General features: G+C 41.5%; 2 protein-coding genes across 4 annotated transcripts; both read right to left on the reverse strand.

Annotated features, from left to right (window-relative positions):
• Positions 1-2,180: 2,180 nt before the first annotated feature.
• Positions 2,181-71,598, reverse strand: LOC134586517 (cytochrome P450 2K1-like). The gene is made up of 10 exons (XM_063442076.1): positions 71,546-71,598; positions 53,674-53,870; positions 53,174-53,336; positions 16,531-16,680; positions 14,946-15,106; positions 13,782-13,958; positions 12,196-12,337; positions 10,875-11,059; positions 2,730-2,871; positions 2,181-2,421 (listed from the first exon to the last, which is right to left on the reverse strand). Exons 2-10 carry the CDS (start codon positions 53,854-53,856, stop codon positions 2,243-2,245), a joined length of 1,482 nt encoding a protein of 493 aa, XP_063298146.1. The 5' UTR covers positions 53,857-53,870; positions 71,546-71,598; the 3' UTR covers positions 2,181-2,242.
• A 27,730-nt stretch (positions 71,599-99,328) lies between these two features.
• Positions 99,329-127,039, reverse strand: LOC134586514 (cytochrome P450 2C31-like). Of its 3 annotated transcripts, none has more exons than XM_063442069.1 (10): positions 126,991-127,039; positions 114,382-114,584; positions 112,623-112,785; positions 111,907-112,056; positions 110,491-110,651; positions 109,057-109,233; positions 107,246-107,387; positions 104,563-104,747; positions 103,942-104,083; positions 99,329-100,055 (listed from the first exon to the last, which is right to left on the reverse strand). In XM_063442069.1, the coding sequence occupies exons 2-10, from the start codon at positions 114,568-114,570 to the stop codon at positions 99,877-99,879; spliced, it is 1,488 nt and encodes a 495-aa protein (XP_063298139.1). In that variant the 5' UTR covers positions 114,571-114,584; positions 126,991-127,039; the 3' UTR covers positions 99,329-99,876. The 3 variants fall into 3 exon arrangements, with proteins under 3 accessions (XP_063298139.1, XP_063298137.1, XP_063298138.1); XM_063442067.1 differs by lacking the exon at positions 126,991-127,039 and adding an exon at positions 126,575-126,643; XM_063442068.1 differs by having other exon boundaries at positions 99,330-100,055; positions 126,955-127,013.
• Between the last annotated feature and the right edge of the window lie 17,140 nt (positions 127,040-144,179).

Genomic DNA, 144,179 nt, shown 5'->3' on the forward strand with positions numbered 1-144,179 from the left:
GCAAAGCCCGAAGCAGGTCACACAAAAATAAGGCAGCAAGGTCAGAATCACTGGAAATAGAGTATTGGCAGTAACACTGCAAGCAAACACTGGAACGGGAGGCAAAGGACACAGGACCAGGCAGAGACGAGAACACAGGACCATAAGGACATCGGTACAGGAACACAGGATCAGGATACAAGACACAGGAGCAAGGAGTCAGAATCACGGGAACCAGGAAACAGCAGGTACAGGATGAAGGATAATGATCTGACAGGGAGTGAGGGGAGAAACCAGAATATATAGGTGCTAAACAAGGTCCAGGTGTAGTGCTTAATGAAAAGAAATGAGAAACAGTGCCAAACAGAAACAGTGGCGAGTGTGAGTACTGCACGAGGGCATATTAACTAAGGAGTGTCGTGACACCAGCATGGTCCAATACAAGTCCATAAGCCACAATGCAGTTCTTAAAGGGCCAGCAGCAGCACAATATAAATCCAATTAACCCAAATAATGTTTGTAAAGGGCCATACAACCCATGGCCATAGTCATGAGGCAGGAGGCTGGCAATCTGGCTCCTCCAACAGCCAGGGGCAAATGGCAGCTTGTCACCTAAAAATCCAGTGACAAAAGGCGTTTTGTCACAGAAGCGTATTTTCTTCATATTACAATAGTTTCTAATCATCAACTGCTGACTGGAATAGTGTGTGTGCGTATTATGGCTGTTGCTTTTATTTCCTCTTCAGATAAAATAAATTAGGTCCAGGCGATCAGGATTGCTGCAGGAAGGCAGGTTTATTGAAATCAAAAGTGCAACATTTCGCCCTACACAGAGGCCTTTATCAAGTTTGCTTGAAATAGGGAAGGCCGGCAGCAAAATGGTCTATAAAGAGAAGATGGGAACCAGGAGGCAGTAAATTTGGGTAATGTTTGCAGAGACGGGTTTAATTAAGTGAATTAAGTAACCTTCAAATAAGGAGAAAGCGAGGTAAGGTATTGGTTTGAAGGAGCCATGGGATGAAATCCGAAACCCTGCCACCCTGACTGTCTTGAGTTGTTAAATGAAGACCTCCCCAAAGAATAACAAGGAAGGGATAGCAGTGGGAGTGGGAGAAAGTTTCAGTTACTGCCTGTAAGTTTAGGGTTCGTGAGATGAATAAGTCATGGACTGTAGTTGATTTAATGTTGTTGCACACAATGTGCATTCCAAAGGCCAGTGTGAAATTAGTTCTTAGAGTGAGAGTTACATGGGATGGGCACAAAATTGGCATGACTTCTAGTGTTCGCATAAGATAGGTTAGTGGAGTAGGAACCAGATTTTGGATAGACATCACCAGTTGCCAAAAGCAGAACGAAAGGAAGAAGGAGCAGGTGGGAGTAAGAATTAAATATTTGGTGTTTGAAGGGGTTGGAGGAGAAAAGATGGATATGTATGAGAAACGTGCAAGGGATGGTTATAGAGGAGGGGAGTTAACAGAGGGTGTTGGGTATTCTTTTACTGACTGTGGTTCTCACGCGCTTGGCCAACAATCTCTTTATCTGAAGAATTTAAAAATTTTATAGACAGACTGTTGTTGATTCAACTCATTGGAAAGAAAAATCAAAATGACCATTTCTGGTGCAATTTGACAATTCGTCAAATTGCATTTATCTGTTTCTTAGCAGGACTTAAAATTAGATAAATATAACCTCGGAGGAACAACAACACAAGATATATTACAGTGTCATGATTTATTTAACAAAAATAAAGTCAAAACGGAGAAGCCATGTCTGAAAGCAAAGTAATTTATATTAATATATATTTGTTTTTTGTGAGAGGGATTCATGCCAGTTAGGGTTGCTCCATCCAAACACAGTGTTGTTTTGTGGCAAAAACACTTTAAAAATGAGAATTCCAAAATAAACATGACAGTTATACATTACATTAAATAATTGCCATTGAAATGTAGTTCAACCAAATTGTCTAATAGTATTGTGTGTTAAATATTTTCTTTCTAATAGTTGTGATAGTTTTCTCAATCAAACTAGGACATTTAATACTTGTACACATTTTTGACATAAAAAATATGTACAAAAACATGCATATTTTAAAATACTGAAAACGTTTAATTATATAATAATAATGTTTAAAAATATTATAATTATATAATATTTGCATATATACACAAGCAAAAAATCTGATTATAAAAGATAAAATCAAGCTAATATTGTCATTAGGCATTTTGTTTGCAAAATCCTCTGAATTATCTTGTTTAGGTTTGCTCTAGTTTCTAGGCAAAACACACATTTCTTGCATTAAAGGACTCATGGTGAATCCACTGTTAGGGGTGAGCTCCACCTTAACCCCAGGTGGAGGTTGGATTGTGAATTTCTGCATAAGCCTCGTAAAAAAGATGAATAACTCCATTTTTGCCAATGTTTCCCCGGCACAGCTTCTTCGCCCTGGTACAAATAAACAAACCGTAGTAAGTCAGCAGTACTGATCATGCTTCCTATCATTTGTGGATGGCTAATTATAGTGGTATTAAAGAGAAACTGTATTAATTCAGTGTAAATAAAATTGGTTTAAAATACTGGATATTATGTACTGTAACTTTTTTAAACAAGTTTTATACACATGCTTTCGTAGTTACATTTCTGAACTAAGCTGTCCAACTGATTGAATATTTTTTTTTTTTTTTATGTTTCATATTGTGTGTGTAATCAGATGTAAAACACTTACATTTTTTAAACAATTTGTTTCATCTTACCAGCTGAAAAAGGCAGGAATGCTTCATTTTTCACAAAATTTCCTTTTGAATCTAGAAAATGCTCAGGATAAAACTCTTCTGGTTTCTCAAAATAAGCCTTATCTTGCAGGACAGATGACAGTAGTGGGATGACTTGGGTTCCCTAAAAATATAAATAAATAAGTAAATAAATATACATTTTACAAAAGTAATTTGTGGAAAATAATTGTAGTAAAGCAATGTTAATCTGAAGTCATATTCTGGGTACACTCACTCAGTGTTTCTGACCCACCATTAAAAATGGAACTCTGACTATATGACCCTGTTGTCTCTGACCCTGAAGGTGGGCCAGTCAGGGCCTAGTATCGTCCGTGGAATTCTTTGCATGACATGTGCACAGTCGTCCTTGTCGGCATATGCACAAAACCCCCCACCACATACTTAGTTATAATAATGACACTGACACCTGGGTTTTGGCAAAATTATATCACAGCTTTTATTTATTAATTAACATAGAATTATAAAGGTCATTGTCACACAACAGGCCCACGTTGGCCTGCACAGTTTACCACATTATTTTACAATTTAACCCCTTGACAATGACCCACCCCAACGTAACATCATAACATAATACACCAACATTGTAACACATTAGCTTAACCTGAAACATGACCATTGCCACCGAAGGGCATCAACCATTGCCACCAAGGGCACCGTCCATTGCCACCAAAGGGCACCACCAGTGTAGGGGCATACCGAGACACCCCTACACACCCTGGTTCGGAGCTACCTACGAGCTCGAACCTACCAAACCAGTCCAAAGGCCTACCTATTAGCCCTGAACTCCAAACTGTCCCCCCTCTCACTCTTTTCTCCCCCCAACTTTACTCTCCATCCCCCGCCACAGCTCAGAGCTCGACTCCTCGAGTTCCTGAGCGACACCCCCCCCCCCCAGGGAAAAGATTGCCCGCTGGAGGCCCTCCTGGAAACCTAGCAGGAGAAAATCTAAGCCCACGTCTGAGAGGTGAACCCCATCCCGCCTGAAATAGCCTGGCAGCATATCCTCCAACTCTCTGTGCCTAATTACAACCCCCCCCCACTCGCCTCACATATGCCGCCATGATTTTGTTGACCTTACCCTTAATTTTCGCCACCGCGGAGGGGTTCCGCGCGTGCCGCCAATAAAATCTCGGAACCATTTCCGACCACACCACTATAACCCCTGGCACTAACTCCAGCAACTTGTCTACATCCCTCTTCATACTTTCGATCAAAACCTTCTGCGGCAATGACCCCACATCATTGCCTCCTGCATGCAGTACCACAATGTCCGGGACCTGGCCCAACAAAATTTTACGAAATACTTCCCCACAAATAGCATTCCAACCCCAACCCCGGTATCCAAACCACCGGAGCTGCACCACGGAGCTTGGAAAGACCAGCTGTAGACCCTGATGTCGAACTGCAGCTCTCCGATGTGGCCAGTAAATATATGAGTGGCCAACCACCCATGCCGTCCAACCTGTAAAACATAAAACACAATTCCAACCATGACACAACATTAACGTAACAAACCCCTCTGAACCACCCATAGGCCTCACACCAACTTGTCTGGCCTAACATACGACCTGAACCGCAGGGACTCCCACCTGCCGATCCTCTTCACACTCTCATCACCCAACCCCAGCCTCGCCGCTTCCGTAGCCGCACCAATCCTGAAGGAATGGGTCCCAAACTGCCTTGGGTCCACTCCCAACTTCTCCAAAACCTTCCGCATCACCTTGAGGAACTGGAACTTCGACAGTGAGGAACCATCCTCGTGTCGAAAATATGAACCTCCGGCCGCCGCCCGGACTCCGTGGAAGGCCGTGGCGCACTTGACCGGGCACGTGCCCCCACCCGGGAGCTCCCGCAGCGTAACCAAGGTCCCCTTCCCCATCATGTCCGTTTTGGACCGCCTCAAATTAATCACCACCTTGTCACTCCACACCTCCACATCCGCTGCCTGAAGCCCCCCCGCCCCTTGGCGGTTGCTGCTGACCAGCTCGCTGATCCGAAACGCCCCGAAAAAGGCGAAACTAAAAACCACAGAGAACAACTGAACTTCGTAACTCGAAAAACACACACCGGGGCAAGGCCCCCACAATCCGTTGCAGCAACTCAAACGACACCGGCCTCCTGGAGTCCACCGACACTTTCCCCCTCCTTAGCCCTTTTAGCGCCTGCCTCACCAGAAAGTGTTTCGTGGCGTCCTCCCAACCATTGAATTTAAACAGGAAAGCTAGCGCCGCCAGCTTTCGCCCTATCACCGCTGCTGAAGACCCTTTGGTAACCGATCTACACACAAGCCACAACAGCGTGTCCAACCGGCCCTCCTGCGAGGGCTGGCCCCCCGACTGTTGCACCAATTCCTCCCACTCTCCCCACACCTTACTGTAAGCCGTCCATGTAGCGGGGGCCAGGGAGTCCCGTATCAGTCCACCAAGCATGATGTCCCGAGCCGCCACATCTCTTCCGGGCAAGACATCCCCTCCCCCTGAGCTCCCGGCGCCGCCTGCCGAAACCTCTCCCACTGCGAACGAGATAACGCATCGGCAATCACATTCAACAGACCGGGCACATGCCGGGCCCTAAAAACAATATTAAAACGCATACACAACAATACGAAACGGCGGAGAAGCCGAACCACCGGGATAGAGGACGCTGACAGCCCATTCACTGCGTCCACCACTGCCATATTGTCCGAAAAGAAAACAACCTTCTTGTCCCTCAACTGCGGACCCCACAGTGACAGTGCTACGACTAGCGGGAATAACTCGAGGAACGCCAAGTTGCGGATCAGCGGGCTGACCCTCCACTCCGTAGGCCAAGTCCCCGCGCACCATTGCCCGGAGAAGTAGGCCCCAAACCCAACGCTACCTGAAGCGTCCGTGTAAAGCTCCAGTTCCTGAGACGAAGCCACCGGCTCCCGAAAAAATACCTTCCCATTAAACTCCCGCAAGAATTCACCCCAGACCCCTAGGTCGGCCTTCATGGCCGCCGAGACCCGGATAAGGTGGTGCGGGAACGCCACCCCCGCTGTCGCCCGGGCCAGGAACCTGTTAAATACCCTGCCGACTGGGATCACCCGACAGGCGAAGTTAAGCCGGCCTAGCAGCGACTGAAGCGCCCGGAGCATGACCTTCTTCGCTCCTCGTACCTCCGCCACTGCCTGCCGCAGCGCCACCAACTTATCCTGCGGCAGCCTACACTCCCCTTTGATCGAGTCGATCTCCAAGCCCAAGAAGCTCAAGCACGTCGTAGGACCCACCGTTTTGTCACCCGCCAGAGGGACTCCAATAACGTGCGCCACCCATTCCAGAGTCCTCAATCCCCTCCTGCACTCCTCCGAACCGGAAGGCCCGACGCACAGGAAGTCATCCAGGTAATGGACTACCATCCTAGTGCCCGCTTCCAACTTCACCACCCATTCCAGGAACGTGCTAAACTTCTCAAAGTATGCACACGATATCGAGCACCCCATGGGTAAACACAAGTCCACATAGTATGCCCCCTCAAAATGACAACCCAGCAGGTGATGGCACTGCGGATGGATTGGTAAAAGGCGAAAAGCCGCCTCAATGTCCGCCTTAGCCAACAACGCCCCCCGTCCCGCTCGCTGCACCAGACTCACCGCCTGATCGAACGAAGCGTACGAAACCGAACAGAGGGCCTTGTCGATGTCGTCGTTGACCGACAACCCCTTGGGGTAGGACAGGTGATGTATCAGGCGGTACTTGCCGGGCTCCTTCTTAGGAACCACCCCCAACGGTGAAACCCTCAGGTTAGGTAAGGGGGGCTCGCTGAACGGCCCCGCTACCCTGCCCAACTCCACCTCCTTAAGCAACTTTTCCCTAACCACCCCCGGAAATTCCCCGGCCGACTTCAGATTGCGAAGCCGCGGCACCCCGTCCCGGTCCCGGAACGGTATTACAAACCCCTTGGAAAACCCCTCTTCCAACAACCCAGCATCCGCCCTGTTAGCGTACTGCTTTAGCCAGGGCAGCATCGCGCCGACTTTCACTGGCGTTGCTCCCAGCGGCAGGGGACGCGGCCGAACCTCCGCCCGCTGCAGGGGCTGACTTCCCCTTCTTAAAGCATCTGTGGAGGCCGTGAGTTCCTCCGCACCCTGAGCACTCGTGCTTAAAGCGACAGGTGGCCCCCCACTTGCACTGCCCCTCATTGAATGACCAACAGTAGCCCCGTTTCTGGTTGGCCGACACGGCGGTAGAAGCGCCCGTGCCGGCCCCGGACTGAAAGGGGGACGCTTTTTGCGCCATCATCAATTTTATCCAGAGCGGTAGGTCCATCTGGTCCCACCGCATCCCCGGATTAGCGGCCAGACGCTGATGAAATTGCTCGTCGTACCGCCACCATGCTAGGCCCCCGTACATCCTATATGCTTCCCAAACCCCGTCCAGGTAACAGAAGAGCTGCAAACAGCGCTCCGCCGCCTTCTCGCCCATCACGCTGGCCAAGATGCAAAAAGCTCTGAGCCAGTTCCCAAACGTTTTGGGAATCTTCCTGTACCTCCGTTTTTTTTTCCTCCTCCTCCTTTTTTGCATCTTTTTTATCCTCCTCCTTGAGGTCAATGTATTCCTCAAGGGGGAGAAGCGAAAAGAGCTCCACAAATTCACCTTTCCAGATCCTCTCCTTCACCTCGGGCTTGAGGTGACAGCCTAAAGGACCCGCAAACGAAACGTGGACGTTCTGTCTAGCCGCCTCCGGGACCCCCCAAGCAAATTCTCACCCTCGGTCCCTACACTGGAAGCCTCCGCCGCGGGGGTCGCGCCCCCGCCTCCGTCTACACCGCCCCCGGCCCCGGAAACCCCCGCTGGACTAGACCCGAGAACCTTCCCTAGTGGAGCCCAAACCTGACTACAATCCCCTTCCTTCCTATTCCCCTCACCCCAGGAATCAATCAACTGTCTAATGCCCGCTAACAGCTCCCCCGACTGCTGAAATGACAGTGCCTCACCTTCCGAACCCCTTGCCGCCGAAGGCCGTGGAGTTGTCATCCGGCTCTGTGCGACCTGCCCCAAGCGTTCAGCTGCTCCGGGCCGTGGGCCTGTGGCGCTGGGTCTCACCCGGTCCACGGGCGACCTTGACGACTCCTGTCCTGCTGCCCGGTCCGCCTCGCCCGCCGGCGACCGTCTGGAAGTCCTCGCTGCGTAGGGTCGCGCCCCTTTGGCGGGTGACCGTCTGCGAGACCTGCAAGGAGAAAAAGACATCTTGGGTAGGCTGGTCGTAGGAACCCTGCCCCGTCCACCCTCCTCCTGGGACCAGTCACCCAACTCCCTTCTATTCGTCCGCCTTCGAGGGGTAAGAGCCTGCGCCGCAGTCCGCACTCCCTCCGAGGAACTCCCACTCCGGGAACTATCGTCCCGCAGCGTCCGTCCCCTACGCCTGGCTGGGGGCAACCCACGCCGCCCCCGGGTGTGGACCTCCCCGCAGGGGCCCCGGCCGTCCGACTCTGAACCCCTCCGGTGGTCGCTCCGTGACCTGTGTCTCCTAGCTGCTTGCGCTCCAGCCCTGCGGGCCTGCCCTTTAGCGGGCGCCGATCTCCAGCGCTGTCCCTCGCTGGCGCTGCCGTCCGTCAAGTCACCGCCGTCCCGACCAGCCTGACTACGCCCCCGGCCTAGTCGCACGGGAGACCCTGGCGAAGCGCTGCGCTCCTGCCCTCTGACTGGGGACCCCCCGTGGCGTCTCGCAGCGCTGAATCTGTCCTGTTCCCTCCGAGCCCTAGCAGTCCCCTGCTTGCCACCTGCCACCCTACCGTCGCCAACCATGCCAGTACCGGGACCCACCCCCGGGGTAGCCCGCGGGCTAGTAACAGAGGGGGCAGTAGAGTTGGAGGGCGACTCACCCGGGCGATTCGCAACTGTGGCTCCTGCTCCCCCAGCAGCACTTCCAGCACTCCCAGAGCCTGCTGCCAAGCCTGCCGTACCGCTCCTCTTCCGTCCGCTGGCCTGCGCCTGCAATGGCCGCTTCCTCGAACTCCTGGCAACATCAGAAACTTCTCCGTCCCTTCCTGTAAAAGAGGACACAAAAACCGAACGTTCGGCAGTTTTGCTGCTTCCACGTTCGGCGGCCGAACGGCCGGCAGTAGAGCTACCTCCACGCTCAACCCCCGAACGTTCGGCAGTGGTCTTGCCTCCCCGTTCGGGAAACGAATGTTCGTCAGTATTAGCACCTCCACCTTCGTCTCCCGAACGTTCGGCAGTTTCGGCCCATTCGCCAGATCTCCTACCTCCACGTTCATCTCCCGAACGTTCGGCAGTTTCCGTCCGAACAGTGATCCGCCTACCTCCACGTTCGCTCCCTGAACGTTCGGCAGTTTCCGACTCGGTTCCTGAACCCGCGGCCTGCGACTCCGGCCTCGCCTGACGGCCGTTTCGTGCTGCCACACCGCGACGACGCCCGCGGCCGGTTCCACCTGCGGCCTGCCCGCCAACCGCCTCACTGCCGCCCCGACGACCTCTGGAGGGGCTTCTCGGACGCCGGGAAGCTGGAACCACGCTGGGGCTCAGCCTCTGCGGAGGCCTCGTCCTCCTCACCGGCCTCTGACCCTGGGAGCTACCAGATCCGGACGGCAGAGCATCACCAAGACGGTCCCTCAGCCACTCGAGACCCTCTCCTGCACAGCAGCCCTGACTCCTTCCAGACAATCTTCCATCTTCCTGACAACCTGCAGAGGAGACAAAGAAAACAAAGCCACACAAATCCTGCTACAACGAACAGGTAAGTGTAACTTTGGATTAAAAGTGCCGTTAGACCTAAGATGGCCGCTACTTATACCCCCCTAGTAACTCCTCCCCACTCCATGTCCTTAGACCAGCCCCCCAACTACTGACAACTAGCTGCCTGCCTCCTGGCAATGTCAAGGCCCATTCCCCTTAGCTGCGCTGCTCCATGGGCTTCATTAGACTGTATTTTTCCTGCTTGTGAATGCAGCATCTCTCCTCGCTGGCGATTCCGTTTGAAGTGATATGGCTCAGGTTTCTCTGTTACCGAAGGTGTAACAGTTTGGACCTTGTATCACCTGCTCGAACTGCCGCTTGCTTGACTGGCCAACTTCTACCCTGAGCGCTAGGAATGTGATACTTGAGTCGCTAATCGCCCGGCAAAGCAGGATACACTGCAGAGTTGCTCCTGGTATTATAGGATATTCTATCTAACTAAAAATCACTTGCAATTGTCCTATGAGCAATCACACTATAGCAGACCGGAGATAGTTACAACAAAGAAAGAGACAAGCAAACTTCTTCTTAATGTAAAAGCATACTCCAATGAAGTGGTTTATTGTATGAACACACAGCTTTTTCTACATTTACAGGCATGACACACGAGTTTGCATAACACAGGGAGGCGTATGCGGATACAGTTATTACAGTGGGGAGATGGTAAGAGCCAGCTATTGCAATAACATGGGTCTCCTTTACCATCTTTCTTTAACCCCTTAAGGACACATGACATGTGTGACATGTCATGATTCCCTTTTATTCCAGAAGTTTGGTCCTTAAGGGGTTAAGCTTACAAGAGGCAGGATGTGACAAGTGACACATTTGACTCAGTCCCACCTCTCACTGTGCTGGCTAAATATCTTACAATGTCTTGCTAGATAAATTTCTGAATCCCATCAGACAGCCTCGCATCTAGCTGAGGCCATCTGAGACAAAGAGTAGCTGAACACAGACGTGCGCTATTATTATTATTAGTAGTATTTATATAGTGCCAACATTCCACAGCTCTTTACAACAACAAGCAAAGCTGTTCCACTTCCCTCTTGTAATCCTATATGTTACAATAAGGTAGAACATGGATCTACAACGTAACGCTGTCCTCAGACCATCATACGTCTGCTCTGCTTCTGCAAGCCAGGGTAGTGGCATTATGAACTACATACATTCTAGTTCTTCACCTGTACGCATTCCATCGCTAGAGATGATAACAAATTGGCACCAAGAGTAACCAGAAACCAACCTGCAAAATGAACTGAGATATATATGTCGGTCTTTTGGCTGTAGCCATTTACTCAAGAGGTTTAGAAGGCCTTGTATGTAAGGAGTTATGAAAGTATAAATGCAAATTAAATTTCAGTTTAGGTAAATGTAAGCCACTACTCACTTTGGGAATAAAATATCCTCTGAATGTCACATCTCGATTAGTTGCATGTGGAATTCCAGTTGGAACAATGTTACCGAACCTTTGCATTTCATGAATGACAGCATCAGTATATGGCATTTGCTTTCTGTTCTCCATCTGTGGCTGAGCAGATCCAATCACATTGTCTATTTCATTGTGCACTTTTTCTGTTATTGTTAAAGAAAATTGAAAAAAATACAAAGTATGTGTATAAAGGCAAACACTTTAAAAATAAATGAAGAAAACGCTAATGAATGTAATCCATTTAGTCAACTTATCTAGGCCCTAATAATAGGATGACTGCTAGGTTGCTTTAGATTGTATGTTTTGATAGGTTGATCGATATCTCAAATTGTAAAATATCGAATATAAATACAAAGTAAAATGTTTAAATAATGCAAAACAATTCTCCAACAGGAATAAATTTAAAGGCTTGCATTAAGCAGCTCAAACTTTCAGTGTTCCCCTAAATGCAACAACGAAAATAAATTTAAAAAAATACATTTTCAAAATGTAAGCAGAAAGGGTTATATGTACTGGCTGTTTTATACTTTCAGTGCTGACCTTTTTAAATGTAAATAAATATAAAATGGAGACTATAATAATATAATTAACATACTCAAATACCCATAGGTAGGGGATGTATACTGTTGGTATTTATCATCACACGTACTGTGACTAAATGTATGTAATGCTCTGAAAAATATAGAGATTAAAGTAGACTGTTTTAACACTTTGGAAATCTATGAATTCACAAATATATAACTGTACTTTCTATGTGTGGGAATCACAAACTTTTTGTTTTAGGAAGCTATAACGGTAAACTACTTATAGATCACTTATAGATCACAAATACCCATAGGTAGGTACCTAATATGACTAAATGTATCTGTGTCTTTACTAATACTTCAAACCTTGTATGCCCTATTGCAATATAAAAAATATAAAAAATGCCATACTATGCCAACCTCTCTTTTTTTTGTAAAATTGAAAAGTGCAGAGCACAAATATTTAAAACAACATTTTTGATGCTTCCACAATGTTATTCTGCTTGAGGTTAAACATTATTGTAAGACCTTTCCAGCAACAGTTCTCATGATTATTTCATCCTCAGTTTTGCTCAGCCTTATTGATTGACTTGGACAAATGACACATAAATGAGATTCTGTAAATTACTTCTAACTTCCTTCCCCAAGGGGGCCTTATCTCTTCATTTATTGCATATCAGCCAAAACCATGTTTAGAGATCCCAGAAGTTATCAAACTATATGAAAATGTTCAAATTAACAGATACAATTCTTACTTTGGATCTCTGGGTATTTCATCATTAGCAGAAAACCCCATCGAAGAGTGGTGGAGGTGGTTTCCATTCCCGCTCTAAATAAACTGTTCATGAGAGTTATCAAGTTGTCCTTGTGAAAAAATTGTTGGGGACTGGGTTTTTCCTGTAATTCACACAATATACATGTACAAAATATTCGTTATAAACTAATTGTGATAATTTAAAGGAAAAATGTCAAACAACAAATCTAGATGCTGAAGTTAGGATAAGCATGTAGATTAGGGTTAGGAAAACTTGGATTCAAGGGGGACCTAAAGTTGATCAGTACCTGCTTCAGGATGCTGTGGACTGTAACTCTTGTGATTTGCATGCAGGCAAAGTCTCATAACCATTGTCATAAACTTAAGCTTCCAAACCCAAACTGCACCTGAAGCTGCATCATTGGGTATTGCTTTGTCCCTGTTTCACAGCGGTTAACCTGGCACAGATCTGATTGAAAGGGGGTCATATAAATCTTGTGTAAGGATCACTGAATGAGGAGAGAAACTGATCCTAACACAAGATATTTATGACCCTCTTTGAGAATGGAGTTTATTTTCTAACAGACCTGTGCCTTATCTGCACTCATGTGCCAGGTAACTGTGTATATGTGTGTATATATATATATATATATATATATATATATATATATATATATATATATATATATATATATATATAAATACAAAAAGTAAAGGCTTGCACTCACGGTCTGTTGTTTGAATTAAAACAATTCTTCTTTATTTAAATTCGCTTAAAACATGGTTGCTCTCTTCTCATCAACGTTTCAGCCACATCTGTGGCTTTCATCAGGATCAAGTCAGCATACAAAACATTATATGTACACATAGCTGCTTATATATAGCTAAACAGACTCATAAATAAATTAAAAACACTTACCACCTGTGTGTCCAGGCGCCCGGCGTCTCACACTTCCTTGTGCGCATGTGCGAGCACGCCGAAACCGAAAGTGGCGTGCTCGCATCATTCACCGTTGGCCGGGTAACTGGGGATTAGGATGTAATAATTGATCGTTTTTATTGTTTGATGTATCCACCGAGCAGGCGCCCGGGCGATGTGTAGTAACATTCCGTTATCAGGGAGCTTGTTTATATTGCGGGTTACCCTGACAACGGTAAATGATGCGAACACGCCACTTCCGGTTTTCGGCGTGTTCGCACATGCGCACAATGAAGTGAGAGATACCGGGGAGCTTGTTTACATTGCGGGTTACCCGGCCAACGGTGAATGATGCGATAGATAGATAGAGAGATACAATTTTTTGTGATTTTGCAGAAACCAAATGCTACTGTATAATAATAATAATTACAAGATGGCCACTGTGTCACTATGTTCCTTTTCACTGGCTAACACTTTAGTGTTGTTTTTTGAAAAGTGTAATGAACCATTTTGTAATGTACAGTGATACCTTATTAATACTATGGTTTCATTTTTTGCCATATATATTTGAAAGAATAGTATAGAGTTAAATCTTCTTTTGTTATAGTTAATCACCGACACACATTCTATTGACACTGATATCATTTAAATAAATTATGCGATATTACCTCTTTCTGTCTGACCATGAATGCATCAATAAGGTTCCTCTGGTCATTCACATCGACTTGGTCCTTGTATTTAACAAACGTTTCCTCAAAAAAATGTTTCAGTTCCAAGTAATTTTTAAAAACAGTTTTGTGAGTTCCAGGTATCCAGCGCATCAGAGATGGAAATGCATTATAAAACTGAAGGATATGAATAAAACATTGGCTTATTGCAAACCTTTTACAGCTTGGGATACAGTATCAAAAAGATGAATGTGCAGTTCTTTTTTCTGAGAAAAATGTGCATTATATTTTTCTACCGAAACTGTAATCATACATCCACTTCTATGTTTTTTTTGTTTTATAATTGCATTCTAGTCTATGGTTTAAATTCCTTATTTAATGAATAAACTCCCAATTGCAACATTTAGAAATGGCTAAATTAAAACTCACCTATAGTCACAGGTTGTCTCTTAGCCTAAATTGTTCCCTGCATTTTAAAACTGGATGTCAGATCACTGCAGTTAAGTGTAATCGTAATTCTGAGTTAAAAAATTTCCAAACCAACAATTATGCTCTAAATTGTGAAATTCACAGACATTCTAGCCTGAATTGCGTGATTGTATTTTGAATTCACAATAATGCACTTAACATACATTAGTAATTGAGATGGTATTTATATTTGTGGTTTGTTTATAATAGATTTCTTTTAAATGTTTTAATTGCATTCTGCTTAAATTCAAATGGGAGCGGTCACTTGTCTCCAAGATTTTTAAATGCTTTACTTATCCCCAATATTTAATAAAGCCTCGCGGCCTATCACTGGCTCTCCATTCAGAAGACGGAGTGAAAACGTTGACAGCACCTGGGACTTCCTGGCAATCATAACTTAATTGTCATGACCAACCCATGCCAGCTATAGTGGGCACTGATTAAGCTTAGAGTAGTATACCAATGAAAGGGATTGGGCATGGGAAATAAATGCATCATAAAAACGTTGATCTGAAGTGGTTATGGTGCTTGCATTGTGTACGTTTTAAGAAGTTGTAGGGGATTTTCAAAGTTTTATTCAGTTGTGTGATTTCCACACAACTTTTCCAAGTGATGGTTCCCCTTAAATTTATTAAAACCCATGCATTTCAAAAAATATATACATTTGAATAAGTCCAAATATACCGTAGTACTTACAACAATAAAAGGGCTAGTAAACAGCTTAATATTTTCATTGATCAATCTCATGAGCTTGAGAAATACAGGACTATTGTATTCAAAGCGATTGCCAAGTATTATGGAAACAATTATGTTTGCTATAGCAGTATTCATTATTGCTAGGTTGTCAAATGGCTTTCCTGGAAACAATATAAAAGGAGATATTAAAAATCTATTAATTGATAGTATACACAAATGTGCTATATGATGCCATGTCTATGATTATCAAATTGTTTAAATTCATATGATTTTATTAGAGAAATTATAAAAATACATAATTTTAATTTAAAACATACTCCTATTTGAAAACATCATCACTTTTGCAATGTCTATAATATTTAATGTGCTTATCATTGTAACTAAATACTTGTGGGAAGTGTAAGATAAAAGTGAACATGGCAGTTAAATATTATTTTATTTGTTTTCCTGTGTCCTTCTTCCTGATTGCCGATGAAGTCTAAATTTCATTGCCACTGAAGTAAAAAATATATATTTTTTTCATATTATTATTATTATTATTTTATTATTTATATAGCGCCAACAAATCCCGTAGCGCTGTACAATGGGTGGACTAACAGACACATAATTGAGATCAGACCACTGGACGTACAGGAACAGAGGGGGTTGAGGGCCCTGCTTGATGAGCTTACATGCTAGAGGGAGTGGGGTATAGTGACACAAAGGGTTAAAGTAGGGGAATTAAATAGTTTGTTAGAGAAGGGTTTATTGAGTGCTTGGTAGGTCATTTTTGACAGTTGCAGGAAAGGAGTCATGGGGTGGCGGATGAGAAACCTGCTGACAGTTTAATTGATACGCTTTAATGAAGAAGTGAGATTTCAAAGATTTTTTTGAAGGAGTGGAGGCTGGGTGAAAGTCTGATTGAGGAGGGAAGGGAGTTCCACAGAATAGGTGCAGCCCTGGAGAAGTCTTGAAGGCGAGCGTCAGAGGTGGGGATCCGGGCAGAGGATAGGCGTAGGTCTTGTGCTGAGCGCAGGGGTCTCGACAGGACATACTTGTGTATGAGGGAGGATAGGTATGTTGGAGCAGCTTTATGCAGGGATTTGTAAGCAAGCGCCAGAATTTTGAATTGGGCCCTATATCTAACTGGAAGCCAATGCAGGGACTGAAAGAGCGTGGAGGCGTGGGAGGTGCGACCGGACAGGAAAATAAGCCTCGCAGCCGCATTCATTATAGATTGCAGCGGTGCAAGCTGGGAACACGTAAGACCGGTGAGAAGGGGATTGCAGTAGTCGAGGCGAGAGAGAACAACAGCATGAACCACTGGAAATTATGAGTTTTGTGTCTGTTGGTGAAGTTATGAAATTTAGATTTTTATAGAATTAATATATATATATATATATTTTTCACCATTTTTTAGTTTGAAGTGAAAGTTGTACAAAATAAATCCACATGTATTTGCAATAAAAAAAATTAAATGGCCAATAGTTAAATGGTGCAGTTTCTGCTGAATTGTTTTAACAATGTTGAAAATTAGAACAGATATAATATAATATTAGTTGTATGGTCTATAATGGGCTATAATTAATACATTGAACAATATCACCTTTAAATGATTCAAAGACTTCAATTAATGCATCAGCTTCCTCGTTAATCTTGTTTTCAATTGATTTCTTCCCCATGCCAAAATCTCTTAGTGTTGCAATAGCAAATCTTCTCATCACTTTCCAATTTTCACCATGAGCAAAAATGATACCTAAATAGAATAATGCAAGACGCAATGAGCCATTTATATGTTTACAGAATTACAATGAATTCGCCTTCATTTCATGGATACATTTGTTTGCTTTGCAGTGTGTGTTTTTTTTTCTATTTTTATTAAATGTGTATTTAAAAAAAAAAAATCTTTATTTTGTTGTGCATTGAGTAGTATACATGCATGTAAAACATAACATCATACGAGTAGGTATTAAACAATAGTGGGTAAACATATGTCTAAGGTTTGCACTTTTTGTGTGTATATATATTTCTAAAGTAGAAAACCAGAGGACTTAAGTGTGCATTATTACAGTATTACAATTGCATAGTGATCTTTTAGGTCCTAGTCTAGGTGGATAAGTAGCATTACTTATGTGGTCTATAATGGGCTATTATATAACATGCCATATAAGCTGACAATCAAAAAAGCAAAACATCTCTCATGAGACCAGGCCCAGGCAATAGTATGGTAAACACAAGCTTGTCTGCTGCTTTGTAAGTAGTCCATCCATAGAAGGTGCTGCAGACTAATGAGGGATATAAACTGAGTGAGAGGAGTAGTGCCCCTAACCAAAGGGGACTTGGGGTGGTGGGTCTCATGTACTCTATTTACTTGTGTGTGGTTGGACAGGAGTTATGCATATGGAAAGCACAGGAACTTCTTAAAGTAGCGTGTCAGGGTAGTATATTGCAACATGTAAGTGGGTTACCCCACTAATCCTGCTTATATGAGACGGAAAAAGAAAAAGGTTCATAATGAGTTCAGAAACGAACATAGAAACTGATACATAAAAATAAAGTTCAAGTAAAAAAGAACCGGTTGACGTAGGATGTGCTGACGTTGCATGCTTGATTTCCCCAAATTGGAAGAAGAAGTAAAAATGCTAACTGTGCATATATTAATCGCCACCAAAGTCTGTTTGGCAAGAAAATGGAGATCTGAGGTGATCCCTAAGTGGACTGAAATAGCCTCACAGATTAACTATCAGAGAATTATGGAGAAAGGTGTATATGTTGACCTTGAGAATTTGGGGTTATATAATGACATAAGGAGACTCTGGCCTCTGGTTACAGACATGCCTGAGACTCCTTCCAGCTAACGCCTCCACTCTCACGCCCGGGACAGGCATGAATGTTTTGGATAATGGAAAGGGAAAGGAAACTGAGGGGAAGAGGGAAAAAGGGCAGGAAAACAGGGAAGGAGGTTGTGAAAAAGAACAAAGCAAATTGCAGCAAATAAAATGGTCACTTTAATTTTCCTACCCTTTTGATCAATTCCCTTTAGCATCATAAATATTTGAATCACTTCTTTTATCACTGAGGAATTGAAACAATTATGATACACAAGAATAAAAACTGACCAGCTCATAATTTCTAAATCTGAGAGTAATATAAAAAAAAAAGTAAAAAAAGAACAGTTTGGTGGGAAGTCTTGTTAAGTCTCAGGGTGACAAGAGACGCCTGGGAACTGCTTCTTCCTTGGCTAAGAGTGTGATCATTCAGGTCCCGGCCCTATAAGGTGGTGAGAGCATTGTGACTCTAGGTGTAAATTCCCAGATGCGTAGCTGCGTAAGTGATTGCGTAAGTAATGCTCGAGTTCTTAGTAGGTACCCACTGTGGCGAAACCAACCTCGCCACTGGGCATTGGAGAAGCCTGTTTGCCCGCCTCCTGACTGCTGAATATGGCCCCTGGGAGATTTGGCCCTTTAAATACAGTATTTGGGCATATTGTATTTTATTATGCTGCTGCTGGCCCTTTAAAAACCATCTGGGGACATACTGTGACTTTTGGGAACAATGCCCCTTTAAGACGGTGTCCCCAGACTTATTTGGGACAATGCCCCTTTAAGACTTTGTCCCCAGTGTCCCCAGACTGTTAATATACTGCTTTCTTCCACTTGGTTCAGTAAATGAGGCTTACTGAACCAAGTACCATACAGGCGGACCACCCAGAAGTGGGTGTGTGCGGTAAAAAGTATATTTTTCCTGCCTGTAATAAAAGCCATTGTGTTCAGTAATTATATCACAGGCAGAGGGGAGTGTTTGTGTGTAATTGCTGGGAGTGTTTTATTGTAATGTACGTATTTTATTGGTTGTTTTACAAAACCCTGTGGGCAGTACTATGTTTGTAAAATGGGCATAAAAGCAGAGTGTTTGATTAAAAGCTTCAGTTCTACTTCACCCTCAATTTGGAGTCCTGTCTCTTATTGGGGGAATCTGCTACAAGGGATTGCTATGCTCTGCATATTCCCTTGCTATAATCACTCCTAAGCTCTTTTAAGAGCTTGTTCCTGTCTTGCTCTCTGAAGGAATCTACGGTGGTTATGGTGTCAGCTGGAGTGCTTGAAGCCCTCAGGAAGCGCTAGGAGCATCCATCAACAGAGGTACCCAGTCGGGGTGCCAGGTGATCCGTTACACCCACTCTGTAGCTTGTCCCCATGAAAAAAAGCGCCATTGGCAGCCCTCATCTGTATGGGATACCTCACACTTGCAGAGTCAGCACTAGAGGCTTCAGGCATCTGCGCCATGTCAGGGTGTTCTTTGTGAGGTCAGGAAAAAGCTGTAATTGAGAGCCTTCAAATGCGATTGGAGACTTACCACGCATAGCGGCATAAGGTTAGGCCTTGTCTTTCAGGGATTGGAAGTGGACAATGAGGTCCTGTGTTGCAGAGTATTGTTTCCATCCAAAATTGGTCCTTTTTATGTAATTCTGCACTGAGCAGCTAAGAAGTGTGACTGTTCTGGTACTCCGCAAGCTCTGCTTCCCATCTATATAAGTTTTTACTTTTTATGTAGCATTTTAAGAAAATGCAAAGCAAAAATGTAAGTGGAAAAAAAAGTGACACTCGTTTTTGATGCATTGAATCTCTTGTGGGGGGAGCTTTTATTTATCTATAATTCTGTATTTTAATTTTTTTATTTTAATTTTTGCTTATTTTCATATACAAAAATGAAGTAATTACAATCATGTGTCGGAGATAAGGCATCAAGGAGAAAGTGAACACACTCCGAGAGCATTGAGAGACTTCACTTTTAGTAATACGTAAATCACTAATTTCTGCATCCCTAACTGTTTAGCTGTGCCCCCCTCTCCCATTAACTAAAACTCTTTGTATCTCCAAAAATGTGAGGCCCTCTGGATTACAATTATGCATGGTTTTAAAATAAGACATACTGTCCTTAATAACCCTTTTAGATATTTTGCGTATGTTCTTCTACTATAGTGTGTAATGATCTTTTGGTGCGTCCTACATAAAATAATCCACTGGGGCATATTAATAGATAAAACACATTTAACCCCTTAAGGACACATGACGTGTGTGACATGTCATGATTCCATTTTATTCCAGAAGTTTGGTCCTTAAGGGGTTAAAGAGTGACGTGATTGAATCCCTTTTAGGGAGTTCATTATTCTTATTATATTTTGAATGTGTGGTTTTTTTGGGGGGGATACGGTTAGTCTTCCACGCCAAGTACTATGCACTGCAACCACAAAAGCCTTTTTCTTTGTTAAGATTTTTTTTTTTTCTTTAAACAATTTTTACTAAAATCTATTAAAACTTATGGGCTCATCTAAAATTAATCTGTGATTTGTCCTTTAGAATTCCAAATATATGATCCTGTCTCAAAATTGGCCAATGTTTTTCTCACAATTTTAAAAAACGGTGGGTGTTCAGATTAAAATGACATATATTGGCATACCCATTGTTACGGTTTCCTGCTACTATATATTACAACAGAGTTTTTCTATGCAGATCCAAGACATGATTGTAACTCTGTTCATTGTATGCAGCTGTTGACATTGACGGTTTTAAAATTGGTACTTGTTTTAATTGCACCATTCTCTATAAATATATTTAGATCTAAAAAGAATAATTTAAGATTTACTAAAATTGACTGTTAAAAATATCCCTTAATCGTTGTAGTTGAATGTGTCTATAAAACTTCTTAAAATCCTTTTCATAACATCTCCAGATAAATAAACAAGTCATCGGTGTAAGGGTGATAGATGACTAGGTTCCCTACCCAGTCATGTCCTAGATGGATATATTGGCGCTTCCAATCCACCTTAAATAAGTCAGCGTAACTGGATGTGAACTTAATCCCCATTGCATTCCCACAGGTCTGGAGATAAAAATCACTGTTAAACCAAAAATTGTTGTTGGTCAACTTACAATGTATACCTTCCAAAATGTACAAGATTTGTTTGGGTTTAAATCTTCTGGAATGTTGTAAAAAGAGCTTCACAGCGCATATATATATTTATTTATTTATTTTTTCTTTTTTCTTTCGTTTCAGACTATACCCGCCTCTTTATAAATTCAGATTTGTCATCATATAGGGCCAGGTATATTAGTCATCATGAACACTTGCTGGCTCGTCTAACTATTTAATCCTCCATTAAAATAAATTATCTCTGTGAACCCCCTTAACAATTTCTCCCTTCTCCTTCTTCCCCTCTCTCCTTCCATTTACCTCTATCTGTCCTATTACTCATATTTTTCTGTTGCCTATTGTTGTTCATTGGTGGGGGGGGGGGGGGGGGGGAGAGAAAGGGAAAAAGAGAAAAGGGAAAAACTACCGAAACAAAACGAAAAAAACAAAAAACATCCTAACTTCATTCATACCCACATTCACACGGTACTTTGCTGCTACTTTTTTATTTTTTTATTTTTCCTTTCTTTTCCATTCTTCTTATTCTTTTTGAGGAAGCCCCTTTCTCTCTTTTTCCTCCTCTCTCCTCCTCTCTTCCTCCTCTCTCCTCCTCTCTTCCTCCTCTCCTTTTTTCTATTATTTTTTTTTTTTTTATGGCGTGCGTTCGGTCTCCAGTTTCTCCAAATTTATGAGCCAATTTTCCCACTTGTCAAGCTCTTTATATTGGTTTTTAATTTTATTCATCCCTATTTCCATTTGAATCTGATATTTTAGTTGCTGAATAAGCTGTATCTCTAAGAAAGTTTGTGACTTTTTCCAGTTCCTAGCAATGATGATCTTTGCTGCTATTAGGCAATGTGTTGTCAAAATTTGGTTCATTCTGCTAAAGGCAGGCCACCTTATATGTAGTAACATCCTGTCTGGAGTGACTTTTATTCCTATTCTATTTAAGCTGTGTAATAATGAGTTGGTCATGTACCATAGGGGAGTTACTCTTTTGCAGCCCCACCAAATGTGAAGATAATCTCCTTTCTCTTTGCCGCACCTCCAGCAAAGATCATCATTATTATTAAACACTTTCGATATTTTTGAGGGGACCAGATACCAGTTATTAATCATTTTAAAGTGAGTTTCTATCAAAGAAAGACAATGTACATATTTGTTTGTTTTAGATATGGCAGCAAACCATTCTTCCAAGTCTATAGAGCACCTCAGAATTTTTTCCCAGCTTTTTATTGCCGTTGGGCGGTTCTCTGTTTTTATTATATTATATATCTTTTTTGGTGAATATCGCTTTTAACATATTATATAATTCCCCGCTGTTTATAAAAGTTTTATGTTTCAAATAATTCCTAACTCTCAGATAGGAGAAAACCTCTCTATTCGGGAGGAAAAATGTACTTGTTAATAGCTCGAAAGTCTTTATCTCACCATTCAGCATTAAATCTTCGACATTCCTGATATTTACATCTCTCCATACTTTTAGTGAGATATTTGTAATGTCCTTTTCAAGACTTTCTATATTTTGAAAACCCCATACCTTGTTCTTAGTATCTATTTTATTTTTTATTTTTTCCCATGTGGGAATTATTTGATTCAACACAAATGATAATGAGTAATCATATATTTTGTTATTCCATATAATGTTAGATAAGTTTTTAGATTGACATAAATCTGTTTCTATCCTCCCCCAAGCCTCTTTTAAATAAATCTCCCTTTGTAGCATTACGATATGATAGATTATTCCGGCTTCATAGAATCTTTCAATGTCTGGGAAGCCTAAACCCCCTCTATCTATATTGCTGCTCATAGTATTTAATTTGATTCTAGGTTTTTTTCCCCTCCACACAAAATTAGCAAAAGAAGATTTAATCATTTTTATCCAAGGTATGGGGATAGATAATGGCAACATCCTGAATAAATAGGTCCACTTAGGGAGCACATAATATCTCAGAGTATTAACTCTGCCCCACCATGATATCTCTGTCTGGCACCATTCCTTTAAGTCTTTATTTGTGTTTTTCAGGAGATGCATAAAATTAGATTCCATGATTCTTTCTAATTTTTTATTTATTCTTATCCCCAAATAGATAAATTCTTCTGGTTGAGCAAAATTATATTTGTTTTGTAGTTTAATTATCTTATCTGAAGCTATATTCCTATACATTGCAGTAGATTTAGAGAGGTTCAATTTGTAATTAGATACTTTACTATATTGTTCTATTTCTGTTATCACATGTGAGAGGGATTTTTCTGGGTCGGCAACATATAACAGAGTATCGTCCGCGTACAAAGAAATCTTTAGGTCCCCTTTTGAAATTGGTAGGCCCTTGATTAATGTATTTTGTCTAATTTTTGAGGCAAAGATTTCTACCGTTATAATGTACAGAATTGGCGACAGGGGGCACCCTTGCCTTGTACCATTTACCAAATTAAACCAGTTTGAGCAGATATTTTGGCCTACTGACCTTGCCACTGGCTTCTTATATAGAGAACCAATCGCATCAGATATCCATCCTTTAATGTTAAAAGCCGTTGTTTTGTCTGTAATAGTATCTAATTTTTAATTTAATCATTTTTTTTTCTATGTTTACTGATATTTTTTTCTTAATAATTTGTTTGAGATTGGCTATCTTTAATTGCCCTTCTTTATTTGGATTTAATTTATATTCTCTGGAGACTTTATACAATTGAATATATAATTCTGCTAGACCCAATCCTTCTTTTTTTCTAACTCTACTTTTAATGTTTATGCATTGTCCTCTAATAGCGGCTTTGTATGTACACCAGGTATTTAATTCTGAAGTGTCCTCTGACTTGTTTTCCTCCCAAAAGTATTGTGACCATGTTTTTAATAAATTCAAATTTTCGATATTGTATAATATTGAGTCGTCTAATTTCCATGTGGTTCTAGGGTAGAGATGTTTCCCATCCTTTATATCCATTAGAACGATATTATGGTCCGACCAAATCATTATATTTATCTGTATATATTTTACTTTGTCTAATATTTTAGAGTCTCCTAGGAAGAAGTCGATTCTTGAATGTGAGTTATGTGGCCAAGAATAGAATGTGTAATCTTTTACTGATGGGTTCTTAACTCTCCAGATGTCATAAAGACTATTTTTCTTGATTATATTTTGGAAGGTACTAGTATTTCTCAAACTATTTTTATCCACAAAATTCTTGTTTTTGTTAGTTTTATCCAGTTCTATATCCAAAACACAATGAAAATCTCCCCCTATTACCACACTTCCCATAGCTACTCTTTCGACTCTTTCTAATATATAGGAGAACAGTCTCATCGGATTTACATTCGGTAAATATAAATTCACCACTGTATACAATTCCCCATTAATTTCACAAATCAATATTATAAATCTACCCTCTATATCAATATCCTTATGTTTAATTTCTACTTGAAGTGATTTGGAAAAACCTATAGCCACTCCAGCTTTTTTTTCCTTCTTTCCTAGAAGAAGTCACTATTAAAGAGAAATTTTTACCAAACCATTTATGCTTTCGCCTAAGATCCAATACGTCTCTTGTATCAAAAATATTTGGATTTTCTCTGTTATTAAATAATCTCTGAAAGCTAATCTCTTATGTGGGATATTTAAGCCCTGTATGTTAATTGTGGCGAATTTTACCATATTCTATCCTGTTTCTCTCGCACTTGACCTTTCCTCAGAAAAATTCTATAAGCCCGTAGCACTAAGCCTTCCATACTCACTATCCAATCACACACAGTCATACTAACATTTTTACTATGGTCTCTAATCTTAAGGGACCTTCTTCTAAACATGTTGGTTGCCTTATCAAGGCAATCCCTAAGTTCTACTAAGAACTTATGGGCGGAATAAGTTGGTCTATTGTGGTAGAGTGGGAAAAGAAAAGGGAGGAGGGGGAAAAAAAAAATATCTTAATCTTTACCTATGTTTTAATATTTTCTTCTACTTCCACCTTATTCATGTGTTATTATTACTTAATTTCTAATTGTGCCTATATCCTTTTATTAATTTATTACTGTTAATCCAAATTGCACACACATGCTATTCATTAATGTACCGTGATATCTACTTATTCTAGGTGCATGTAATTAATGTAAAGTACCTCATTTAATCTCTATCGTTACATTTTATTTCTAACTTCTAACATTAGTAATATGCGTGACTACCCGTGAAATCAAATTCCTTTTGGTTCTGTGTGTCAACTCGTCTTTACTACATTAATAATATTTTGTTCTATACTCATCTTTATTCCTGTGAATATTTCCCATACTTTCTTGGCGTGATCTCTATCTTTCCTTATTTCAATTTATCTCCAGAAACCTTTCTTAGTGTAACTTCTTAAGGGGAAAAAAAAAACAAAAACCAAAAACAAATAAATAAATAAATAATTCTATCTAAATAGCAACTCTCGTTTACTTTCTTTTCCCTTCCCTCCCTTCTCTCCACCCCTTCACTCTCCCTTTCCTCTTGCTTTATCTTATTGCATCATCTTCTTATCTTTTAACCAAGTGACAGCTTTGTCTACTGAGTCCAGAACTACCAGTTGATAATTTATGAATATTCTTATTGAAGTAGGGAACCCCCATGTATATTTGATCTTCTTGGCTCTCAGAATTTCTGTGACAGGAGAGAATGCTTTCCTTTGCATTCTGGTGAAATAGGATATATATAGCATATATATATAAATTTAAATCTGCCATCACTAGGTCATAGTCTTTGTGCCAGTTTATCTTTTTTAGTACTTGTAAAATATTTTCAATGTCCTTGGGATAACTGGGGCTGTTTTGGGCCACTAGTTGAAGGCATTTGTCTACGTACTCAGATACTCTTCTTAATGTTGAGTTGATCCCTAAGACTATTGGTCTGCCTAGTGGGTCAATTGGGTTTTTGTGAATTTTTGGGAGGTTATAAAACACAGGGAGCATTTTGGGGAATTTGATGTTTAGATATTTATATTCTTGTTTGTTTAGAATACTAATATCTTTACCTTTCTCGCTTTTTAAATTTACTATATGTGACTATCTCCCAATACTCTCTCATCCCTTTAGTCTTCTACATTAATTATACCTTCTCCTTTGTCTCCAGGCTTTATAACTAGTGACTCTCTTTTTGTAGTGTTTAGAGTTCTTTCTTTATCCACCACGAATGCAGTAGTTTTGTACAACACACTCTAGAATAGATTGGCCTCATTTTTATTTATTTTTTAATAAAGGAAACATGCTAAGCAGTCACATCTAAGTGGTAAACAAAACAATACAATAGAACTATGATTAAGGTCAGGATGGGTATACCACTGGATACACTAGTTTAACCATAGCAAAGGACCAGTTGAGGTTTTTCTAACATTCCTTTTCTTCTTTTAATCATTTGTTTCATCATACTAAATGAAAAAGAATTTAGTAGTGTTGCCCATTGCTTCATAAATATTTAATCATCCTAATCAAATGAAGGATTTTTAAAGATTCGCAATCCTGTAGGGGGTTATACTTTCTTTAATATAATGTTCCAATGTAGCCACTTCATATTTAATTTTCATTTCTTTGCTTAAAGGAACATTATAGGGTCAGGAACACAAACATGTATTCCTGACTCCATAGTGTTAAAACCACAATCTAGCTCCCCTGGACCCCTCATGTCTCCCTAAATATAGCAAGATTTTACTTGTATTCAAGCCTGAAGCTGTAGCTCCGCATGCTGTTTGCCTCAGAAAAGCAAGCTGTCTGCCTCAGAAAAGCAAGCTGTCTGCTGACATCAGACATGGTGGCATGATACAATCACAATGCTTCTCCATAGGATTGCCTGAGACTCACAAGGAGCCAGACGAGGGGCAGATCCAGCACAATTCAAACACAGCCCTGGCCAATCAGAATCTCCTCATAGAGATGAATTGAATCAATGAATCTCTATGAGGAAAGTTCGGTGTCTGCATGCAGATGGAGGAGATACTGAATGTTTGGATGCATTTTAGGCAGCCATGACCCAGGAAGGATCTCTAACAGCCATCTGAGGAGTGGCCAGTGAAGTTATCACTAGGCTGTAATGTAAACACTGCATTTTCTCTGACAAGACAGTGTTTGCAGCAAAAAGCCTGAAGGTAATGATTCTACTCACCAGAACAAATAAGCTGTAGTTGTTCTGGTGACTATAGTGTCCCTTTAACAATTTTTCTAATGATTTTTTGAGATTATGTACTGATTTTTCCTCCATTTGATCAATTTGACTAAATACTCGTTCTTCCACAGTATTCATCTGTATGTGTGCAATATTTCCTAATATTGTTAAAAATTGACAGAGTGTAGCAGCTTTGAACACACTCAAAGGTTTAAAATAAGTATACAATCAGTAATCCTTACAGGAGACAGCGTGATAAAGGTGCTTAAAAAACATGATACATATAAAAGACAAGCAGATCAAAACCACTTGAGTAGGGTAAGCTGGGACGTTGCACATACAGGTTCCTATTACTATGACCATTTCTAAAAGCAGAAGAGGTTATGTACGTTGGGGTAGCCCTTCAACCAATATTAATATTAATATAAGATGATATAACACCATGCATTCATTGTATTTACAAATATAGAATTGTACTATGTGTGTATGCAAATGTAGAGGTTACAACATTCTGTATATATTTTGGAAACCTTTTATTATAATAAAAAATAATTAAGGCCCTTGCAGACACCCATAGGTATTGAAATATATAATTTGTATTTATTGTTACACCTACTGTGACAAAATTAATATTTCCTTCTGTACTAATATTTCCATGGGTGGGGGTTGGGCTGGAAGGAACTAGGTCCTCCCCCAATTATCACTTTGTACCCCCACCCGCTGCTCATGGATGGATGCCGGGGTGGACAACGACAATTGGTCCCCCTACCTATTGTCACATAGGGCTCCCACCTGCCATTCATGGGTGGGGGAGGCAGTAGGCCCCCCATTTTGTCACTTAGGGCCCCCACCCACAGCTAATGGGTAAGGGCTGAGGGGGTCACCATTAGTTGAATAGCCCAAACTCGAAACTATGTCCCCCCCATTAATTATTTGAATAGGTGGCTCTCCATGGGGCACTTTATTGTAGGGGAATTGTTTTTGGGAGTAGGCTTTATACTTATTGTTTAGTAGACGTGCCCAAACTCACAGCATAGCGAGTAGGGGCAGAAGGGAGATTTTAATCTCCCTTAATTACTAATACTAAGTAATCTTTACTTGGTATTAGTAAAGTAGGCTGAAAAATCAATGTTGGTCTTTTAGCATTTTAGTAGTTAGCTCCCTAATACTGTGGAAATAAGGGGGGTACCTAATAAGCGGCTGCAAGAGACCGGATCGGAATTAAATTTCATTCAAATGAAATTCCGAACCAAAACAAAAAGTACTGAATTTCATCCTAACACAAATTAATAAACTGTAATCATTTTGTTAGGACAAAATGCTGTGACTTCGCTGGCGCCCTGTGTAAATAACAGGATGCTTGAATGGCAAATGAAGAAATGCGAGAACATAGTAGGAGAGGGTGAGTATTGTGGAAAAATGGATTTGACCACAGGAAATGGAGCGGACTTAAGCTCCTCCTTTGATCAAAGAAGGTCAACTGTAGGAAAAATACATAAGACAAAGTAAGTCCCTACTTCATCTTATGCTTTAAAGAAAACTAGATCAGATAGGAAGAAAATAAGAACAGATCCTAAAAAGAAGGGAAGAGGAATCAATTGGGGAAAGGTAAGTTTGGAATCTCTACCACTAGCCCTAGGCCAATCCATAATTTACACTGACCACACTTCTACTTGCACAACATCTACCCCCAAATATTGACGCTCTGCTGTCTGTAGAAGAATGTTCCACCTGATGTTGCTGATGACATCTGCAGAGGGATTTCCTTAGTGTAGAGAGGAGTAACAGTCTCTTTATTACAGATATGTCTATCTTCTGTCCGTACTCCCACCTCTGATGCTCGCCTTAAAGACTTCTCGAGGGCTGCACTCTTCCTGTGGAACTCACTTCCCTCCTCTGTTAGATGCTCACCCAGTCTCCACTCCTTCAAAAAATCATTAAAATCCCACTTCTTCATAAAAGCATATCAATTAACCAGTAATAGCTCCCAACTAGTGATGTACCGAACTGTTCGCTGGCGAATAGTTCCCGGCGAACATCGCGTGTTCGCGTTCGCCACGGCGGGCGAACATATGCGATGTTCGGTCCGCCGCCTATTAATTTACTAATACTAAGTAAAAATTACTTAGTATTAGTAAATTGTGCCCCTACTCGCAATACCGCGAGTAGGGGCATGTCTATTAAACAGTGAGCAGCCTGTGGCCCCCTCTAATTGTTATTTGTAGGGCCCCCACCCGCCGCTCAGGGGTGGGGGCCAATAGGTCCCCCACTAATTGTTATTTGTAGGGCCCCCACCCGCCGCACAGGGGTGGGGGACGGGGGGGACAATAGGTCCCCCCTAATTGTTATTTGTAGGGCCCCCACCCGCCACTCAGGGGTGGGGGCCGGGGGGACAATAGGTCCCCCTAATTGTTATTTGTAGGGCCCCCACCCGCCGCTCAGGGGTGGGGGCCGGGGGGGGACAATAGGTCCCCCCCTAATTGTTATTTGTAGGGCCCCCACCTGCCGCTCAGGGGTGGGGGCCGGGGGGGACAATAGGTCCCCCCTAATTGTTATTTTTAGGGCCCCCACCCGCCGCTCAGGGGTGGGGGCCGGGGGGGACAATAGGTCCCCCCTAATTGTTATTTGTAGGGCCCCCACCCGCCGCTCAGGGGTGGGGGCCAGGGGGGACAATAGGTCCCCCTAATTGTTATTTGTAGGGCCCCCACCCGCCGCTCAGGGGTGGGGGCCGGGGGTGACAATAGGTCCCCCCCTAATTGTTATTTTTAGGGCCCCCACCCGCCGCTCAGGGGTTGGGGCCAGGGGGGGACAATAGGTCCCCCCCTCATTGTTAATTTTAGGGCCCCCACCCGCCGCCCAGGGGTGGGAGGACAGTAGGTCCCCCCCCTCATTATCAGTATGGCTCCCACCCACCGCCCAGGGGTGGGGGCCGGAGAGGGGGAGGACAGTAGGTCCCCCCCTCATTATCTTTATGGCCCCCACCCGAACCCAGGGGTGGGGGCCGGGGGGGGAAGGAGAGTAGGTCTCCTCCCCCACCCCTTCAACCACTATTGTGGTTATAAAGAGTCCCTGTGGGTTTTAAAATTCGCCTGCCTATTGAAGGCTATGGCGGTTCGCACGGTTCGCGAACATTTGCGGACGTTCGCGTCCGCCGTTCGCGAACCGAAAATTTTATGTTCGCGACATCACTACTCCCAACTGATACCTCTCTTGCAACTGTCATTAGTCTAATACTATCCTTAACTTTTGTGTCACTTTACCCCACTCGCTCTAGCATGTAAGCTCTTTGAGCAGGGCCCTCAACCCCTCTGTTCCTGTGTGTCCAACTTGTCTGGTTACAGCTACATGTCTGTTTGTCCACCCATTGTAAAGTGCTGCGGAATTTGTTGGTGCTATATAAATAATAACATAATAATAATAATAATAATTGTGAATAATGAATTATTTTGAAATGGTACAACTTAATTCAGCATAACCCAGTTATAATGTGAGAATTCTTATATATGTTTTCATATTTTTGTATCAATGTTTAAAATATATAAACACAAATATATATATATATATATATATATATATAATATGCAGTATTTCCCAGCACACACACTCAACGTTTTATAAAGTGCCGGGTGCTCACAAAGCCATAGCCAAAAAATATAAAAAGTAATAAATGTAGGCTTGCACTCACGGTCTTGTAGGTGGATAAAATTTCCTGTTTATTTCAATTCGTTAAAACATGGTTGCTGCCATTATCGTCAACGTTTCAGCCACTCCTGTGGCTTTCATCAGGACCAATTCAGCATAAAAACATTTCATTTACAAGTTGCTTCTTATATACAGCTAACTAAACTTAAAAACAATGCTTACCACCTGTGTTCTCGAGTACCCGGCGTCTATCACGATCTTGTGCGCATGTGCGAGCACGTCAAACCGGAAATGACGCGCCCGCATCATCAATTCGCTGCCATGGTAACCCGAAACATAAACGGGCACCACGGCAACGGTATACTGCAGCACAGAGCCAGGGTATGCACAGAGTGGGGAAATTAACAACATAAAATCACACAATCAATACATATTTTATCTCTACCTGGTGCAACATACTTTTACTTAACACAATTATTCCCAAACATTATAAATCATATAGTCTAATGGGATGGGCTTGTCAAACATGATGATCTACTGTTTTAAAGTATCATCATGGTACTCACTATTCATATGAATATTTATTATGCGCTCTATTTTACTTATTTACGCATATTTTAACATTTAAATCCATAAAGCAATAACTTCATTATACTAAACAAGTGTTGCCTAGATATAGCTAGGTGAAGTACACTGTACTAAAAATTCCATATAGTGTGAAAAGAGCTCACATCTTCTCCCAACTAAATGCCTACCACTACTCCTCCATAGTATTTAAAGTGATACTCATGCATTTATATATACATTAAAGTGAAACAAATTGCATTTATATACATTAAAGTGATACTGATTGCATTTGTGTACATAAAAGTGCTCGCCGTATTTAATAAAGTGAAACTCTGTGCTGTTAAAGGCAGACCTGTGTAATCTGTCGATCTTATTTAAAGTGATACTTGTTGCAATTATGTACATGAAAGTGTTACTTATTGCGTCTATATACATTAAAGTGCTCTTTATACTTAATGAAGTGAAACCTCACTCCCACCATGTCGTGGATCTTATTTAAAGTGGTACTTAATGCATTTATGTACATGAAAGTGTTACTTATTGCGTTTATATACATTAAAGTGCTCTCTCTACTTAATAAAGTGAAACCACACTACCACCATATCATGGTGGCCACCAATATCTACCAATCCGCATCTTATATTAAAGTGATACTAATTGCTTTTATGTATATTAAAGTGATGTGCATTGCAGTCATATACACCAACATGTTCTCTATAGTAAAGTGAGACTACGTGTTTGTATGTGCCCAACCATGTGCCTGTATTCTATTGCCCTCAGAGAAAAAACATATATAAATTAAAACATCGCTATACTCAAGAAGATATTAAGCTTCTACAGCCTTAATTCAAATAAATGGGGCATACGATAACTGCTCGTTTAAGCCCCTTGGTGCAACTGTGTCCAGTTCATGAATCCAGAAGGCTTCCTTGCGTATCAGCATATTACCCCTGTTGCCACCTCTTGTTGGTATAGGGACGTGGTCGATTGCCACGAATTTTAAGGTAATTAGGGCGTGTCCATTGTCCAAAAAATGCTTGGCCACCGGCTTGTCTGAACTTCCATCCCTATATGCCGTTCTGATATTGGACCTATGCCCCCTGATCCGCTCACAGAGTTGGGTTTCCGTCTTCCCAATATAGCACAGTCCACAGGGACATGATAGTTTATATATAATAAACGTAGACCTACAGGTAATAGTATATCTGATCTTGTATGTCTTAGTACTGTGAGGATGCGTGAATGTGCGTGCCGGTGCCATGTGGCCACATGTCACGCATCCCAAACAGCGCACACTTCCCCGTATCTGCACCTTCTGGGGTGTCATATAACTTTGTACCGGGTCTGTACGTATCAGAATGTCTTTCAGATTCCTATTCCTACGAAAACAAATTCTTGGCGGTTGTCTAAATTCCCTGGGTAAGGATTCCTCAAGTGCCAGCATGTTCCAATTCCTTTTAACGATATTGGATAATTTCTGCGCCTTATTGTGGAATGTGATGGGGAAGACCAGTCTCGGTTCTTCTATGGGGTCCTGTGGCTTGGTCGCTCTCTCTTGTGCTTTTTCCAATGCCCAATCTAGGACTCTCCCATCATATCCACGTTCCAAGAATTTACCTCTCATTTGTACCAGTTGTTTTTGTCTGGCTTCGTCTGTCGAATTATTCCTTATAACCCTAAGAAATTGTGCTTGCGGAATGGAATTTTTCAAGTTTCTGGGGTGTGCGCTGGTGTAATGTAGGATTGTATTACGATCCGTAGGTTTAGAATATAAACTAAATTCGACTTGTTGATTTACTATAGAGAGTTCTACGTCTAAAAAATGGACTTTCTCCTTGCTAATGTCCGCCGTCATCCTAACAGGTGTGGGTAGCGTGTTGATTGATTCCACCATCTGTTGAGCTTGCTGGACTGTCCCCCTCCACAGGATCAGCACATCATCGATAAAACGGAAATATTTGATGATATAGTGTTGATATGGTTTCAATATATGTTCCTCTTCAAATTTATACATGTATGTATTAGCATACATGGGCGCCATAGGCGCGCCCATCGAGGTTCCCGAGACTTGCATAAACCACTGTTGCTCAAATCTGAAGTAGTTATTCTTCAGTACCATTTCCAGTATCCCTAATGTGTACTCAACTGGTGGACCTTTGTAAAGTGATGAAGTGCTTAGGACCTGTCTCATAGCCTCTATACCATCATCATGAGGGATGATGGTATAGAGGCTACTCACATCCATAGTGATTAGAACCGGATCAAGTGTATCGATCTGCAGATGTCGCAGAGATTCCAAAAGTGACGGGGTATCCTTCACACACGTGTGTAGATTCACTACTGTCTCCTTGAATTGTGCATCCAGCCACTTGCCTAGAGGTTCAAGCACTCCCCCAACTGCCGATACTATCGGTCTTCCCGGTGGTGCGGTTAGATCCTTATGAATTTTGGGTATCGTATACATGACTGGAGTCCTTGGTGATTTTTGTATGAGATAGGCATACAGCCTTAAGTCTATATAATTAGCTCTTAATCCCATATCCAATATCTCTTCTATTTTGACTTGTATCCTAGTGGTGGGATCCCCCTCCAGTTCTTTATATGTATTTCTGTCTCTCAGTTGTTTTTTAATTTCATTGGCATATTTGTCATAGTCCATTACGACTATACCGCCGCCTTTGTCGGCTGGACGTATAACTATGGATGCGTCCCGTGCAAGATTTCTTGTGAGTGTGTGTTGCTTTTTGCTGAAATTACTATATGGCAGTTGAGGTTGTTGTAGGAGCTTCGCAGATTCCGCCTGTACTGTTGATAGAAAAGTTTTAATGTTAGCTTGATGGCACTGTGGATCAAAATTAGATTTTGGTCTAAATTTCATTGTCACATCTTCTGGGTTGGATTGTTGTAGACATAAATTGTTAAAGTGGTTTTTTAGCCGCATCGTTCTTCCAAACTTAAAAAGCTCCACATTCCAGGAAAACAGATTAGGAGTTGTCCCAGGAACAAAGGTTAAACCTAATTGGAGGATTTCAATTTCTTCCTTCACAAGTGTTCTCTGGGATAAATTGAATACCGGTACTATCGTCTCAGTGGAGGTCTTCCACGGACAATGAATTTTCCCCTTGTTGCCTCTCCTTGTTCTGCGCCGTTTGCGCCTCTGCCCCTGCTTCTCGTTGTTGTTCCTGATGGTGTGGTCTCTAAAAAATTCCCACTTTCAACGTGTGTCTCTGTGTCTGAAGCAGACTCTCCAGAGGTGACATCCATGGTGTATACTTTTGGTCGTACAATTTTCTTACGGAATCTCCTCGGTTTCTGTTGGTTCGATCCACTTAGCCATTTGTAAACCCGATGCTCCGTATAATCTTGTTGTACATAATCAAACTTTTGTCTCTTGAATCTGATCAGGTCATTTTTGTACTTGAGCATTTCCTCCCTTAGTTTGTCCAACATTTTAATACCATCTGGGGTGGCTAGTAGGATCGCATGTTCAGTCTCAATCTCCACAATTTTTCGTGAAACTATTTCCATTTCTGCCCTCACATCTTGAATTATAATTAGCATCAGGTCTAATGACGCTTTATTGAGCACACCAATCCAGTCTCGACAAACCTTTGCCTTTAATCTCCCTATAGTAGGTACATTCATAATACGGAAGCCCCTAGGGATTCTTTTTACTTTATAATAGTCAGACAGAAATAGTCCATGCAAGTCCAAATCAATACGTTTACGTTGCAATCTCAACAGTTGAAAGTATACATCTTTAGTTGTTATATTGCAAGGAAATTCATTACTGGATTGCACCCAAAGTATGGCCTCAGCTTCTTCTTGGGTAAAATGCAGGGTTTCTGCTGTCTCAGCATAACCCCCTGCTTGTAGCATAAAATCATCTGTATGATCCATGTTGAACAAAAGAGTTCCTTATTGGTTTTAAATCAACCTGTTAGCTCTGCTCCAAATTTAGCAGTTTAGGTGATATATCATTAGTTGGTGCTTGGGTTTAGGAATTGGCTATTAATAGACTTCCTTGGTATATTATATGCAGTATTTCCCAGCACACACACTCAACGTTTTATAAAGTGCCGGGTGCTCACAAAGCCATAGCCAAAAAATATAAAAAGTAATAAATGTAGGCTTGCACTCACGGTCTTGTAGGTGGATAAAATTTCCTGTTTATTTCAATTCGTTAAAACATGGTTGCTGCCATTATCGTCAACGTTTCAGCCACTCCTGTGGCTTTCATCAGGACCAATTCAGCATAAAAACATTTCATTTACAAGTTGCTTCTTATATACAGCTAACTAAACTTAAAAACAATGCTTACCACCTGTGTTCTCGAGTACCCGGCGTCTATCACGATCTTGTGCGCATGTGCGAGCACGTCAAACCGGAAATGACGCGCCCGCATCATCAATTCGCTGCCATGGTAACCCGAAACATAAACGGGCACCACGGCAACGGTATACTGCAGCACAGAGCCAGGGTATGCACAGAGTGGGGAAATTAACAACATAAAATCACACAATCAATACATATTTTATCTCTACCTGGTGCAACATACTTTTACTTAACACAATTATTCCCAAACATTATAAATCATATAGTCTAATGGGATGGGCTTGTCAAACATGATGATCTACTGTTTTAAAGTATCATCATGGTACTCACTATTCATATGAATATTTATTATGCGCTCTATTTTACTTATTTACGCATATTTTAACATTTAAATCCATAAAGCAATAACTTCATTATACTAAACAAGTGTTGCCTAGATATAGCTAGGTGAAGTACACTGTACTAAAAATTCCATATAGTGTGAAAAGAGCTCACATCTTCTCCCAACTAAATGCCTACCACTACTCCTCCATAGTATTTAAAGTGATACTCATGCATTTATATATACATTAAAGTGAAACAAATTGCATTTATATACATTAAAGTGATACTGATTGCATTTGTGTACATAAAAGTGCTCGCCGTATTTAATAAAGTGAAACTCTGTGCTGTTAAAGGCAGACCTGTGTAATCTGTCGATCTTATTTAAAGTGATACTTGTTGCAATTATGTACATGAAAGTGTTACTTATTGCGTCTATATACATTAAAGTGCTCTTTATACTTAATGAAGTGAAACCTCACTCCCACCATGTCGTGGATCTTATTTAAAGTGGTACTTAATGCATTTATGTACATGAAAGTGTTACTTATTGCGTTTATATACATTAAAGTGCTCTCTCTACTTAATAAAGTGAAACCACACTACCACCATATCATGGTGGCCACCAATATCTACCAATCCGCATCTTATATTAAAGTGATACTAATTGCTTTTATGTATATTAAAGTGATGTGCATTGCAGTCATATACACCAACATGTTCTCTATAGTAAAGTGAGACTACGTGTTTGTATGTGCCCAACCATGTGCCTGTATTCTATTGCCCTCAGAGAAAAAACATATATAAATTAAAACATCGCTATACTCAAGAAGATATTAAGCTTCTACAGCCTTAATTCAAATAAATGGGGCATACGATAACTGCTCGTTTAAGCCCCTTGGTGCAACTGTGTCCAGTTCATGAATCCAGAAGGCTTCCTTGCGTATCAGCATATTACCCCTGTTGCCACCTCTTGTTGGTATAGGGACGTGGTCGATTGCCACGAATTTTAAGGTAATTAGGGCGTGTCCATTGTCCAAAAAATGCTTGGCCACCGACCATTATATGATTTATAATGTTTGGGAATAATTGTGTTAAGTAAAAGTATGTTGCACCAGGTAGAGATAAAATATGTATTGATTGTGTGATTTTATGTTGTTAATTTCCCCACTCTGTGCATACCCTGGCTCTGTGCTGCAGTATACCGTTGCCGTGGTGCCCGTTTATGTTTCGGGTTACCATGGCAGCGAATTGATGATGCGGGCGCGTCATTTCCGGTTTGACGTGCTCGCACATGCGCACAAGATCGTGATAGACGCCGGGTACTCGAGAACACAGGTGGTAAGCATTGTTTTTAAGTTTAGTTAGCTGTATATAAGAAGCAACTTGTAAATGAAATGTTTTTATGCTGAATTGGTCCTGATGAAAGCCACAGGAGTGGCTGAAACGTTGACGATAATGGCAGCAACCATGTTTTAACGAATTGAAATAAACAGGAAATTTTATCCACCTACAAGACCGTGAGTGCAAGCCTACATTTATTACTTTTTATATTTTTTGGCTATGGCTTTGTGAGCACCCGGCACTTTATAAAACGTTGAGTGTGTGTGCTGGGAAATACTGCATATAATATACCAAGGAAGTCTATTAATAGCCAATTCCTAAACCCAAGCACCAACTAATGATATATCACCTAAACTGCTAAATTTGGAGCAGAGCTAACAGGTTGATTTAAAACCAATAAGGAACTCTTTTGTTCAACATGGATCATACAGATGATTTTATGCTACAAGCAGGGGGTTATGCTGAGACAGCAGAAACCCTGCATTTTACCCAAGAAGAAGCTGAGGCCATACTTTGGGTGCAATCCAGTAATGAATTTCCTTGCAATATAACAACTAAAGATGTATACTTTCAACTGTTGAGATTGCAACGTAAACGTATTGATTTGGACTTGCATGGACTATTTCTGTCTGACTATTATAAAGTAAAAAGAATCCCTAGGGGCTTCCGTATTATGAATGTACCTACTATAGGGAGATTAAAGGCAAAGGTTTGTCGAGACTGGATTGGTGTGCTCAATAAAGCGTCATTAGACCTGATGCTAATTATAATTCAAGATGTGAGGGCAGAAATGGAAATAGTTTCACGAAAAATTGTGGAGATTGAGACTGAACATGCGATCCTACTAGCCACCCCAGATGGTATTAAAATGTTGGACAAACTAAGGGAGGAAATGCTCAAGTACAAAAATGACCTGATCAGATTCAAGAGACAAAAGTTTGATTATGTACAACAAGATTATACGGAGCATCGGGTTTACAAATGGCTAAGTGGATCGAACCAACAGAAACCGAGGAGATTCCGTAAGAAAATTGTACGACCAAAAGTATACACCATGGATGTCACCTCTGGAGAGTCTGCTTCAGACACAGAGACACACGTTGAAAGTGGGAATTTTTTAGAGACCACACCATCAGGAACAACAACGAGAAGCAGGGGCAGAGGCGCAAACGGCGCAGAACAAGGAGAGGCAACAAGGGGAAAATTCATTGTCCGTGGAAGACCTCCACTGAGACGATAGTACCGGTATTCAATTTATCCCAGAGAACACTTGTGAAGGAAGAAATTGAAATCCTCCAATTAGGTTTAACCTTTGTTCCTGGGACAACTCCTAATCTGTTTTCCTGGAATGTGGAGCTTTTTAAGTTTGGAAGAACGATGCGGCTAAAAAACCACTTTAACAATTTATGTCTACAACAATCCAACCCAGAAGATGTGACAATGAAATTTAGACCAAAATCTAATTTTGATCCACAGTGCCATCAAGCTAACATTAAAACTTTTCTATCAACAGTACAGGCGGAATCTGCGAAGCTCCTACAACAACCTCAACTGCCATATAGTAATTTCAGCAAAAAGCAACACACACTCACAAGAAATCTTGCACGGGACGCATCCATAGTTATACGTCCAGCCGACAAAGGCGGCGGTATAGTCGTAATGGACTATGACAAATATGCCAATGAAATTAAAAAACAACTGAGAGACAGAAATACATATAAAGAACTGGAGGGGGATCCCACCACTAGGATACAAGTCAAAATAGAAGAGATATTGGATATGGGATTAAGAGCTAATTATATAGACTTAAGGCTGTATGCCTATCTCATACAAAAATCACCAAGGACTCCAGTCATGTATACGATACCCAAAATTCATAAGGATCTAACCGCACCACCGGGAAGACCGATAGTATCGGCAGTTGGGGGAGTGCTTGAACCTCTAGGCAAGTGGCTGGATGCACAATTCAAGGAGACAGTAGTGAATCTACACACGTGTGTGAAGGATACCCCGTCACTTTTGGAATCTCTGCGACATCTGCAGATCGATACACTTGATCCGGTTCTAATCACTATGGATGTGAGTAGCCTCTATACCATCATCCCTCATGATGATGGTATAGAGGCTATGAGACAGGTCCTAAGCACTTCATCACTTTACAAAGGTCCACCAGTTGAGTACACATTAGGGATACTGGAAATGGTACTGAAGAATAACTACTTCAGATTTGAGCAACAGTGGTTTATGCAAGTCTCGGGAACCTCGATGGGCGCGCCTATGGCGCCCATGTATGCTAATACATACATGTATAAATTTGAAGAGGAACATATATTGAAACCATATCAACACTATATCATCAAATATTTCCGTTTTATCGATGATGTGCTGATCCTGTGGAGGGGGACAGTCCAGCAAGCTCAACAGATGGTGGAATCAATCAACACGCTACCCACACCTGTTAGGATGACGGCGGACATTAGCAAGGAGAAAGTCCATTTTTTAGACGTAGAACTCTCTATAGTAAATCAACAAGTCGAATTTAGTTTATATTCTAAACCTACGGATCGTAATACAATCCTACATTACACCAGCGCACACCCCAGAAACTTGAAAAATTCCATTCCGCAAGCACAATTTCTTAGGGTTATAAGGAATAATTCGACAGACGAAGCCAGACAAAAACAACTGGTACAAATGAGAGGTAAATTCTTGGAACGTGGATATGATGGGAGAGTCCTAGATTGGGCATTGGAAAAAGCACAAGAGAGAGCGACCAAGCCACAGGACCCCATAGAAGAACCGAGACTGGTCTTCCCCATCACATTCCACAATAAGGCGCAGAAATTATCCAATATCGTTAAAAGGAATTGGAACATGCTGGCACTTGAGGAATCCTTACCCAGGGAATTTAGACAACCGCCAAGAATTTGTTTTCGTAGGAATAGGAATCTGAAAGACATTCTGATACGTACAGACCCGGTACAAAGTTATATGACACCCCAGAAGGTGCAGATACGGGGAAGTGTGCGCTGTTTGGGATGCGTGACATGTGGCCACATGGCACCGGCACGCACATTCACGCATCCTCACAGTACTAAGACATACAAGATCAGATATACTATTACCTGTAGGTCTACGTTTATTATATATAAACTATCATGTCCCTGTGGACTGTGCTATATTGGGAAGACGGAAACCCAACTCTGTGAGCGGATCAGGGGGCATAGGTCCAATATCAGAACGGCATATAGGGATGGAAGTTCAGACAAGCCGGTGGCCAAGCATTTTTTGGACAATGGACACGCCCTAATTACCTTAAAATTCGTGGCAATCGACCACGTCCCTATACCAACAAGAGGTGGCAACAGGGGTAATATGCTGATACGCAAGGAAGCCTTCTGGATTCATGAACTGGACACAGTTGCACCAAGGGGCTTAAACGAGCAGTTATCGTATGCCCCATTTATTTGAATTAAGGCTGTAGAAGCTTAATATCTTCTTGAGTATAGCGATGTTTTAATTTATATATGTTTTTTCTCTGAGGGCAATAGAATACAGGCACATGGTTGGGCACATACAAACACGTAGTCTCACTTTACTATAGAGAACATGTTGGTGTATATGACTGCAATGCACATCACTTTAATATACATAAAAGCAATTAGTATCACTTTAATATAAGATGCGGATTGGTAGATATTGGTGGCCACCATGATATGGTGGTAGTGTGGTTTCACTTTATTAAGTAGAGAGAGCACTTTAATGTATATAAACGCAATAAGTAACACTTTCATGTACATAAATGCATTAAGTACCACTTTAAATAAGATCCACGACATGGTGGGAGTGAGGTTTCACTTCATTAAGTATAAAGAGCACTTTAATGTATATAGACGCAATAAGTAACACTTTCATGTACATAATTGCAACAAGTATCACTTTAAATAAGATCGACAGATTACACAGGTCTGCCTTTAACAGCACAGAGTTTCACTTTATTAAATACGGCGAGCACTTTTATGTACACAAATGCAATCAGTATCACTTTAATGTATATAAATGCAATTTGTTTCACTTTAATGTATATATAAATGCATGAGTATCACTTTAAATACTATGGAGGAGTAGTGGTAGGCATTTAGTTGGGAGAAGATGTGAGCTCTTTTCACACTATATGGAATTTTTAGTACAGTGTACTTCACCTAGCTATATCTAGGCAACACTTGTTTAGTATAATGAAGTTATTGCTTTATGGATTTAAATGTTAAAATATGCGTAAATAAGTAAAATAGAGCGCATAATAAATATTCATATGAATAGTGAGTACCATGATGATACTTTAAAACAGTAGATCATCATGTTTGACAAGCCCATCCCATTAGACTATATGATTTATAATGTTTGGGAATAATTGTGTTAAGTAAAAGTATGTTGCACCAGGTAGAGATAAAATATGTATTGATTGTGTGATTTTATGTTGTTAATTTCCCCACTCTGTGCATACCCTGGCTCTGTGCTGCAGTATACCGTTGCCGTGGTGCCCGTTTATGTTTCGGGTTACCATGGCAGCGAATTGATGATGCGGGCGCGTCATTTCCGGTTTGACGTGCTCGCACATGCGCACAAGATCGTGATAGACGCCGGGTACTCGAGAACACAGGTGGTAAGCATTGTTTTTAAGTTTAGTTAGCTGTATATAAGAAGCAACTTGTAAATGAAATGTTTTTATGCTGAATTGGTCCTGATGAAAGCCACAGGAGTGGCTGAAACGTTGACGATAATGGCAGCAACCATGTTTTAACGAATTGAAATAAACAGGAAATTTTATCCACCTACAAGACCGTGAGTGCAAGCCTACATTTATTACTTTTTATATTTTTTGGCTATGGCTTTGTGAGCACCCGGCACTTTATAAAACGTTGAGTGTGTGTGCTGGGAAATACTGCATATAATATACCAAGGAAGTCTATTAATAGCCAATTCCTAAACCCAAGCACCAACTAATGATATATCACCTAAACTGCTAAATTTGGAGCAGAGCTAACAGGTTGATTTAAAACCAATAAGGAACTCTTTTGTTCAACATGGATCATACAGATGATTTTATGCTACAAGCAGGGGGTTATGCTGAGACAGCAGAAACCCTGCATTTTACCCAAGAAGAAGCTGAGGCCATACTTTGGGTGCAATCCAGTAATGAATTTCCTTGCAATATAACAACTAAAGATGTATACTTTCAACTGTTGAGATTGCAACGTAAACGTATTGATTTGGACTTGCATGGACTATTTCTGTCTGACTATTATAAAGTAAAAAGAATCCCTAGGGGCTTCCGTATTATGAATGTACCTACTATAGGGAGATTAAAGGCAAAGGTTTGTCGAGACTGGATTGGTGTGCTCAATAAAGCGTCATTAGACCTGATGCTAATTATAATTCAAGATGTGAGGGCAGAAATGGAAATAGTTTCATGAAAAATTGTGGAGATTGAGACTGAACATGCGATCCTACTAGCCACCCCAGATGGTATTAAAATGTTGGACAAACTAAGGGAGGAAATGCTCAAGTACAAAAATGACCTGATCAGATTCAAGAGACAAAAGTTTGATTATGTACAACAAGATTATACGGAGCATCGGGTTTACAAATGGCTAAGTGGATCGAACCAACAGAAACCGAGGAGATTCCGTAAGAAAATTGTACGACCAAAAGTATACACCATGGATGTCACCTCTGGAGAGTCTGCTTCAGACACAGAGACACACGTTGAAAGTGGGAATTTTTTAGAGACCACACCATCAGGAACAACAACGAGAAGCAGGGGCAGAGGCGCAAACGGCGCAGAACAAGGAGAGGCAACAAGGGGAAAATTCATTGTCCGTGGAAGACCTCCACTGAGACGATAGTACCGGTATTCAATTTATCCCAGAGAACACTTGTGAAGGAAGAAATTGAAATCCTCCAATTAGGTTTAACCTTTGTTCCTGGGACAACTCCTAATCTGTTTTCCTGGAATGTGGAGCTTTTTAAGTTTGGAAGAACGATGCGGCTAAAAAACCACTTTAACAATTTATGTCTACAACAATCCAACCCAGAAGATGTGACAATGAAATTTAGACCAAAATCTAATTTTGATCCACAGTGCCATCAAGCTAACATTAAAACTTTTCTATCAACAGTACAGGCGGAATCTGCGAAGCTCCTACAACAACCTCAACTGCCATATAGTAATTTCAGCAAAAAGCAACACACACTCACAAGAAATCTTGCACGGGACGCATCCATAGTTATACGTCCAGCCGACAAAGGCGGCGGTATAGTCGTAATGGACTATGACAAATATGCCAATGAAATTAAAAAACAACTGAGAGACAGAAATACATATAAAGAACTGGAGGGGGATCCCACCACTAGGATACAAGTCAAAATAGAAGAGATATTGGATATGGGATTAAGAGCTAATTATATAGACTTAAGGCTGTATGCCTATCTCATACAAAAATCACCAAGGACTCCAGTCATGTATACGATACCCAAAATTCATAAGGATCTAACCGCACCACCGGGAAGACCGATAGTATCGGCAGTTGGGGGAGTGCTTGAACCTCTAGGCAAGTGGCTGGATGCACAATTCAAGGAGACAGTAGTGAATCTACACACGTGTGTGAAGGATACCCCGTCACTTTTGGAATCTCTGCGACATCTGCAGATCGATACACTTGATCCGGTTCTAATCACTATGGATGTGAGTAGCCTCTATACCATCATCCCTCATGATGATGGTATAGAGGCTATGAGACAGGTCCTAAGCACTTCATCACTTTACAAAGGTCCACCAGTTGAGTACACATTAGGGATACTGGAAATGGTACTGAAGAATAACTACTTCAGATTTGAGCAACAGTGGTTTATGCAAGTCTCGGGAACCTCGATGGGCGCGCCTATGGCGCCCATGTATGCTAATACATACATGTATAAATTTGAAGAGGAACATATATTGAAACCATATCAACACTATATCATCAAATATTTCCGTTTTATCGATGATGTGCTGATCCTGTGGAGGGGGACAGTCCAGCAAGCTCAACAGATGGTGGAATCAATCAACACGCTACCCACACCTGTTAGGATGACGGCGGACATTAGCAAGGAGAAAGTCCATTTTTTAGACGTAGAACTCTCTATAGTAAATCAACAAGTCGAATTTAGTTTATATTCTAAACCTACGGATCGTAATACAATCCTACATTACACCAGCGCACACCCCAGAAACTTGAAAAATTCCATTCCGCAAGCACAATTTCTTAGGGTTATAAGGAATAATTCGACAGACGAAGCCAGACAAAAACAACTGGTACAAATGAGAGGTAAATTCTTGGAACGTGGATATGATGGGAGAGTCCTAGATTGGGCATTGGAAAAAGCACAAGAGAGAGCGACCAAGCCACAGGACCCCATAGAAGAACCGAGACTGGTCTTCCCCATCACATTCCACAATAAGGCGCAGAAATTATCCAATATCGTTAAAAGGAATTGGAACATGCTGGCACTTGAGGAATCCTTACCCAGGGAATTTAGACAACCGCCAAGAATTTGTTTTCGTAGGAATAGGAATCTGAAAGACATTCTGATACGTACAGACCCGGTACAAAGTTATATGACACCCCAGAAGGTGCAGATACGGGGAAGTGTGCGCTGTTTGGGATGCGTGACATGTGGCCACATGGCACCGGCACGCACATTCACGCATCCTCACAGTACTAAGACATACAAGATCAGATATACTATTACCTGTAGGTCTACGTTTATTATATATAAACTATCATGTCCCTGTGGACTGTGCTATATTGGGAAGACGGAAACCCAACTCTGTGAGCGGATCAGGGGGCATAGGTCCAATATCAGAACGGCATATAGGGATGGAAGTTCAGACAAGCCGGTGGCCAAGCATTTTTTGGACAATGGACACGCCCTAATTACCTTAAAATTCGTGGCAATCGACCACGTCCCTATACCAACAAGAGGTGGCAACAGGGGTAATATGCTGATACGCAAGGAAGCCTTCTGGATTCATGAACTGGACACAGTTGCACCAAGGGGCTTAAACGAGCAGTTATCGTATGCCCCATTTATTTGAATTAAGGCTGTAGAAGCTTAATATCTTCTTGAGTATAGCGATGTTTTAATTTATATATGTTTTTTCTCTGAGGGCAATAGAATACAGGCACATGGTTGGGCACATACAAACACGTAGTCTCACTTTACTATAGAGAACATGTTGGTGTATATGACTGCAATGCACATCACTTTAATATACATAAAAGCAATTAGTATCACTTTAATATAAGATGCGGATTGGTAGATATTGGTGGCCACCATGATATGGTGGTAGTGTGGTTTCACTTTATTAAGTAGAGAGAGCACTTTAATGTATATAAACGCAATAAGTAACACTTTCATGTACATAAATGCATTAAGTACCACTTTAAATAAGATCCACGACATGGTGGGAGTGAGGTTTCACTTCATTAAGTATAAAGAGCACTTTAATGTATATAGACGCAATAAGTAACACTTTCATGTACATAATTGCAACAAGTATCACTTTAAATAAGATCGACAGATTACACAGGTCTGCCTTTAACAGCACAGAGTTTCACTTTATTAAATACGGCGAGCACTTTTATGTACACAAATGCAATCAGTATCACTTTAATGTATATAAATGCAATTTGTTTCACTTTAATGTATATATAAATGCATGAGTATCACTTTAAATACTATGGAGGAGTAGTGGTAGGCATTTAGTTGGGAGAAGATGTGAGCTCTTTTCACACTATATGGAATTTTTAGTACAGTGTACTTCACCTAGCTATATCTAGGCAACACTTGTTTAGTATAATGAAGTTATTGCTTTATGGATTTAAATGTTAAAATATGCGTAAATAAGTAAAATAGAGCGCATAATAAATATTCATATGAATAGTGAGTACCATGATGATACTTTAAAACAGTAGATCATCATGTTTGACAAGCCCATCCCATTAGACTATATGATTTATAATGTTTGGGAATAATTGTGTTAAGTAAAAGTATGTTGCACCAGGTAGAGATAAAATATGTATTGATTGTGTGATTTTATGTTGTTAATTTCCCCACTCTGTGCATACCCTGGCTCTGTGCTGCAGTATACCGTTGCCGTGGTGCCCGTTTATGTTTCGGGTTACCATGGCAGCGAATTGATGATGCGGGCGCGTCATTTCCGGTTTGACGTGCCCGCACATGCGCACAAGATCGTGATAGACGCCGGGTACTCGAGAACACAGGTGGTAAGCATTGTTTTTAAGTTTAGTTAGCTGTATATAAGAAGCAACTTGTAAATGAAATGTTTTTATGCTGAATTGGTCCTGATGAAAGCCACAGGAGTGGCTGAAACGTTGACGATAATGGCAGCAACCATGTTTTAACGAATTGAAATAAACAGGAAATTTTATCCACCTACAAGACCGTGAGTGCAAGCCTACATTTATTACTCTTTATATATATATATATATATATATATACAACGAAAAATGAGTGCACTCAAGAGGACTTGAGAGGACTCAAGAGGTTCACCTATCACTGGCACGTTTGTGAATAAACACAATATTTTCTACTAAGTCCTCTTGAGTGCACTCATTTTTCGTTGTACATACTGACGGCTGAGGCAGCACCGAGGCGAGCACAAGACCGGTACATTGAGTGCGGAGTTCTCGATATTTATATATATATATATATATATATATATATATATATATATATATATATATATTTAAATATCAAATATTTTGCAAAGCTTATCCAAATATATTAAATACAGCAATGTAGAATCTAAAGCATACCCTTTAAGTTTTGTTTGGTGAAATGTGGTTCTTGAATATTAAGATTGAGCAGTATTGGCATGGCTTGCCTTTTTCAAGGTGTGCACAACTAATGTTGATGGTGTAGCTGCTTAAATTGACATTGCAACAAATGTAATCCTTTAATTACCATAATTATCCAATAAAAAAAATAAAAATTAATGCATATGTTTTGTCACATAGTTAAAATATTATTTATATATATATATATATATATATATATATATATATATACACAATATACATACACACAGCAAATATTATGTGGATAAAATATGAAACCACAGCATGCAATTTACATATATAAAAAGATAATTATATTATAGTGAACCAATTCGAAGTTTCTCTATAAAGGACTCTGACTCTGACACACACTACATTCAGAGAAGGCATTAGGCTGCTACAGTAGGATCTGCCTAGTATGGGGCACATTGCAATTGTGGCAGGCTTATGCAATGTATGATCATATACTGTATAAACACCCATTATTTTTTTTTCGATGTGACATGCTTTTAAATAAAACTAGTACATTTTGAAAAACTTCAAATTGCTGTTTAGTGAATAAGTGTGCTGGATCTTGTATGTTGTATAAATTGGCCCCAGCAGCATCCTATAATGTATGCATGTTCAGGTGAGTGCAGCCTCTTGATGATAGATAGATAGCAAGCACTCAATAAACCCTTCTCTAACAAACTATTTAATCCCCCTACTTTAACCCTTTGTGTCACTATACCCCACTCCCTCTAGCATGTAAGCTCATTGAGCAGGGCCCTCAAACCCCTCTGTTCCTGTACGTCCAGTGGTCTGATCTCAATTATGTGTCTGTTAGTCCACCCATTGTACAGCGCTACGGAATTTGTAGGCGATATATAAATAATAAAATAATAATAGATAGAATAAATAAGGTACTGTAGATTGCCATTGCAATCTCAAGTAACTCTACTAGTACTATTAACTGTAAATCCTGATCAGTGAGTTTCATCCTGTTATTTTGTGTGTGTTTAATTTATTTAAATTGTGCAATCTTTTACATTTTAGTTAGTGGATAAGTATGGTTGGGGTTAGGTTTAAAAGATAGCATTTGCCTATTCCTGGTTTATAAAACAATATAAACAAGGTAGTATGGTGAGAGCAATTATTGCTCTCACCATACTACCTTGTTTATATTGTTTTATACACTTTTAGTGTGATTGGAGTGATTCACATTTTGGTGATTTGAGCACTGTGTATCAATTTTTCCCTTTTTATTGTATTTTATTCCTGGTTTATATATATATATATCACATTTCAGTTGGCAGAAACATATCAAGTAATAAACATTATCTGATATGTGTACTTTGACATACTTCATACACATACAGTGTATCAATAGTCACATAAAGTAAATAGTAACAAAGGGGACATCCACAAGCTAAACTTTGTTTTAATCTTCTTCACGTTTTTTTTCACCTTGTTCATAAAAACAGATCATCTTCAAAATTGTGAAGATAACAAAAAAGGGAGGAGGAAGAGTTAAAGAATCCCTTTATTCTTTACACACGTAAAACGTACATGCACAGAAACTAAAGCAATCTAAAAACAAATTGTGAAAAATCCAAAAAGTGAAAAAATTACCACCATAAGTGTAACAGAACACGATATGTATCACAGGGATAAATAACTTTCTCTCTATAGATATCGTATGTAATGCAACTGACTAAAAGACTTAATAATTTTAAGTAATTTCCTGACGCTGGCTGTGTATCAACTGTGTTACTGCTTGGTATTCACGATAGGTTGAAAAAGACCCTGCTCAAACGAGCTTACAGTCTACAGGAGGTGGGGAATAAAGCACATTAGGACAGAAAACAGCAATCAGATAAGGTGGGAGTAAAACAGAGCTTGAGGAGAGATTAGAGAGCTGCCCATTAGGAAATATCGAAAGACAGATATGTTAGGTAGAGGTTACTCTGGGAGGCCATAAGCTTTCCTAAAGAGATGGGTTTTAAGGCACTTCTTAAAATTGAAGACTAGGGGAGAGTCTGATGGCGGTAGGCAAGCTATCCCATAAGAAGGAAGCCGCCCGCAAGAAGTCCTGCAAGCATGAGTTAGCCGTACGGGTGCGAGCAGCAGACAGGCGAAGGTCACGGGCAGAGTGGAGAGATCGAGAAGGGGTATACCTATGGATCTGTGAATAGACATGAGGGGCTAGAATTGTTCAGTGCTTTATAGGTGTGAATTAGTACCTTGAATTGACTCCTATAGGATACAGGAAGCAAATGTAAGGACTGACAGAGGGGTGTGGTGTGAAAGGACCGACTAGAGAGGAAAATGAGTCTGGTGGCAGCATTCATCGCATACTGTAGTGGGGCAATATGGCTTTTAGGAAGACCAATTAGGAGAGGGTTACAATAATTCATGCTGGAAATTACTAGATCATGGATAAGCTCATTGGTAGCATCTTGTGTAAGAAAGAGGATGTTTTTAAGATGGAATCTACAGGATTTGGCAACATACTGGATGAGAGGCCAGAAGAAAGTATGACGCCAAGACAGTGCTCTTGCATGGATGGACTTATGTGGATGCCACTAACTTGAAGGGAGAGCGAAAGAGGAGGATCAGTATTAAGAGGAGAAAAGAAAGGAAGCTCAGTTTTAGAGTGATTGAGTTTCAGAAAGTGGGAGGACATCCAGTCAGAGATGGAAGAAAGGCAAGCAGTGACACGTTGCAGGACAGCAGGAGAGAGGTCCGGGAAGGAGAGCTATACCTTGGTGTCGTCAGCATACAGGTGGTAGTGGAATCCAAATAAGGCAATAAGTTTGCCAAGAGAGGCAGTATGAAGAGAAAATAGAAGGGAACCAAGGACAGAGCCTTGGGGTTCTCCAACCAAGACAGGATGAGGGGAGGATGTATCATTACAGAAAGAGACACTGAATGAGCGTTGGGAGAGATAAGAGGAAAACCATGAGAGGATAGAGTCACAGAGACCGAGTGATTGAAGAGTTTGAAGAAGGAGAGCATGATCAATGTTGGCAAAGGCAGCAAAGAGGTCATGTGACATGTTTAAGGTCAGCAGGGACAACACCAGAAGAGAGAGATCAGTTGAATATGTGAGTTAAGGAAGGCACAAGACAAAGGGAGAGAGATCTGATAAGGTGAAATGGGACAGGTTTGAGAGGGCAAGTGGTGGGGCGAGAGGAAAGGAGAAGCACAGCCACCTCTTGTTCAGTAGTCTGCAGGGTAGGAAAGGCATGATCTACGTGTGGATGAGAAAGAGAACGGCAAGGTGGGTAGAATTCTTTCCTTAGCTGTTTAATCTTCTCGGTAAAGTAGCATATAGTGATGCTGGTCCAAGGCTGACACCTTTATTATTGTATACAGACGAACACTCAGATGACACTCAGACGAACAGATCAAAACGACAATCAAATGATCTGCTAGATAGCTTGCATATGAGTATAGAGTCACAGATCTAGTAATTCAAAAGAATTCTGAACGGCTACTGCATAATCACCACCTTATCATGCTTAACTTTCCCCCAAGGTTGCAACTGCACATACATCTGTTACCTTGATAACGGTATAAACGTTGACCTTGGTAATGAAAGTTATAATAGAAATAAACTGCAAGTATACAAATACTATAGCTATGAATTACTAACTGTTCTGCAGTGCCTTGAATAGATGAGAGGGAATAGCGCTGATTAGCCGCTCAGAATTCTTTTGAATTACTAGATCTGTGACTCTATACTCAAATGCAAGCTATCTAACAGTTCATTTGATTGTCGTTTTGATCTGTTCGTCTGAGTGTTATCTTCCTCCCTGTACTCCCGGCACTTACTAAACCTTTAGCATTTCCAGACAGGTGTAAATCCACAGCCATACATATCATCCTACCTGAGAGCAATAGGTGTGATAGTCCATAGTTCAGTATCCCCACGCGATACATGTGCTCGGTTCAGCCACGATCCGATTATCTGCGATACATTAGTGCAGTCTGCATGTAGAGATCAGGCTGTATCTGTTGCACTCATACGTATACAATGATAAAGGTATCATCCTTGGACCAGCATCGCTATATGCTGAAGTATTTACACCCTTATAAGGCTCCAGTTGTGACTGAATCCCCCAAGTACCCTCATTTTACTCTCGGAGGTGGGGCCTGTGGTTTGCAACATTTGTTATCCTAGCACCTATATATTTACCCCATTCAGCAGGTGCCATTCCCAGTTATTTATTTATATTGTGATATACTTGGCACAGACATGTCCCTTTCCCTATATACTTAGCAGATTTGCTATAGACTTTATCCTTCATAGTTTATCGACTTATCAGGTATCGATTTTATTTAGCAATATATTGTAGTATTCCTTTTTGATTTTTCTATTGGAGTGTTCACCATTTAGTTTGTGTACAATTGGGTGTTTGCCGGTAGGCAATTTTTAATATTCTTACATTAATAAAGGATTTTTTATTTTTCATTATTTTTTGCCTCTATTACAGATTATAGATTCTTCTCTATCTGAATAAATTACCTGTATCTATACATCTGTTATTGATCGCAGTTTCCCTCATTTGGTACACTACTTCTCTCTTTATATACAGATATTTTTTCTGTGTTGATTAATTTGAGAGAAGGGGTGCTTGTCTTTTACTTAACGTTCTTATGTCTAGTGTAAAGTGAAGAAGGTGCTCTGTGGTTTGTGAGTATAGCTTGAGATTGTATATCTACCTCTATGCTAAATGATTTAATTGCAAACTGTCACAGTGCCCAGAGGTGAGCATGTTTTGCATGTGGGCAGGAAGGAGGGGCATGTAGGGAGGCTATCCGGTTACACCATTGTTGATGTCATCTGATTGCTGAAAATGGTATGGGTTGTGACATGGAAAAACAAATATTTTATTGTGTAAATGGAACCATTGCTTATTCAAAAGCTTATTCTACTAGTACTACTAACCGTAAACTCTGATTAGTGAGTTTCATCCTGATATTTATTTCATACAAGAGGAGCCATCACCGCAGAGGTAATGGAACATTCTAAAAGTACATATTTCTTTATTTTTCAATGATCCCTATGTGTTTGTGGAACACTAAGACAACTTCAACAAATCAATTTCCTAGGATTTCGTGTTGTGATATAATATGTGTTTGGGAGTATCGTGAAAACAATGTCTTGAAAGCATGTGATCTTTTCTAAGTGCATTGGAGATATGGAGATATAACAACTCTAGCCTCTGTTACATTTCTTTACTGATTTATAGATATGCTCCTTCTCTGTCTCTCTGCTCTGCCAGTGACCTTCTCCTGTCCCCTGCTCGCGCCTTTACTGCTAACTCGCGCTTGCAGGACTTCTTGCGGGCGGTTCCCTTCCTTTAGAACAGCCTGCCTACCCCCATCAGACTCTCCCCTAGTCTTCAATTGTATAAGAAGTTCCTCAAAACACATCTGTTCAGAAATGCTTATGGACACCCAGATTAACTTATCTATACTTAGTCATATCTGTCTCTTGGTCTCCTAAAGTCTCTCCTTGGTCTCTCTGCTACTTTTCTACCTTGTTTGGTGGTTGTCACCCTCGCAGTCCTATTGTATTTTTGTACCTTACTTCCTCTGGACTGTAAGCTTGTTTGAGCATTTATTGTAAAATGTCCCCTCTTTCATAATATTGTAAGCACTGCAGAATTAGTTGGTGCTATATAAATACCAATAATAACATGGTTTGTGTATCTCTACTTTATCTCTGATGTATATATCCTTTACTGTATTATTTTTGCTTTTTTTAGTTGCTTTTTATATTATTTTTCAAAATTATACAAACATTTTGATTGCTTTGCTTAATGCTTGTATGTCCAGTAATTATATGACTTCATTTTCTATTATCTGTATTGTATAAAACTCTCTATGCATTATTTATTGATATGTAATATTTGTGCCTTTTACTTGTTTGTTTGTTCCTCCTTCATTCTGCCTAAACAACAATATAGTAAAAAAGAGGAATTTTCATCAGTATAAAAAAATAATAATAGTTTTTCAATTCTCTGTGCTTTCTATATCTTGCAGTCTTGATACAAGCACTACTTAAATACACTGAATATTCATTGTTATAGAACATGGATTTTTACTAACTCACCATTTCCTTTGGTTAATTCTTCCATGATTGGTATAATGGGCCTTTCAGAAAAATCATCTGCGTGGTTTAGGAGAGCATCTTTCACAGCATCATACCCACACAGTATTACTGTCCTTTCAGATCCTGTCTTCATGCTGAATACTGGCCCATACTTCTCAGAGAGCTAAAAAAAAAATAATAAGATGGGAATACAAGAATCAAGGGAATGCAGTTTTATTATATATATATCTGGTCAACTATTTAATATATATATTATATATTAAATAGTTGACCAGATATCCTGTTTCAATGTCAATAATAAATATTGTTAATTGTAAGCACACAATTGAATCAGCTTTTTAACGTTTTATTTTAGAAAAGAAAGTTCTGGTAATAGTTAATGATAAAAAGAATTGTGACTTTGATTCAAGTTGAAATAACCATGTTTCACCAAATTTCAAACCAAGCTTACTCCTAAACTAGTATGAGAATATTTCAAGATTCATGGACAGAAGTATTACCTCTTGTAGAGTTTTATGAGGCTTCTGTTTCTTCATAAGCATATTATGGATGTTTCCAATTATTGGTAAAGGCTTTGGACCAGGTGGAAAATTATAGTAAAGATTTCCTTTCCGATTGGAAAAAACATTGATCAAAAATAAGATAACAACAACTGATAGAAGTAAGGATACCAGATCAAACATGTCTGCAGGAAGATCTGGGTGGGAAAACAAATGTTTCAGTTAAAAGGGAAACATATACATTATCTATTTCCTTTTCGCGCTCTAAAATTAGGCATTCCACGTTTGTAAGAATAATATAAAACATGTTTGTGTGTGTTACAAACATTGTAACACACAAACAATTGTCTGGGGGTATAATTGTTAAAGGATTTGGGGGTTAATATGCAATGTTTAAGTATGTTGACAATGACCTTTTAATCATTTATACGTTTTATTATATTATTAAAGCTGTGATCATTTTTCCAAAATAAGGTGTCTGAGTATCATTGGGGTTTTTGGGTATGTAAGGCATATGCCGAAAAGGCGTATGTCAAGTGATATCTAGCACATGTCTATCTGGTGAGTATCATGATCAATAACATTTAATAGCTATTACAAGCTCTTTAATTTAAAATATCATAGGACCCTTACCTAAGTTTGAATGTCACCAAATGCTTGCACGATGGACTTGCCGAAATATATATATATATATATATATATATATATATATATATATATATATATATATATATTTAAAAACAAACGATATTAGAATACTGTAATCTGTCTGGTCTCTATCCCAAATATTACTTTTATATAACCTACTGCAAGAATGCAGTTATAAACAAGTAAAGCAAACAGACATGCAGAGATCAAACGTTCACAGTCCAAGGTAAATTCAACGATCTATATTGTGATTCTTGTTTACTTGTATTTGTCCTCAATTCAAACATGTTCACCAGTAAGATTAGTTCCCCCACATATAAATTATATGTATGTGCGTGTGTGTGTATATATCGTCTTTTAAACTTTTGTATCAATATATTTTGGACTTTTATTTAGTGAGTGCTGCTGCATATTTTGGACAAATGGATAATACTAGCCATGGCATACTAGCCACCGACTTCTAAAGGGACTTTTAATCGTGAGTGCTGGAGGATTCTCTGATATATATATATATATATATATATATATATATATATATATATACACACACATATAATTTCTATGTGGGGGAACTAATCTATTGAGGACAAATACATATATAATGTATCAACCCCCAAATCCTTTTACAATTCTACCCCGGACCGTGACACTCATAAACAAATCAATGATACCACATTCTAACATATAATTTAACATATAACCATATAAACCATTGCCACCAAGGGTATGATTTACCATATTCCACAATATAAGGGTATACCTGGGATACACCCTACAAACACCAGGTTTGGAGCTACCCACGAGCTCGAACCAACCACCATATTACACAATGTAGGGGTATACCAAGATGCACCCTACACACACCAGATTCGGAGTTCCCAACGAGCTTGAACATACCAATATCCTTTCAAACTGTTAGCAAACTAAACGCTCTTAGATCTGGACAAACGACCTACACCCCAACTTGTCTATCCATCCCCTGCAACAGCTCAGAGCTCGACTCCTCGAACTACCTGAGCACCCCCCACCAAACAACGCCCGAAGCAAACCCTTTTGAAACCCTAGCAACAAAACGCATACCAACGTCTGAAAGACTAGTAATAACCCGAAAGCTAAGCATCCGGCTCCCTGTGCCCACCTAACTAACATACGTAGCCAGAAACTTGTCAGGGTTTACCTTAGTTGGGACTCCGGTAGGCAGAGATTAGTGCTCATCCTTCCAGATATACACAGTCCAAGGTGAAAAGGTTAAAAAACCACCAGGACTGTAAATCTGCATGGGGGCTGTGCATGAAAGTGTTCCAATTCTCAGTACAGACAAGGGCAAATCCAGAAGAGTAGTCAGACACGGTTCCAAAGGTCAGGGCAGGCAGCGAGCAGGCAATGACGAGGATCCAGAAGAAGGGGGCACAAGCTAAGTCAGTCTATAAGCAACAGGAAACAATGAACTGACAAAGTTCCCAGGGTGAGGCAGTGCTTATATCCCCAGCTAATAATGATCTGCTTCAGGTGGGCTAAGATAGACAGGAGCAGCCACAGGAAAAGTCCAGGCCCCCAGTGCTGGAGACCCTGTTGGGCACTTCCAGGGCGACCATGTCTGACTGACTGGATGTCATAGTGACACAACTTGGTCAACTTCCTCCGATCTCAGCCACTGCCCAGGTATCCCTGACATGACGCCACTGTCTCGGACCATATGACATCCAAGTCAGGGATCAACTGCCTCAGCCAGTCTAAATCCCTGTTCACAGCCCGGTAAATAAACCAGACCCAAGTCATACCCCACAGCATGAATCAAAACTACAAAAGGCACTTGCCCCCTCACTAAACCACTTGAAAAGCTCAAAACAAACCCATTACCAACTGGCCCCCCTTGAACCAACCACAGAAGTTTCTCCAATGCTCCAATGAGCACGGATAGCCTAGCTAGCTGCATGTCACGACGACGAACTGCATGCCCAATACCCACCTACGGGAGAAAAACAAGTTAACAATTAACAGAAATAACCACCCCAACCAATATCTGACTAAATGGCTGGGCCTCACACATGCCTTGAATCTTACAGATTCCCAACACCCATCTTGTTTGGACTAGACCCAGACCCTAGATGCCTGTGCGCCAATCCTGAAAGAGACTGATATGCAACAGAACCAATCCCGTGCGCCCCACGGACTGACCGAAAAGCCACCATACAATATACTGGGCATGCCACCAACTGCAGTACAGAAAAGCATAACCTTTACCAATGTCAGTTTTGGACCGGTGTAAACCAATTACATCCCAATACTTTCAAATCACTATATCCGAACCTCGTAAACCACCATCACATGAATGGTAGCCGCAGAACGACTCTCTAATCTGAAATGCCCCAAAGAAAGCCCAACTAAACGCCATGAAAACCACACAGCTACATACACTGAAAACAAGTACCAAGAAGGGCCCCCAGCAAAATTTTTGCAGATTCCAAAAGATACCAGTCGGCGCCTATCTTATGACGACCTCCCTCAATGAAAATCGTTTAATAGACTAAAGCACAAGGAAAGGTTTAGTTAACACCTTCCCATCATTAAGCGTAAACCGGAAAACCCAAAGCCGTTGTTATGTCCAATCCCAGACGGGGAAACCCTAGCAAGAAAGAATCGCCAAACGAATCACAACAAAAATGTTGCCTCTGCACCATCCCGGTCGTTCCAAACCTTAATGTAGGCTGTCTGAGCTGGCTGTCACCAACTACCCTCTTATGAGTCTTTCAAGCAAGATTACCCAAGCTACCACACATCTGCATACACAGCACACCCTCCTCAGGGCCAGGGCCACCTCCCAAATCCACTCCCTTGGAATGCCAGAAAGTAAAAATGCTACCACATTCCGTAAACCGGGCACTGTGCATGGAACACACCTTAAATTGCCAGAAAAAAAAAATGAAATGGGGAAGGAGCCGAATGACAGGAATAAAATACGCAGATACCAGCCTCAACAACAGACATGTTGCCGGTAAAGAATAGAACCTTTCTGGCCTGCAAAAGTGGACGCCCAAAGCCAATGCCACCCCCAATGGAAAATTCTAATCAACAGATTGCGAAAGAGTGAGTTGGTGGACCACTTATCCGGCCACGTTCCTGCACCCCCTTGGCCAATGAAATACGCCCCAAACCCATACTCTGCTCAACCCCATCCATGATTGTCTAAAGTACGCACATGAGACGGAACACTCCATCAGTAGACATAGATTGACAAACCACTCCCCCTCAACAACAGCCCAGGGCAATGACTGACCAGCCGCTTCCGCATCCACCATGGATAGCAATGCCCTCTTTGACCGTCCAATCAAATGATGCATACAACACCGAGCAAACGAGCTTGTCAATAGCAACATTCAGTGCGGATCCGATAAAATATGTATAATCCGGTACGTACCAGTATTTTTTCTTGGGCATGACCCCGAAAGGTGACAACCCCGCCAAGGCAGTTGTTAACGCACATCGCCCGGAAATACACCTACCGATTCCAGATTTAAAGACGACGTGTAACCACCTGATACTGGCATGGAATAAGAAACCCTTTTGTGGACCTGTTCCTCAATAAAGATGCATCCCCCCGATTTACTGTAGCTGCTTACCCACGGCAACTTCTCGCCGACCTTCACTGGCGACCACCCCAGAGGCAGAGAATGCCACCAAAGCTTCTGGTGTCCCTTCTGGGAACGCCACCTTACCCTGCTTGAAACACCGATTGTAGCGGTGTATGCAACCGCACCCTGCACATTCATGCAGCACCCCACTTGCACTGGACTTCGTTGAAAAATCAACATAGCCCTTTTATGTGAATGGCAAACAAGGTGAAAGATGACCCCGCACCAGCTCCCAACTAAACGGTTGACTCCATCTGCGCCATCATATGTTTCATCCAAAGCGGCCGGTCCATTTGATCCCACCGCCTCCCGGGACTGACCGACAGCCACTGCCTAAACTGTTCGTCATACTGCCCCGTACGTTCGATACGCTTCCCCAACACTGCCCAGATAGCAAAGAAATTGAGAACAACGATCAGGGGATTCCTCCACTTTAACGCTGGCCAGGATACAGAAAGCCCAATTTCCCAATGACTTTAGTATCTTCCGACACCGTCTCTTCTTCTCCTCTTCCCAGCATAGTCCCGGACAGTCACAGAGTCCACCATTAAGGAAACCGCCTTCTGTGTGGTAACAAACTTGCTCACCATTTTATCTGAACCAGAGGCACCTTCATCTGTCCTGAGTTCGCGGGCCGAATGTTCGTCAGTGTGTGCAACCTGATAAGGAGATAACATGCATACTTGTTCGTGGCTCGAATGTTCAGTTGTTTTTACTCTTTCAGTAGCTTCGCTGGTTACCTGTTCATGACCCAAACGACCAGCTGTGAGTGACTGCACCAATTCGTCATTTTTTGTGGGAACGTGCCTGGCCGTGCAGCTGCACTCCAACGTTGTCCTTGTGGTGTGGGCATCGTGGGACTCTGGCCAACCGCCGCTTCAGCCCTACCAGGCTTCACAGTCGGGCTCTTGCCACTCTGACCACCGGGCTGCTCCCAAGGCTCGACGCCCCTCTTCCCTGAGACAAACATGAAGGCCCGGCCGGCTGCACAGCATCCTTGAAGCCACTCTACTCCTCTCTCCTGCACAGCATTCCAGACTCCTGCCATCAGCACCTCCAGTCTTCTAACACCAAGATGTGCCTGAAAGACAAAAGCAACACTACACAGACCTGCCACAAAAGAGGTAAGTGAGGATTAAATTAAGATGGCCCCTGATCTAAAATGGTCACTGTGGCAAACCTAGCCACTTCGGAACTATATGCATTGCAGGTTGTCCGTAGGCTGAATGTATAACGTGGTCCGTTGACTGTATGTGTATTGTATTATGACCGTTCGCATGCTGGCAGCCGTATGCCGCCAGCATACAAAGCATTCGTACGACGAAACACGGCTATCCTGGCCGTTCGCCGTACGAATGTGGACTCCCCAGGTAGACCACACATTCACAGGTCGTGTGGCACCAATTAACCGGTTGCAACATTGTTGCAATCGGTAATTAAGGGCTCTCCTAGGTGGCCGTCGATCCACTACCGACCATGCGGCGGTCGGCCATCTTGGATCCTTTGTCTCTGCAGCGGTGTTCGGTCGTCGAGAGCCTGGAACTGGAAACGGCTACTCAGTGATCCGAACACCGCTGGACTTCCAGAGCGTTCGGGAGTACCGCGTTCGGTACATTATGTGTCCCGTACTTATTCGGTACTTTTAAACTCACCTTGATGTTTAAATGTATTATGTGCGGCGTTCGGTCAATTCAGCTGGGATCGGAGCGGTATTCTCACAAAGTGTGCGCCCCGACCCCAGCTATCTACCGAACGTTCGGTTATTCTAAAGTACCGAATATTACGGGAATTATGTATTTTAATGTCAATTGTCGGTTTTGCTGCACGAGGGGATAATCCACTTAATCGTCCATTTTAGTGGGAGTATCCTTCTCGTGCAGCGATGCCTGTTGGGAAAGTCACAATGCATGTTGGGAGAAATCCCCTGGAATATCTGTATGGAAACCCCTTGCATGGGGAACTGCATAAATACGCTGCCTGTGAATAAACCGAGTTAGTTGACTCCCAAACTGGGTTTCGTCCGGTTATTGGGAGGATTGGGGATATTGCCTTGCTTTCTACTCCGACTGTGGATTTCCTAGATGTACCAACGGATATCGTATGCTGATACATTGCATTCCGTTACAATTGGTGGCAAGCGACGGGATCCGAACCTTACAGCCGAAAAAGCAGCGTTCGTGGAAACTGGAACGACCGAACAAGGAAAGCAAGGGCAATTCGTATGGAGATTGATTATACCATACTAAAGCGACAAACTTTAAAAGAGCTACTGGAAGCCAGGGGTAAGATAGCCAGCAACAAGTCTAAAGCTGTGCTGATCGCTGAACTGATGGAGGAAGACCGAGCCCGCAGCGCTACACCCCCACCAGCCAAGGAAGAGACCCCATTCCAAAAAGAGCTGCGAACCAGGTTGGAGTTTTTACCGCAACCAGTACCGCTGGAAATACTGACCGTGATGGTATCAGATGTACAGGATTATCTGATGGCGACCAGCACACCAGCAACCCCGCCTAGGGCAGAGTCTGTTACTGCCTCCACCTACGGACAGGTAAAGCCCAAAGTCCCACATCACGCCTTTAAAGCGTTTTGTGAAGAAAAGGACGAAATTGATGGGTATTTACAGGACTTTGAGCGGCTGTGCGATCTGCACGATTTGGAGCCCGCAGTATGGGTGCCGCTGCTGGCAGGCAAATTATCGGGTAGGGCAGCTGAAGCCTACCGTGCTGTACCCCGAGAGGACAGTAAGGATTACCCTAAAGTGAAGAGGGCAATCTTGGAGAGGTATGCTATTACCCCAGAGGCATACCGGCGGAAATTCCGGGGCTTGCGCAAGCCTGAGAAAGATTCTCATGCAGAATGGGCGCACAAGCTGGACCAAGCATCGCTAGGCTGGATACAGGCCAGCAACGCCACTAACATGGAGGAGTTGAGGCAGTTAATGCTGCTGGAACAATTTTTTAATGGTTTGTCCCCAGAGGCACAAGAATGGGTGAGAGACCGGAAACCCCTCACCCTACCCGAAGCCGCTAAATTGGCGGATCAACATTTTGATGCCAGGAGACATCACGGGGCCCAAACTAAGGCCCTCCCTCGGATTACAGGGCCACCTAATAATTTTACCCCTACCAGCCCCACCGTACCCCTGCACAGGCCGGCACTGAATACTCCACCAGCCCCCTCCCGATACAACGGCAGGGCTAACATTCAGTGTCACACCTGCAAACAGTGGGGGCACATTTCTCGAGAGTGCACCCAAAACCGGAGCCGACAAGCTTGGAATCAGGTGCGACAAAATTTGGCACCCAGGGCTGCTGCGCACCATTACCAGGTAGCACCCGCCACCCAAGACGTGCTGAGCGCTCAAATTGAGGAGCCTCTGGGGGTACTGCACGAAGTAATGTCAGTCCGAGCCACCGACAACCGACAGCACCATCGGCAGCTAGTGACCCTGGAGGGAAAGGAGGTGCAAGGGCTCCGGGATTCGGGAGCCACTTTAACTTTGGTTGCACCACATTTGGTACCAGGCGCAACCCACACTGGCGGCTCCGTGGCAGTACGGGTGGCCGGGGGAGCAGTATACCGGCTACCTACTGCCAAAGTTCATTTGGATTGGGGTGTGGGAGAGGGGACCGTAGAAGTGGGGCTGATGCAGAATTTACCTGCTGATGTTGTACTGGGGAATGACTTGGGCCAAATGACTTCCGCTTTTATTCCCCAGACTCCGTACCAGGAGGCCCTTCCCGTAACCACCCGGCAACAGGCTCGCACCACGGCTACACCAACGCACTCTGAGGCTCAGGTAAGAGACCATGTTCCCCAACTGACCCCCATGTCCTGGGATACCCCGACTACCTTTGCGACCGAAGTCCAGACCGATCCCACTCTCCAAGTATATAGGGACCGGGCACAAACCGACCAAGCAGGGTTAGAGGGGGAGCGGTTCATCTGGGAAAGAGAGTTGCTCTACCGTGTCACAGCAAAAGATGTGGGGGGGTCTGTCACCTTAACTAATAAACAGCTAGTGGTACCCCAGAAGTATAGACAGGAGCTGCTGCGAATTTCTCATGACATCCCCTTGTCCGGACACCTAGGGATGACCCGTACCCGATACCGTTTGACCCATGCCTTCTTCTGGCCCGGGATCTCTCAGGATGTGCGCCAATATTGCACCTCCTGCGACGTCTGCCAGCGTGTAGGTAAACGAGGAGATCGCCACAAAGCCAGGCTATGCCCCCTGCCCATCATAGCAGAACCCTTCAGCCGAGTAGCAGTGGACATCGTAGGTCCCCTGCCAAAACCCAGTCCCTCCGGCAAAAGGTATATCTTAACTATAGTGGACTACGCCACCCGATACCCCGAAGCCGTGGCCCTCTCTAATATCCACGCTGAGACCGTAGCAGAGGCATTAATGAAGGTATTTTCCCGAGTAGGTTTTCCCCAAGAGATAATCTCGGACCGAGGTACCCAATTTACGGCCGAGGTTACCCAACATATGTGGAAGGTGTGTGGCATTAAGCCAATAGTTAATTCCGCCTACCACCCCCAGTCCAATGGGCTTTGTGAGCGGTTCAACGGGACGCTGAAGCAGATGCTTCGGACGTTCGGGGAGACCCACAAAGACTGGGAGAGGTTTCTACCTCACCTACTCTTTGCCTATAGAGAGGTCCCCCAGGAGTCGACAGGATTCTCCCCGTTTGAACTACTGTTTGGGAGGAGGGTGCGAGGACCCTTGAACTTGATTAGGGAACACTGGGAGGGAGAGAGTACCACTAACGAGACCCCTATCGTGTCATACGTCCTGGAGTTCAGGGACCGTCTGGAGGCGCTGACTCAGGCTGTGCACACAAACCTACAGGCGGCCCAGCAACGCCAGCGCCGCTGGTACGATAGAGGAGCCAGGGACCGCAGCTTTCAGGTGGGACAGAAGGTCTTGATCTTAAAGCCCGTCCGCACAGATAAGCTGCAGGCCGTCTGGCAAGGCCCATACCAGGTAGTGGAGCAGCGATGCGACACTACCTATGTGATCGGCCCCTGCTCAGGGGTAGGGAAGAGACGCATGCTCCACGTGAACATGCTCAAACCCTACCATGAGAGGATAGAGGATGTAACGGCCATATGTGCCTCCTCCGTAGAGGATCAGGAAAATCTACCTTTACCCGACCTACTAGAACCCGAGGAACAGATAGAGCCCTCCCGGGGAGTTCAACTGGGGGAGCGGCTAAGCCCCCAGGAGCGTGCCCAGGTACAGGCGCTGATTGTAGCCAAAGGGACTACCTTCTCCAATTTACCTGGGTACACTCCGCTAGCCACCCACCGAGTAGAGACCCCAGGACAGCTACCTATGCGCCAGGCTCCATATAGGGTTCCGGAATCCGTCCGGACCCATATGAAAGCCGAACTGGACGAAATGTTGCAGCTAGGGGTTATCGAACCCTCCGATAGCCCCTGGGCATCGCCGGTAGTCCTGGTACCTAAAAAGGATGGCACCACCCGATTCTGTGTTGACTACCGGAGGCTAAATGACAAAACGGTGTCTGATGCCTACCCGATGCCCCGGATAGACGAGCTGTTGGATAAGATGGCACGGGGCCAGTATCTCACTACCATTGATTTGTGTAAGGGGTACTGGCAGATCCCACTAGCCGATGACGCCATCCCCAAGTCGGCGTTTGTCACCCCGTTTGGCCTGTACCAGTTCAAGGTCATGCCTTTCGGGATGAAAAACGCTCCGGCTACCTTTCAGCGGATGGTAGATCGGCTACTGGACGGTTTTCAGGAGTATGCCTGTGCCTATCTAGACGTGTTTAGCCAGAACTGGGAAGACCACCTACGCCATATAGGGGCGATATTAGATCGCATTGGGGAGGCCGGGTTAACGCTAAAACCTAGCAAGTGCCACATAGGTATGGCCGAGGTGCAGTACCTGGGCCACCGTGTAGGGTGTGGGCAGCAGAGGCCCGAGCCAGCCAAGATTGAGGCCGTAGCCAAGTGGCCTACCCCCAGGACTAAGACCCAGGTGCTGGCGTTCTTAGGGACAGCCGGCTATTACAGAAAGTTTGTCCCTGACTATAGCACCCTGGCCAAACCCCTAACCGACCTGACGAAGAAGAACCTTCCCCGACTGGTTGTCTGGGCCCCAGAGTGCGAGCAGGCATTCCAACAACTCAAGACTGCTCTCACTAATGCTCCTGTGTTAACTGCTCCTGATCCAACTAAAAGATTTCTTGTTCACACAGACGCTTCAATGTTTGGATTGGGGGCAGTACTGAGCCAAGTGGGAGCCGATGGCGGAGAACACCCCGTAGCCTATTTAAGCCGCAAGTTGCTGCCTCGTGAAGTGAGCTACGCCGCCATCGAGAAAGAATGCCTGGCCGTGGTGTGGGCCCTTAAAAAGTTACAGCCATATTTGTACGGACAACCTTTCTCCTTACTCACAGATCACAACCCGTTAGTGTGGCTAAACCGTGTGTCTGGAGACAATGCCAGGCTGCTGCGCTGGAGCTTGGCGCTGCAGCCCTTTGACTTTACTATCCATTACCGGCCAGGAAAACAAAACGGTAACGCTGACGGGTTATCCAGACAGACTGAACTCGAGAAGTGATCTGTGAGTGCTCTCCCGGACATCCCCAAGCCGATCCGTTGGGATCAGACTGTGTATGCCGGCTTGGTTCTGGGGGAGCATTGTGGCAAACCTAGCCACTTCGGAACTATATGCATTGCAGGTTGTCCGTAGGCTGAATGTATAACGTGGTCCGTTGACTGTATGTGTATTGTATTATGACCGTTCGCATGCTGGCAGCCGTATGCCGCCAGCATACAAAGCATTCGTACGACGAAACACGGCTATCCTGGCCGTTCGCCGTACGAATGTGGACTCCCCAGGTAGACCACACATTCACAGGTCGTGTGGCACCAATTAACCGGTTGCAACATTGTTGCAATCGGTAATTAAGGGCTCTCCTAGGTGGCCGTCGATCCACTACCGACCATGCGGCGGTCGGCCATCTTGGATCCTTTGTCTCTGCAGCGGTGTTCGGTCGTCGAGAGCCTGGAACTGGAAACGGCTACTCAGTGATCCGAACACCGCTGGACTTCCAGAGCGTTCGGGAGTACCGCGTTCGGTACATTATGTGTCCCGTACTTATTCGGTACTTTTAAACTCACCTTGATGTTTAAATGTATTATGTGCGGCGTTCGGTCAATTCAGCTGGGATCGGAGCGGTATTCTCACAAAGTGTGCGCCCCGACCCCAGCTATCTACCGAACGTTCGGTTATTCTAAAGTACCGAATATTACGGGAATTATGTATTTTAATGTCAATTGTCGGTTTTGCTGCACGAGGGGATAATCCACTTAATCGTCCATTTTAGTGGGAGTATCCTTCTCGTGCAGCGATGCCTGTTGGGAAAGTCACAATGCATGTTGGGAGAAATCCCCTGGAATATCTGTATGGAAACCCCTTGCATGGGGAACTGCATAAATACGCTGCCTGTGAATAAACCGAGTTAGTTGACTCCCAAACTGTGTTTCGTCCGGTTATTGGGAGGATTGGGGATATTGCCTTGCTTTCTACTCCGACTGTGGATTTCCTAGATGTACCAACGGATATCGTATGCTGATACATTGCATTCCGTTACAGTCACTATATATACGCCCCTAGCCAAAACACCACCCCCACTTTCTTTAACCAAACCCCCACACTAAACACCTCCTATGCGTGGCGTGGTTTATTCTACTTTACATATATTATAATTTTGTAAATGCACAGCATTCAAAGGTTAAAAGGTTACTTTTAACAATAAGAATAAATGCTAAGCTTTGTACTGTAAAGCAGGGGTAGGCAACCTTTGGCACTCCAGATGCTTAGAAAACCGCAAATTGAATTTAGGAAGGTGCAACAGAGAGTAAATAATGAACAGGTTATACTTATATTTAGTGAATCCTGACTTCGACCTAGAATTCAAAAAAATGCATAGTATAATACTGTAACATTTAAAAGCAGAGTGAAATCAAAGGTAATGGGTCACTCACAATCTGCAGAGCCTTAGGAAGCAGGCTCTAGCTGTAAAAGCATGTGAATAATAAGCTTATTCAAGCTATCTCCGGTAATAAGGCACTTTTTCTCCCCACAAAGGACCACAGCGGAATAGAGTAAAAACGTTTTACTGGTTTAAAAGGTAATAAGAACAAGGGCACAACGCGTTTCGACCGTAACAGGTCTTCCTCAGGTGCATAATCCATAAGTTACATTTCATTCTGATTTATACACATGCATTAATTAAACAATCCTAAACACATGATTGATTGGAGGACCATATATGGTCTTTCCGGCTTGCCTCCGCCATATTGGGAAGGTCAAATTATAAAAAATCCCTGCAATCTACCAAAAAAAATTTCTATACAACATTCTAAACCTAGTTATGCATGAACTACTGTATAGACATTCATATCCATAGTATAAATTTACACAGAAGGTCCCCAATTCTCTTCGAATTTTCAGCACATATTTCCCCCATCCGGGATTCCAAGATGGCGATCGGATGTCTTCCGTTTTTTCTGACGTCATGACGTCAACGTGATTCGTCCTGACGCATCATGTGATCGGAAGATTCTCCATTTCATATCATTGAATGATAGAAAAGTCCTCTTTATAGAAGGAAGCCATTTTGGAGTCTGGCATAAAGTTCATTTGATACACATTTTAAAGGGAGAAACTAATGGATAAGAACAAAGAGTCAGAAAATCGATAATCCACTAACATATATATTTAAAGGAACCCATTATAAAGAGAAGTTAAATAAAAACATTTTTCAAAATATTTGAAAGGTTTTTAAATGCCATTGATATAATCAAATTAAATAAGAGCTGCCATTTCAAAATCCAAGTTGAGCCCACCTGGAGATAGAGTCTCCAAATTGAAAATCCATCTCATTTCACAACGATTCAGGGTGGACTCAACTTGGCCCCCTCTCCAATGGCAGTTAATTTTTTGGATGGCACAAAAGGTGAGCCCAGTAGGGTCTCCTCCATGTACATTAAAAAAATGAGAAGACACGTTATGTTTAAGAAAACCTCTCTTTATATTATATATGTGCTCACGTATCCTTGTTTTTAGGCTCCTAGAGGTCCGCCCTACATATTGCAGTCCACAAGGACACGTGAGCAAGTACACAACGTTGTTACTGTGACAGGTAATGAATGACTTAATTTTAAAAATCTTAGACCCCATTTTAGATTTAAATTCTCCTAGCTGTTTAGGTTTATTTTTAAGATTTTTACAGCCCATACATGCTCCACAATAGTGGAAACCCTTCTTTGATGTTTTATAATTACTCAAAAAGTTATCTTTCTGTTTGGGCACATCTAAATAACTGGATGTTAATTTTTGTTTTAGATTTTTCGCTCCCCTAAAAATTAATTTTGTTTTTTCTTCCAAATAGGGTAGAATCTCTCCATCTTGCTGGAGGATGTGCCAATTTTTTTGTTAGAACTCTTTTTAGTGCTTTATGTTCCTGATTATAATTAAATATAAAAGGTATTTTGTCTTTATTCTCTGCTGGATTTTTTTGTTGATATTCTAGTAAGGGATCTCTATCCATTGACCTAATTTTCTGAATCTCTTGACCCTTAAGAAACTCCACTTGGGAGTCAAAAGTCTCCAATTCGGTGCAGTTACGTCTCATCTGGAGAAACTGTCCTCTTGGTATATTATTAAGCTAGGGATGGAAATGGCAACTCTCTTTATGAATGTAACCATTCACATCCACTGGCTTAAAATATGTCTGGGTGACAATGTTGGAATTTTTGATGGAGATTTCCAAATCGAGGAAGTGAATGCTCTGTTGGCTGGACTCTTGAGTCAAAAGAACATTCCACTGATTGGAATTCAAGAAACTAAAAAAATCTAGAAAGGAATTGGAATCTCCTCTCCAAATAATAAAAATATCGTCAATGTAGCGTTTGTATAGGGCCAGGTTCGCGCTCCAGCCATGTTGGGAATAAACATATTCTTTTTCCCAATATGCCATAAATAAATTCGCATAGCTGGGCGCGAACCTGGTCCCCATAGCAGTCCCCCTACATTGTAAAAAGAAGTCTCCCTCAAACCAAAAAAAGTTGTTGCGAAGGATAAAAGAAATACCTTCCATTACAAATTCTACCTGATCGTTGGGATATAACTTAGAATTTTCTAGGAAAAAACGTGTGGCCATGCATCCAATATTATGTTCGATGCATGTATAAAGGCTAGTGACGTCACACGTGACAAAAAGGAAATCACTTTCCCATCTAAAGTCCTTTAATATATTGAGCAGACTCATAGAGTCTTTTAGATACGAGGGGCTATCCTTAACTACTGGTTGGAGCAGAGTGTCGATGTACTTTGATAAGTTGGACAGGAGAGATCCCACCCCGGAGACTATCGGTCTCCCTGGGGGATTATGAATATCCTTGTGCAATTTCGGTAATATATACACAACAGGTATTTTTGGGGATTTGATGTTCAGAAAATCATATTCTTTTTTATTTAGAATACCATTTGAGAAACCTTTATCCAGAAGATCAACAAAATTCTTCTGGATATCCACTTGTTTTTTTTTATTAAGTTTCAAATAAGTTTCTTTGTCTCCTAGTTGTCGATAAATTTCTAGGATATACTTCTCCCTATCCATAACTACCACTCCTCCCCCCTTGTCGGCGGGTTTTATGACTATCTGGGAGTCTTCTTTGAGACTTCGTACAGCTGAGATCTCCGATTTGGTTAGATTCCCCTTTTTGTTCAACTTAATCTTTTTGATGTCATTAATACATGCACGTTCAAAAACTTTCATGGAATTAGATTTTAAATGGATGGGAAAAAAGGAAGAGGGAGGTTTTAAATCTGTATGGATAAAATCCCCCAAAACTTGTCTATTTAGATCATATGTAATAGGTTTTTTATCAAAGATTTTTTTTATGCAAAGTTTCCTCATAAAGCGGTTGCTGTCTGTATAGGCATCAAACTGATCTATGTGGCAGCTGGGCACAAATTTAAAACCCTTTCCCAGTACTTTTATCTGATCTTTATTCAGGGTTTTCTTTGAGAGGTTAAAGATTTTTATCTCCTCATTAACTTTCCTCTTTGGTCTTTCCAATTTCTTTCCTCTCCTATTTCCCCTTCTTCTACCTCCCTGTATCGTCTTTTGAGGGGGATCGGGGTTCTTATAGATAAATCCTCCCATCCTTTCTCTAAAAAAGGAATGGTGTTATTGGTGTCTATTTGATTAAGAGGTTCGTATCGGTTAGTGATGGGGATCTCTCTAGTTTGTCTCCCCAATAGCCTATGATTATTATGAGGATATCTGGGTCCTTGGTTAGAACGGTTAGGTTGATTGTTTCCTCCGTCATAGTCATGGACCCTGACATTTTCCCTTTTCTCCTGACCCTGAGTTTTTCCTTGATTATTCGTTCTCTCTTTATGTTTGGGTCTAGTGACCTCAGTCCACTCAGATCTTACACTTTGTCTCCTTTTGGGTCTATTTGGAGGTTGGTTGGAGGGAAAGGGTTGAATCTTATCTCTCTGGTAGATTTCATTAAATTTAGGTCTCCCCTTAATAAAATCCTTTGTTTTTTTCGGATATTATTGGTAGCATAATCATTGGTGTCTCTTTGATATTTTTTATTTTTGTTGATGATAATCATAGATTCTATTTTGTCTAGTCTCCCCATAATTGGATCCGATATGGATTCAAAATCTCTAGTTCCAATATAGGGTTCAAGTTTCATACGAATTTCACCAATGATTTTATCCAACACTTCCAAATTTCTTTTTCTTTGTTCTACTATAATTTTCATCATGGTTATTGAGAAGGATTCCAAGGCTCCCTCCCATATATCCATGAATCTCTTATCATCCCTATCGAAAGTAGGGTATTTGGTGAATCTAAGACCTCTAGGGGTTATTTGGTCATTCAGATATTTCTCCATAGTAAATACTTCCCACTTAATCCTTAATTCTTTAATTAAGATTTTTTCAAGGAGGGAACTCATTTCATCAAGATTATCAGTAATTATATATTTTTCTGATGTTTCTATTTCTATTTCTTGAAAAATCTCAGCAGTACATTTATGCATTCTGGTTCTTTTTTCAAAGATATCCATATTATTATTCAATAGCAGCCCACACCCGGGTGATTTTAGGTATAACAAGTAAAAAGAAACAAAGATATAATTCCTGGAAAAAATAAATGGGTGGATTGGCGCTATTGGCAGAAGATGCAACTACTCCCAAGTGCTACAGAATCACCAAAAAAGCACAATGAACATACATAGAAAACCGCAAATTGAATTTAGGGAGGTGCAACAGAGAGTAAATAATGAACAGGTTATACTTATATTTAGTGAATCCTGACTTCGACCTAGAATTCAAAAAAATGCATAGTATAATACTGTAACAGATGCTGTGGACTACATCTCCCACAATGCTATTGCAACCATAATGCTGGCAGAGCATTATGGGAGGTGTAGTCCAAAACATCTGCAGTGCCAAAGATTGCCTATCCCTGCTGTAGAACATAACAAGAACCCAATATCCTTAATAGTGCACTCCAACCTTTTTTTTTTTGTGTTGGATTTCTTAGCTTTTGGGTTAACCCCAAGTGGAGGGTACTTTTAGATTTAGCTCATTTTTTATTTCATTTGTTAACTAATTTATTCACTTTGCCTGGTAAAGCATGTTAGAAAAAATAAACAAACTATGAACATTTTTAAAATAGCGTTGGCACAAACTGTAGCTAATGTTTAGTTAAAATTGAGGACATCAAAGCAAAACTGCGTATTTGGTTTTCTTGGGTTTTTAAGTTAACTTTTGCAGTGCTTCAGCTGAGAGTTGTAAATGATAAGTCTAAATGGCAACTCTGGTATGTGATCCGTATTCAGCGAATGACAATCTGTCAAGAAACTTTAGGCCAAGTTTAATTTTTCAAATGAATGTATTTTTATGTGTATCCAGTAACTTACAGCTACCACCAGTGATAGGAAGGTATGATACCCACGTTCCCCAGGTATTAGACTGACAGGTGTGCATCTTCTCTAGAAATCAGATTCTCTTAACGAGACTTAAACGTAATAATATAGATATTTATATGTTAATTGAATATACATTTATAAAATTTTCCATACAAGAAAAAAAAGTTGTCAACCCAATGAATCCGAGGCAAGTTAAGGCATATTTGAAGGGTAAGCACAGGCGTTATCATTCACAGAATTAGAAATTATTAATTCACAAGAGAATTGCAAAAATTAGCCCACAATAACCATATATTATTTTCACTCCAGATCAATTATTCAAACTCTTTCTAATTCCTGGGTGAATCCACAATGACCAATTTATGACTGCTTTAACCTCTTAAATACAACAGTGGAGATACATTATGTCCTAATACATTAACTGGCTAAACAACAATACCTATCATTATATTGCAATCAAAGATTTTAAAATTAGCATGTTAATCATTATTACATAACCCGGGACCGGAAGATAGCATTGTTTAGAGACCCACACACATTGCATGATGTGAAAGGGTTAAATCAAATCTATAAAAGTAAACGCAAACCTGATATTTCTTTACGAAGAGCTGAGTGCACTGCTCTTCCTGATTTTCAGTCTAGTCTGCTTTTATGTTCTGCAGTCTTCTACTGCAGGAATGTCCCATATAAAGCAAAGGTTATTCTTTAGGCCAGGTGCACAATGTTGGTTGTTATTTGGACCAGCTCATGTTTCCCAAGAACTGCCCATCAACATTTCATCATGGCCCCACCTCTAATTGTTGTACTCATTGCCAGAACACTTTGCCCTTTGTGCAACATTCTAATATAATATCTATATATTACATATTCATTTATTTGTTTATTTATTTATTTTTCAGGTGTGATTGATTTAACCTTGACAAATTTAGTATTTATTGACTATGTGCACCTTAATTCCATGTTCAATAACAATTCTTAGACCAAACTTCATGCCATAATTAATCTGTTTTTTTATTTTTTTAAATAAAAAACAATGTAGAGTATCTGAGAAGACCTATTTGTTCAAAGTTAACCTCTAAAAGCTGTCAGACCGACATCTGCTAGACACTTTTACCCCTTAAGACATTTGAAAATATAAGGTCTCTGTTGCTCCCTTTTTTGGAAAAAAAATACTGGCCATGCTAATTTGCATAATTAGCTACATATGCGTGACACCACAGGGCACAATGCACATAACAGAATGAGAATATTTGAAAGAAGGAAATTCCCTAAATCACTAATAAACTACTTGCAATGTGTTTACTTTGACTGTGTGTATATACTGTCTAAATGATTGTGTACAGTTGTGTGTGTATAGCAGTGTGTCTAAATGTATATAATAGTGTGTGCACACTGTTGTCTGAGCATGAGTCTACTATGTATGCGTATGTTATTGTGTGTATATAGTATATAACACTGCGTGAACATGCCATTTATTAACAGAGATAGATATTCTGGTTCTATTTCTCCCACCATTCTCCAATTTGTCTGCTGAATATACACTCTGCTAAATACACACAAACACACATGCACAGACTGCTAAGCACACACAAACACACATACAGACTGCTAAATACATACATGCAGACTGCTGAATACACACACACACATGCACAAACTGCTGAATACACACAGACTGCTGAATACACACACAAAGACTGCTGAATGCACACACATTACTAAATACATACACACACACCCCTGGAGCTTGCCTCCCCTTCACTTCCTGGCAGGCAATAACTCCTTTCACCCCAAAGCAGTGGGGAACAAAAGTAGAGAGGGACTTTTTTAGTGTCTACAGCAAGGGCGGCCAAAAGGTAGATCTTCAACTGTCATACAACTCCCACAATTCATTGCCAGCTGGAGATGTACCATATCCCAATCCTAGCAGGGTTACATTTAGCTCTGAGCAGTGTTTGAATTTAAGCATGCGTTTGTATTTAGTGTGTTTGTGTGAATGTAGGGATGTGTTTGCATGTGGTGTTATCGTTTAAAGCAATGTAGAGCTCATGGCCATCATTCTAGCTCTCTAGAGTGGGAACACTGGTTGGAAAGTTCCACAGACCTAATTATGAACATTAACAAACATTTTCGAGCTAGGCAGACTAAGTGGTCCCTTTTTTTGTCCTGCTTTTATTATATAATCACTGGTTGTATAATTAAAGACCTGGTTAATTGGTTAATCACTGGTTTAATTAAAGACCTGGTTTATGAAACACCTAGGCTGATGTGCTGTCTAGAGAACTTGATATTGGTATCAATGTCTTTCGCTAAATCAGCGGGTCCCAAACTGTTTGCCGCAGACGCAGCGGAAGGTTAACTGCTGAAATGGGGTCCCGCAGTCATCTAAGACCGCGACTGGGCCTCTGTTGTGTCTGTCGGCAGGGAGGAAGTGACAGCCTGTCACTTCCTCCCAACGTCATGCAGGGAGACAGCGCGGGAGGGAAAGGAGGCAGCTGCAGCATGAGGGGAGAGGAGCATTCCAGGAGCTGCTCCAGACCCCTCACTCCCACCAGCCAGCAGCACTCCATGCCACACTCCTGGACATACAAGGTAAGCTAACAGGAGGGTGGCTGGAAATATAAAAAATATCACTTGTGTCTGTGTGTGTGCATACATCTGTGTGTCAGTATGTGTATCTATGTATGTTTATCTGTTTGTCCGGGTGTGTGTTTTTATATCAGTATGTGTATCTGGGTTATAGTGTGTGAATGTATCCTTATTTGTGTGTGTCAGGGTGCGTGTGTGTGTATATGTCGGTGTATGCATGTACTAAGGCATATGTGTATGTGTCAGTGTGTGTATGTGTCGGTGTCTATCTATGTGTGTGTATGCGTCGTGTCTATATGCATTTGTGTTTATGTGTCGTGTATTTATATGTATCTGTGTGTTAATGTGCATGTATATCTGTGTAAGTATGTATGTATGTATGTGGTAGTGTATGTGCATCCAAGCAGTCAAACACCAGTACAACATACAAACACCTTGATTTCTCACAATAGTGAAAAAATCTACCAGTGTAATTGGTATTTATTATAGTATAGTTAGATCGGCTTTAATAGGTCTTGTTCTTTGCACCTTAGAAAAGTCTTGAAGTTCAAAAGGGCTACATAATTTACATAAACCTCAATTATCTAATTCAAATATAATTTTTTTTCATTATACTATAGATACTGTTTCTAGATTTGATAGGCAGCTAATAACAGTTTAACTTTGTAACAATAGTAGTTCCTGGCTGCTGGGCTAGATGGCAGCATGTCAGCACACATATTTCTACATGTCTCACTAGTGGTTTGCCTTGATAACTCTCAGGTTAACCCTTCTCTGTACAATCCCTCACTGTATAGGTTTAGCTTGTTGCATTTTGTGTAAATGTATGTATGTGTATATATATATATATATATATATATATATATATATATATATATATATATATATATATATATTGTGCTTGGAATTTAATACGTAATAGATAGTATCTGTAAGAGCAAAGTTGGTTGTGGTGTGCCGAAACCAACGTACGAGTGGGCCTGTAAATAAAAGAGGGCCCACCAAGGAGAATGTATTTGTAACAGGGTGTAGGTGGGTGGGGACAATCAGCTAAACGGCAAAGGTGAGTAGGGGCTGGGAGTTTAAGTAGGGGACTTACTCCTCCCACAAATTCAGGCCTAATGGCCTTTCTACTTGTGCTCGGAATTTAATACGTAATAGATAGTATCTGTAAGAGCAAAGTTGGTTGTGGTGTGCCGAAACCAACGTACGAGTGGGCCTGTAAATAAAAGAGGGCAAAAGATAAATTCGAGAAAATACACATTTTATTGCATTTTACATGACCAAGTTCCTGAAAGCTTGACGAATATATGCATGATATATGGAGGATTTCCATCGACCCAGTCTCTTGATGATGTGGACCGGTGTGTTTTTGCTAGAGGCTGATGAGGCGGCTCCTATGCGGAAGGAGTGCCCGGAGAATGCAGCCAGGTTGAATCCAAGCTTAGATATCAGAGTTCTGACATGTGACATAAATTTTGCCGTGGTAAGCGGGTGCCCTTGTAGTGATAAGAACGGAGAGTCTGGTAGGTGTGCGTGATGAGTTAACCGTAGGTGGTCTAGTACCTTGACCGGACACCAGGCATTATCAGTAGGGAAGAGAGGAATTATAGTAGGGTGTTGTGACTGGTTAGTTTTAGTTGTAGGGATCGAAAGTAGGTAGTGATCCTCTATCTTAGTGAGGTGTGATCTAGCGTGATGCATAAGTGTGCTTAATCCAAGATTAGTTCGTGAAACCATGGTGTCCTGGATGGCTGTTGGTGAGCCGTAGGGAGTGCCTGAGAGAATGCCTGGAATTGAGAACAAGAAAGAGCGTCAGCGGCCATGTTGTGAATACCCGGGATGTGAAAACACACTAAGTGAAACTGACCAGATGCTGCCAGCCAGGTCAGCTTGTGAACCAGCCGCATGATGATCAGGGATGATGAGCGCCCTTTGTTAATGATTTCGCAAGCCGCCAAGTTATCTGATTAGCATTTTACTGCCTTGCCGGACCAGAGATGACCCCAGGTGTGTGCGGCCGCCACAATGGGATAAATTTCGAATAGTGCTGAGGTCTCCCTGAATCCTGGCAAGGCATCCATCTCAGTGGGCCAGTGACCCCATAACCAGTGGTTCCCGAAAATGGCTGCGAAACCAGTGTTGGCTGCTGCGTCTGTGTGGATGATGGGTGAAGAGGTGGAGAGAGGGGGGATAAACATGGAGATACCATTCCATTCTGCCAAAAACTTCCCCCACATAGCTAAGTCAGCCTTGGCGTGGGGGTCCAAAGAAACTGGGCAGGAGTCCGGCACTCCGTGGAGCAGACAAAGAAGCCTAGATATAAAAGACCTTCCCTGCGGGATGATGCGCATTGCGAAGTTCAGGGATCCCAGAAGGGACTGAAGTTCCCTCCTGGTGCAAACATCATTCCGCAGGAACATGTCTATCTCCCCTCTCAATTGTGACAGTTTGTCGTGGGGAAGGCTAGCTCTGAGGTTAACAGAGTCCAGCTCTATTCCCAAAAAGGTAAGTTTAGTTGTGGGGCCTATTGTTTTAGATGGGGACAAAGGAACTCCAAGTGTGGAAAATAGTGCTGTAGTACTGCTGATAGCGGTGGGTGTTTGTGACCCTGGCTCTATCAGTAGGAAGTCATCTAGGTAGGGAATAACGGAGTGACACCTGAGGACGTTCAGAAGCAGCCAGCATAGTGACTCAGCGAAAATATCGAACAGTTTGGGGCTGCTTCGAGAACCGAAAGTGAGTCGTGTGGAGAAGTAGTATTTCCCTCGCCATTTAACACCGTGTAAGTGCCAGAGTGAGGGGTGCATGGGTAATAATTTAAACGCGTTTGTGATGTCTGTTTTGCTGAGCGAGGGTCGATTACCAGAAGATATGATGGACTGTATGGCATCGTCGATAGTTACGTACTGGAGTGAGAATTTGTCTGCTGGAATGAGTGTGTTTATGCTTGGAACAAAAGAGGAGTGCGGTGCCGATAAATCAATAATTAGACGTTTTTATTACAATATTTGTGAATTGCAATACCAATGGGGTTAGTGCGCCAGGAGGAAAATGGTGAGGAGGTGAAGGGCCTGATCATGAAACTGTTGGTGATTTCAGAGGAAAGGAGAATGTCTATGGAGACTGGGTCTAGACGTGCTGACTGGAGATTAGGACATTCTAGTGTACCTGGGGGGACGGCTACTATACCCGTGAGAAACCCTTAAGTGAACCCTGTGGTGAGATATTCCACCAAGTGCCTGCTAGGGTGTGACCTTAGGTAAAAAAATAAGGTTGTCAATGTTTATGTGGGTTAGTCATTTGTTTGGTGACATCCTGGCTGGACACATGGTCTTGGTATGTGCCCTGAAGCATATGGAGCAGATGTGCAATAATCTACAGGCGCTGAAACTGCAGGAGCCTGCGTTGAAATTATTGCACACCTGCGCCTTGCCTAAAAAGGAGATGGGCCTACCCAGCTTGTCACGTAGACCACCCGCTGGTCCTTTGTAAGGGGTGAAAGTGGGGTGAAGGGTGGGAGTGGAGGTGGTGGGATCTGCTTCAGCGGGACATAGGTCGGCCGTGTGGGATGTTGAGTTACATATGGCACAAGCCGGGGGCCTGAGTCCAGCGAAGTGGCTACAGAATAGTTCTGTATCCATCTTTCACCAGTTAATTCTTACATTAAACTGCTTCAGATGGGTCGCTGCCTTCGCTGATACTGACTTGTGGTAGTCGTAGAAAGAGGAGCCCCCGTACTTGATGCCTAGATCCACCACCTTGTGAAGATAGAGGTCTAACTCTTCTCTCCTGTGGGGATACACCGTGCAAATGACGTCGCGGTATATCCCGAAGGCTATCACAAACTGGGAGATAGAAAGTTTTTTATTAAGCCTGGGATCTCTCGTCTTAAGCACTACTGATATGTCACCGTAGTTGTATGCCTTGTTCTCCAGTATATCCTGAGAGGCTATGAGCAAAGACACCAGACACACGTCCTTCCCGTCTAAGATATCTTTCTTTATAGAGTCTGGGACGGAATGCGCTGGTGACTCAAAGGGTGTTATGGCTGTGCCTGGTGCTGGAGAGGGGAGTATAGGGGGCATGCTGGTATAGCGGGGACAGCCGTGGTGGAGACTGAGATGCCCGGGGTAGTACCTGGGGAGGAGATGGCGCTCTCAACCTTAGATAGCCTGCTATTAAGGGTCTGTAGGTTGGCAAAGATTTCTGCCAGGGTATCCTGGGTGGCCGTGCTGGTGCTTGGTGGTTGTCCTTGAGAGCTAGTGCCTGGCCTAAGCTCGGTGGCTTGGTGGGTAAGCAGCCTGTAAAGTTCTGCCTTTCTAGCTGTGGCTGGAAAGGGGATTCCCCGAGCCTAAGCTCGGCCGTAATTTTGGGAATAGTCCATGCTCTCAAGGACGTGGGAGTTGATAGAGTGAGAGATTCGCCTGGAGACTCGGGTCTGATTGGCGTAAATGGTGTTTCTTCTGGCAATTCTTCAATGGGGATTGGTTCTTGGGACATTCTAAAAAGGAATTATTATGTGAAAGATATATTAGAAGGGGAGTAAGGAACGTTGGAGGGATATGAGGGGTGGTGTATTTGGAATAACTGGACTGTAATGCTAATGCCGAAGCGAAAAACTTATCTGTTGAATTTTTGGATAGGTGAGGCCCTGCTAATGCCAAGTGGCAGTGAGAGGCTCTACCTATGATTTGGCTTATGAAGTTGTGGCCACAGACGTGGTGGCGGGGTGTTGGCCTCTCGTTGACTGTAAAGAGAATTCAAAACATGTGGCCGTGACAGGTGAGGCCCTGACTAGAGCCCTGTAGTAGGGCGTGCGAGGCGTATAACTATGATTTGGGCATGGGGCCGCACCTCCGTGTTGAGGTGGGGTGGGGGGGATGGCCTCGCGGGACCGGATTTTCCTGATAGGGTGAGCTAAGGCAGTAGCCTAGACCCTGTAGCCAGTTCGATTGTATACTTAAGGATGAAATGAGAATTCTGGAGTGGTGTGTGGATACTAACCTTGAGTGGTTGTAAATGGTATCTGGAACCTTCTAGTAGTATTAAATGTGGTGAGTCTTGTCTGCTGCTGTCCTTGAGGAAGAAGCCTGGGGATTTAAGACAAATGTTGATGTATTTATGCATATCGTGGTGGTGTATGGTTTGTATTGAGAGTTAGTTGTTAGGGGCGCAGCGTGAGATCCCGTATTGACTGATCTGGAAAGGATTGGTAATGCACTGGGATGATTTTGCATTTAAGGGAGAAGGCTGAATGAGGCCTTGGGGTGGCAAATGGACGTACATGGGTAAGGACGTAAGTACCTGATGGTATGGCTGAGTACCGGGTCAGGTTTGGGTGTTTTTCCGGGCCTGATGGCAGTATGACCGTATGTCTGGGTAGAGAAATAGTAAAGAATTAACGTACCGTGGGCGTAAGCCTGTGAGAAAATGTGTAATGAAATTGAGACCGCATGAGGTCTTGTATGAAATAGGTCTAAAAAAGAGTAGAGAATTATACCTTGATTTGACGTACGGGAACTATGTTGAGCGTAACTGGTTTAATGTGCAGAAACCGGTGGAGGCCTAGAATAATACTGGAGCTAAGGATTAACCAATGAATATTTCAATAGTTAACGACAGATGTGACAGTATTTAATACATCCTAACAGTTTAATTGAATTTGAGGCCTGGACCTAGATGAAACCAAAGTGAGAAAAATACTATACCTGTTCCTGTAATAAAAGACCTTGAAATAACAACTTTTGCGCAGAAATGCGGGAAACCGCATGATGTGACTGCAAGATTTTTTGGAGAAGATGTAGTACAGATGTGGATTTAACGGATGTAGCGGATTGGTACCGGGCTGTCCCACAACATGTATGAGAATAATTGTATTTGGTCATATTGCTGGTTTAATGTGTGTGAACATGTATAGAAATCATGGTATCCGGTTATATGGACAGTTAAATGTATGTAAAGAACTGTATTCCTCTAGTTGTTCGGTAGAATCATTCATATAAAACAAGGGAATGAAACTACCGAACAACCAGACCACCCTGTGTAAAGTGTGCCTTCAATTACCGTTTGCAACAATGTTGCAAACGGGTAATTACCTATTCGTGCAGTGTGGTCTTTGTCCTCTGGGTGGCCGCCATTCGGGATACGAACACGTGGCGGCGGCCATCTTAAACTGCCGAACAGCGGTGTTTTGCCGTCGAGTGTCTGGAACCGAAATCGGACACTTGACTAGGCAACCACCGCTGAGACCTCCAGACTCCTAATACTTCGTGGGGAAACTACCGAACCCCACGAACTAGGGGATTCATCCGACTCCCCGTCAGGCCACTTAACAGCAATATTTCACCCATTTGTATTCGCCTGTTTATGACCGACCGCAGGGCCAAAATGCATGGAACTGTTTTCGGATACTTTACCTCTGCGGTCGGTCCAAACTTCAAAGTCCCATAACTCCCGAACGCTTTATCCGAATGGGCTGATTTTAAAGTATGTTGGTCCCCCAGAATAGAGCTATCTGGGGATATTAGATTTGTGGATGTACCCCAAGTATTTAGGGTACATCCAAAACTCGGGGAAAACTATGTACCTGCTAAGGGGATTATGATGCTAGAGGAGGGGAGGAGATCTGTGGGAGGTTACTGCTTGTAGATTGGATAATGTCTTAAGTGATAGAACCTCCTCCCTTGCATGGGAGAGGGCTTTATAAGGAACTGTGAAATAAAGCTTGTGAGTTCTACTCCTGAAACTGTGTGTCGTCCAGTTATTGGGATTGCGATGGGGATATTGCTGTATTACTCTACCTGCTAGAAACCTTGCCTGTGGACTGATCATCACCTTGTTCCTGAGCCTCACTGGGATCTCTAGTGGAGAATAGCTGTGCAAGATCGGCTCTCCGCTACATTGGTTGGCAGCGCTGGGATCCAAACTCACAGAGGAACAAGCGTAAATGGAGTACGGATGGAGATTGATTTTTCTGCGCTAAAACGCTCCACGCTAAAGGACCTCCTAGAGGCAAGGGGTATACAAGCCAGCAATAAGAAGAAAGCAGTACTTGTTACAGAACTCATGGCAGAGTACAGAATGGAGGGCGATTCAGTTCCGGCACAGAGGGAGCCGGGAGGAACACCACAAGGATCGGAATTCCAGAGGCAGGTTCAGTTCAGGCTATCCCTTTATGGGGAAAACACCCCAGCAGAAATTGTTACCAGGACAATGGCCGAGGTACAAGAATTCATCCTAAGGACACAGGCACCAGAACAAAGCTCTGCAATTAATGTGCCACAGGAAGGTAAGCCTAAAATACCGTACCAGGCTTTTAAAACATATGTGGAGGCAGAGGAAGATATAGACGCTTTCCTGCAAGACTTTGAGAGACTGTGTGCACTGCATAAAATTAACGCAGAGGACTGGGTACCTATTTTGGCCGGAAGGTTAACCGGGAGGGCAGCAGAGGCATATCGGACTGTACCTAATGACGAAATAAGGAATTACAGTAAAGTAAAAGAAATTATACTCGCCAGGTATGCTATAACACCCGAGGCATACCGGCGGAGGTTCCGGGATCTAAAGAGAGCAGAGAAGGACTCGCACGCAGAGTGGGCATGCCGATTACAGGGGGCAGCACTCGGGTGGGTGCAAGCTAGCAAGGCACGTTCTATGGAGGATGTAATACAGATGTTGCTGATGGAGCAGTTCTATGAGGGAGTAACCAGTGAGGTCCAGGAATGGGTAAGGGACAGAAACCCTACTTCCCTCACCGAGGCTGCTAGAAAAGCGGATGACTACCTGGATGCACGCAGGTCACAAAAACCTGCAGCTCCAAAAGCAACCTTTAAAACATTCGGGGGAACCACCTACACCCCAGCTCCACCGAGACCACTACCACCACCACCACCACCCGCTGCACAGCCCCGGTTCCGACAACCCACCGCTGGCCCCTGTCATCACTGCCAGAAGTGGGGACATTATAAAAGGGAATGCCCACAGCTACGGGACCGTTCCACCTGGATTCGTCCAGGCCCACCTCCACCCAGGGCGGCCGCAGCCCACCACTACCAGGACCTAGTTACCACCCCGTATGGTTCCGCAGTCCCCATTACCACTGTGGAACAATGGGAGGTACTGCACGAGGCAGATCCTGTCCAGGCCAATGTGGATAATCTACGGCACCATCGACAGACGGTATATCTGAATGGTACAGCAGTCCGGGGATTACGAGATTCGGGAGCCACCATCACATTGGTACAGAGCCACCTGATTTCAGATCAGGCAAAACTGAACAAAACTGTTGCCGTCCGGGTAGCTGGGGGAGCAGTGTACCGGCTACCTACAGCAAGGGTACATTTACATTGGGGAGCGGGGGCAGGGGAAGTGGAGGTGGGATTGATGCCGCATTTACCGGCGGAGGTTTTATTGGGGAACGATCTGGGGAGGCTCACTTCTGCTTTTGAGCCCCAGTCGCCCACCACAGGGGAGGTCAACCCTGTAGTCACCCGACAACAGGCCCGCACCCAGGACCACAACACACTGCCGGAGGTCCAGGTAAGCAACCCTACCCCCCCTCTAGAATGTGTCCCCTGGGCTCCACCTAATGAATTTGTAGCTGAAGTTGCAACAGACCCCACGCTTCAGGTGTATAGGGACAAGGTTGTCACGGGTTCCCCCGGGGCGGAGGGAGAGAGGTTTATCTGGGATAAACAACTTTTGTACAGGGAAACAAGCAAACAGATTATGGGGTCAGACCCGATAGCGAGGAGACAATTAGTGGTACCGCAGCGGTACCGGGCTGAATTACTCCGGATAGCGCATGATATTCCGCTATCCGGACATCTAGGGGTTAGTCGCACCAGGTACAGACTAACCCAGAGTTTCTTCTGGCCAGGGATTAGCCAGGAAGTACGCAGATATTGCACGACTTGCGATACCTGCCAGAGAGTGGGAAAAGGGGGAGATCGCAGGAAGGCTAAACTTCACCCCTTACCCATAATAGAGGAACCTTTTAGCCGAATAGCGGTGGATCTGATAGGCCCCCTCAATAAAGCTAGCCCGTCAGGAAAACTGTATATTTTAACGGTAGTAGATTATGCCACCAGGTATCCAGAGGCAGTGGCTCTGACCAACATCCACGCTGAGACGGTCGCGGATGCCCTCATGCGGATATTCTCCCGGATGGGATTACCCAGGGAGATTATCTCGGATCAGGGTACCCAGTTTACCGCAGAATTCACCCAACACCTCTGGAGGATCTGTGGCATTAAGCCTATTATCAGTGCCCCTTACCACCCCCAGACGAACGGGCTCTGCGAACGATTCAATGGTACCTTGAAGCAGATGCTCCGAACCTTCGCAGAGACCCACAAGGACTGGGAACGATTCCTGCCGCACCTCCTATTCGCATACCGGGAGGTGCCGCAGGAATCCACAGGGTTCTCCCCGTTTGAATTATTGTTTGGGAGGAGGGTCCGAGGCCCATTAGATCTTATTAGAGAGCATTGGGAGGGAGACCGGAGCACAGATGGCACTCCCATCATACCATATGTGTTGGCCTTTCGGGACCGCCTAGAAGCGCTGACCAAGACGGTGAGGGAAAACCTTCAGGAGGCCCAGACCCGCCAGCGCACATGGTATGATCGGGGAGCCAGGGACCGTAGCTTTCAGGTCGGGCAGAAAGTACTAATTTTAAAACCTGTCCGACATGATAAGTTACAGGCCGCCTGGCAGGGCCCATATAAGGTGGTGGAGCAAAGATGTGATACCACCTATATTATCGGCCCCTGCACAGGGACTGGGGGGCGACGCATGCTCCATGTGAACATGCTGAAGCCCTACCACGAGCGTACTGAGGAGGTAACCGCCATCTGTGCCCCTAACACGGAAGAGTTTGACAGCTTACCCCTCCCCGATTTGCTGGGGGATGGGCAGTTGTCTGGAGATTTAGGGGAGGTCACGCTGGGAGATCGGCTGAGCCCACAGGAGTGGATCGAGGTACAGCAACTATTAGAAGAGAAACGCGACACGTTCTCTAATGTACCTGGATACACGCCTCTGGCAACTCACCGGGTCGAGACCCCAGGGCAACTACCCATGCGCCAGACGCCCTACCGCATCCCAGAAGCGGTACGGGCAAACATGCATAAGGAGATCGACGAGATGCTCCAACTGGGGGTGATTGAACCCTCAGACAGTCCTTGGGCATCTCCTGTAGTCCTCGTACCAAAGCGAGACGGTACGACCCGCTTCCGCGTGGACTATAGGAGATTGAACGAGAAGACTGTATCCGACGCCTATCCGATGCCCCGGATAGATGAGTTACTGGACAGAATGGCCAGGGGCCAATACCTCACCACTATTGACTTGTGTAAAGGTTATTGGCAAATCCCCCTGGCCCCAGACGCCATCCCGAAGTCGGCCTTTGTCACCCCATTTGGCTTGTACCAGTTTAAAGTCATGCCATTTGGGATGAAAAACGCCCCAGCCACCTTCCAAAGGATGGTGGATCGACTCCTGGATGGATTGCAGGACTATACCTGTGCATACCTGGACGATATTGCCATTTTTAGCAATACGTGGCAGGAACATTTAGCTCACATAGGAGCTGTGCTAGATAGGATAAGGGAAGCAGGTTTGACCTTGAAGCCGGCCAAGTGTAGTATCGGAATGGCTGAGGTACAGTACCTGGGACATAGAGTAGGGTGCGGTAAACAGAAACCCGAGCCCGCCAAAGTAGAGGCTGTAGCCCAGTGGCCCACCCCTAGGACTAAGACCCAAGTTTTAGCATTTCTAGGGACAGCGGGGTATTACAGGAAGTTTGTTCCCAATTATAGCGCCCTGGCCAAACCCCTCACTGACCTGACCCGTAAGAACCTTCCCCGCCAAGTAAACTGGACCCCGGAGTGTGAGCAGGCATTCCAACAATTGAAAAATGCACTGATAAATGCCCCTGTCTTGGCAGCTCCCAATCCAACTAAACGTTTTCTTGTTCACACAGACGCTTCTATGTTTGGATTGGGGGCAGTACTGAGTCAAGTCGGGGCCGATGGCGGAGAACATCCAGTGGCTTACATCAGTCGCAAACTGTTACCTTGAGAAGTAAGCTACGCCGCCATCGAAAAGGAGTGCCTGGCTGTGGTGTGGGCCCTAAAGAAACTGCAGCCCTATTTATATGGACAGCCCTTTTCCTTGCTCACGGATCACAACCCGTTAGTCTGGCTGAACCGGGTGGCTGGGGACAACGCCAGGCTGCTGCGCTGGAGTTTGGCGCTACAGCCTTTTGACTTTAATATCCAGTACCGGCCGGGTAAGCAGAATGGAAATGCTGACGGGTTGTCAAGACAAACTGACTTAGAGAAATGATCCGTGAGCCCCCGGACATCCCCAAGCCGATCCGTGTTGGATCAGACTGTGTATGCCGGCTTGTGGGCAAGGGGGAGCAGTGTAGCGGATTGGTACCGGGCTGTCCCACAACATGTATGAGAATAATTGTATTTGGTCATATTGCTGGTTTAATGTGTGTGAACATGTATAGAAATCATGGTATCCGGTTATATGGACAGTTAAATGTATGTAAAGAACTGTATTCCTCTAGTTGTTCGGTAGAATCATTCATATAAAACAAGGGAATGAAACTACCGAACAACCAGACCACCCTGTGTAAAGTGTGCCTTCAATTACCGTTTGCAACAATGTTGCAAACGGGTAATTACCTATTCGTGCAGTGTGGTCTTTGTCCTCTGGGTGGCCGCCATTCGGAATACGAACACGTGGCGGCGGCCATCTTAAACTGCCAAACAGCGGTGTTTTGCCGTCGAGTGTCTGGAACCGAAATCGGACACTTGACTAGGCAACCACCGCTGAGACCTCCAGACTCCTAATACTTCGTTGGGAAACTACCGAACGGCCCGCCGTTCGGTAGGAAGAACCCCACGAACTAGGGGATTCATCCGACTCCCCGTCAGGCCACTTAACAGCAATATTTCACCCATTTGTATTCGCCTGTTTATGACCGACCGCAGGGCCAAAATGCATGGAACTGTTTTCGGATACTTTACCTCTGCGGTCGGTCCAAACTTCAAAGTCCCATAACTCCCGAACGCTTTATCCGAATGGGCTGATTTTAAAGTATGTTGGTCCCCCAGAATAGAGCTATCTGGGGATATTAGATTTGTGGATGTACCCCAAGTATTTAGGGTACATCCAAAACTCGGGGAAAACTATGTACCTGCTAAGGGGATTATGATGCTAGAGGAGGGGAGGAGATCTGTGGGAGGTTACTGCTTGTAGATTGGATAATGTCTTAAGTGATAGAACCTCCTCCCTTGCATGGGAGAGGGCTTTATAAGGAACTGTGAAATAAAGCTTGTGAGTTCTACTCCTGAAACTGTGTGTCGTCCAGTTATTGGGATTGCGATGGGGATATTGCTGTATTACTCTACCTGCTAGAAACCTTGCCTGTGGACTGATCATCACCTTGTTCCTGAGCCTCACTGGGATCTCTAGTGGAGAATAGCTGTGCAAGATCGGCTCTCCGCTACAACGGATATCCTAGAATAAAAATAATATCTATATGTAGGGTTTGAATATGGTTGGTGTATAGTATAGAAATTAGTTTATTTATATTTGTGACATGTGAAGTCTATAAGAATTACTAAAAATGGTTTAAAAACGTGGGTTACTAGTTAATTAGGTGTCGGAAAAAGTACCGTATGTTATAAATAATTGTAGAGATTAAATGTTTTAAATATCTTGAACCGGCCAACACAGTTTAAGAAAAAGGATGGTAGTTAGACCGGACTGTATGACCAAATACTGACATGTAGGTATCAGCAGTTAACTGACCGAACAGGGAATATACATTAATATTTAGAATTCGTGTAAATGTAATTCGTGAATTTGTTTAGCATTGTTTAAAAGAATTAACTGTAGTATGGATTTGTACCGTGCGTTCGTTTAAACCGTACGAATAGATCGGTACTAGATGACCGAATGGACACATAGAAATACAACGAATAATATGAGCGTTATACATATACATAGTTCGGTAGTTTCCGTACGAATATGTGAACGATGCGTAAGTATGACGAGCGTTCGTCCGTTTTGGCGCGAACACTGAATACGTTAAACGAGCATGGATACGTGTAAAGAAGATAGAGGGAGCCTACCCCTACGTTTTAAGGCCCGAATGGAGGGAAATAGCCGAATGCTATTTCCCTCACTTAGCTTACGTGAGTGTGCCGGTCTCGTGACCGGAAGCCGGGTACCGTGACCGGGAGGAAAACCGCGCGGCGGGCCTCAGAACGGACTGAGGAAGCTATGGACCTCTTGCTGCAGGAGACTGAAGCAGATCTGGCGGGAAGCTCGGACCGGAAGTGCTGGTTGCTATGGGGATAGACAATCAGCTGAATGGCAGAGGTGAGTAGGGGCTGGGAGTTTAAGTAGGGGACTTACTCCTCCCACAAATTCAGGCCTAATGGCCTTTCTACATATATATATATATGTAACATTTGTACATTTAAGAGGGTTACCCTCTTCATTTTTGGACACTGTTTAGAGGATTACCAAGTTTTTGTTTTTTAAAACATACAATTAACTATACAACAACACGCCACTCTCCAATTGTATATCATGCTTTTAGATTTTGATTTGTTTTTATGGTGACTTTTTTAAGCTGAGAATGTGGATCATCTACTTGTCTTACTGTCTTCCAAATGTATATTGTTATTCCTGACCCATAGGTTATCCAACCATGCTGCTTTTTTTTTCTTCTTTCAGACAAGTACCTGCCTTATATAGTATGCTAGTGCTTCTATATTTCAGGCCATGGTACTTTTGTCATCATCAATATTTCGCATTCTTATTAATTTACCTCCCACCCCCCTCCCGAGTCTCCTTTTTGGTAAGAGTGATAGTCACTCATATATAGTTTATCTCTATTTTATCATTCTGTTTTTTTTTCTGCCCGTTTTAGATCCATACCTTCTTTTAGCTTATCTTTTCCATTATATCTATCCAGGTCTTCTATTTGAGTGTATCTGCTTTTTTATTTTTATTTTTTAGCATTTTGTTAAGCTAATCTCTTGCAAAGATTGATTACAATTAAATTATTATTATCATCATTTATACAGCACCTACAAATTCTGGAGTGCAATATAATCAGTGGACTACCAGATACGTTAGTCCACCTATTATATTGCAGTTAGTCAATCCATTATATATTTGTATAAAGACATTCTAGAGGTACCTGCTTTTTACTGTGATTCTCCTTTTAATAGAGCCATCAGGACAGACCTTGTTCTATTTTCTTTGGTTCAAGGGTTTTATATCATCCTTTAATGGCTAACTAGGTTCAAAGCTATTCACAAAGCTGAACAAGTCATCTGAGTTTTTGCCCTTTTTTAAGATAAGCAGAGTTACTAGTCAGCAAAAGTGCATTACTGTATTTATATTGTTTGTTTTGAATGTTAAAGGTAACTAAAACTGGTAATGTGATACTGAACTGTGGGACAAAGGTAAGTTATAGAATTTAGAAAATGTATGTACATCTATCTGCTAGAGACAGATGATCAGACAATTAAACATTAAACTATCTTGTTACTTAAGGCAGAGGCATAATAAATAAAACATAAAATAGTGAATACTTTCCAATTCACACATTGTAAGAAATTCCGTTTAAAGGCACATAGACCTCTTTATCTCAGCAAAGTGGTCTGGGTTCAGTGCCCCTGTGGTTTTAATCACTCTAAGTAAAATATTGACATTTTGTGGAAGCAGCAATGCTTTCATTGCAGAGTTAAAGACCACTAAAGACACCCCGACCACTTCATCTCAATAAAGTGGTTTGGGTGATGAGGTCCTGTCATATTAACCCTTCAGGGTAAATCCTTACCATTTTGCAGAAAGGGCACAACTTACCTTAATGGAGCTCCTGGTCTCAACTGACTAAAACAGCAATGAAATTAACTGACAGCGATTGGAATACCTGCTATTCTGCAGCTCTCCAGATATTACAGCCAGGGTTCCAACTATGGCGCCCTCAAAACAGCTGAAACTCACAGATCCGATATGGCACACTAAGAAAGACCGCCATAAGCTGATCCAAGATGGCTGCCAGAAACAGAGGGCTCTCTGCAGAACTATCCTGATTTCCCGGTAATGGAAAGGAGACTGCATATAATGCTCCAAGAACTCAGACACATAATTCAGGAGGATTTAAAAAATATCAACACAGATCTCAGAAGGGAAACTGCGGACGTTGGTGACTGGATGGACCACCTAGAAAATCGTTAAGAAGAACTCTGCGCGGCCCACAATGAGTTAGTGGAATTAACTGAAAAGCACACACTGCTTAAAAGAAAGATGGCCAATATAGAGTACAGAGCCGGGTGGAATTATGTGCGATTTCATGGCATAGCGGACAATATTACCAACGAGTCCCTGACGAATTATGTCACAACTCTCTGCAAGGCGATCCTACCAGGCCTGGAGGGCAACCAATGGCTGATGGACAGGGTTCACCGATTGCCTCGACCTCCATGCTTCACGGCAGATAAACCAAGGGACACTGTGGTACACTTCCAATATTAAAAGACCAAAGACATGCTACTAACAGCAGCAAGAAAGATTACTACCCTGCCGGATCCCTATCAACACATCAACTTATATGCTGATCTCTCGGCAGCGACAATGGCGAGGCCGAAAGAGTTCATGAAAATCACCAAAATGCTCCAAAACCCCAATATACCTTATCGCTGGGGATAGCCTATGAAGATCATTATCTGGAGAAAGACCTCAGGTTAAGTTTCTGGGGGGCTAGCGATGGTTACCTGCATGCAGTCATGCATCCTATATTGGAACGCAGTAACATACACCTGGTCAGGTCATCAATATGCTTAACCTGTCCCGCTAAGGGGAGTCAAAGGCCCCCATGAGTTCTACTCCACTAGAGGATGCATAATTACTAGATTAGCAAATCACATCTGAATTAAGCCAGGTAGTTATTTACGCATGGATGCACTGTGGTTCGCTATTGCAATAGACAGATCCGGGTCACCCTGGGTACAGATTTAACCATGGTTATAGAAGATAACACAGATGCTAAAGTATAGACGCTAACAGTTGGTGATGAAATGGAAAATTAGAAATGTAACCCCCCAAAAAATGAAGGCTTTTTATCTTATATATACATGGATTTGTTCATGGCTCTTTGAGCCTTGCATATCTAGTAATGATTAAATTGTGGTGACAGGTCCCTTTACCCTGTTATGATGTCCTAAGGCTAAACATATTTTACAATAACAGTAATGTTTGAGTCAGTCAGAACCTCCTCCTCTCATGCTTCTCAGCCAGAAGAGTGGATGCGGGTGTTGGCAACGCAGGCCTTCTCACTAGCCCAATGATTTTCCTTTGTTCTCAAGGGTATTATGTATATACTTTGTTTGGTTTATGTTATTCATCATTTGTACTGTTTTTTTTCTCTCCATGGAGCATTTTACCGGCTGCCTGAGTTGCCCCGTGGTTAGGGCCGGCGCGTCCATAAGGCGGCACAGGCGGCCGCCTTAGGGCGCCACAGAAAGGGGGGCACAAAAATCCAAATCTCTGGCACCCGGACAGAGACTTGGATTTTTAAATATTTTACAGTGCATGGACAGTGTAAAGGACAACTATAAGCTACCCTACGCCCACAGCAGCCGCCCCTCACAACTCACACACTGACGGTGTTTTGAAGGGCAGAGCTGCTGCTACGGAGACACACTATGGAAGCCTGGATGCTGTAGGACCTCCCTGAGGCATTGTAACAGCCCTGCAAAGGTTTAATTGGCTGCTGTCTGCAAATCTCCGCCCCCTTGCTCTGTATCAGCCCTCCCATAACATGACATATGTCATCAGACCGCGAGGGAGTGGGAAACAAGCTCCCACTCTGAAGGCTGGCTCCAGCTCCTACAGGTAGGAGCTGCCACAACTTACATACTGCCTGTTACAGTGAGGAATGGTATAGGGCAGAAAGGAATTAGTACCTCTCAGCAAGAGGAGCTCAGTGTGCATGAGGAGCTACAAGGTCTGATGTTAGATCACCTATGTTGTGTCTCCATGAGTGACTGTGGGTATCTGCTGTGTGAAAGTAAGTGGATATCTTGGTCTGTGAATGTGAGTGTGTTGTCTGTGTGTGTCAGAGCATAAATGTCTGACTGTGAGTGTGCATGTCCTGCATGCATAATTGTAAGTCTGTGTCTGTGTGATTTTGTGCATCTATGAGTGATTCTGTAGGTGTATGCTGTGAGTGTGTATCACTGTAAATGTGTATGAGAATATTTCTGATTGTGATTTTATTTGACTGTAACTGAATGTGTTTGTATGTAATTGTAATGTCTATCTCTGTGAATTTATGTTCCTGTGTGACTGAGGGCAGTGTGTGTATGACTGTGTGCCCCTATCTGTGAGTGGGTGTTGTATGACTGTTACACTGTAAGTGTAGAGCAGAAGTAGCTGGAAAAGCTTATAAAAGGGTGCACACAGGGAACCTGGAAGGGGTTAATTGACCTAATTGCTATGGGAAGCTATGTCATTATGTGAATTGAGGAGAAAGGGGTACATTGCAGAGAATTTTAGTTTAGGAGGGTGTAATTGCAAAGAAATAAGGACTTCCATTTTTTGGGAGGCATGGAGTAAACTGCAGGCCTATGTGATTATTAATATTGCTTAGGGAGGGGGTTCATTTTCATGAGGCTGCCACCAGAAACTCCTGTTATTGAACTAAGCCCAGCCATGTAGGACCTCGCTTATTGGTTAAGAGCTTCAGCTAAGCGCGGTTAGCCAATGAGCGAGTTAATGCATGGCTGGGCGTAGGTCAGTGGCACTAACCAGAGCTTTCTTTTAGGCATTTCCAGCAGCAGGGAAGGTGTTGCATGCCTATCAGTACCCAGGGAACCAGTGTGTGTGGGGAAGGGGGGGGCGGCAAAATCCATTTTTGCCTGTGCAGCCAAAAATCCTTGCACCAGCCCTGCCCATGGTCGACTCTCGATGGCTGACTTATCCAGCACTCATTCCCATTTGCATGTGGTCAATAACCCGGAGGTCGGGAATGCGCATGCCCTGTGCGGTGCCCCGATGGTTCAAGGGGGTCAGAGTAGATGTGTGAAATTTACTTCTAAGATAAGTAACCAATGTGACATTTTTTATCCATGATATCCCTAAAGATTTTTTCACATTCTTCTCCCCAGTACACATGACCTACTCTTGTATTGATATGTGGTTGGTGGAAAAGGCAACAATATCCAATGTAATAAGCGCATCAGTGGGGATACGGACATGGTCTGACCACACCCCAATTACAGTAGAAATGACAACTCCTAACCCTGCCTGTGGTAGGCAAATGGAGTCTCTTTTGGAATCACCAGAGAACATAAGACTAGGTTTTGCCATCACTATTTTATAGACAATAGCCCTACAGACACTCAGCTAAGCACCCAATGGTTAGCACACAAAGCAACACTTAGGGGTCATCTAATCCAAATGGGATCCCTCACCAAACGCAAATGGGGGGAAACTAAATCGAACCTACTTATGGAAATTCAGGTTATAGAATCTCAAAATAAACCGAAACCATTGACAAAATCAAACAGACACAACAAAAACTCCATGCACTTGAGCTATATGTAGCAGAAAGACACATGAGATCCCAGAAGCAAACCTATTACCACCTTTGGAACAAGGCAGGCAAGCTTCTAGCACACAAGCTGAAGCATAAACAAAATCAGACTAAAATTCCCTAGCTGACTGGTCAGAATGGAGATAGGATATACAATCCTCAAGACATTGTTGAGTAATTAAGCAAATATTACACCACTCTTTACAATTTGACATAGACTCCTTGACCAAATCCCACGGGTGCAACTGACGGATGACCAGAGACAGCCCCTTTACAGAAGAAGTTGTTCATGAGGTTATCAAATCCCTTCCTAAGCACAAATCACCTGGTCCTTATGGGCTTACAAATTATTACTATAATTAACTACAATGTTTTTTACTGCCACACCTTACAACACTTTTTCACCACATGAAATCCTCGGGAACGATCCTGCAGGAAATGTTAAAAGCTAAAATAGTTACTCTCCCCAAACCGAACAAACCCCCTAATATCAGCTCAAACCTCTTTGAGTGTGCAATAGAATATATCTAAAACATTCTTTACCTCTATTTTTATAAATAATTATATTGTTTTTAACATGAGAATCAAAATATTTTACAATGTGATGAATTGAATATTAAGTTATGTGCCTAATTATGTTTTTACCTATTTTTTATCCCCCTGTTTATTGTGAGGGTCAATGGACTATTAGGGTAAGATTAGAATGCCTAATAGGATTTATCAGTACGAACTCCGGAGGTGGAACGCAAATGTTGCGTTCCACGAAGAATAAGGAAGTAGAAAGCCGAGTCACATGACCGATGCACGAACGTGCGTTTCAACCAGCTTCACGTGCGTTCCACGAAACCAACTTCCGGTTTCAGAGATGTCGGCAATTTGATCATCAAGACCACATAAAAGAGGAAAAGGACGCAGCATGGGAAACATACCAACTGAGGAAGCCAATCAATGGCGAAACACGTTTTGGACTTATTTGAAGACTTTTTATTCTTATCAATTGATTTTTAAAAAGTATTTTTATATTCTTGTTTATTTTATTTAATAAACTTTGTTTCACTCATCTGTGGAGGTATCCTGTTCATCTCTATATGCAAATTGGATGTGGAGGAGACCAGAAGGAGACAGAAAGAGGGCAGTGGATCTCCCTTAAAAGATCCCAATGCGGTTTTCACTAGAGCCAGGTGGTCTTTTAGCTCTATATTTTTGAGTTGCCAATTTTGATTATTTCATTCACCTTTGGTTATAATAACTATCTACACTATGATTTGATTGTTTATTATTTGCAGATTATTGTAATAGCGCTTTAATCAACAATACTCATCTGTTCAGGTATTTCAGAGCTCCACTTATATATTGTTCTTATCACGTATTGTACTGTGAAGGTTAAGAGAATCCTTCACTTAAGTGTAGAGCCTGTTTTCACCTTATTGCATTTGTGTGCACTTGTTTGTATACACAATGTTTTTTTACTGCCACACCTTACGACACTTTTTCACCACATGAAATCCTCGGGAACGGTCCTGCAGGAAATGTTAAAAGCTAAAATAGTTACTCTCCCCAAACTGAACAAACACCCTAATATCTGCTGAAACCTAAGACTAATACCACTATTAAATGCGGACATCCAGATGTACGCAAAATTACTGGCCCCTCGTATCAAACCGATTCTACTTCATCTTATATCTCCGGAACAAGCCATTTTGTGCTGGGCAAGCAGGTGGGCGACAATACGTGCTACTTCATTGACCAAATAGAATGTGCTAAACACAGTAATCACAAGGGGATAGTGCTTGCACTTGATGAAAAAGCGTTTGATCACTTAAATTGGTCTTACATGGCATCGACCCTATCCAAACTAGGCTTCTCCCCGACCTTTGTTAGGAGCATCCAAGCCCTGTACACCTGCCAAACTGCACACATAATTAATTCGGCATTTACTTCCTCAGCTTTTCCTATCACTAATGGCACTCGCCAAGGCTGCCCACTTTCCCCATATAATTTTTATACTTTGTCTAGAACCATTGGTGAGACAAATTAAAACTTCCCCAGACATCAAGGGATTATCTATCCCAGTGGGAGAGCAGATATCGTCTCTCTTCGCTGATGATATTTTACTCTTTCTTATGCACCCAATAACCTCCATGCCTCATCTAAATGATCTTTTGGTGAGACATGGCAAAGTCTCCTTTTATAAAAATAATGTGTCCAAAACTCAGGCACTGACTACAGGGATTCCCTGTAAGGACAAGTTGATTTTGAAGCACTCTTACTCATATGACTGGCGCAAAAAATCTATGTCATATATAGGTATTAAACTCACGAAATCCACAAATCTTCTCACACAGGAAAACTATTACCCACTATTGCGTAAACTACAGTTACAGATGGACAAATGGGAAGGGTATGAGGTGTCATGGCTGTAACGAGTGAACTTAATTAAGATGATGGTGCTTCCACACATTTTATATATTTTTCAAACACTGCCTATTGCTTTACTTAACTCTTTGATAAAAAAAAATCTAAATCTATCGTCACTGCACATATCTGGAAAAAAACCCTCCAAGGATCCGATACCACTTTATGTGGTTACCACATATAAAAGGAGAACTGGGTATCCCCGATATTCGCACATACTACAGGGCATCCGTTCTATCACTGGGCATAAACATTATGTCAGGGGGAGCAAAACCTATATGGCTTATATTCGAAAACACGAGTCTTCAATCACAAAGGTTGGAACATTTGCTTTGGGCATCGATACCGCCCTCCTTTGTCCCAAGCTGCAAATTGTGCACCTCCCGTTTCCTACTAAAAAGCTGGGAAATAATTTAAAAAATTTAATATAACACACGTGCTACCCAGTGGGTAAACGTATATCAAATAGAGTTACACTTTTTAGATTGCAAGAAGATTCCTCAAAATTTGTTAATGAAATACAAACAATATAATCTACAAATATAAAAACAAACAAAAATGGTATAGTATGTTTGAGCACCAAAAATCTGTGACAAATTACACTCGCAGGATAGTAGTAAATTGTAGGCATATAGGAATCTATAGGATTCAGAGGTACTCTGGCGGAGATACATAGACAATATTTTAATTATTTGGTAAGGTCCATTTACTTTATTAATTTATACAAGAATTTTTTTGTTTTATTAATGATAATCAATTACTGATTTTTACCCCTATTCTAACTCCACTAGTATTAATTTTTTGTATCTGACTTTTTACATAGAGAATTTGACCATCAAGACAAAGACATTTTTTAAGCCCACAGACACCAAATATTTTATCAATATTAAAAGTGTACATCACCCAAATTGGCTTTGTGGAGTTCCACGAAGGCAGTTTACTAGAATAAAAATAAACTGCACTGAAGAAAATTTTAGACCAATCAGAGATTTAAAAAAATACATTTTTTGAAAAGGGTTATTCTCCCAACATTTAAGATCAAGAAATTGATGGATGCAAAAATACTAAAATAAATAATTGTTTTAATCAATAAAAATAAAAAATATGAATTTAAACGATAATTTTGCACTCTCCTTCGTTACTCAATATAATGCCCAAGCTTTTAAAATTAAAAAAATCTTACAGAAACATTGGCCCCTCTTACTGGAAGATTATTTAAAAAAAAAAAAAAAAAACAGATTCCATCAGTACCCAAGATGTTTTTTAGTTATAGCAAAAACTTCAAGAACCTTTTAGTGCCAAGTACCTTTAGAAGCAAAGAAACTGAAACTGTAATCTTAAAGGGCTTTTATAAATGTGGGAGATGTAAGGGATGCAGATTTTTACCAAAGAAAACACTAAATTTTGAACATATTCGTTGTAATACCACTAATGTAGTTTATCTTTTAACTTGTGGATGCGGTATCCAGTATGTGGGCAAGACTAGCAGAGCTTTGAAAACTAGGTTTATGGACATTGTAATAATATAAAGAAAAAATTAACCACCCACTCCGTGCCAGTAACAACTGCCCTGATTTTAATTTTGAAACTTTTTTGTGCACGGGTTTGAAGAGAGTAACCCTTGATGACAGAGGAGGTGACTTAATTAGAAAATTGCGACAAAGAGAAGGCTACTGGATTTTTAACTTAAAGACTTTTAGTCCTATAGGTCTTAATGTCGATTTCGACATGGTGTGTTTTTCATAATTAATTTTTAGAATACATTTTTATACTTTTCATTTATTTATATTTTTCAAATTAGATTAATATATGTATTTTTTCCTATATTCACCCATCTTTGTCATCTAGGCTCTTTCTCTATTTAAGTACACATTTTGTTCGTTAAGTACACCTTTCCATCAATTTCCCTTGAATGTAGCTATATTTATTGCTTTTTTATTTTATTTTTTCATTTTTTAATTAGATATGATATTTTATTAAAATTACCATTTTCTATGTAATTTATTTGATTACTTTTTATTGTTTATAACTAAAGACTATTTTAACTTTTAAAACGACTGAGTACATGTTCTTATCGATATATCTTTTATTGTCTCTCTCTTTTAAACATTCATCTGCACTTCTCTATTACACAGACTTGAGGACTTCCGGGTACATGATCGTGGAACACAAGTTGCATTCCACGTGATACCGGATATAACTTTTGAACCGCAAGACCGGAAAGAGACTTGGAACACATGCGACGAGTACAGGTGAATAGAATGATGTCAGATTACGGTTGGCTATGGAAAAGGAGGGAGATACAATCTCCACATTTAAAAAGTGGACGGAGGAGAAGAAACTTCATACCTTAATTTTCCCCTGAGGAAGTCCTGTTCAGGGCAAAACGCGTAGAGCTGAGAGACCAAAGAAGCACCGTTTATTGTTATTTTCATTGTGTTCATTTATTTTGTTTATTTTGTATTATTTTAATTTTGTTTAAAGTTTATCCAGCTTCTTCACAACTTGCCCTCAGAACAGTAGGGACAGTGGCACTGGAGAGAACAACCTGAGTGTTTGATATGCTGGATCTTGTGAGTGCAATCTACATAACATTTGTCATTTACTATATTGGTGCACTATGTTTGTGTCTCTCCCTCTCAATTAAGGTTGATAATGATTCCTACATGCCTACAATTTACTACTATCCTGTGAGTGTAATTTGTCACAAGCGCAATTCTGGTGCTCAAACATACTATAGCATTGTTGGTTTCTGTTTGTTCTTATATTTGTAGATTGTATTGTTTAAAAAGCTGGGAAGTATGGACGCCTACACTCCTTGACCCCAAACGGTTACCGGCAGTGACTCTAACTTTAACTTCCTTGTCATGTGATCTCCATCTAGAGGCTTGACGCCAGGGAGGTGTTACCTCAGTTAATGTACAGATAATGGGATTAAACCACAAATGGGTATAAGCCTGGCTGACATAGGCTGATCCCCATTTTTGCCAGATGTTCAACTCCCCTTATGTTTAGCCAGCCAGAATTCAAATGCATCAGGAAATTAATTTACATGTCTGAATAGAATATTTTCTTTATAGGATGAGCAGTGAGCACTAACAGCTGTAGTGTGCGTGTAAATATAGGGGCTAAAGAGTTTGTATCTCTAGCGTAGTCTCTTGAATTGTGTCTCTGTAAAGTGTGTGTGTGTATATGTATATGTATACAGTTGTGCTCAAAAGTTTGCATATCCTTGGTTACTATATGTACCATTTTTAAAGAAAACATAAGTGAGCAGGCAAAACACATTTATTTTATTTATTAAGGGAGTATAACTGTAGGTTATAACAGAATGGCACAATCATAAAACAAAACATGGTTACAAAGTCTTTGGTCGTCTTGCATGAAACACACGTTTTAGATCTCCCCAGAGTGGTTCAATGATATTAAGGTCAAGAGACTGTGATGACCACTCCAGAACATTCACCTTTGTCTGCTGTAACTACTGGAGGGTCAACTTGGCCTTGTGCTTAGGGTCATTGTCATGCTGGAAAGTCCAAGAGCAGCCTATGCGCAGTCTTCATGCAGAAGAATGCAAATTGCCTGCCACTATTTTCTAATAACATGCTACATTCATCTTGCTTTTAGAGCTCACACCTCCCCAAAACATCAGTGAGCCACCACCATGCTTCACAGTGGGGATGGTATTCTTTTCACTATAGGCCTTGTTGACCCCTCTCAAAACATAGTGCTTATGGTTATGACCATAAAGCTCTATTTTGGTCTTGTCCCTCCAAATTACAGTGTGCCAGAAGCTGTGAGGTGTTTCAAGGTGTTGTTGAGCATATTGTAAACAGGCTTTTTGTGTGGCATTGGCGCAGTAAAGGCTTCTTTCTGGCAACTCGACGATGCAGCTAATTTTTGTTCAAGTATCATCATATTGTGCTCCTTAAAACAACCACACCATCTTTTTCCAGAGCAGCCTGTATTTTACTACAGGTTACTTGTGAGTTTTTCTTTGTATCCCAAACAATTCTTCTGGCAGTTGTGGCTTAAATATTTTTTGGTCTACCTGACCATGGCTTGGTATCAAGAAATCCCCAAACGTTCCACTTCTTAATAAGTGATTGAACAGTACTGACTGGCATTTTCAAGGCTTTGGATATTTTATTATATCATTTTCCATTTTTATAAAGTTCCATTACCTTGTTACGCAGGTCATTTGACAGTTCTATTTTCCTCCCCATTGTTCAGTATCTACCCTGCTCAGTGCATCCAAGTAAAAGCTAACAAGCTCATTGACTATTTATACACACTAATTGACACTAATTGCAATTTAAATAGCCACAGGTGTGGGAAATTAACCTTTAATTGCCATTTTAACCTGTGTGTCTGTAACAAGGCCAAACATTCACGGGTATGTACATTTTGATCAGGAACATTAGTGTGATTTCTGTTGTTATGATTTAAAAAGGTGCCAAACAACTATGTGATAATACATGGCTTCATGTGATCACTACCCTTCAATTAAATTTTTTTTCGTTTTTTTTGCATGATCAGTCGTATTTTTTAAATCAATGCCAAAATTTCAAAATTTCTGCCAAGGTATGCAAACTTTTGAGCATAACTGTATGAACTGTAATTTGTATGTGTTTATTGGTATTGTATTGTTTCTATAGTTATAGTGTGTGTGGATGAGGTTGGATTGGGTTTTAATAATGTATTTACTATTTTTAAGTTTAATAATTATTAGAAAATAATGATTTTCTATTCCCTGTTGTTACTGATGTGACTGGTAGTGCAGTGTGCTGTGTATCTGGTCCATGAGTATTTCTAAAGCATTCAGAGGGTTGCTGTGGGTTAAATGCCAGAACTCATAAAGAGATACACATGGTCTGCACCCACTGGAGATGTAGACCAGAGCGCAGAGACTACGTGGGTCCCCTGCCAGCATTAAGGTTTGCTGGGTCAGTCTTTGATCTCCTCACTAACAGAGAGCCATTGTTGGCTGGCATTGCAATGCATGGGCCAGCAGGCAGAGCCTTTGATCTCCCCTGTCAGTCTTGGTCCGTGGCCATCACATTCTGTTGCAAATGCTTGTACACCAATATCAAGACAGCATTTTAAATGTAGCTATTATCACAAATCAACAGAAACGTTATCACTTACAAGTTTTCCTTGGGGTTTTAATGTTACAAAAATGTTTCATATACAGAAAGAAAATGATGTGTTCCTTAGGGAACCTGCTTGCATATTTAAAAAATATAGTTTTTTTGTTTTCTAAAACTTGCTCTAATTTCGAGGGATAGCACACATTTCATAGGGTAACGGGCTTGTGGTGACCGCACTGCTAGGTGTGAGGTCAACTTCTACTCCATGAGGTGGTTGGAATGTGAATTTCTGCAGAAGTCTTGTGAAGAAAAGGAACAACTCCATTCTCGCTAAAGTCTCTCCAGCACAACTTCTTCGACCTAGTACAAATAAAGAAGCATTAGAAATTATTCAGCTTTGACAATGATTCTCACAATACCCTTTAACCCCTTGAGTGCTATCCTCATATTGCTTGCACAGTGACCAATGCGGGTTTCAAAGGCTAACTACATATGTTTTATATTGTTTTTACAAGGGCTCCAAATCCTCCATCTTTTATTATTATGATATTTATTATTATTATTATGATATTTATAGAGCGCCATCAAATTCCGCAGCGCTTTACAATGGGTGGACGAACAGACATGTAGCTGTAACCAGACAAGTTGGACACACAGGAACAGAGGGGTTGAGGGCCCTGCTCAATGAGCTTACATGCTAGAGGGAGTGGGGTAAAATGACACAAAAAGGTAAGGATAGTATTAGACTAGTGACAGTTGCAGAAGAGGAATCAATCAGGAGCTATTAACAGTTTAATTGGTACGCTTTTATGAAGAAGTGAGTTTTTAACGATTTTTTGAAGAAGTGGAGACTGGTGAGCATCTAACGGAGGAGGGAACCTTTTACACAGGGATTAGGTAAAAAATATATTCACTCTGGCAGTCTACTCTAACAAGCAGAAATCTCACAGTAATAGGTTACTCCAAGGATCTTAACCACTATAGCCAGGAGTACTCTAGCACAATTCTCCAGTAAGGGAGGAAACTGTTTTGCAATGCCTGGGTTCCTCTGGGTGTCTGGCCTCCTAGCATAGTGACAAAGCCTCATCCAAATTCTACAGAACTGCATAAGCTGGATGTCAATATTGATGTTCATTCTTTGGCTGAGAGCATCAGCTCATCCCTTTTACTTTGCTAGATACAAAGTAGGAAAATAAATTCACAGCAGACAGAATACAAATCCAAGTATTCTGATTCTAGTAGACACGTGCATGTGTTGCACTCTTCCTTAAGCAAATTGATTTATTTTTTGACAAAAAAACATAATCATCCATCATAGAACTTTTTTTAAGTTTATCGATCAATTTAAAAATGAATCAGAAGGGGTTTTATGACAAACTAAGCAATGTTACATGTCTACATTCTACATTCTACCTTTTATGGGAATTTCTGCCTAAAAAACACCTTTTCATATATGATTTGAAATAAAGCAGTTGCAACAGTGCTGAATTGGGTAATAATTTCCTGGTGACATCCAAACCAGTAGGGGTCGTTCTGTTGTAAGTTATTAGAAGTAAATAAAAACTGTACACAGAGAGATGAATTTAAAACATTTCTTCTACCTCCAAATGAGGGATTACAGGATAATGATATGGCTGTTTGGCTGCATTTTGTAATTGGCTCATTTATTGTTAAATTCCCCCCTTGTATATTATTGTAAAGTGCTGTGGAATAAGTTATATATAAATACCAATAATACTACAGTTACCGTAAGTATTTAGAATCTGAAAAGATTGCAGAAGGTTAATCTACACCATTTGTACAAAAATCATATTAATCTTCAAACAAGCAATCAAATTACATACTTGCACAACCAGAAAACTATAATGGTTGTGCATGCATGTAATTACCTACTCTGTTCTCAATAAACCATTTCTTTTTTAATTCACTGTAGAAAAAGTCTAGCAATAGCTAAGCAAAACATTGAATATTTCTAAAACTAAATTAATTTAACATCCTGAGAGTATATAGTGTCAGAGGGAGGACATTCAATGACCATCATTTCTATATCAGTTCTATATAAAAATTAGACCTAGCTATAACTCAGACATGTTAATGTCACTTCAACTTGCTTAATTGCGATTTGGCTGTGCAGTATGCCAGTTTAATTTTAAAATGAGCACTTTTATATTTAAAAGTTTGTGTGACAGCTGGGGAGATTATTGTCCTACTTCCCTTAGCTCCACTGAGTTAAAAGAAGTAGCAGGCACATTCTAATAGTGCACACCTGCCTTAAAATATTGTATGCAAGAACTCCCTGGGGGGGGGGGGGGGGGGGGGGGGTGGAATTGCCGACTGACTGGCAGCAGGGGGAAGTGCTCTCCTCCTGCCAATCAGTTTATGCCTCCATCCCTTCAATCTGTCTCAGTTCAATGCTCCCTCCACGTGTCTCAGTTCAATGCTCCCTCCCCTCTTTGTGTCACTGTCCCCCCTACCCTCCATCTGTCACTGTTCCCTATCCTGTCCATCTCCCCCTGCCCCCTGTGCCTGCCCACCTTGTAGTTTGCCATGGGTAGAGGATTTTTCATTTCTTCTACCTGGACTGACAGGAAGTGCGTGCAGTGAAAATACTTCCTGTCAGTCCGGGTAGAGGAAACTGAAGATCCTCTATCCACGGATCGGCACGCTACAATGTCGGCAGGCACAGGAGGGGAAGAGGGAACTGAGACAGAGGGGGGACTAAGACACATGGTGAGACTGGAGAGACATCTCTATGAAAAGCCTCTGACTGGACAATTCTCTGTGAAGTGACTTGAAAAGGGGAGGGCTTACAAAGGCTACAGTCATAAGAATAATTGTAGTTTTTATGTCATGCACGCTGTTTTAGACTAGATCCACAATTAATACATACATAAAAATATGCATGCATGTATTCATTGGAGGTATATCTACTAAACTTTTCCCAGTTTTCTTCCCAAGTGTGGAGTGGTTCATTCAGCACTTTAAGCTAAAACCCTCGGATTTTATTTAAAATTAAATCCACAGAATAAACGTGCCAGCCTCTTAGTCCTTTATGAATTTCCAGTGGTAATTTGCAAATAAAGACCTTGGTTTAATATTGTTAAATAAGCTTTTCAAATGATTTAATATATTTGGATAAAGATTTAAAAGGATTCAACTTTATGAAAAATATTTACATTTTGCAATATTCTGATATTTTTTGATATATTGACTTTTTTATGTTTTAATATTTTATATTTATTATCTAACAGTAATAAATCACTGGGAAAACTTATTCAAAAACATTAAATTGAAGCCAAAGTCAGTTTGATGTTCCTACAGGCCAGCTCATGCACAGATCCTTTCTAAAGACCTACTGCATAAGGAAAATGCCATGTGTTTGTTTAGCACAATGCAAACTAATTTAATGGCTTTTTCTGTTTTTGCTGGTTGCATGTCTCTGTTGCCCACATAAGTAGAATATCAGAAGACAAATGACAGGCTTGGAAGAGGGCAGAATAAAGGCTGTGATGAGAAATAAGGTCAGAAGGGGAGATATGAACTGTAGTGTGTGAAGGATAGAGGTATGATGGGATATAGCAACTGTAATTGGGCTATGTGCTGTAATGGGGTAGGGGCAAAAGTGGGGTCAGGAGATGTAGCAGGGATCATGGCTGTGGGGTTGTGATAAGAGCTGTGATAGGGGGATGTGGATATGGGGTATAGGAGCTGTGATGGGGGATAGGGGCTGTGATAAATGGGCAATGCTGGAGTTAGGGTCAGTAAAGAGAGGATAAGTGCTGTAATGGAGGAAGGGTGCGGTAGTAGGAGAATAGGTGAAATATATGGCGGGGGGGAGGATTAATTAAAAAAAATAAGTTTACTCCTTCCATCCCTGAGGCTTAACTTTGGCAAAGGAAAGTCAGCTCCTACTGGTCAGCCCTGGGGAATGTATCAGAGCATTGCTTTGTTAACTCGTGGCTACAATCTGATACAGTTGAAGAAGGGATAACTTAGTAACCAGGTGGTCTGATAAGAGAGATCATTGATCTCCCACCAGCCATGGATCCTCTTGTCTGTGCCGAAGTTTAAGAAGTACTGACCCAGCAGTGGTCAGCCGGGGAGATCCCTTGATCTCCCCTGTCAAACTCTGCCCATGCCTAGTTCCTATAAATTAATTATAAATGTCAAATGCTGGTTATTATGTTTATATATGTAATAAATACACATTGTAAAAAATAGTACTTTATTTTCAGATTAGCCATACCAGCTGAAAAAGGTAGGAATGCATCATTTTTCACAAAATTTCCTTCAGAATCTAGAAAATGCTGGGGATAAAAGTCGTATGGCTTCTCAAAATAATCCTTATCATGCAACACTGAAGTCAGGAGTGTGATGATGTGGGTCCCCTATAAAACATAAAAACAAAGATCAATCAGAAGAACTTAACAAGAAAAAATGTCAGATGCTTACCAAATTACTGCTACTGACCAGGTAGAAGAGAAAAGTCTTTCTAGACAAAGAAAACACTGGCCAATTACTACAAAAACACCATGCTAAACCATAGTACAAAATCATTGTAGCTTTCTTAGTATGTCATCCTGTGACATAGGAATAAGTAAAAACCTCTGGACATGAAACACATTAGGTTTTGGGTTCCACCTGTGGTGCAGTTCCTCATGCCAACGTTGTTCATAATAATAAAGCTGCAATGATTTGTGTACTCTGCTGGAGAATGGTGTTTATTTCCCATATAAAATATACAGCATCCATACGAATTGTTCAAAATAAGTCATAACTGAGTATGAACTATGTTCATACATCTCACATAAATGTATTGCCTGTATTAAATTTGATACAAAATCCACGAGATTAAAGAGATGGTCACCTTGGGAAGAAAATACCCTCTAAACGTAATATCTTGAGTAGTTGCATGGGGAATACCAGTCGGTGAGATGTCGCCAAATCTTTGGATTTCATGGATGACAGCATCAGTATATGGCATTTCCTTTCTGTGTTCGGTCTGAGGCTGCGAAGATCCTATCACTCTGTCTATTTCATCTTGGACTTTTTCTGTCAGTATTAAAAATGTAAATGTTATATGTCCCTTGTTGCAGTGTTTTATGCAGCTTTCAACAGTTTCTAATGTTTTTATGTATTGATGCTTAATGAGAGCCCCCAGAAGCTCCTCTGTAATGCTTGGACTAATGACATATTGGCTTGAGCAGCAATGGGCAACTGGGATCGGACAACATTTAGCCTATCACAGTGCCCATTGTCGGTATGAATAGGGAGTGTGACAAAGTTCCAGTAGTGGCATATTTATGACTTGACACTGAATGGAGGGTGGACTCCAGGTACAATATGCCAATTCATGGAGATAACATGTTAATAGTGATTACACATTTGCTCTCTATTGAACCATTAGCTGAAAACATTAGGAACAATAAAAAGATCAATGGCTATAAAACATCTGACATAGATCAGTAAATAAGCTTGTATGCCGATGACATCCTAATTACAATAACCAACCCTAGTATCTCATTAGATTCTATAATGTTAGAAATTGCCAGTTATAGTCAAATATCTAATTATAAATGAAATACAAATAAATCCATGATTTTAGATATCAATCTGGATAAGAAAACTCAAAATGAGATCAAAGATAGATATAATTTTCTATGGGTCGAAAATAGTATGGATTATTTGGGGGTCAAATTGACCAGAGATGTAAATAAAATTATGGAGACAAATTTCTTAGATTTATTACAAAATCTTAATAAATGGCTAAACGATCGTGGAAATTTAGAAATAACTTTCTGGAGAAGAATAAATGTGATCAATTCATATGTTATCCCAAAATGGAACTATATGTTCCAGATGTTACCATTATATATTTCCTTAGGCTTCACCCAATATATTTGGAAAGGTAAGACACCAAGACTGAGTCAGTCAACGCTAATACAAAAGTTAAGTAGAGGAGGATTAGCCTATCCCTTAATATTGAATAATTATAGAGCAGCAACAATTTAACACATTTACAGGATGCAAATAGAAGATAATAAAAATAAAGGATGGTATAAGATGGAACTTACTGCAGGAGGAGTCCCCAGTTTGGACTGTTTTCTGGAACACCACTAAATCTCATAAAAGAGAATACTCCAATACAATTTTTACACATTTATTAAATAGTTGGTTTAAAATAAAAAACTATTAAAAATTGAAAATAGAGTCCCAAGCTATTTAGAGCTGAATTTTGTTGAACAACAGGTCGAAGATATAAATCTTCATAATTGGAAACAGGCAGGAATTGTACGGCTGGCTCAGCTATTGATAGAGGGAACAATAAAACCTTCGTTCAATTAACACAGGAGTATAGCCTACCATCAAGGAGCTGTTTAATTTTTTGAGACTTAAAAGTTTTTTGACGACTCATTTAATTCTCAAAATTCTCAGACTCAAAAACTAGTTTAAGCAACGTGATCAACATATTATTTAGTTCATATAGAACAACTACACCACTCTCTAAAGCTTTGCTATTAAGTAAAATTTGCAATAAAGAAAAAATACCAATAGCTATAGCTGCCTGGAAGGAAGAACTAAACATAGACATAGATATCAAGCATTGGGGTTCTTCACTGGTGGAAGTTTCGAAGACTATACATTCGCTAAATCTACTAGAAACACACTTCAAGGTTTTAAATAGATGGTACATAGTACCAGATAAATTGAACAAAATGTACTGCCCAATAAATCATCTATGTTGGAGATGCGGCTTGGTTACAGGTACTTTTAAGCATATATGGTGGGAGTGCCATAAATTGAGCAACTTGTGGTCTAAAATCCAAAGGTTTATATCTACAGATCTGAACCTTGGGCTGAGGCTCTCCCCAGAGGTTGTCCTGCTTCACTTAAACTGGCCGGCAATGTCGTATGAGTTGAAAATTATTCTTAGTCATCTCTTCTTAGCTGCCAAAATTGTGGTTGCGAGATGTTGGAAAAACGATATGGACGTCCCTTGGGACAAAGTTAGAGCCCAGCTTTAGTTCCAGATCAAAATGGAATTAATGATGAGTGAACAAAAATTAAGTAAAAAAGTAACTGTTTGGATGAAGTGTTGGGAGCGGATAAATAAATAGAGCTTCCAGTAAATAAAGTGCCTGTCAAAACTAATTTATTTTATAAATTTAAAGTGAAACATTGCTAGATCGTTTATACTTTGGATAATATAAGATTCATAGTCCTGCTCGACCTGCATCTTCTCCTCCACCCCTACAAACAGATTTAGCTTCTTTCTTTTTCTTTTTTTTTCTTCTTCTCTCCCCTGTTGCATTGTCTTGTATTTGTAGATATGTAATTTAAATTTATTGTGTTGTTTTCGGTTAGTGAAATGTGTAAGGAAAATTTACACTGCTATATTCCTCAATTGAAGAAATGTTTCCTTGCATTAGTATGTAAAATGCATTGTTCTGTATTGTTTCTTATAAAAAAAATTCAAATAAAGATTATTAAAAAAAAAAAAAAATAGGGATTACACACATCCAAAAGGTAAAACTAATATTTTTTCTTACTTTGAATCTCTGGATATTTCATCATTAGCAAAAGGCCCCATCGAAGAGTTGTAGATGTAGTTTCCATTCCTGCTCCAAACAAAGTGTTCACGAGACTTAATAAATTGTCGTTGTGGAAAAACTTTTGAGCGCTGGATTTTTCCTGAAATTAATAAAATACACTTTTGGTAAACCATCTGTTTACTAATAGGATCTAGCAAATGGATTGACTTTCTTTTATTTTGTTTTTATTTTTGTAGATGAAAGTATGGTTTTGGGAGCCATGTCAGTTGCAAGAAAATCATTCATATACCTATTTTCGTATGAAAATATACACTTTTCTGCTTTTTCAATACTTTTTTTTACCTACAGACTGCAGACTGTAGCACGTCTACTTTTCTTTAACCCCTTAAGGACCATACTTCTGGAATAAAAGGGAATCATGACATGTCACACGTGTCATGTGTCCTTAAGGGGTCAAAGAGTTGACTGCAAATCTGTTTAATCCAGCCGTTTTACTAATTTATATGTATTTTATATATTCACGCTTTCATGGTGTAGAAAAGAAAAATGCTGGGTTCATGCACTCCATGATGCACCTTATATTCACAGTGGTGCCCTAAGATTGCAAGACCCTTATTAAAAGATAAAATAATCATGCAACATAGAACATACATAATGCTGAAACATGTAACAGGTATACTAATAATGGGATGATGAGATTCTGGAAACATTGATAAATCTCTCGACTTTAGTATTACTGTGTTGTTGTTGTTGTTTTTGTGAATAAATTTAGTTTGGCAGAGTAACTTTTTTTCGGGAGGCTTAAGTGTCTTAACCTGCTTTCAGCATTCTAGTGCTGTTTTCTGAATTTGACCACCTATAATGTTTGGTTGGTGGCATTGGCTTCATGATGTAAAAGGAACTACAACTTTATACATACAGCTGGTTACTGCAATTTAAGTCCTCAGTGCCTCTGAATTATCTTTCTATTCTTTGCTTTATTATTATAATGACTTCAGAGTGCCTTGGTGGTATTTTCCTATAATACAAACTTCATAATTATATATTATATATATTAGAGAGAAAGGTAATAAAAAAGTACATTTTACCTATGCATATTTTGCACTCTATCAATGCCTATTTCAACTAAAGACCTACAGAAACTCAGAAAAACAAATATTCCCAATTTTGTCTGGTCAGGGAGGAAACCTTGAATAGCTTTTAATATTGCTCTATATACTTGGTGTTCCAGATGCCATCCAATATTACAGAGCTGCTCAACTTGCCCCAGTTCTTAACTGGTCTTCTCCCCTTGGCTGAGTCTACCGGGTTGACATAGCAGAATCAGCAAAACCCTCATGGCACTTTTCACATTTGTTCTGGACCACAACAAACAAAGCAATAATTAACAAACATGCTTATAGAGACAGACTATCTGCCAAGAGATACACATAATGACAGTAGACTACATGAATTGAAAAGTAGACTACATGAACAGTAATTGCTGGGTTTTTGTTTTTTTACAAAGACATATTTAAACTTGTACAAGACCTGTAAATTCTATTTTATTTTTCTTATATTAACGGGCCAAAGAAAGCACCTTGGACTTTAGATAATTGAATATGATTAATTGGCCCATGCCTTATTTATCTACATTAAGTATTACTGTAACATAGGAGCCAATAACTCATATTAAACAATTTAATCTCCTCATATTAAACAATGTATTGCCCAATTATATATATATAACATATTTTAAGGAAACAAACAGAAAATATGTTTTAGAAGTGATTAATTGTTGTTATTCACATAAAATACAAAACACGTACCTCCTTCTGCTTGACAAGAAATGCATCAATTAGATTCCTTTGGTCATTCATGTCCAGTTCCTCATTGTATTTTATGAATGATTCTCTAAAAAAATCTCTTGTTTTTTCTGCATAATTAAAAATAGTTTTGTGACTTCCAGGTATCCAGCGCATCACAGAGGGATAAGCACTGTAAAGCTATTGGCAATGAAGAGAAAATTGATTATTGTAGGTCTTACTAATTTAAATTGATAACAAAAATATGCTTCTATGATTTTTTAAAGTTTTCTGTTGTTGATTATACAAATAAAAAATAATCATGTGCATTCATGAAAGGGGCACTCGTGGGGCAGATTGTACTCACTCATTTTAACCCCTTAAGGACACATGACATGTGTGACATGTCATGATTCCCTTTTATTCCAGAAGTTTGGTCCTTAAGGGGTTAAGGCGTTATGTAGAGGGTGAATTCAAATATGCAAAGAAAAAAAATAAGAATACAAAATACTCCATTTTTTTTTTTTTTGCATTTGCTATTAATCCCTCAAGTTTTGCAGCATCTGAATCGATTTACCAAACCAGAAAGTAACTGCTCTCACAGTTTTCTATTGCACTGGTGAACTTATCCAATAAATAGTGGACTTGTGCATTTGGTTTCGAAACAAATTGCAATGTCATAATTTTGGGCAATTGGCATGTCGTCCGAATTCCATAACTCTAAAATACCATGTGATCAAATCACTAAACAACCAAAATGGACAATGGATAAAACCATTTTGTTTGTTTTGTGATTCATAGTTACTCCTCAATTTAAAAGAAACACTCCAGACTCCATAACCACTACAGCCTGTAGCGCCATCATAGGGTAAGATTTCAAATTATGTTAGCATGGTTTGGTTGCTTGGCAACTTAACCTGGGTCATGTTAAACCCCTGAAATTCTATGAGTCACTTCCAGTCTTCTGCAGTAGGAGAAACAAGATGGCTCTGTAGAGCAAAGCCTGGCCAATGCAAAGAATAAGCCGATGTTCTCAGAAATGAGCATGAAATGGTTCAACATGGTGCTGAAGACTGGAAGTGGCTGATGTGGCAATGATTCATAGTGGGACTTGGATAGGTAGTCGATCCATGCTAAAAATGTCTGTACATTGCAGAGCCAGTGAGGTAACTCAGTTGGCAAATTCCCAGACTACAAAGCCTGTTCAAAATGCAAGGTCAACTCAGCCCTTCATCCTTCTGAGATCGATAAAATATGTACCATCAATTGGGTAATAACTACATCTATTATTATACAGCTGTCGATTTGATTAATAATTATATGTTATTATTATTATGGAGATTTTATTTAAGATTTTCGTTTCTATGCACTGTCACCTTTTTAGTAGATATAACTTGCTTTTTTTTTTTTTGCTTCTGTGAATTCCAAATGTTAGCATAAATATGATTTAGTACTTACCAGAGCCATAGGACCAGACATAATCTTTAAACATTCTTGAAACAACATCATGAGTTTCAGTAAAATGGGACTGTTGAATTCAAAGCGTTGACCAAGCAGTAAAACCACTATAATATTGGCTACTGCGGCAGTCATCAATTCTGAGTTGTCAAATGGCTTTCCTTGAATGATAACAGAAGATACAACCTTTATGGTTCAATAGTAATTATATTGCCATTTGATATTATAGAAGACAATTAACATACTACCCCTAGGGATAAATCATTAACTCAAGAATTGAAATTAATTGGAAAGGAAATAGTACATTTTAAGACAGAATATACAAGAAATCTTCAGTTCAAGGTCAGCTATTATAGCTTAAATTGTTAAAGTCCCTGATTCTAATCATTTTTTCAGAGTAACTTTTTTGGACTGATGGTAGCATAGAACTTCAAATTTTAAGCTCCAATAATAAATACAATGGTAAACTTCTTTCAGAAACAAGACATAGAGGAAGCACAGCACATAAATATAAACAGTCACAAAGCTGATAAACCAAACAGGCAATGCTTGAAAAAAGCTTAACATTCTCTAAAAAAAAGTGTCACACAATCACACAAAATAATTAAAATAAAAGTTACTCAAATAGTAAATAATACACTATAGGAATTTTATGCCAACACTAGGTACTTCCTCATACCATATGAAAAGACAGACAATACACAGAGAACTAGAATATTAACACTCGTCAACTCCAGAATTTCCACAGTTGTGGTTAATTCCATTCATCAAGGACTCGGCAAGATCTCTCTTGAATGGATCAAACTCTGTCATGGTAATTCTGAAGTTACTGGGTTGTATGTTGCATGGATCTACTTTGGGGACCCTTCAACAATGCACTTGGCTTCTGTTTGCACTCATTGCTTATCTTCAGCTTCTACACTTATTGATATAACATCCAGAGAAAGGCACAAAAGAAAAGAGAGACAAGCAAATACTTAGAATCAAAGAGAGTGAGACACACAACAAAAAGAGAAAACAGAGAGATACGCAAGACATAAAGGCAAAGAAATGTATATGAGAATGTTATTGGTTAGACACACAGGGAGAGAGAGTGTTATGAGCATTAAAGATAGATAAAGAGATGTGCAAGACATAAATAGAAAACTTGCACATGCAGACCAGAGAAAGCTATGTTAGACATAAAACACACCAGCCAAAGGCTCATAGATGGAAACGTGCAGATGATAGAGAGAAGGTAAGAGACAGAGATAGAAGACACATGAAGTGATGTATGATTGTTAAAAAAAAAAAGTTGAATGTTAAATACTTTTAACGTAATACTGATTTATTAAAAGTGATAAGTATAAAAATATAAATGCAATTTAACTGTGCACGTTGAAATACATAGAGTTAAAGTACAATACAAAAACGAACCTTTGTTGGATCGAAATTCTTCCACTAATAAATCACATTCTTCAATTATCTTGCCTTCTATTGATTTCTTTCCCATTCCGAAATCTCGTAATGTTGAAAGAGTAAATCTTCTCATCACTTTTGCATTTTCACCATGAGAAAAAATCAGACCTAAATACAGAGAAAATTTACATTTAAACAGTCAGTGAGCTCCTTCACAATTAGTGGTTTACAAGGGTAAATGCAGGAACCTCTAAGTAGAGAGTACATTATGCACTAACATTACGTGCATATTATGCATTGGACATGTATTTCCTTTCCTTGTTTACACTATTAATGCATATCTGTTGTACATTACATTTTGTGTGATGATCTAGAACCATTCTGTGCTACAAATAGAATCCAAGTAAACACAACATTTAATTTTTAACCCCTTAAGGACCAAACTACTGGAATAAAAGGGAATCATGAGATGTCAAACATCTGCATGAAGGGGGTTATGGTGGTTATGGGGTTATGGTGACTATAGTCCACAGCTGTCAGATTTCAATCACTGTTAAATATATATTTTTTTTAATATGTACATTTGTTTTTTTAACTGAAAACTTCAAACCCTGGCAGGACACAGATGTGGGAAACCAGCTGAGACACATTTCACATTTCGTGATATGGCATTTGTCCATAGCCTATATTTATACAAATAGATGTTAAAACATTGTTAAGGTTGTACATCTCACCATTTCCTTTAGCTAGAGCTTCCATCAGTGGTAAGTAAGGTCTCTCTGAAAACTCATCTGCATGGTTTATGAGAGCATCCTTCACTGTCTCATAGCCACACAGTATAACTATCTTCTCAAATCCCAAATGGATGGTGAATATTGAGCCATACTTCTCAGCCATCTACAAATTAACATATAAGTAAGGAATTAGCAAATATCATGCAAAGTTTATACTGCAAAAAATATGCATACATACAGTATTAAACAGACAATGATAGGTGCATCTGCAGCAAACAAGCAATCATTGTGTGCCTCTCAAAATAAACCCTATGTGACAAATACATTTCTGGTATAATAAAGTATGACATAGTATAGAATATTAAGGTATAGTATCAATGTGTTGCAACAAAAACAAAGAATATGAGAACTCATGGACAAAAGCTTAGAGACACTCAGTAGTTTGCCCTTCGGTAAATCCCCGCTCAGGTCTCAAAATAGTTTTTGCTCACTCGTGCCATTACAGAGAGAACATATCTGAAGCATATCAGACTAATCCCACCTGGAAGGGCAGTCCAGAACCGAAATGTCAGCACGACCGCAACCCCAGATGATTGTTTTGGCCTTCTTTGGGCCTCATCAGTGAGGTGTAGCTGATATCCCTCTAGGCCAGGGGTCCTCAAACTCTGCCCCCCCAGATGTTGCTGAACTACAACTCCCATGATTCTTTGAAGTACATAGATAGCCAGAGAATCATGGGAGTTGTAGTTCAGCCGGAGTTTGAGGACCCCTGCTCTAGGCACTTATGATCTGAGTGGGGAGCCACTGAAGGGCAGGCTAATTGAGCTGTTGTCCATTCTCAGTACTCTCTTGCAATTTGTTTTTTGCTCTCCTTAAAAAGTCATCCTGACGTGGACCTCTTGCTCACAGTGCCTATTATTATTATTGTAATTTATATAGCGCCAACAGATTCCATATCGCTTTACAATATTATAAGAGGGGCGATTTAACTATAAATATCACAGTTACAAGAAAACATACAGGAACAATAGGTTGAAGAGGATATACCTAAATGACGATGCCTAACAAGGTTGAAAAGATCATCTGGGGTTGCTGTGTCCCTCATGCAGAGAGAGCCAGCCTGCATTTTGAAAATCACAGTGAGAAGCGCGGAAGCGCCTCTAGCGGCTGTCAATGAGAGCCACTAGAGGCTAGATTAACCCTAATGTAAACATAGCAGTTTCTCTGAAACTGCTATGTTTACAGCAGGCAGGGTTAACCCTAGACAGACCTGGCACCCAGACCACTTCATTGAGCTGAAGCTGTCTGGGTGCCTATAGTGGTCCTTTAATGTTAAGTAATGATTCCTTGTTAGTCAAATGCACCAATAATAAAAAAAATACACACTGTCACTAATATAGAACTAGCAGAATTGGTAACAACAAATACAAATGCTCACAGTACATTAACGAGCTAGCTAGAGTTACTGTAAAGAAGCACACACACAAACTTCAATGTTCATATGGAAAATCGTAGATTACCATCTTCAATCTTAGATCTAGTTGAAAACCACCATGAAGACTGCAATTATTTTTTTTCCTTAATGTAGCAATATTACTTTTCAAGTTCATCATTGAGATATGAAATCACAGTTTAGGCCCATTTTTAAGACAATAACTTTTTCTGACTGGGCATTACAATCAGAATATAGGTTTGTGAAATTCAGATTGTGGTTTTCCTTTAACCAAACTAATGCCAAGTGTTATTATTAAAATATTACCTCCTGAAAGGTTTTATGTGGTTTCTGTTTCTTCAAAATCAGATGGTGTATATTTCCAATTAATGGCAAAGGCTTCGGTCCAGGAGGAAAATTCTTGTCACCATTTCCTTGTCGACCATAATAAAATTTAAGCAGAAATAGGACCACTGCAACTAATAGAAGGACGGATACTGGATCAATGGCAGGCATGTCTGCAGGATAATCTAGAGGGAAAAAGACATAAAAATTAATGCTTAAGCAAAATCTAAAAATCTATCTATCTATTTATCTATCGTATTTGTGTGAGTGGGGGAATACAATGACCAGTCACAACACTAAAACCACTGACAGGTAAAGTAAGTCTTGTGTGGCGTTCTCAGTATGCAGTGGTTCGTATCTACCAAAAGTAGTGCAAGGAAAAACAACTGGTAAACCGGCATCAGGGTCATGGGTGCCTAAGGCTCATGGATGCACATGGAGAGCAAATGCAAGCCCACCTAGTCTGATCACACAGAAGAAAAAATATGGGGAAAAAATGCACATAAATCGGTACAAGAAATTGAAAATTGAATCAAGCATGCTAATTGACTAAATTGCTAGGTCGCAAAAAGACCAGGTGATTCATCACAAGTACATTTTATAGCTCCTCCCACACTAAGTGACTTCAAGCCATTGACAAACCAATTCCTATACCTAACACAATGTCAAACTTTAAATCCTAATATAGAAACATAGAATGTGATGGCAGATAAGAACCATTCGGCCCATCTAGTCTGCCCAATTTTCAAAATACTTTTAATTAGTCCCTGGCCTTATCTTATACCTATGATAACCTTATGCCTATCCCATGTAAGCTTAAACTCTCTTACTGTGTTAACCTCTACCACTTCAGCTGGAAGGCTATTCCATGCATCCATTACCCTCTCAGTACAGTAATACTTCCTGATATTATTTTTAAACCTTTACCCCTCTAATTTAAGACTATGTCCTCTTGTTGTGATAGTTTTTCTTCTTTTAAATGTAGTCTCCTCCTTTACTGTGTTGATTCCCTTTATGTATTTAAATGTTTCTATCATATCCCCTTTGTTATGCGAATTACATTATGGTACCAACTGAATGAATTCAGAGAATAATATAAATCTATGTTAATTCACTCCACACATGCTGTATTATCCCCTCACCATTGTGAATTAAACCTGCACTTTCTGTGTGCACACCCAACTTTCAGCAGCCATTGAATTAAAGCCATGCACCCACAGCAAAATAACACATTTATATATATATATGTATATATATATATATATATATATATATATATATATCTCCAAATATGCTGTATTAGAGTAGAATTCTAGAAAATGATATTATTGGTGGTATTATTTCTCTCTTAATATTATAGTGGGTTGCAAGCTAATAATGAAAGAGTGAAAGTAATTTCCCCGTGTGCCCTTCCCTCTGTCCCAAACAATGGTGATTCTTACAAATATACATGATGTCATAACATCATAACCAAAGACCATCAAGGTTTGATTTTTACACATTTGTATAAATGCTGATGATCCAAGATAAAGTGAAAAACCTAACCTAAAGCTACTTTTAATTGTGTCACATAGTGGGGGGGTGGGATCTTTCTTGACTCCAAGGCAGTTAGATTTCTCATTGGATCAACAAGTTGTTAAAAAAAAACAAAAACAAAGAGTCATTATTTAAATATTTATACAGGATCTGCTAAAACAACATAATTGTACAAATTATTCCACATCTTTATTGTTCTTACTGTAAAGAAGCCTTTGCTCTGCTCTAATAAAATCTCCTCAGTTGAACTCTAAATTGGTGCTCGCTCGATCTTTGCACAGTATATTAGTGAACAGGGTTCCATACTGTGCTAAGATTAGTGGGCTTTAAAGTACCTTAACCATTTCAGTACCATTTCAGTACCAAAATGAAGTATTTTTTCAATATATATAAATATGTAAAAAAAATAAATGGAAAAATAAAATAAATAATAATAATAATAATAATAATAATAATAATAATAAAATAAATATATATATATACGTTTTTAATTTCATGTATAGATATATTGATATCAAAATACACTTAGAACAAAATAATATATATTTTATTGCCATCCTGATGAAAGCCCATGTACTGGGGCTGAAACGTCAATATTTTTAATGTCATAAATTAAAAGCCATACTTTATTATTACTTATACCAAGTCCTTGGAGTGCGGTCATTTTCATTTTTTTCTTTATTTATGTACTATTTTTACATAAGTAAGTCATTTTATTAATTACAATTTGCGGGACCTGCCTGATAACCCAGGCAGAAAGTCCAGAGAATTTAATTTGCTAGCACTATATTTAACCCTGTAACTTTCCAAGACACCATAAAACCTGTAAATAGGGGGGTATTGTTTTACTCGGGAGACTTTGCTGAACACAAATATTAGTGTTTCAAAACAGTAAAATGTATTACAACAATGATATCATCAGTGAAAGTGATGTTTTTTACATTTTTCACACACAAACAGCACTTACAATATATAATTGTTGTGATACGTTTTATGGTTTTGAAACACTAATATTTGTGTTCAGTGAAGTCCTCTGAGTATAACAGTACCCCCCATGTACAGGTTTTATGGTGTTTTCAAAAGTTACAGAGTCAAATACAAGGCTTGTGTTTCAGTTTCTTCACATTGAAATTCGCCAGATTGGTTTCGTTGGTTACGTTGCCTCACAAACACTGGTCAAAACTGGTGTTCAAATTAGTTTTTTGCATTTTTAACACACAAATATTAACGTTAACTTTGGCCAGTGTTGCTACTTAAAAGGACTGGACGTACCCAATTTGCAAAACCTTGGGTTGTCTACTATTGCAAATGGTATGCCATCATGGGGGTAATTCTCATTCCTGGGCTACCATGCGGTCTCAAAGGCAACATAACCAATCTGGCGAATTTCAGTGTGAAAAAACTGAAAAATGTAACATGCAATATTTGACCCTGTAACTTCCCAAAAAACATTAAACCTGTATATAGAGGGTACTGTCTTACACGTGAGATATCACTGAATACAAACATGTGTATTTTATTGCAGTAAAAGCAAACAGTATTATGACATTCATAGTTGAAATATCATGCAGAACTAAAAAAATAACATTTCTTTATTTCTCACATTTTTTACATTTTATTCATATTAAATTATGTTTAATAACGACATATTTGATGATAAATGAAATTCCTATTTCTCCTGCATTAAATGATATATAATAAGTGTGGGTGCACTTAATATGAAAGAGGTGAATTACGGTTGAACAGACATAGTCAAATTCCAAGTTTTGTTTACGTTTTATTTTTATCAAAACGTGTGCATTTGGCTTAGTCCTTAAGGGGTTAAATACATGCAGGAGGCTCCTGCAATGTCTAGTCTAAAGTCTTTACAGGAGGTGTTTAGGAAAGCTGTGCACTTTACATGCAGGGAGGTGTGACTAAATCTGTGGAAACAAAATAATTTAACTCTTAAAAGGTAGATAATTTAGGAGTGACACTGCAGGGGCATGAACTATATACCAAAGCTGCGTCATTAAGCTAAAGTTGTTTTGGTGACTATAGTGTCCCTTTAATGAGAGAGAGGAAATTTGTTGTTGAAGAAACACATACCATAAAAACTAGCAGAGTTATGACTGCATTCCAACCGCATTGGCAATTCTCATGGCTGCCAGTTGCTAGTTTTTTTATGTTTGGTAGGCATGGGAGGTACATTACCTTCATTAAAGCAATATTTACCCTAATACCCTCTTATTTACCCTAATAGGGTTTTGATTTATTTATTTTTTTAAACTTTTTTAATGTGGCAGCTGGCAGCAAGTGCTGGTCAGCCATCACATAATTAACCCAATGATTTGTATCTATTTGCCCGCTGGCTGCTAGGATTTTTTTTTAATCCAGGCCTAGAGTTGATGCTTCTGGTCCTTGATTTCATTCATTTGGTCTGTATTTTAACTGTCCAGTAGTGTTTGGTCCAGCTGACATCTGAAACAATTACAGGGCCTGAATTACAACAACTGGAAATTGATGTAATTCCATGAACAATGTTTGGATTGTGCAGTCCAAATGGCCCCATATAGCAGAGAATAGTATTGCCCCATTCAATATGGGGCCATTCAGACTTTAGTGAATAACTCTGTAGAGCAGTGTTCTCCAACCCAGTCCTCATGGACCACCAACAGTCCAGGATTTATGTATTTCCCTGTTTTATTCCAATGGAGATATTGACAAAACCTGGACTGTTGGTGGTCCACGAGGACTGGGTTGGAGAACACTGCTGTAGAGGTGTTATTTTTAACACTTGCCTTGGTACTTAAGAGGTTAAGGTTCAGCTCTTTTGACAGTAGAAAGTTGACAATTAAATTACAACTATCAGGAACACATCTGTGTACATTGCCATGAGATAAGATTAACTGTGCAATATAAATATCATGAGCATCTTGATTGGGTGAGTCAATTCCTATCTTTGTGAGGACACAGCCCCAAACTGGGACTTTTTCACTGAATCCTGGACTGTAGCAGCAGCAGGCTTACTCCAAAGACTCGGCCTTAATTCATCATCTGTATTTTACTTACTATTAAATATTCTAAGGTTTGTTTGAAAATAAAATAACTGAAACTATCTGAGGTTGTTCCAAAAGATACTGGTGTGTCAAAGTATGTGTTTTATTATGTATTGCTTAAATTTATATCTTTGAAGTTTACATTTTCCATGACATGCAGAATTTCTAAAATAAATAAAGTGATGGTCAGTTAAAATTTGGGGGAAAGGGGGGGCGAGGCCTGACCAGCAAGGCTGATAGACGTGCCACTGCAGAGCTCCTCAGACAATAGGGCAAAATACAACTTTTTAGCCCTAAAAGCGTATGAAAAAGCAGCCCAAATAGCTTCATTTGACCCATGAAAGGGCACTAAACTGACCTTGCAGCCAGCGATCATTCTGAAACTTGCTGGCAGACCGACTTGCACCATGAGGCCTGGCGACCGTAGAGCGGGAGAGGCGGCCGATCCCCCGGTCCGGTGCCACGAGATGCTGACACAACGCAAGAAGGAACCCCATTACCCCCCCCTCCCCCCCGGACCATCGGGGGTGATCGCTGTCCACACCTGAGGGATAAATCGAGACCGGAGCGGGTGCAGAGGGGGAACGCATGGGGAAGTATGCAACACAATGCTGCACCCAACATGGCGGACGCCTCATGTTCCCCCGAGCCCACAGACCCACAGCATGAGACCCGGCAAAGACTAGAAGCAATCTTCGACGACTTCTGGCGCAAGCTGGAGGCCAAACTGAAACCTCACAACGGCTAAGCAAGTGCCACAAAAGCAACAAGCATGGCGCCACCGGGAGGGCTACGGAGCCACAACCCAAACGGAGCAATGCGGGCCTACCAGCACAAGAGCAGGAGGAAACCTGTAAGCCTACATCAAAACCCAAACCAGCATCACCCGTCAAAAAGGTGTATAAAGCTGCCGCCCTGACTACCCGACGTCCTTCTGGGCTGGGAGCCCATCGGGGGATTACCCCATGCCGTCCATACACCCGTGGGGACGCCCGGGACAGGGAGAACCCGTGAGCCCCCGAGCCAACCACCGTGTCTGGGAGGCTCCATGGACTCAAGGCGAGGGCTGTCGCTAAGGCCCGAGCCAGAGAGTCGGGAAGCCGAGTCGCAGTGGGAACACCCGAACAGAACGGCGAGACCACCACCACACGCCAAACCCCCCCTTCTTCAAGAGGACATCACACTCAGACCCCAGCCGGGAGAAGCACTACCGACATGTGGACACTATCTCTGAGCACCCCCTATGCCCCACTTGCAGGCACCATGAGAATGCCGGCTGACTTTCGGTAACACACTGGGGGCTAGCTTGCTGCCCTATCACCATGTCCATACAGATTTTCGGTGGTGTACTTTTATATTTTTATGTTTTGAGATAAGCAAACAACATTGAACTTTTAAGAGCTCTTCATTGTTTATTCATTTCTGTTTGGCTTTGCATTTTTCAGAATATTCTTTGCACAATATTATAATATCTTATTACGCCCACTAGACATGTGCCTGTATAGCCTTTCACCTGCTAATTCCATGCTGACAAGCCTGATTACCCGGCGATTTAACTGTTTACCTTTCCTTTCGCATGCCCCACAAGCATGTATTGTACCCCGCTTGCATACTTAGTCTAACTCATACTCACTTTAAGGCACCCTACCATGCCTCATACTCTACTACTGTTACGCATAGCTTGTCTAGCCAGGCATATTGGCTATTGTCCACTTAGGTGGCTTGGTACTCCGGGAAACACTGGATCAGGGCGGGCTGTGGCTGAGGGTCGTTGGGGCGCTCGGCCCCAGCTTGCTGGACTCCAGTGAACTGATGGCTGCGCCTCACCCTCTAAGGGCATTGGCTCATTAACCTAAAAGCAACCTTCATAGCAACACTTGCTTTATTATTCTCTCTACTTTAATCGGTAAATTTAATCGCATACAATATGTGCTGTAGCCCAATGACTTATCCCCAATGGCACTGACAACCTGATAACTCTCTCAGGCTTCCTAAGCTTCTGAGTTTAGCCATTGCTGCACTGACATATTTAATTTAGCTAGATTTGCATCATAGAAATGCCACTCTTGATAACCCTGCAGAATGGGTGTAATCACGCTAAGATGTCTTATATGCATATCTTATCCAATCAAGCATTGTTTGCCTGTAATTACCTATTTTTGAGCGAGTTGACAATATATGATGTTTCACAATTTAAGCATGTCGAACCACTCGTGACCCAACAAAATAGAAGAGTGTCACAAACGAGCACTTACCAGGTTCCTTAGTTTAACATTGTTCCTAGCACGTTATATCTACTTATAAAAATAAAATGTGCTGTTTATCTTTGCCATGACCATGTATGTCGCTGAAATGCCTGTAACCGCTGTTGTGGCGTTACAGAATACTCTGTTTTGTAATACAATGCACAAGAAAAATAAAGAATTTAAAAAAAAAAAAAAATTGGGGGGGAAAGAGTATTTGCAAACAAATCAAGACAAACAAGTTCAAAAACAGTGATTGCTTTAGAGTCACAATTTCAGCAAATATTAATTAGAGCAGTTTACTGACAACTAAAGTGGCTCGATTCTCATTTTCCACAGAGCACCACAGTTATGGAATAATCTCACGGGCACAATCAAATCTTCATTTAATCTAAAATCTATGGCAACATACCTCAATACAGAATGCATCTGTCATGGTTGACTATATTTATTACCTGTTATGGTTTAAATGTATATATATCTGTATGTATATACATATATTGTATATTGTATTTTTTTGGGGGGTAATATTATATTGTACCCTATTGAAACAATGCAGTGTTTGTGGACCTGCAACATCTCGATGTATCCTTCCTGGTATTTTTTTTTAATAAATATTGATATATAGTATTTGGTACTTGTACATACTGATTAAATCACTGCATTATCCAATGATATGGTTATCTCAATTGTCAAGCATTTGTGGCCTTGACTATGTCAGTAACCTACTTTTACCATTCCAACAAGGCACTTTATTGCAGTTTGAGATAAAAGTACTATCTGTTCTTTCCTAGACTTTGTGTTTTTATAAGCTCTTTTTGACTTCTATTCTGCTGCTTAGCCTCTTTATTAACATATGCTTTCTTTAAAAAATAAACTAAATAAAATAACGACATTTATCTGAGACTCACAAAAAACATCAATTGTGTAAGTTGATGTCTATGAATATGTTAAATATAATGTAGATGAACACGAAGTTTTGGAGATTATCAGTTATAATGTTATATGTTAGATTAGATCAGAGAGATAAAGGAGCAGATTTAATTAATTCATTCATCTAGTCATTCATTCATGCTTTCATGCAATTGGTGGCACTGGGCAGGCCCTGAAACGCACACTAGTGAAGTAAACTGACTGCTATTATATTACAGTCCAAAAAGTTTAGTTTTTTTTTAAATGCAAGCTATTGGGACACCAGTGAGTGAGTGGTGGCACTGGGCAAGTGGGCACAGTGTACGCTGTGAGCCTGACACACGCTGGCAGACAACTAACTGCTATTCAATCTATTACAGTCAAAAATTTTTTTATTTTTTTTTAAATGTACACTACTGTTACACCAGTTATGAGTTGCACTGGTGTGACACTGTGCCCTGGCAGGCCCTGAAACACACACTAGTGAAGGAAACTGACTGCTATTATATTACAGTCCAAAAAGTGTTTTTTTGTTAAATGCAAGCTATTGTGATACCAGATATGAGTGGTGGCACTGGGCAAGTGGGCACAGAATACGCTGTGAGCCTGACACACACGCTGGCAGACAACTAACTGCTATTCAATCTATTACAGTCAAAATTTTATTTTTTTTAAAAAATGTACACTACTGTTACACCAGATATGAGTTGCACTGGTGTGACACTGTGCCCTGGCAGGCCCTGAAACGCACACTAGTGAAGGAAACTGACTGCTATTATATTACAGTTAAAAAGTTTTTTTTTGTTAAATGCAAGCTATTGTGACACCAGATATGAGTGGTGGCACTGGGCAAGTGGGCACAGAATACGCTGTGAGCCTGACACACACGCTGGCAGACAACTAACTGCTATTCAATCTATTACAGTCAAAACTTTTATTTTTTTTTAAATGTACACTACTGTTACACCAGATATGAGTTGAACTGGTGTGACACTGTGCCCTGGCAGGCCCTGAAACACACACTAGTGAAGGAAACTGACCGCTATTATATTACAGTCCAAAAAGTGTTTTTTTGTTAAATGCAAGCTATTGTGATACCAGATATGAGTGGTGGCACTGGGCAAGTGGGCACAGAATACGCTGTGAGCCTGACACACACGCTGGCAGACAACTAACTGCTATTCAATCTATTACAGTCAAAATTGTATTTTTTTAAAAAAATGTACACTACTGTTACACCAGATATGAGTTGCACTGGTGTGACACTGTGCCCTGGCAGGCCCTGAAACGCACACTAGTGAAGGAAACTGACTGCTATTATATTACAGTTAAAAAGTTTTTTTTTGTTAAATGCAAGCTATTGTGACACCAGATATGAGTGGTGGCACTGGGCAAGTGGGCACAGAATACGCTGTGAGCCTGACACACACGCTGGCAGACAACTAACTGCTATTCAATCTATTACAGTCAAAACTTGTATTTTTTTTTAAATGTACACTACTGTTACACCAGATATGAGTTGAACTGGTGTGACACTGTGCCCTGGCAGGCCCTGAAACGCACACACGTGAAGGAAACTGACTGCTATTATATTACAGTCCAAAAAGTTTTTTTTTTTTTTTTTTAAATGCAAGCTATTGTGACACCAGTGAGTGAGTGGTGGCACTGGGCAAGTGGACACAGTATATGCTGTGAGCCTGACACACAGACTGGCAGGCAGGCAACTGCAATTACATTACACAGAAAAAAAAAAGCAGACTGATGTTCTAGCCCTAAAAAGGGCTTTTTGGGGTGCTGTCCTTACAGCAGAGATCAGATGAGTCCTTCAGGACTGTAGTGGACACTGAATACACTAGCCTAGCTATCAATTTCCCTATCAAATCAGCAGCAGCTACATTGTCCCTACTCTCACTAAGAATGCAGCTTCACAATGAATGTAAAATGGATGCTGTCCAGGAGGTGGGAGGGTCTGCTGCTGATTGGCTGGAATGTGTCTGCTGACTGTGAGGTACAGGGTCAAAGTTTACTCAATGATGATGAATAGGTAGGCGGACCGAACAGCGCATGTGTTCGCCATCCGTGGCGAACGCGAACAAGTGATGTTCGCTGGGAACTATTTGCCGGTGAACAGTTCGGGACATCACTACTGTTCAGCCATCACATAATTAACCCAATGATTTGTATCTATTTGCCCGCTGGCTGCCAGGATTTTTTTTTAAATCCAGGCCTAGAGTTGATGCTTCCGGTCCTTGATTTCATTCATTTGGTCTGTATTTTAACTGTCCAGTAGTGTTTGGTCCAGCTGACATCTGAAACAATTACAGGGCCTGAATTACAACAACTGAACATTGATGTAATTCCATGAACAATGTTTGGATTGTGCAGTCCAAATGGCCCCATATAGCAGATAATACTATTGCCCCGTTCAATGTGTTGCCATTCAGACTTTAGTGAATAACTCTTTAGAGCAGTGTTCTCCAACCCAGTCCTCATGGACCACCAACAGTCCAGGATTTATGTATTTCCCGGTTTTATTCCAATGGAGATATTGACAAAACCTGGACTGTTGGTGGTCCACGAGGACTGGGTTGGAGAACACTGCTGTAGAGGTGTTATTTTTAACACTTGCCTTGGTACTTAAGAGGTTAAGGTTCAGCTCTTTTGACAGTAGAAAGTTGACAATTAAATTACAACTATCAGGAACACATCTGTGTACATTGCCATGAGATAAGATTAACTGTGCAATATAAATATCATGAACATCTTGATTGGGTGAGTCAATTCCTATCTTTGTGAGGACACAGCTCCAAAATGGGACTTTTTCACTGAATCCTGGACTGTAGCAGCAGCAGGCTTACTTCAAAGACTCGGCCTTAATTCATCATCTGTATTTTACATACTATTAAATATTCTAAGGTTTGTTTGAAAATAAAATAACTTGAACTATCCGAGGTTGTTCCAAAAGATACAGGTGTGTCAAAGTATGTGTTTTATTATGTATTGCTTAAATTTATATCTTTGAAGTTTACATTTTCCATGACATGCAGAATTTCTAAAATAAATAAAGTGATGGTCAGTTTAAATTTGGCGGAAAGAGTATTTGCAAACAAATCAAGACAAACAAGTTCAAAAACAGTGATTGCTTTAGAGTCACAATTTCAGCAAATATTAATTTGAGCGGTTTACTGACAACTAAAGTGGCTCGATTCTCATTTTCCCACAGAGTTATGGAATAATCTCACGGGCACAATCAAATCTTCATTTAATCTAAAATCCTTGAAGAGATCTATGGCAACATACCTCAATACAGAATGCATCTGTCATGGTTGACTATATTTATTACCTGTTATGGTTTAAATGTATATATGTCTGTATGTATATACATGTATTGTATATTGTATTTTTTTGGGGGGTAATATTATATTGTACCCTATTGAAACAATGCAGTGTTTGTGGACCTGCAACATCTCGATGTATCCTTCCTGGTATTTTTTTAAATAAATAATATTGATATATAGTATTTGGTACTTGTACATACTGATTAAATCACTGCATTATCCCATGATATGGTTATCTCAATTGTCAAGCATTTGTGGCCTTGACTATGTCAGTAACCTACTTTTACCATTCCAACACGGCACTTTATTGCAGTTTGAGATAAAAGTACTATCTGTTCTTTCCTAGACTTTGTGTTTTTATTAGCTCTTTTTGGCTTCTATTCTGCTGCTTAGCCTCTTTATTAACATGAGCTTTCTTTAAAAAAATAAAAATAAAAAAAATAACGACATTTATCTGAGACTCACAAAAAACATCAATTGTGTAAGTTGATGTCTATGAATATGTTAAATATAATGTAGATGAACACAAAGTTTTAGAGATTATCAGTTATAATGTTATATGTTAGATTAGACCAGAGAGATAAAGGAGCAGATTTAATTCATTCATTCATCTATTCATCATTCATTCTCATATGGTATGTAGTACGCACCTTTTCATTTTGGTCTCATATCTGATGATAATTATTAAATGTTCAAATACTGGGCTGCTTTTCTTTGCCTAAATAGCAACATTTTTCACAGAAATATCCATACAGAAAAGACTAATTTAGAGTGACAAAATAATCAAGCAGAACATTTTTTTTAAGGGAATGAAAAGTTTGATAAAAATGACATTAAACTTGACAGTTGTGTACAAAACATGCAACAGACAAAGCTACCCAGGCAAATTTGATAAATTATTCCAAAGAGGAGCAAAACTGTCAGCCCCAAAGTCCTGCTCATTTACTATAGCAACTTCCAGTCACATTGTGGTTGCATGCAAATGTACTATACATCTCTCTGTATTAGGTTTATGCACAATTATAAAGATCCCGTGCCTTGACCAATAACACGTCTAAATTATATACGCTAATTTCTCATTGCACAGTTTTCATGTGCAAAATGTTACCAAAATCGTAGATCAGGCGCCTGATTTCTCTCATGGCATTAATTACCCATTGAATGTTATGAGGAAATAAATGACAAACTATGAACAATACAACAGACCCTTTCAAAATTGAATTTAAAAAATCAAATATATTACAGCACACTTTACACTAATAGGTAGAGTGATAATTCCCTTTGTTTGTGATTTATCTATTTTATTAGTAAAAGGGATCAAACACATTCTGCTCTAATATTATTGAAATAAGTCATGTAAGGAAATAAGCAAGGCATTGGATTTTCTGTTCTTTCAATACGTACATAAAGTATCACACTTTTTATAGCTACAAATATGTGTAATTATGTATAAGTATGCAGTTACAGTTACTGAAATTAGCTACATACCTTTAATCTTGCTATGAAACTCTGAGTGCAATTTACCTCTTATTTTCCATACAGTTTGCTCGTATCTCTTCTCCTGTCACTTTATTTAAAGAAAGTTTTATTTACCTGGGTTGATGTTTGACAGATCTCACCACAATGTTCTATGTAAGCTCCGCCTCCAATTACTCATGCTGTATGTAATGATAACATTGAGTGTTGTTTAACAGTTTAAATAATAAATAGTAATAGCTTTAAATGGACTACTCTCTCTCTCTCTTGAGATGTATAATCCTACACTCTCTGCAATTCTGATTTCTTGTCCGGTGCTTATCAGCAAAGTATATAGAAAGTGATAGGATAGCACTCCTAGGTCTTCTTTAAAAGTAAAATTGGACTTTTATTTGCTCATAAAGTAAGAAATCAACGTTTCAGCCTGGCACAGCAGACTTTCATCCTAATTCTATCACTATATATATATATATATATATTTGTGCTCAGGGCAGCCATAGATATGATAGATGCATACTGTGTAGTGACGTAACCTGTATAGGGAAAAAGTCAGTTGAAGTGTGCCTGAACCGACGTATGCGCTAAGTCAGTAAATAAAGTAGGCAAAAGGAAGAAGTACCCTGCCAAAGAATATTTATTAATACAATGAACATAATTCAAAAGAAAAACAGATGAAATTTTTTTGAAAGCACTCCGCATTTCATGTACCGGTTGAGGTAAGTATACTGAGAAAGCGGATGACTTCCATCGACCTAGTGATTTGATAACATGGACTGGTAGGTCCTGACTGGATGCAGTAGAAGCGGCCCCTATCCTGAAGGAGTGTCCTGAATATCTACTAGGATTCAAATCCAGTCTCCTTAGTAACAATCTTATGTACAGCATGAACTTTGAAGTAGTCAGGACAGCCACGTGCAGTGACAGAAATGGTGTTTCTGATTGCGTAGGTAGTGTGAGAAGATATGCATCAAGAACCTTCATTGGGCACCATCTATTGTGTATAGGGTAATATGTGATCTGGACTGGCTGACCCAGTTGACTCGTTTTGGTAACGGGTAGTGATCTTGGTGTTTTATTAGATAGGAGTGCTTGAGGCATTCCTGTGAATTATGTTTAGTATGGATGGTGAATTCTCGTGGTCTAAGGAACCCATAAAACATCAAGTAAGTAGCAGTTTTAATAACCGTATTAGTGATGTGTTCAAAAGGGGCTGAATCTAGCAAGTCTGACATATCTTTGAACACATGTTTATCAATGGGTAACCTTTGATGTGGAGTAGGACCACTGGCTTTGTGTATGCCTTTAATTATGGTCCTAATTGGATAAGAAAAAAGAAAACTGGTGTTGTCTGGGAATATTGAATACATATGGTGCTGGATGTCTGTTAAGTATAGCTTAATTGTATTATGGTATCATTTTAACCCAAGTTGGCAAAAAGTAGCAAATGCTAACAAAGATGTGATGTCAAACATTTTAGCTAGTGCATGTTCTGCCATGAATCTCTGATATAAAGAAAAAGCCCTATTGTAGGATTGGCGAGTGGTAGACGAAAGGGCCATGCTAGCTAGGACTTGACTGTGATCTAGTAATTCCTTCAATCCATGACTAGCTCCTGGAATAGAGGGGCGGCTGTGGCTTCACGTGAGGGCATGGGCAGAGTTTCTCGGAATGCCTGAAATTTAAAACAAGACAATTGATCAGCTGCTGTATTGAAAACTCAAAGAACATGACAACAAACCAGATAAAAGTGATTACAGGTAGCCAACTAAGTCAATCTCCTAATGAACCTCATGATAGTCAGCAAGGATGAACGCCCTTTGTTAATGATATGGCAAGTAGTTTGGTTGTCGGAAAGGCATTGCATTGAGCAACCAAACCATAAATGCAGCCATGCTACTGCTGCAGCCACAATAGGATAAACCTTGAAAGAGGCAGAGTTGTGAGAGAACCCTTCAATATCCTGCACCTCCTCTGGTCAACTACCCCAGAGCCATTCGTCGCTTAATATGGCAGCTAAACCAACGTTAACTGCCGCATCTGACCAGATGACAGGGTAATGTACCGACAACTGTGGGAGAAACATGCTCTTCCCATTCCAGTGTAACAGGAATTTTCACCACATTAAAAGGTCAGCAGTAGCTTTAGGATTGAGCTAGATACGACAACAATCGTTAGTAAATGAAGTGAGGGATACGAACGCTCTATACGGCAATCAAGCTTTCGTGCCTGTCTACCCATAGCAACGTGCGACCGCAGTCAAGCAGCAAAATACTTGTTCGTATGAAACAGGCCGAATGCTGGAGGAAAAAAGCCACCGTACAGATAATTTAAACGATGGAAAAGTGAAAGAAAAGGAAAAGATCAAACCGTGAGAATGCCAATGGAGGGTACCGGTGCAACTGTCAGCCCACAGGGTCGGAGATCAGGCAGAAGGTTCCGGTTCGGAAAGCCATCCGGGAGACTGTTGGAGGATCGGGTTGCAGCAATAAACAGGAGACAGGTAGTAGCAAGATGGCAGTCTGTATCAGCATGCAGATTGCCAGACCAATCACGATAGGGTAGGCCTGGGAGGAGTCCCTTATATAGGTCCCATATGCCCCTCCCACAACTCCAGGCAAAGCCTTACTATATACTATATATATATATATATATATATATATATATATATATATATATATATATATATACACACACACACATTGTTTAAGAAAACATGAGGACTAGAAGGAATTCAAGATTATAAAGTATTGCTTAATTTCAGACCAGAGCTTAACTGTCACATCCTGCTCTGTTCTGCGGAGAGGACTGGCCTTGGCTTCTGGTATCCAGTACTCTTTTTACAATTCTTGTTTCGTTTTTCTTGTTTTTTCTGTTTTTCAATTCCATGTCTGGTTTTCTTTATGGTGGGTTTTCTGGGTTCATTCCTTTCATTCCGTTCCTGGAATTCCTAGTCTCCTGGATTCCTTTATATGTTTGTTTTATGTTGCCACACCCTTTCCTTTTTCATTAATCCTTTTTTTTTCAGTTGGTTCCTGCGGGCAGTTGTTCCAAGTCCTCTGCCCCTTTCTTGCAGGTAAGTGCTGTGTTTGTTTTATTATTGTTTACTTAGTCATGCATAGCTAGGCAGATAGGAACCCACCGTAACTGGAGTACTTTGATGCAGTGGTGGGCTACATACATCTTGGCCATTTATGTATGTCTAAATCTCCAATGTTTTACATATATAGTACTTAGTTATGTCTCCTCTTGTTTTGCCTTGCATCTCTGGTATTGTTTTATTTTGTCTTGTTTTCCCAATTCATGTACAGTCCTGTTCATGTTTCCCTCATGTCTTATGTACGTCTTCTGGGTTCTTGTAGCGTTACTTACCTTATCCAGGGTCCGGCCGCGGTCCTCTCTTCGAGCCGCGCGCGGTCCTGCTCCTGCACGAGCCACGCGCGGCTAATCTGACGGCTGCAACAAGAAGGCGAGCAGTGACCGCGAGAAGCGGTCACGTGTCCCGCCTGAATCTAAGAGCGCGCCGCGAGTCTCGGTCGCGCTCTTAAAGAAACAGTGGGAGCCTAAATTGGAAAAAGGTTCCCATTGGCCCCTGTCATGCCACACTCCCCATACACTTACCTTTTGGGGGTGTGGATATGACAGGAGCCAATCAAATTAATTTAGAAGGTACTTATACTCACCTTTTTCCCTTAGTCCTTGCCCTATCGGGGTTTCTGTTGCAGTTCCCTTTGGCGCTTGTTGTGTTCAGTTGTGTTCCTTCGTATTGACCTTGGCTTTGTTTCTGACTACGTTATCTCTTTATCCTTATCTGTTCTGTTTGCCGGCTTGCTGTTTACTGTGTACCATACCCCGGCTAGTCCTAGTTTACGCTGTCTCTCTGTGCCCTTGACCTCAGATCGTTCCTGACTCTGTCTCCTCTCATATACGTCGAGTCTGGCCATTCTAAGGTCCGGTAGACGTATCTCTCCTCTGTGTTGTCTTTTGTCGAGTTGAATCCTGCGAGTTGGGGTATATTTTCGTTACATTACGATAGGGCCATGGACCCCGCAGATTTGGCTCAGCAAATGGCTTCTCATGAGGCAAGGTTTGTAGAGCAGGATCACCGTATGGATCAGATAGCTCAGGCTCTCCAGACGCTCTTGTCTAGAACTATTCCTGCAACCGCACCTAACCCTCCTACACCTCTTCTTCCCGAAGTATCCAATTTGCCTAATACTTCGCCCCATTTAACACCCCCTCCCAGGTATGGAAGGGAAACTAAAACATGCAGAGGTTTCATTAATCAAATAGAATTCCACTTTGAGATGTATCCACGTTCCTTTCCCACTGATAAAGTGGGGTTTTTGATGCATCAACTTACTGACAAAGCACTTGAGTGGGCAAATCCTATTTGGGAGGTCAATGGACCAATGGTGCATCATTTCAATAGTTTTCTTACGGCTTTTCGTAGAACTTTTGACACAACGAAAAGGTCAAAGAATGCCGCAAGAGCTTAGTGAGAATTAAACAGGGTTTTAGGTCTGTGGCTGACTAGGCTATTCAGTTTCGTACCCTTGCTTCACAGGTAGATTGGACCAATAATGGGTTAACTACTGCATTCATGGAAGGTTTATCTGACACTATATTGGATGAGGTAGCAGCGAGGGAGCTTCCTATTGCATTAGAGGACCTTATTGATTACCTCATTGATATAGATAATAGGATTCATGACAGGCTCTATACTAAGAACAGGAATAGACGTTTTGTTACACCTATTAACCCCAGAATTGATAAACCTGAGAGTGTTAAAGTATCTGAGGAGGAACCCATGCAATTAGGGGTTGCCAAAATCTCTGATACTGAAAAATTACTTAGGAGAAGGGACGGACTCTGCCTATACTGTGGTAGGAGAGACCATATGGTAAAGGAATGTCCTTTGCTTCCGGAAAACTCTTGCACCTAAGACCTTATAGGGGACTGGCCTTGGGTGTGATATCTGAGTCTCCTAAATTGCCTCCTAACCGTTTGCTTCTCCCTGTTTCTCTTCATATGGGAGAGAGTTGTATAGCTGAAAGCATACTAGCCTTGGTTGATTCCGGGGCTGCTGAGAACTTCATAGACTCTGGTTTTGTTACGAAAAACAACATTCCCATCAGAAAGAGGGAGATACCCTTGGCAATTGAGGCCATATATGGTAGACCTTTAAGTACTCCAGTTGTTACCCATGCAACTGTACCATTATTCATGTATACAGGGGTTTTACACTTTGAGACTGTTCAGTTCCAGGTTATCACCTCTCCCTCTTCTCATATCGTGTTAGGGTACCCATGGCTACGTTCTCACAATCCCATTTTCGACTGGGGGTCGGGGCAATTAAAATCATGGAGCAAAGCCTGCCACGAATCTTGTATGATTAAAGTCACCCCTTTACTTTCTATTAATGTTCCTACTACTCCTCCTTTGTCTACTGTTATACCTCCTCAGTACTTGTTTCTCAAGACTGTATTCGATAAAAGGGAAGCTGATAAATTGCCGCCTCACAGACCCTACGATTGTGCTATCGATTTATTGCCTGGCACTATACCTCCAAAGGGCAGGGTGTACCCTTTATCTATTCAAGAAAACCGTATCATGGAGGAATATGTTAAGGAATCACTAGAAAAGGGGTTCATTAGGAGATCATCTTCTCCAGCTGGAGCGGGGTTCTTCTTCGTATCTAAGAAAGAAGGTGATTTAAGACCGTGTATCGATTATAGAGGTCTAAATAAAATCACTATAAAAAATGCATACCCTATACCTTTAATCACAGAATTGTTTGACAGGCTGAAACATGCTACTGTATTCACTAAATTGGACCTTAGAGGTGCATACAATTTAATACGTATTAAGAAAGGCCACGAATGGAAGACTGCATTCAACACTAGATCCGGTCATTACGAGTATACTGTTATGCCATTTGGTCTTTGCAATGCCCCAGCAATATTTCAAGAATTCATTAATGACGTCTTAACAGACTTTATTCACACATTTGTAATTGTATACTTGGACGACATACTAATATATTCTACAGATTTACACACTCATCACAGACATGTTACAATGGTCCTGAAGACCCTTCTTGCTAATGGTGTTTATTTTAAACTAGAGAAATGTTTATTTGACCAATCCGAAGTCCAGTTTTTGGGGTATTTTATTTCCACCAAAGGTTTACGTATGGATCCCCAGAAGCTTTCTGCTGTCATGGAGTGGCCTCTACCCCAAGGTTTGAAAGCCATTCAGCATTTTCTTGGTTTCTCTAACTATTATAGACGCTTTATTAAAGGTTTTTCTTCTATTGTAGCGCCTATCACCCGTATGACAAAAAAGGGTGGCAATACTCGTGTCTGGTCTCCCGAGGCACTTCAGGCTTTCGACTTTCTTAAAACTACATTCGCCTCTGCACCCATTTTACAGCATCCTATCCCCTCACTGCCTTATATTCTTGAAGTTGATGCTTCTGATATCGGGGTAGGTGCTGTTTTGTCCCAAAGAGAGTCGCCTGAAAAGCCTTTGCATCCTTGTGGCTTCTTTTCTAGACAAATGTCCAAAGCTGAAAAGAATTATGATATGGGTAATCGCAAACTCCTTGCTATTATCTTAGCTCTTAAAGAATGGAGACACTTGTTAGAAGGAACTAAGGATCCTATCCTCATTTTTACGGATCACAAGAACCTATCCTACCTTGGTGAAGCTAAAAGATTATCTTCTAGGCAGGCTAGGTGGTCATTGTTTTTGTCCCGTTTCAATTATATTATCACTAGTGATGTACCGAACTGTCCGCCGGCGAACAGTTCCTGGTGAACTTAGCGTGTTCGCGTTCGCCGCGGCGGGCGGACACATGCGCAGTTCGATCCGCCCCCTATTCGTCATCATTGGGCAAACTTTGACCCTGTGCCTCTCGGTCAGCAGACACATTCCAGCCAATCAGCAGCACTCCCTCCCTTCCACACCCTCCAACCTCCCTCCCAGCATCCATTTTCGATTCATTCTGAAGCTGCATGCTTAGTGAGAGGAGGGAAAGTTTAGCTGCTGCTGATTAGATAGGGAAATTGATAGCTAGGCTAGGGTATTCAGTGTCCACTACAATCCTGAAGGACTCATCTGATCTCTGCTGTAAGGACAGCACTCCAAAAAGCCCTTTTTAGGGCTATAACATCAGGCTGCTTTTTTTTTTTTTTTTCCTGTGTAATGTAATTGCAGGTGCCTGCCTGCCAGCTTCTGTGTGAGGTTCACATTGGATACTGTGCCTACTTGCCCAGTGCCACCACTCATATCTGTTTTTACAATAGGTTAAGCTTTACATTTAAAAGAAATATTTTTTTTTCACTGTAATAGAATAGCAGTTGCCTGCCTGCCAGCTTCTGTGTCAGGTTGGATGCCTTGCCCATTTGCACAGTCAGTGCCACCACTCATATCTGTTTTAACAATAGGTTAAGCTTTACATTTAAAAGAAATAATTTTTTTTCACTGTAATAGAAGAGCAGTTGCCTGCCTGCCAGCTTCTGTGTCAGGTTGGATGCCTTGCCCATTTGCACAGTCAGTGCCACCACTCATATCTGTTTTAACAATAGGTTAAGCTTTACATTTAAAAGAAATAATTTTTTTTCACTGTAATAGAAGAGCAGTTGCCTGCCTGCCAGCTTCTGTGTCAGGTTGGATGCCTTGCCCATTTGCACAGTCAGTGCCACCACTCATATCTGTTTTAACAATAGGTTAAGCTTTACATTTAAAAGAAATATTTTTTTTCACTGTAATAGAAGAACAGTTGCCTGCCTGCCAGCTTCTGTGTCAGGTTGGATGCCTTGCCCATTTGCACAGTCAGTGCCACCACTCATATCTGTTTTAACAATCGGTTAAGCTTTACATTTAAAAGAAATAATTTTTTTTCACTGTAATAGAAGAGCAGTTGCCTGCCTGCCAGTTTCTGTGTCAGGTTGGATGCCTTGCCCATTTGCACAGTCAGTGCCACCACTCATATCTGTTTTTACAATAGGTTAAGCTTTAGATTTAAAAGAAATATTTTTTTTTCACTGTAATAGAAGAGCAGTTAGTTGTCTGCAAGCGTCTGGGTGTCAGGCCTACTTCAGCTTGTGCTCTGCAGACCTGTGCCAGCGTGCTTTGACAGTTGCCAATCATATCTGGTGTCTCTTTAGCGTGCTTTTACAAAGAAAAAAGGTTTCCAGTGTAAGCTAATAGCAGCCAGTCAGTGTCCTTCAAGCGGCTCTGTCAGGCCTTCCTTCAGCGTGTGCTCTCCAGAACTGTTCCAGTGCACATTGCCAATCATATCTGGTGTCTCTATAGCGTGCTTTTACAAAGAAAAAAGGTTTCTAGTGTAAGCTAATAGCAGCCAGTCAGTGTCCTTCAAGGCGCTCTGTCATGTCCTTCCTTCAGCGTGTGCTCTCCAGAACTGTTCCAGTGCACATTGCCAATCATATCTGGTGTCTCTATAGCGTGCTTTTAAAACCAAAATTTTTTTTCACTGTTATAGATTGAATAGCAGTTACTTGTCTTCAAGCGGGTGTGTCAGGCCTACAGTGTGTGCTCTGCAAAACTGTTCAAGTGCACATTGCCAATCATATCTGGTGTCTCTATAGCGTGCTTTTACAAAGAAAAAAGGTTTCTAGTGTAAGCTAATAGCAGCCAGTCAGTGTCCTTCAAGCGGCTCTGTCAGTCCTTCCTTCAGCGTATGCTCTGCAGACCTGTGCCAGCGTGCTTTGACAGTTGCCAATCATATCTGGTGTCTCTATAGCGTGCTTTTACAAAGAAAAAAGGTTTCTAGTGTAAGCTAATAGCAGCCAGTCAGTGTCCTTCAAGCGGCTCTGTCAGTCCTTCCTTCAGCGTGTGCTCTCCAGAACTGTTCCAGTGCACATTGCCAATCATATCTGGTGTCTCTATAGCATGCTTTTACAAAGAAAATTTGTTTTTCACTGTTATAGATTGAATAGCAGTTACTTGTCTTCAAGTGGGTGTGTCAGGCCTACAGTGTGTGCTCTGCAGAACTGTTACAGTTCACATTGCCAATCATATCTGGTCTCACAGTAGCTTGCACGCATAGTACCACTAATCCCCCAAAATATGACAGGCAGAGGCAGGCCACCCTGCAGGGGCCGTCGTGGTCGTGGTGCTGTGATTCCCTTTTGCCCTAGAATAATGCCCAGTTTTCAGAAGCCACGTACCCTGAACTTGGAAAGTTCTGAGGACATATTTGACTGGCTAACACAGGACACCCAATCTTGTACAGCCTCCGCTCGGAACCTTGACGCACCATCCTCCTCCAGCTTAGCTTCAGGCACCTCTCAAGATACCACTCACCCGCCTGCCGCCACCACCAAAACTAGCACCACAGCCGCTTTACTTGGTATGTCAGAGGAGTTATTCAAACACCCGTTTGAAGAAATGAGTGATGCGCAACCATTATTGCTAGAGGATGTAGATAACAGGGATATGTCTCAGGCAGGCAGCATTAAACACATGGAGGTACGGTGTGATGATGATGATGTTGTACCCGCTGCTGCTTCCTTTTCTGAGTTGTCAGATACAAGCGAAGCGGTTGATGATGACGATGCGTCCATGGATGTCACGTGGGTGCCCGCTCGGCAAGAAGAAGAACAGGGCGAAAGTTCAGATGGGGAGACAGAGAGGAGGAGGAGACGAGTTGGAAGCAGGGGGGGTCGTCGCAAGGAGCTAGTGGCACAGTCAGACAGCATGCATTGGCACCCGGGGTCAGCCCGGCAGCACGCCAATCAACGCATGCTGTGTCCACCACCAGAATGCCATCATTGCAGAGCTCAGCAGTGTGGCATTTTTTTTGTGTGTCTGCCTCGGACAACAGCGATGCCATTTGCAACCTGTGCCAAAGGAAACTGAGTCGTGGGAGGTCCAACTGCTTTGCGTAGGCACATGATCTCACATCACAAACGCCTATGGGATCAACACATGAGTACAAGCAGCACGCCTACTCTAAGTCGCCATCCTCCTCCTGGTCTAGCATCTTCAGCCACGTCAACCACTGCTGTCCTTCTTGCCCCCTCTCAACCATCCGCCACTCCGTCTCCCGCCTTGAGCAGTTCCCACTCATCTGCCCACAGTCATGTGTCTGTCAAGGACATGTTTGAGCGTAAGAAGCCAATGTCACCAAGTCACCCCCTTGCCCAGCGTCTGACAGCTGGCTTGTCCGAACTATTAGCCCGCCAGCTTTTACCATACAATCTGGTTGAGTCTGAGGCGTTCAAAAAATGTGTAGCTATTGGGACACCGCAGTGGAAGGTACCCGGCCGGAATTTCTTTTCACAAAAGGCAATCCCCAACTTGTACTCGATTGTGCAAAAGGAAGTCATGGCATGTCTGGCACACAGTGTTGGGGCAAGGGTCCATCTGACCACTGATACCTGGTCTGCAAAGCATGGTCAGGGCAGGTATATCACCTACACTGCGCATTGGGTAAACCTGCTGACGGCTGACAAGCAAGGAATGCGTGGCATTGCAGAGGAGTTGGTGACACCGCCACGAATTGCAGGCAGTCCTGCTGCCACCTCCTCTACTCTTCCTACTCCATCCTCTTCCATAACATCCTCGGCTGAGTCCTCTTGTGCTGCTGCATCTTGCTCCACATCAACGGCACCCCCCCAGCTCCCCAGGTACTATTCCACATCCCGGATACGGCAGTGTCACGCCGTCTTGGGTTTGACTTGCTTGAAAGCAGAGAGTCACACCGGACAAGCACTCCTGTCCGCCCTGAACGCACAGGTGGAAAAGTGGCTGACTCCGCAGCAACTGGATATCGGCAAAGTGGTGTGTGACAACGGAAAAAATTTGATAGCGGCATTGAAGTTGGGCAAGTTGACACATGTGCCGTGCATGGCACATGTGTGTAATCTGATCGTACAACGCTTTGTGCATAAGTACACAGGCTTACAGGATGTCCTGAAGCAGGCCAGGAAGGTGTGTGGCCATTTCAGGCGTTCCTACACGGCCATGGCTCACTTTGTCGATATCCAGCGGCGAAACAACATGCCAGTGAGGCGCTTGATTTGCGACAGCCCTACACGTTGGAATTCAACACTCCTAATGTTTGACCGCCTGCTCCAACAAGAAAAAGCTGTTAATGAATATTTGTATGACCGGGGTGCTAGGACAGCCTCTGGGGGGCTGGGAATTTTTTTGCCACGTTACTGGACGCTCATGCCTGTTGAGGGACCCTCGTATAAAAAGGCTGAAGGAGAACGACCTGTACTGGGTGTCCACGCTACTAGACCCCCGGTATAAGCAGAAAGTGGCGGAAATGTTACCGAATTACAACAAGTCGGAAAGGATGCAGCATTTGCAAAATAAATTCAAAAGTATGCTTTACACAGCGTATAAGGGTGATGTCACAGCACAACGGGAATCTAACCGGGGGAGAGGTGGAAGTCATCCTCCTCCTCCTCCTCCCACGACCACGCCGGCAAGGACAGGACGCTTTAAAGACGTGTTGTTGATGGAGGACATGCGGACCTTTTTAAGTCCTATGCATCGCCACAGCCCTTCGGGATCCACCCTCAGAGAGAGACTCGACCGACAGGTAGCAGACTACCTCGCCTTAACTGCAGATATCGACACTCTGAGGAGCGATGAACCCCTTGACTACTGGGTGTGCAGGCTTGACCTGTGGCCTGAGCTATCCCAATTTGCGATAGAACTTCTGGCCTGCCCCGCTTCAAGTGTCCTGTCAGAAAGGACCTTCAGTGCAGCAGGAGGTATTGTCACTGAGAAGAGAAGTCGCCTAGGTCAAAAAAGTCTAGATTACCTCACCTTTATTAAGATGAATGAGGGATGGATCCCGAAGGGACTGACACTGGGCGATACATTCGATTAAAAAAGGCCTGATGAGATGAGCTGCCTTGGGCTAAAAATGGTCCACACGCTGCTGTATTTTAGCTCTGAATGACGTTTGACTTGCGTGACTTATCCGCCACCAACTAGGGTTCAAGCCGCCATGTTTTAGGGCACTTTCTGCCTGTGAAACAAATATCAATGTTTCTGGCCGCTGCTACAGCAGCGGCTGCAACAATACCAAATTTTTCAGGCATGTGTACATGCCTAATTTTTAGGCCCACTGGTGCAGCACTGTGGCTTCAAAAACCAAACCAAAAAAAAATCCTCCAAGATGGCACCAATATACCAGTGGTCTAAGCATCTTCCCACCTTGGCCTAAAAAGGGGAGGTGATTCAACAATTAAAAATCTCTGCCATTTACACGTCCACTGATAGGAGACGCGGAAGGTATTAATATGAACAATACTAAACTCACCACTCCTATCTGGTGGCACATTAGCTTGCCCGCGCAGTGCCACAAATTTCAAGTAAGAGGACCGACCAAGCATCTTCTTCCATCTCCCTGTTACATAAATCAATGCCATATCCATAGAAATTGTAGAGAATATCCAGGATAGTTTTACAGGGCCAAATTATGTCGCCTGTTGAAAGAGGTGACCTTGCTCGGGTCCCAGGTGTGCGGTTCCTAAAATGGCTGCCATATACACGTCCACTGATAGGAGACGCGGAAGGTCTTAAACTGATATGAACATTTACTAAGCTCACCACTCCGAGTGCTGTTATTTATTTATTTTTTTTGTGGTGAGGCTTTACAGGACAGAGTGCTTCTCCACGGGACATGTTAACTCATGGGCAGCTGTCTCATCAAGGAACCAGAGCAGCTTGAACGAGGTGACCTTGCTCGGGTCCCAGGTGTGCGGTTCCTAAAATGGCTGCCATATACACGTCCACTGATAGGAGACGCGGAAGGTATTAAACTGATATGAACAATACTCCACTCCTATGAGTAGGTCCGTCCCATTGTGATTTATGCCCCCCCAGCCACCGCGCAGGGATGGGGGCCGGGGGGGAGGAAAGTAGGCCCCCCCATTGTGATTTATGGCCCCCACCCACCACGCAGGGGTGGGGGCCGAGGGGGGAAGACAGTAGGTCCCCCCATTGTGATTTATGGCCCCCACCCACCGCGCAGGGGTTGGGGAGGACAGTAGCTCCCCCCAGTGTGTATCATGGGCTTTGAGGACAGGTGTCAATCCATACCTGCCAAGTGACCCTATGTAGGGGTAACAGTACCTATTCTGCTCTGTGTCAGTGTGTATCATGGTCTCTGTGGATGGGGAACAGTCTCTATTCTGCTCTGTGTCAGTGTGTATCATGGTCTCTGTGGACGGGGAACAGTCTCTATTCTGCTCTGTGTCAGTGTGTATCATGGACTCTGTGGACAGGGAACAGTCTCTATTCTGCTCTGTGTCAGTGTGTATCATGGTCTCTGTGGACGGGGAACAGTCTCTATTCTGCTCTGTGTCAGTGTGTATCATGGTCTCTGTGGACGGGGAACAGTCTCTATTCTGCTCTGTGTCAGTGTGTATTATGGACTCTGTGGATAGGGAACAGTCTCTATTCTGCTCTGTGTCAGTGTGTATCATGGTCTCTGTGGACGGGGAACAGTCTCTATTCTGCTCTGTGTCAGTGTGTATCATGGACTCTGTGGACAGGGAACAGTCTCTATTCTGCTCTGTGTCAGTGTGTATCAGGGGCTTTGAGGACAGGTGTCAATCCATACCTGCCAAGTGACCCTATGTAGGGGGAACAGTCCCTATTCTGCTCTGTGTCAGTGTGTATCATGGTCTCTGTGGACGGGGAACAGTCTCTATTCTGCTCTGTGTCAGTGTGTATCATGGTCTCTGTGGACGGGGAACAGTCTCTATTCTGCACTGTGTCAGTGTGTATCATGGACTCTGTGGACAGGGAACAGTCTCTATTCTGCTCTGTGTCAGTTTGTATCAGGGGCTTTGAGGACAGGTGTCAATCCATACCTGCCATGTGACCCTATGTTGGGGGAACAGTCCCTATTCTGCTCTGTGTCAGTGTGTATCATGGTCTCTGTGGACGGGGAACAGTCTCTATTCTGCTCTGTGTCAGTGTGTATCATGGTCTCTGTGGACGGTGAACAGTCTCTATTCTGCTCTGTGTCAGTGTGTATCATGGTCTCTGTGGACAGGGAACAGTGTCTATTCTGCTCTGTGTCAGTGTGTATCAGGGGTTTTGAGGACAGGTGTCAATCCATATCTGCCAAGTGACCCTATGTAGGGAGAACAGTCCCTATTCTGCTCTGTGTCAGTGTGTATCAGGGGTTTTGAGGACAGGTGTCAATCCATATCTGCCAAGTGACCCTATGTAGGGGGAACAGTCTCTATTCTGCTCTGTGTCAGTGTGTATCAGGGATCATTAGGATAGGTGTCAATCCATATCTGCCAAGTGACCCTATGTAGGGGGAACAGTCCCTATTCTGCTCTGTGTCAGTGTGTATCAGGGATTTGACTATCTTTATTCAGATTCAAAAATTACAATTCCAGGAAAAATTTAACAAACATTTACAAGAACATGTTATGCACATCATAGAAACAACGTAAACCTCTTTAAAGCCACAAACTTAAGACAAAAAATACGTACACACAATGTGTAAGGGTTTGAAAGAATATTCTGAATCCTTACATGTTTACTTTATCGTTTGTTTGATTTTTGTGAGCCATATATAAACTACAAGCAGCGTGAAAACTATAAAAACTCAAGTGGCCATGCTGATCAAATTAAATAGTATGCTTTACACAGCGTATAAGGGTGATGTCAGAGCACAACAGGAATGTAACAGGGGAAGAGCTGAAAGTCATCCTCCCCCTCCCACGACCCCGCCATATCTGCCAAGTGACCCTATGTAGGGGTAACAGTCTCTATTCTGCTCTGAGTCAGTGTGTATCATGGTCTCTGAGGACGGGGAACAGTCTCTATTCTGCTCTGTGTCAGTGTGTATCAGGGCAGGGCTTTGAGGACAGGTGTCAATGTTAGGTGATTTCTGCCCTTTATGGATTAAAAGCAGACTCTGCATCAACTGTGCAATTTTCCATGGGAGTTTTGCCATGGATCCCCCTCCGGCATGCCACAGTCCAGGTGTTAGTCCCCTTGAAACAACTTTTCCATCACTTTTGTGGCCAGAAAGAGTCCCTGTTGGTTTTAAAATTCGCCTGCCCATTGAAGTCAATGGCGGTTCGCGCGGTTCGCCGGTTCGCGAACATTTGCGGAAGTTCGCGTTCGCCATTCGCGAACCGAAAATTTCGGGTTCGCGACAACACTAATTATCACCTATAGACCAGGTGATCATAACATTAAAGCAGACGCTGTGTCCAGACCAGGGGTAGTCAACCTTTTTCTACCTACCGCCCACTAATGCATCTTTCTTGATGGAAAAATATCCTTACCGCCCACCAGTTTTCGCACAATTGCGGAATAATTTTTAGAAAGGAGGGTGTTTAAAAAAATTTACGTACATTTTTTTTTTTATTTCTACTTTATGCATGTTTATAATGTTTTTAACTTTATAAAGTTTAATGAGAAAACAAAGTAAATGGAAATTACCTTTACTAGTGATTAATGAGATCCTTGAGCCTGATGCTGCGAGACTAAATATTTGATATCTGGTTCGATTTTCGTAAGGAACAAACGAAGGTCTCTGTTTGCTCATAACATGATTTCTCCTCTGTGCATCAGCTCCCCTTCTCTCCTTCCTCAATTCCACCCTCCTTTTTTTCCATTTTTGTACCTTCCTTATAGCAATGCCCAGCAGGAAGGCTGAGCTAGGTAGCCCACTTACTATTATTAGCCAACAACAGTTCTCTCCTATTCCTTTTTATTTTCCTTCTTTCTCCTTTTTTTTATAATTCTTTATTTTTGGTGCATTTCCAGTTTTACACAATCTCGTCCGGCCACTAAAGTCAGGATAGGCACTGTAACAGTAATGCAGGGTAACAAGGTTAGGTAATTGATTAGTAAGCAAGACATCATAGTAAACATTTCACCTTTCTCCTTTTTTTACAAGTACTCTGCTCCTTCTTTCTCCTATTCTACAAGCACTCTGCTCCTTCTTTCACCTATTCTACAAGTACTCTGTTCCTTCTTTCTCCTATTCTACAAGTACTCTGCTCCTTCTTTCTCCTATTCTACAAGTACTCTGCTCCTTCTTTCTCCTATTCTACAAGCACTCTGATCCTTCTTTCTCCTATTCTACAAGCACTCTGATCCTTCTTTCTCCTATTCTACAAGCACTCTGCTCCTTCTTTCTCCTATTCTACAAGTACTCTGCTCCTTCTTTCTCCTTTTTACAAGTACTCTGATCCTTCTTTCTCCTTTTTTTTTACAAGTACTCTCCTCCTTTATCCCCTTTTTTTCAAATTTTCTTCCCTTTTTTAATATTTTTTTGATCTTTTCATTTTTATCTCCTTTTTTATGCTTTTCTTTTACCTTCCTAATGGCAATGTACAAAAGTAAGGCTGAGCTAGTTCGCCTACTTATTATTATTAGCCGACTACAATTCTTTCCTTGTCCTGCCTATAACTTTTCTTTCTCCTATTTTACAACTGCTCTGCTCTGCTTGTGCCTGCTTCTGCCTGTCCCTGATATCATGCATCAGCTCCCACTCCTCCCCTTCCTCCTCCCATGTGTTGCACGTTCCCACGTTCTCTTGTTCGCGTGCACGCATTCTCGTGCTTGCATGAGTTTGCGTGTTCATACTTTCATTTGTGTTTGTGCACTCGCGCCCGCCCGCCCGCCCACTCTCTCAAAAGGAGGATTTAGCATTAGCTTGTTGTGTGGCCGAAACCCCTACCGCCCACCTGGAATCCTGAAACGCCCACTAGTGGGCGGTAGGGACCAGGTTGACTACCCATGGTCCAGACAGTTCGAAACTGCTGACAAATAGGAGATTGATGTTACTCCTGTCATTCCCCCAGACAGGATAATAGCTACTACTATTTTGTCTATTTCTTCATCCCTCTTGCAGGCCATACAGGTGAAACAAAGCATGGCACCTAGCGAGAGGCCTATTGATAAATTGTTCGTTGATGTTCCCGAGAGACGGGATATTCTGCCGTTATATCATGATACTAAGACTGCTGGACATCCTGGTATTTCCAAAATGATGTCAGCTGTTTCTCAGTATTTTTGGTGGGATTCCTTACGCAAGGATGTCACTGACTATATAGGTGCTTGTACTACTTGTGCCTGTATGAAATCTTCTCGTAGAGTTCCTTGTGGGCTTTTGCATCCATTACCCGTTCCCGAGAGACCTTGGTCTAACCTATCCATGGATTTTATTGTTGAATTACCCCCTTTGAATGGTTACACAGTTTTCCTGA

The sequence above is a fragment of the Pelobates fuscus genome, chromosome 2 (genome assembly GCF_036172605.1).
Source record: "Pelobates fuscus isolate aPelFus1 chromosome 2, aPelFus1.pri, whole genome shotgun sequence".
In the NCBI taxonomy this organism is placed as follows: Eukaryota; Metazoa; Chordata; class Amphibia; order Anura; family Pelobatidae; genus Pelobates; species Pelobates fuscus.

Bases quoted from the DNA above. Each gene is read 5' to 3' on its own strand.
- LOC134586517 (XM_063442076.1), bottom strand. From the start codon at position 53,856: ATGTTTGATCTGGTATCCTTACTTCTATCAGTTGTTGTTATCTTATTT. The intron at 16,681-53,173 runs GTGAGTTAGTAA...TATTCTATTTAG, and splicing joins AGAATTAACCAAAGGAAATG to GTATCATTTTTGCTCATGGT. The intron at 13,959-14,945 runs GTAAGTACTACG...CATATCCTTCAG, and splicing joins TTACTAGCCCTTTTATTGTT to TTTTATAATGCATTTCCATC.
- LOC134586514 (XM_063442067.1), bottom strand. From the start codon at position 126,608: ATGAGAGAAATCAGGCGCCTGATCTACGATTTTG. The intron at 110,652-111,906 runs GTTCGTTTTTGT...TTATCATTCAAG, and splicing joins AGAATTTCGATCCAACAAAG to GAAAGCCATTTGACAACTCA. The intron at 104,748-107,245 runs GTAAGAAAAAAT...TAATACTGACAG, and splicing joins GAAATATCCAGAGATTCAAA to AAAAAGTCCAAGATGAAATA.